This window comes from Tenrec ecaudatus, chromosome 7 (genome assembly GCF_050624435.1).
Source record: "Tenrec ecaudatus isolate mTenEca1 chromosome 7, mTenEca1.hap1, whole genome shotgun sequence".
In the NCBI taxonomy this organism is placed as follows: Eukaryota; Metazoa; Chordata; class Mammalia; order Afrosoricida; family Tenrecidae; genus Tenrec; species Tenrec ecaudatus.
Window position 1 is genome coordinate 76,587,695 of NC_134536.1, and position 117,535 is coordinate 76,705,229.

At 42.4% G+C, this 117,535-nt stretch overlaps 1 protein-coding gene across 1 annotated transcript; it reads right to left on the reverse strand.

Annotated features, from left to right (window-relative positions):
* Positions 1-59,327: 59,327 nt before the first annotated feature.
* FHL5 (four and a half LIM domains 5) lies at positions 59,328-107,990 on the reverse strand. The gene is made up of 6 exons (XM_075554755.1): positions 107,760-107,990; positions 83,257-83,427; positions 82,258-82,432; positions 77,443-77,612; positions 70,938-71,124; positions 59,328-65,312 (listed from the first exon to the last, which is right to left on the reverse strand). The coding sequence occupies exons 2-6, from the start codon at positions 83,413-83,415 to the stop codon at positions 65,149-65,151; spliced, it is 855 nt and encodes a 284-aa protein (XP_075410870.1). The 5' UTR covers positions 83,416-83,427; positions 107,760-107,990; the 3' UTR covers positions 59,328-65,148.
* Positions 107,991-117,535: the final 9,545 nt, after the last annotated feature.

Consider the following 117,535-nt stretch of genomic DNA (forward strand, 5'->3'; position numbering starts at 1 on the left):
ATTATTAAGGGTTCATGAGGGAAGGGGGAATGGGGAGGGAGGGGAAAAATAAGGAAATGATGCCAAGGGCTCAAGCAAAAAGCAAATGTTTTGAGAATGATGATGGCAACAAATGTACACATGTGCTTGACACCACGGATATGAATGAATTCTGATAAGAGTTGTACGAGCCCCCAATAAAATGATTTAAAAAACCAAAACAAACAAAGGAACTGGATTTTGCTGAAGGAACTGGATTTTGCTTTTTCATTTGTTTTTAACTTTAGCAAATTTTAACTGAGGAGAGACAAATGTCTCTTCCAGGGCTTCCATATCTCCATCAAGGCCTCTGAAGCGTGGGCAGTGATTGACAACTTCGATATCATGAGATTAGTGGTCGGTCCAGTTGTGAAGATGTGGGTCATCTTTACATTGAATTGTAATCTGTACTGAAGGAAGACTGCAATCGATCTTCACCGGAAAGTAATTCAAATCCTCACTTTCATCAAGCAAAGTTGAGTCATCTCAATATTGAAGATTGTTCACAAACCTTCCTCTGATTCCCATTCCACATGCTTCTTCATATAATCCAGCTTCTCTAATTATTTTCTCCCCATACAGATTGAGTAAGTATGGCGAGAGGATAGAACCCTGACACACATTTCCTGATTTGAAACCACGCAGTGCTCCCTTGTTCTGTTCACACAATTACTTTGTGATCTACGTATAGGTTCTGTATGTGCACAATATGGTGCTCTGGAATTCTCCTTTTCTCAAGCCTATCTATAGTTTGTTATGATTCCACAGTCGACTACCTTGGCCTAGTCAATAAAACACAAGTCAATATCTTTCTGGCCTTCCAACTTTGAGCCAAGATCCAGCTGACTTCAACAATGATATTCTTCGTTTTACTTCCTCTTCTGAATCTGGCCTGAGCCTCTAGCAGCTCCCTGTCAATGTACCGCTGCAACTGTTGTTGGATATCCTCAGCAAATTATACTTGCATGGAATATCCATGACTATTGTTCTACAATTCGCACATTGGGTTGGATCACCTTTCTTTGGAATGGGCATAAATACATATCTCCAGTCAGCTAGCCAGGTAGCGGTCTTCCAAATTCATTGGCATCGATGAGTGAGCACTTCCAGTGCTCCATCAGCTTCTTAGAACATTTCAGTTGGCATTCCATCAGTCCCTGGGTCCTTGCTTGTGGCTAACGCCTTCAGTGCGGCTTGGACTCCTTTCTTCAGCACCATTGGTTCTCAATCACGTCTTACCTCTTGGAATGGTGGAATGTCCACTAGTTCATTTTGGTACACGGGGACTCTGTGCTGTGTGTTCTTTCTAGTTTCTTTTGGTGATTCCTGTATCGGTCAATATTTTGGCCATAGAATCATTCAATATTTTAACTCGAATGTCAAATGATTGGTTGGAAATATGCAATGAGGTGTCTGAGTCCCACCAAGGGGACTGAACAGTTTTCTGAGAATGAAAATAAGATTAGAAAACTCTAGTGAGTGGCTTTGTCAGTTCTAGTATACCACGAGGCTGAAAATGAACCCTTCCAGAGGCCGCCAAGAATATGCATGTCCTTTAGGTCCAAGCATGCTGTGCTGAGAACCTGCTACATCCTGGAGACACCCAGAGGGAACTATTATAGCAGAGACTGTGCAAGACAATAAGAAGTGGCATCAAAGAAACTGCGACAGCAGAACTGCTGCAAGTCAGCGTGGTTGGCTTCCTGGTCCACAGAGCAAGGTGGCTCCAGCATGTGCTGACCCACAGAGTGAGAGAGCTGAGCATCTTTGGGCAGAGTGAGGTGACTCCACAACTTACTGGTAGAGCGTAGAGAGCTTTGTAACACTGGCCTTAGCAGGGCAGAGGAAACACTGAGCGTCCCAAGAAGGTGATGGTCAGAGTCCTGTCAACGTACACTCTTGAGAAGAGACTGTCTCAACCGAAGAATGGTGTCCTGACTTCTTCCTGATCCTGAATTATAATTTGTATTTCTCTAATAAACCCTATCACTGTGAGGATGGTCTGTGAGCTCTGTGTGGCACTTGCAACAAATGATCAAACCGAGCAAATAGAAAGTTCCTTGGTAGAAATTGATGATGTCAGAGTCGATATACGGTTAAGGAGAGCAGGCATGTTTTCCCTGTGATTGATTGGAATCAGTCCGCGTTGGGCTGTTGATCTTCATTCGTTTCCCACCTCGTGTAGTGAGATGACGTTAAACACTGCGGCCGCACTGATTTCACCAGTGGGGAGATGAAAGTGAAGGAGCAAGCATCTATGATGATGGATGGAAGGCCTAATTATCTATTGAAAAGTGCACAACTTGGGAGTCAAAGGGGCCACGGTTGAACTCTTGAGACTTGTGCTTCAAAAGATCACCAAGGAAGCAGCTGCACCCCTGTTCCACTCAAATGCACCTCTGCAGTCTGAGGAGCGCACCCCAGAAGCACATGGCCTCAGAGGATCCATTCCAAGCTCTCCCATACCATTACACGACTCACTGCTTATAGGTACCTTGCGAAAACAACAGGAAAACACTGACTTGACTTTCTCCGCAATCTTGCATGTGAGCTTTAGTCCATCCTTTGTTTGTCATTCCCCAAACTTCCCCAATCCACACCATTTCAAGACTAGAATCTGAAAGAACACTCCAAAGTACAGATTTTCCTTCTTTACCTCAGCCTGACACACATTACTTTGCTTCCAAATCGGAGATGGTTCATCTGACTCTTTCCCCAGTGGGGACTTGGTGGGCAGTGGCAAGTCTGTGGGACCAGACATTGCAGAGCTTGGCAAACCCATGCCGGGAGGAGGCTTTTGGCACTTAATGTCCTGTCCTGTGGGAGCTAGACTTGCATTTAGGGAGCTCAGATATTTCTACTTTTCTTCTGTTCTGGACCCCAGGGCACCTTGTGAATCTCAGCCATCGTCACATGCAAACAAGGGATACGAGTTAATAAAAGAGTCTCTTCACACGGAAGAGAAAGACCTGAATTTAGACTCAGGTTGAAAACAGCCCTGAAGGGCCTAAATTTTAGATGATCTGAACCATTGTACACAGCCAGATTATTGATTCGCTCTAACTCACACTTTGTCACAGGATCTATAAATGTAGAACTGAACAATAGAAACTATTTGGGAAAAAGAGCTTCATAATTTGAATAATTAGTGATCACCGATGCATGAGGTACAAATCTGCAGAGCCTGCAGCTTCCCAGGCTCCCTATCTCCCCCATTCTCCACCCATGCCTGTGAGAGTCCCCATTCCTCCCTTCCCTGGCCCTCCTAAGCTCATCCTAACACCATCACCCACACCTCTTCCTGAGGCACGTCCATCGTGACTAACGTCTACACAGCACACTTTGAACAATCTATCCATGGCTGCAGTAGATTCAGAAGGAGAAGGATGGACCAGATGATGGGACCAGAGGAGAGTATGGCCGGTTCCATATCTGGGACTACATTAATAAATCAGGAAACAACCCAGCTAGTCCCCTATTTCTAAAGCAGAACCTTTCAAAATGCATTATTTCCAAGTGAAAGTCATCAAGGGAATGCTTGTTCAAACCCAGAAACCCAGGACTTAGCAGACGCGGAATCTCCAAGGACGAGTGGCCTGGGACTACATGTTAGAAAGCAGCCTGGGCAGAGCTCCTGGGACTTTGAAAACCAGCTAAGGCACAGCTAAGATACAACTAAATTTGTCTCTCTTTCCCGAGACGCCTGAGTGGTGCAAGTAGTTCATATGCTTGGCTACTGAGAGGTTGGGGGTTCCAGTCTCTCCAGAGGCACCTCGGAAGAAAGGCGTGGCGACCTGTCTTCAAATCAGCCTTTCCCTTACTGAGCACAGTCAGACTCTGACACGCATGAGGTCATCAGGAGTCTGGATTGATGATCAACACTCCTGCTTTAATTCCTCGGATCGATCCATAGGGCCTTATTTTTCCATAAAACTTGTCCTTGAAGGTGCACATAAGAGTAGAGGAAGTACAAGATGGGAGTGGGGAGAAGAAACAAAACATTTATGGAACTGAGCGGAATGAAAGGTTTCTCCTTCTCCACATCCTCACATCTGAGCTCTTCAGATGACACCAGGGATACTTTGGAAATGAAACCTACATTCCAATGCAGGGTTACAGGGCACTGAATTTTAGTGCCTCAGATAGTTGGAGAGCAATTTCTTGGGAGCTGGAGCAAAGAGGGCAGCAAGAAAGCTATAGTTCATCCAAATGACCATTTAAACAGGAAAGTGCTTAGAAAAGAAGTGGATAAGGGATTTACTGATTTCTTATTAAAAGCATTGTATTGGTTTCATGCCAGATTTATGATATGTTCATTGATTACATATATGTTCACTTTAGGGAATATCCAGAAATGGTGTGGGCCATGTCTAACCTCCTCCAGCTACACAAACAGCCCTAGCATGATTCTGAAGAGAGATTTCAGACATATCTCCACCCTCCGACCTTCTTCATCCTATTCTGATACTAACCATCCTACCACGGCACTCGGCTCCTCTGTTGGGTTTGATCAGCTGTTGTGATGGCCACACAGAGCTCACAGACAACATTCATGACTATGAAGGTTTGTTAGGAAAGTTAACAGGTTACAAAATGGTAAAGACACCATTCTTCTGTCTGCCGCATCTCTTCTCAGCCATTCCTGCAGGCATGTCTCTCTCTGGTCCTCTGCTTCTCAGCCACGAAATCCCTTCAACTATGTCCAGTGTAGGCAAGTTTTAAACAGCTCTTTTAGTGCCGATTAATGCTCACAGGGCACTCCCTTCTGCAAGCCAGCCTCGTGCACAAAGGCACACAGTTTCACTCATTCAGTGTGCTGGGAAGCCCACCCATTGGTCTGATGGTCTTGGGGCTGTGGCTTTGGTATCGTTGCTGCCACCTCCACTTCTCCACATAGGGATCTCAGACTGCTTTACTTATGGGTCTTCTTTCTGTTACACCTAGAGGAAACTCAGAACTGTTGCATCGCAGATTTAGAGTCCCCTACAATTTATTTGCGCGATCTCAGCCAGTCATTCGATGGGAGTAGCAATGATTATGGATAGAAGAACCATGCTGCGTCATTTCATTTCTCGCAACAGGAGCCCTGGTGGTGTCTGGTTACTCGCGGGCTGCTAACCTGGTGAAGTCCTCATGCTTAGTCATCGTCTACGTTGTGGAAAAAGATATTTGCAATGAAGGTCTGCCAAATTCTACCATCCAGTTTCATTCTGTCCCTTCTCTTTGTGTCTCTCTTTTTTTGTTCAAGTCACCACTCATTATGAATACCTCTTGAGTCCATATTTGATCAATGTCAGACTGCAGGTGTAGGTCCTCACTCACTGCCACGGAGTCAGGGCTGACTCATAGTAACCTGTTTGGGGGATAGAGAGCCCACTCTCTCTCCTGCGGAGCCGCTCGTGTCTTTTAACTGCACCATGTGGCTCACCACCCAACACTTAACAACTACACCGCAAGAGCTGCAAGAGGGTGTTGGTGGACTTCTTGTTTCTTCATGCGAGCTTTAGTTTGCTGTATTAGGTGGACTTCCTTGTAGGTGTGTCGATATTATCCAATCACAGATAGGGTTGTACTTCAGGATAGATCTTGAAATGTTCCTCTTGGAGTTGCCATTTCCGACACAGTGAGCTATACGATTATCAGATCAAAATGGCCAGTACCAGTCCATATCATCTCCCTAATGCCAGGATATAGATTTTTATGTATTCCCTTTCATTTTTGACAACTTCCAATTTTCCTAGATCCATACTTTGTTCATTCCATGTTTTCTCTGTCCACATCATTAAGGTAGACTCTACTTTGAGGTGACAGCTCTTCTCCAGCTGTATTTTGAGTGACTTCCAACCTGAAGGGTTTATCTCCAGGAACTGTATCTGACAGTGTTTTGCTGCTGTTCACAAGGCTTTCTTTCAGTGGCTGATCCTACTGAAGTGACAGCCTATTCATTCTTCATAGTCTTTTTTATCTGGAATTTCTTCTGACGCTTGTTTACCTTGGATGACCCTGCTGGTACTTGAAATGCCAAGTGACCACAGTGTGATGAATTGACCTATCAATGGTGGGTTGTAATAATAGATGCTGCTCAATACTTAATTTAGTGAGTGTATTCATGTCATCCTGAGACAAGGATCATGACTATAACTCCCACTTACATTGAAGGGACTTCAAATTTGGAGACAAAGTATTGTGGTTATCACTAAAGGAGATTGTTTTGGCTACATAATAATTGAAATATAAAGTATGGTTCCCCTTTTTCCCATTGATATTCAGAAATCCTTAAAGGAGCGGACAGCCTGGGCTGGGAAGTTTGACCAACAATTCTGTGATTAGCGGCTCGGCACTTAATCTACTGCAGGGCTGTGACTCATGTAGCCTGGAGCTGAAAGAACAATATGATGCCGATTGCAATATTTGCATCCAAAACAAATCTAGGGAAAAGCACAGGGTTTTGAAAGAATGTGATGAGTTGATTAAAACTGGCTTGCATGGTAGCATCTGCTCCCGTCCTTCGGGGAAATGTGAGAATGATGTCCTTTAGCAGCAAGCGCAAAGAACAAAGCAGTCTTCAACGCCCTGAAGAGCACAATGTCTGCTACGTCTGTGTGTACACTGATGACAGATTCAAGACACTGGGGTTGTGCAAATGGCATGTCTTTTAGAGGCTGACTACATGTTCCTTTTGGTTGTTTGTCCTCAGTCACAAACAAAAGTTCTTGCAAAAATTCCTTTGCCATTGTGTAGCAAAAGTATATAAACAAACTCAAAGCTAAAATCTAAAGTAACCCAAATAAAACCATTTAGTAAGTGAAAAAGAACAATTTGACTTGAGACAATTCACTTACATTTCTAAGCCTTATTTTTTACATATATGTAAAATGGGACTGATAATATACATTTTTACATATCAATCATTGTTGAGGGTTGAATACAATTATTCCAAACAATATATCATGCTTTTCAAACAATACATCTTGCTTGCGCCTTTTTTTTCCAGAATGCTACTTTAGCAAAACGAGAAGGTGTATCTAGAAAGAAGAATGGGTCCAGAAAGCAGGGATCTCCTTCAATGCGTGAAAGTCAGTCAGCAGGTTAATGATGAAAGGGGATCTGGATATGGAAGCAATGCTCTTGGCTTCACAAAAGAAAAAGGGCTTCATATAGACACTCTGAAGTTTCAGCGAGAGGTCTTGCTAAGATGCGATTGAAAGGAAACCTGATGTGATTAAATGTTGTGTCAGGCTGGTTGTCTAGAGAAACAAATCCAGTGACACCATATTTGTGTAAGAGAGAGCTTTATGTCAAGAAAGGCATCCCAGCCTAGTTCAACTCAAGTCCCTAAGTCAGATACTAGTCCCTAAGTCTGATACTAGTCCCTAAGTCTGATACTAGTCCCTAAGTCAGATACTAGTCCCTAAGTCTGATACTAGTCCCTAAGTCAGATACTAGTCCCTAAGTCAGATACTAGTCCCTAAGTCAGATACTAGTCCCTAAGTCAGATACTAGTCCCTAAGTCTGATACTAGTCCCTCAGTCTGATACTAGTCCTTAAGTCAGATACTAGTCCCTAAGTCTGATACTAGTCCCTAAGTCTGATACTAGTCCCTCAGTCTGATACTAGTCCCTAAGTCAGATACTAGTTCCTCAGTCAGATACTAGTCCATCAGTCCCACTTACAACTCTTGTACCTACAGGCCAGGCCGCAGGAAAGTGAAGCCAGGAGCGGATGCGCTCAAGCTGGTGGGGGCAGAGTTACGTGGCACCAAGGTTGGTACAGACGTGACAAGGCACTGACAGCTCTTGGGGTTGTACAGCCCATGCGAGGCCGCCCCCGGAGGCAGGCACGGAGTTCCAGCAGGCAGGAAGCCAAAGTGGCAGAGGAAAGCAGTTCTCATGGCCGACTCAATTTTATAGAAAAGACAATATCCCTAGGAGGTGTCACTGGGCTCCTGCTTGATTCAGAGGTCTGATTCCACCTCTAGTCCAAATTTTCTAGTTGACATAAAATACACACACACACACACAATCCAATTACTGCAAAATATTGAGAGTATATTGACCCACTTGAGGGAGAATTTAGGATTATATTCATGACTGAAAATTAAGCAAATGAAATGCTCATGAAAAAAAGGAAATATATCATATTGTACTACATAACTTAATAGGGGAAAGTAATTTTGGCTGTAGCAACATAAATTACCATGTGAATGTGTGTATCACTTTATGCTCACCGTAGGTTCTGTGAACTAGGACATTGCGTGACTCAAAGTTGTGCAAGCACCATGCAATTATATATGGGCATCACTTAACATCTGAGGTCATAGAGCTTGCATATAGTGCAGGCCTGAGCCAGGGAGGCAGCTTCTCTCTGTGGCTTTTTTCTACTGTACAGTGATTCAAGCCGGGAAGAAGGAGTGTTTGCTCCTTATCCCGTTTGGCTATTGCAACAGGCAGGACCTGGAGTCTGTGTCCAGGAGCAAGGGTCTATAGGCCTCTAGGCTAAAGGATTTTCCATCCTGAGATCCCCATCTCCTCTCATTCAGCAAATAGTAGTCCCAGGTATACACAACTTTAAGAGACCTCTGGCAAGGTGGTCACCGTAGATGATCAGACATCCCCTCTTGCCCTGCTCCTGTCAGTGCCTAATCATGGGGAGAACTTCTGGAACCTGCCACCGCTGCAAGGCCCTACTTTGTCTCTATGACCATCACATGGTCGAAGTTCTCTGTCAGACAGAGTGGGAGGAGGAGATGTAGGACCTAGATTCCCATGAGGTACAGGAAGTTGGGATCAGAGGAAGTAGTTCCTGAACTGATTCTGAGTCAGAGCCAGAGGAGATGCCACCATCTCCCAGACAGGCAATCACTAGACTTTCCTGATGTAAGGATGCTTTAGAATCTATCAAACTGGAGACCCAAGTTTTAGAGCAGCAGGCAGTTTGTAGCCACGCCAGACCAACCATCAGGATCTAGAAGGGGTCCTCAAACTTTTTAAACAGGGGGGCCAGTTCACTGTCCCTCAGACCCGCTGGAGGGCTGGGCTATAGTTTTTTAAAAAACCCAAACCTATGGCTTTCCAGTGCTGAGGATCCCCCGGCGATCATGCCTCTCACAAAGGATCTCCTTCACCCCTCTCCTGAAGAGGAGAAGAGAAAACACAAGAAGAAGCGCCTGGCGCAGAGCCCCAATTCCTACTTCACGGATGTCAATGCCAAGGCTGCTATAAAATCACCACGGTCTTCAGCCACGCACAAACAGTAGTGTTGTATGTTGGCTGCTCTACTGTCCTCTGCCAGCCCACAGGAGGAAAAGCAAGGCTCACAGAAGGATACTCCTTCAGACGGAAGCAGCAATAAAAGACCCCGAGTTGAGATGAGTGGGAAGCCATTCTAATAAACCCATTTTGGATAAAAAAAAAATCTATGAACAAATTCCTGTGCACACTGCACATATCTTATTTTGAAGTAAAAAAAAACAAATAGGGCAAAAATACCCGGTGGGCCGGATAAATGTCCTCGGTGGACTGTAGTTTGAGGACCCCTGACCTAGGCCCTCCATGAAGAAGAGAGGAGCCTGGCACATGACACTCCTGCTGCAGGAAGCTGGAGGAGGCCAAGTTGAGGCCACGTTGGGCACTGGTTTTGGCCTTTGTGTTAGTCTGGGTTGATTAAAGAGACACTCATATGTGTATAACAGAGAGCTTTATATCAAAGAGTAATTGTATAGTAAGAAAACATCCAAGCCCAGTCCAGATCACGTCCAAAGTCGGATATTAGTCCATATGTCCACTATCAGTCTATAAATTCCTCTTCAGACTCGGCAATACATTCAATGATGCCGAATGCAAGATCGCAGGCCCGAGGGTGGAAAGTCTTGTGGATCCAGTGGCGGGGGAAGCATCCCAGGGCTAGCATGGGTCTCCATGTGGCTCCTCCAGCTCCAGGGCTCTGGCTCCCTCAGTGTAGTTCCATGTGGCTTGTCCATAGGAATATCTCAACAGCAGGAAAGGGAAGGCCGAGGGGCTGGGTGTGGCCTCCAGTGAGCTGTTTACGTCCATCACGCCTCCCAATGAGTCCTCAAGCTGCGATCTGATTGATAGGTTACATGTCACTCCTTCACTCAAGTTGACAGGAGATTATGTAACTGCCACAGCGTGGTGATGGGTGTCGGGTCTTGGCAGGGCAGCATACAGTGGCAGAAGATGCACCACTGCGAGACCTGCACCAAGAGCTTCCTGTACATCATGTCACTGACGAAGCACTAACATCTACTTTAGCTAGAAGCCCTATAAGTGTGGTGGTGTGTATGGCCATCCAGAGTGGTGGCACAGCGACAGGAAACTGTACACCACCGCCTGTGTGGCAAAGCCTTAATCTGGAGCTCTGCGCATTGATTGGCAGCCCAGCCTCTCAGGCGAGAAGTCCTTCTACAAGTGCCACAGGATGGCAAGGCCGTTGGAGGCTGATGGTAGTGCAGTTATTTTCTGCCTCTATCAATTACTCACCTAGGTTTGTGCTCTCATCAATGGATTCACATTCCTCTTAGAGTTCTTTTGAGGTCCTAGATTTATATGTCCTTAATGTATTATGCACTTAGTTTTTGATGTGAATTATTGACCTAATTCACAGAGGTGTGATCTGGTACATTGTGACATTTATTAAATGGTCATAATATTTCTTATTTTCACACAAGGTTAATGTACAACTTTGTGATTTCACTCTCAAATATATGGCTAAATTTGAGACTCTTCTGGTTTCCATGACACAAAAAATAAAAGAAATTTAAATCCTGGAAAACAATAGGCTGGTGGCTTGGACCTGTTAGATCCAATAACTAGAAGACTGCAGGTAATGCCATGCCTGGTACATAGTCTGGCTGACAGACAGGATTTAAGCTCACTGGGTGTTGGTTTCAGAAATAAAAGGAAAAGTAGGAGTTGAAGACGCTTGTTTAACTGAATTCCGGATTACTTTACAATTCAAACCTCTGGTCTACATGCTAAAGGAAAGACAAATAAATTACAATGAAATAAAAACAGAAATAAAATCAGCCCTGGAGTATATTAACATAGGGACAATTAACCAAAAATTAGGTCTCTGACAGCATATACTAAAAAGAATGAGTAAGGATATTTTCGTATCCCATCATAACCAATATCTAAACATTTCCTTCCTCTTTTGTCATTTCAGATTTCTTCAAAAAATATTATGATGTTTGTGCTTTATAAAAATTTACATACAAAATTCAAAGACAACTCATGAAAGATACTTGCTTCTCCTTATTCGCAGCAGCTACGTTTGCATCAAACATTGAATTAGCATGCAGGAGCCCTGGTGTCACAGTATTGAAAAGGAACAACTGCTAACCAAAGGGGTGACGGTTTGAACCCCTCAACTTCTCTGTAGGAGAAAGATGTGGCCGTCAACTTCCATAAGGATCACAGCCTTGAAAGCCCAAGTGGAGATCTTGTCTGTCCTGTAGGTTAGCTCTGAGTCAAAAGCATCTCAGTAGCAGTGCCTTGTGATTTGGGGTATTGAATTAGTAAGTGCTGAATCACTGCTCAGAGTCATTTGTAATTGCTCACTACTGGGTTAGCAGTTTAGAGCCACTCTTCGGGGTACTCAGAAGAAAGGCCTTGAGGTGCACTTCTGTAAAGATTACAGGCAAAATAACCCCTATGAAGCAGTTCTATTCTGGAGCAAACGGGGTCTCTATGAGTTGAAAGCTGACCCAATAGGAGCTCACAATCACAGTCATTCCTCAGGGGACTGGCACATTGTTCAAGTTTTCTCCTCAAGTGCTCATTGGTTTGGGGCCTTGTACATCATTAAGGGCTTGCACTTAAAGTGATCGTTGAGGTTGGTTTACAAAAGAGAGAATGATTTCCAATTTATTTATTTATAGATAATTTCTTTATATCTGGGGACTTTAAAGGCCACTCTTTGTATGAATAAGCCAGTCTGATGAGCATGGAAAACCTGGCTTTCCCACATAACCCTTTTCCTGCATAACACTTTGCAGGTATTTTTGAACTCCTTCTGCAGTCTTCTTATCTATAGATCCTGCCTCACGTGTGATTTCTCACATTCTTCATGGTGTATCTATCACCTTCTGAAATGTGTGAACAACTCACACTCACCAAGAAACATTTATCGTTTTCCTCACCTGAGTAATCTGGCTGTAAATTATTTTGACTTTTAGTTTCACAACAATACCGCCCATGATTTCTTTTTTATCAGTCAGCATCTGATGAATCCACAAATGTAACCACTTTTCTATATTTTCCATGGCTTTCTCAACCGCTATCAATGTAGAAGTTATTTTCACAGCTTTCAGAGGATCCTCTGGTGAAGGTGGAGTAATTTTCTCTTCTATTTTCCCAAGTAACTTACTGTACATTCATGGGCATTGAATTCACAGCCGGTAGCACTATAACTCATGCCCCCCCAAAAGCTTATCCAATACACTTATTTTCTCTTTCCCTATGAGACACATTACAATCTTCTTGCATTTAGAAGCACTAGACAGTATCTGCAGCATTCTGCTGTGAGGTAATTTTAAACAGCAAAAGCACCAATCAAAAGGCACAAACATACAAAATTTTGGCCCAATGAAGGTCACCTGTTACAGCATGAGAGGTGAAACAAATTGGCAGAGTTTTGTCACCTAGTTTGATGTCAGCTGAGAACAAGTCTTTGGGAGACAGAATTTTTTGCCACTCGATGCTGCATGCGTCTTGCACAACTGAGCATCTCTGCACATCTCCAGGCATGACCCAGAAGCCTGGGGAGCACTGGTTTGGGGTTGCAACTAAATTTTAGTGGATAGGCATATCAGCAAATGTGGCATCCGCAGAAAGAGGACCGTCTGTATCATTTACACCCTCTGCAGTGTCTATGTAATCTATGTGTCTATGAACTCCGAATCTGTGTCTTCGCCTATGTGAGAAGAGAAAACTGAAAAGTCTTCACCACCTCCTAGGATGTGCCTCTGCTAACAGGTATTATAAGAGCAATAGAAATGCAGAAAAATAAAGAGGTGCTTAGAATTATTTCCTCACCTACCAAAATAGTACGTTTTGTTCTCGTTTACTTCCAGAAACACACGGGAAATTCTGACCTGTGTACGGGGTTGCCGAGTCAGCATTGGCTCCATGGAGCTGGGTTTGGCTTTTGGCGCCTTTATTCCCGGATCTGGGATATTTCACTCTGTTTTACATACACAGGGCTGCCATGGGCTATAGCCCACTGAACAGCAAATAACAACGTTTCCAATGAACCGCAGCATAAGATGAAGGCTGTGGGACGTATGTTCCAATTGGGACTCTAAGTTGAAATCTACTAGTGGGAATTCAGCTGGTTCTAGGCAAATTGATTAGGATTAAACAAGTCTATTTAAGAGTAAACCAACTCGATACGACAAAATAACAATCTATAAATTATCAAGGGCTCATGAGGCAGGGGGGAGCGGGGAGGGAGGGGAAAAAAGAGGACTTGATGAAAAGGGCTTAAGTGGAGATCAAATGCTTTGAAAATGATTAGGGCAAAGAATGCACGGATGTCCTTTATACAATTGATGTATGTATATGTGTGGATTGTGATAAGAGTTGTATGAGCCCCTCATAAAATGTTTTTAAAAAAAGAGTAAACCAACTCAGTACAACTTCATGATTTTAAAGGTTTTAAATGGAGAAGAAATACGACCCAGTCCCAAGCTATTAAATAGGAGGAGAGTGACCTCCAGTGAGAGGGACATTTTGTATATTCTGCAAATTTTCCCACAAGAAATGATTTGCACAGTTCTCGCAAGGCATGTGTGGCACTGGGAGGGACCGCTGGCCTTGAAGGCCGAGAATTCCTAGTTCAAAGCATAGGCCTGCGCTATGTGAGTTTGGCCAGAATTTCACTCCTCTGAGGATCCGTTTCCTCATCTACACACTGCATGTATCAGGCCAGGCTGTCGAGAGAAACCAACCACTGGCACTCATCTATGCATTAGACAGAATTTTATATCGAGAAGTAATTTCATACCAAGAGTGTGGGGGAAAGCTGTTCACTCTGTAGGCAAGCAGGACAGGACCACCCCCTTGCACGGTTCATGCTCGTGGGAGAACGCTGATGGCTCAGCCTGGGAGTGGATGAAGCAATGGCTGCTGTGTCTGCCTGAGATAAATGGACACTTGCCTCTTGGTCCCCGACTAAAGCTGCAGAAGGCAGCAGTCTGCAAACCTATCAGTTATGTACTTCGTGTTCCCAGCCTCATCCTCCCCTCCTGTCTGTGAAGAACTTAGCTGATGTGCACACCTTCCAATTGTAAACTGCCCCTTTGTGTGTCATCCTGGCATGAGATGCAGGCTACATGACAGAAAGAGTATTCAAACCTGCCCCCGATTAACTTTGGGGCTCTGAAGTGTCTAAGCTTCAGGGACCCCTGTGCCTCAACTGCATCTGTCCTTTCTCTTTTCTAAGTTTTCTCATGGCAGATTGTACCCCACTGTAAAGTATGATAAGAGCAGGAGTCTATAATTATCTTACACAAAAGGGCAGCCCAGCCCAGCCCAGTCCAGCTCAAGTCTGGATCCCATGCTAGCTGGAGCTCTCTTCAGGCTCACATAGCTGAAGGCCAGTGACACAGAAAGGTGAAGCAGGATGCAGGGCGATCACAGGCTAGTAGATGCATGGTTGCACGCGTCCTGGTCAGTGGAAACACGGCAGGGTGCCACCAGCTTGGAGGTTGGCCCCGAGGGTCAGCAACCCACATGGGGTTACCCCTGGAGGAAGACACAGTGTCCCAGCAAGTAGGAAAGCAAAGGGCCAGACAGGAGAGATGTTCCCACTGCGTCTCTTATAAAAAGACCACAACACCCAGGAGGCATCACCAGACTGTGAACTGATTGGCAGGTTGGACTTGTCCCTTCACTTTCACACAAGTGCAAGTTGACATAAAGTCTAACCGCCACAATGTAAATAATGTTTTGCAGGACTACTGTAAAGGTTAAGTGGTTAAACATACAACGCATGGCCAGCATGACCTGGCAGTCAGTGGGAGTTCAATAGATGTCAGTTATTTTGCTTGCTTTCCTCTGAATGGAAAGAGAAGAAGCATAGAAGACTGACTACACATGTGATTTTAACCACCTTTGGTTAGTTTATTGTGCCAACCTGGCTCATAAACACATGTGGGGCTAATTGAAGGGTGGAGGGATAAATGACTCAGTGAGCCTCGCCTTTTCAATTCTCGGGTCTCTTGCTTTGTGATGGTCAGACCAGGGTGCAGCTGCCTTAGCCAGTTCTCTGCTTCAGTTGGCAAGGCTCACTTCCTGCAAGACTTCCCTGAGGAGAAGCCACATGGACCTACCCCGGTGCAGCCCTGGGTGCTGGAGCAGGTGTGTGGAGACCCCTGCCAGTGATGAGATGCTTACACACTCAATGACTCGGCTTTTCTCCTGCAGTTGGTATCATTGCGTGTGTTTTGTGAGATGGAGGAGGACTTTGTGGATTGGTGTCGTACATATGGGTTAATGTTGGACTTGTGGGCTTGGGCAGCACTGGGTTGGGATGTTTTCTTGATGTGCACTTACCCTTTAGATAAAACTCTCTCTTATACATATGAGTTTCTGTGGATTTGTTTCTCGAAAGGACCCAGACTAACACATACCTCAAAGGATCCTGCCATTGTAACCACTTGACTGATTTTGCCCTTGAGGGTGGCTTCAGTGCGGTGCATCTGCTGGCCCTGCTGGCCAAACTCTCTAGAGCCGTTGTCAGTGGGGGAGGGCTGAGAAAGGCCGTCTTGGGAAAGTGCCAACACACTTGGAAGCTCAATTGACATTAATTAATCCTCTGTAGCAGCATTTTGGCAGCAGACCTTGACTCGTGTGACCTTTCCTGCTGCATCAAATTGCATTGAAATGATTCCTTTTCTCAGCCAAGCCCTTTAGAACCTTCTTGGGCTGTTGGCAGAGTTCCATGGGCAAGCTCTACCATTTCCTGAGAAGCCTGCAGTTGGCACTTACATATGGTATGACTAAATAAGTAGAACGTGAGACATTTTGTATCCATTTCAGCTATGGGCGATACTCAAATCATCACTGGAAAGATGCAGAAATTCCCAGTCTGGGCCGTGAGGAAGCTCAGCAGGGAGGGGTTAGGAAACAGCCGCTGCCTCCAGCCTCCAGTCCCTGGCAAGGCTGTGGCTCTTCAGCATGTCCGCTCATTGTGACAAGGGTTATTGAGAGCAAAACAACTGCTCCTCTCAACGGATAAGCCGCTTAAATGTTGTGCCTTAGGTAGCATCTGTTTTACATTAGATTACAGCGCCCTCGCCTTTTCTCCTGCTGCTTACAGAAGGGCTTTCTGTTAGGTGGTTGTGTTCTGCGGTTGAAATGACAGAACCAGGAGTTCGTCATCAAGTGAAACAAGGAGGTGACACATCCAGTTCTGCCTGAGATGGTAATGTTTGGTCTCGCTGTGCCCATGGCTTTGACTAGACAGGAACACCTAATTCTCTCATCATCTTTGGCGTCCCTACAACTGTATTTTCTTGTATAAAGAGTTTTGTGCAATTTAAAACCAACCGTGAAGATTATTTGCAAGTACTTGGGAAGACAGTAATTGTTATTTATTTGCAGATATACTTTTGTTACTCTTAATGCTAATTATCTCCTGAAAGAGCATGGCACTTGTCACACTGTGTCTGACCGATCCCTGTAGTTCTCCCTTCTACTCTGTTTGAAGAATTTTTTTATTATTGTATCCCCAATTATTGGAACCATCATTGGTTATAGAGTGAAATGTTCAATATAGATTTGTTGAATAAGTGAGAGAGTCCTATCGATGCTGGGACACAAACAATAGTGATGTGGCTAACACTCCAGACTTAGTCTGATAGTAAGTAATATAGTTTTGCATATGCTCTTCCCTTTTGTGGCAGTTACATAATTTCCTGTCAACTTGAGTGAAGGGGTGGAGTCTAGCCTGTCAAGCAGGTCATAGCCAGTGATGCCTCTGTGTGGGCCTGATCATGTGCTGAGGATTCTGGGAACTCCTGTCTTCTTCCCTGGAGGTGGGACACACACGCTCTCTGCTTCACCTTCCTGTTGACAAGTCACATGGAACCAAGTTAATGGTAGCCAGAACCCTGGAGGTGCTTCCATCACCACTGGGCCCACAAGACTTTCCACCCACAGGCCCGAGCTCTTCCTGCATTTGGCATCATTGCATGTGTTATGTGAGTCTGAAGAATTTATAGACTGGTATTGGACCTGTGGGCTAATATCAGACTTATGGGCTTGATCTGGACTGGATTGGTATGTTTTCTTAATATCCAATTACTCTTTGATATAAAGCTTTCTCTCAGACACATATGAGAGAGTCGCTGGATTTGTTTCTCTAGTCCACTCAGACTAATGCACTTCTCTTCTCTGGTCTTCCCCTGATCAATTCCAAATTTCCCTTCAGTTTCTCAGCACATGCTTCTTTCATTCTACGTATCTTATTTGTAAACTTAATAAGCAGAGAGTGGCTGACTGTTTTTGTCCAACAATTGGATCCCCAGAACTCAGTAGAGGGCCTGCAATAATCAATGTAAATTAGCTGAAACAATATTCTATGTTCTGAGTTGTTGTTTTCAAATACTATCAGATTTTCCAGGTTCTCATTTCATTTTGCCCACTTCAATTATCTTCTTGCTGGATTATACATCCACCGTCTCCCCCCACTATAACTGGTATTGGACATTGTTGCCCAAATAATTTTCTCCAAGCTGCATTCATGCCTCAAACTTCCTATGCTCAACTTCCTTCTATTTATTAGCTTTTAAACATAGACTTTTAAGATTTACACAAGTTGATCCCCATATTCTTTCAGAATCTCATTTCTTCTTAAAATTTACTTGACTTATTTAAGCCATTTTTGTTCTATCCCATAATGCACCTCTACTTCTCTCTGACTAAACCCAGCCTCTCATCTTTCCTTCACTCATAAAGGTTCAGGTCCTCAGAATGTGTTTATATAGCGAAGCCTAAACCACCAAATTCATGTGTGTCTCTGTGTCTTACCCACCAGTTACTGATGATCGATTCAGACTCCTCGTGACTTCATCTATGTCAAGAGTAGATGTCTGCCTATACTTCTGGTTCCCAATGACTGATCTTTTGGAAACTGATTGGCAGAATTTCCTTCTGAGATTTTGTGAGTGGACTAGAACATACACACTTTTGGTGAGCAGCTAAAAGCATTGCTAGCTTGGATCATCAGGTACTCCTCCATGCTCTACATGTGGGAAAATATTTAAGCCTCACAGCAGATAGGCTCTCATTATAAAGTAGCAAGTCAAATGATCCACAGAAGAGAAACTCAAAAGTACCGTGTCAAATGAAGGAAATGATACAAGTACATTTAAGCTTGTCCATGAAAGAAAGGGCTCCCATAACTGCAGAAGAGGAGAAGGAGGACGCAGGGACAGGGGGACACACCATGCAGTGTCACTGCCTCATCACTGCCCTTGAGCTGCAGTGAGAGGGAGACAGGTGTGAGGAGCAGAAGTGAAGAGGGATACGTGGGCTTCTTGGGGTGGTGGCGGCAGGTGTGAGTAGCCAATGGCAGATAAACTCAGCTTTTACAACAGAAGTATCCAGTGAGTGCTGGAAGTCAGGAGTGAGAATCTGGTAAAAAAATATTGAGAGAATAGCAGAACGGTGTTTGCGTGTGTTTCATTGACTGTACAAAGGCACTCGAGTGTGCGGACCTTAGTAAGCTGCGGATCACCTTAAGGAAAATGGGAATTCCAGAGCACTTTCTTGTGTTTGTTTGGAATTTGTATATGGATGAAGAGCCACTTGTGCGAACAGAACAAGAGAATACTGCATGGTTTAAAATCAGGAAATGTGGGTCAGAATTGTATTCTTTCAGCACATATGTTCAATCTGTGTGCTGAGAAAATCATCAGAGAAGCTGGATTATATGAAGAAAATTGTGACATCAGGATTGGGGGAAGGCTTATTAACAACCTGCGATATGCAGAGGACACAACCTTGCTTGCTGAAAGTGAGAGGGAAATGAAGCATTTGCGGTGGAAGATCAAGGATGGTAGCTTCCAGTATAGCCTACAACTCAATGCAAGGAAGCCCAAATCCTCACAACTGGACCAATAGGTAACATCATGACAAATGAAGTTGAAGTTGTTTTTTGAAAGCAACCATCAAGAGATCAAAAGATGTGGTCCATTAGGTAAATCTGCTGCACAATACCTTGAGAGGATTGAAGAGCAAGGATGTCACTTTGAGGACTTTGATGCCCCTGACCAAGCCATGGTGCTCTCCATGAAAGTTGGACATTGAATAAGGAAAGCAGAGGAAGAATCCATGCATTTGAATTGAGGAGCTGGAGAAGAAAACTGAAAGAGCCATGAACGACTAAACGAACAAACCTATCAGCATCGAAAGAAATAAGGTCAGCGTGCTCCTTAGAGGCAAGCGTGGCACCCCACACCAGTATGCCTCAGCCCAATGTCACTCAGCTCTACTTTCAAGGGTCAACAAGTCCAATTTCCCAAATTAAATGCCCAGAAGTACCCTATCCCAGAAGCCAGCCTCCTGCCCCAAAGCACTCAGTTTTACTTGCTCTGTGGAGTGGGAAGTCTATCACTCTGTTTCATACTCTGGCTCCTGGTTCTGTTGCCAGTCCTGCAAAGGTGTAGCTGTCTTCTACATTCAGGAGATCACTACCTGAGGATCTCAGGTCCAGAGGATGAGTTCCACTCCTGGTTCTTGCTGGGAATAGGATTCCTCCTCTTGCTTCTCTGAGAGCTCACTGGCGTACCACTCCAGAAAATCCTGTTCGGAAGCACTCACCGGTGAATCCTATCAGTATTTCCCCCAACTTTCTTCTCCACTCACAGAGTGCTGCTTATCAAATTAAGTTCCTTATTCCTGTGTAAACACCTTTAATTTTGGTCAGAATTACATCAATATATTCTAAGGAGTATGTACACAATTTATTTTGTCATCATTGCCAGTAGAGCTGATTATTAGTTTAAATACGCGTTTTGTTATTGTTGACTCATGACAATACTATGCATAACAAAACTAAATGTCACCTGGATCAGTACTGCCTTTATTGTCATTGAGATATTTCAGTTCATTGTAGCAGCTATTTTATCAATCGAATGCAGTGAGGGAGTCCCTAATTTTGGGTGGTCCTCTGTTTCACTGTATAGGATGTCTTTTTAAGGGATGTGGTTTCTTTCCTCATGACGTGCCCAAAGGTAGCAAGCTGCAGTCTCGGTATTCTCATCGAGAGGAAACGTTCTAGTTGCATGTCTACTGTTCACACGGTTTTTTCATCGCTTTGACAACCTACAGTACATTTAATGTTTCAAAAACACTTTCTGAATGCTGAGTCTAGTTAGTCACAAAAGGACAACTATTGGATGGGACCACTGTTTTAAAAAAATGAAAAAAGTTTCCACACTAAAAGAAACATATGTTGATGATTACCGGGAGTGGGTGGGAATGGAAAGCAGGGTAGATGATAATCTGCGTAGATTCCCAAATGTATTTAGCCTATCACCCTCTTTTCCAAAGAAAGAAAAATCACTCATCCTCCTCCTGGCAACTGAAAACTTTGTAGGCCAGTTCACAGCCCAAGATAGGCCCGGTGGCATGCCTTTGCTCAATAGAGTATGCACAGGAGTGAAAACGTGAGGGGTTTTAAGAGGCACTGTGTGCTTCCGTTTGCTCATTTTGCTTCTTTCATTGATGAGAGAGCAATGAGAATTTCCACTTCTGTAAAGAGTAACCCAACAGAACATTCAAATTATAGAGCATTATCATTACTATCACTTTGAAGTAAAATGTTGCTGGAGATCATCCAGCAGCAGTGGCAACAGTACATTGACAAGAAACTTGCAGAGGTTCCGGCTGGATTCAGAAGAGGACCTGGAACAGAGCTATCATTGTTGACATCAGATGGATCTTGGCTGAAAGCACAAGGATAATACTAGAGAGATGTTCCCTTGTGTTTTATTGACTATGCAGAGGCATTCAACTGTGTGAATCATAGCAAACTATGGAGAGCTTTGAGAAGAATGAAATTCCAGACCCTTCATTGTGCTCACATGTAACTTGCACATGGATAAAGAGGCAGCTGTGCAAACAGAATAAGGGAATATTGCATGAATTAAAATCAGGAAAGGTGTGTGTCAGGGATGTATCCTCTGGCATGTCCATACTTACTCAATCTGTATGGTGAGCAAATCATCAGAGAAACTGGATTTTATGAAGAAAAATGTGACATCAGGATTGGAGGACAGTTTATTAACCTCTTGTCAGATGCAGATGACACACCTTGCTTACTGAAAGTGACGAGGACTTGATACACTTGCTGATGAAGCTCAAGGATTGCAGCCTTCAGCATGGCTTACAACATACTGCAAAGAAAACCAGACTCCTGCAAACTGGACTAAAAGGGAACATCAGGATCGATGGAGAAAAGTGTGAAGTCGTCAAGGATTTTGTCTTGCTTGGAACCACAATCAATGTTCATGGGAACAGCAGGCATGAGATCAAAAGACATTCTATTAGATAAATCTGCTGCACATGACCTTTTTGGACTATTGAAAAGCAAGGATGTTACTTTGAGAACTAATGTGCATCTGACCCAAGTCAATGGTATTTTCAGTTGTCTCATATGCATGTGAAAGTTGGACACTGAATAAGGAAGACTGAAGAAGAATCAATGCATTTGAATTGTGGTGCCTGAGAAGAATATTGAAATCTGTCTTCAAAGAAGTAAGATCAGAGGGCTCCTTATAGGCAAGAATAGCCAAGCTTTGTCTTACATACTTTGGACATGTTATCAGGAGAGCCCAATCTATGGAGAAGGACATCCTGCTTGGTAAAGCAGAGGAGCAGCAATAGGGAGAAAGGTCTTCAAGGAGATGGATCAACACAGTGTCTGCAACAATGGGCTTCAGCTGAGGAATGGTTTTGAAGATGTCACAGGACCACGCAGTATTTCACTCTGTGTGTACAGGGGGATTGCGGGTGGAAACTGACTTGATGACGCCTAACAACAGCAACCCATTTCTCCATGACTCCCACAAAATGGTTGGATGGGATTATGTAAATCATCAGTGTTCATTCCAACCACCCAGGCTAGAGGACTGAGCAGAGCACAGGGAGAAAGCCCTGGATCATCAGAAGAGTACCTTCCAGATGTCTGTGAGAAGTGGTGGATGCCAAGAGCAGAGGAACCAGAGACTGTGCCATGGAAACGGTAGGATAGGACAAGAGGGCCAACAGGGACTCTATGGGATGCTGAGGAACAGAGAAAGACACGGATGCTGGCTGAGGAGCAATGTTACTGTGGATCAATGACTGCTTCCTTATAGGTTACTGATCCCAATCTCTGTGACCCATTAATGTCTTGTGTTAGTCTGGGTTGACTAGAGAAACAAATCCATGGACACACATATGTATATAAGGGAGAGGTTTATATATAAGAGCAATTGAACATTGAGAAAACATCCCAAATTAGTCCAGTCCAAATCAAGTCTATAAGTCTGATATTTGCCCATATTTCTGATATCAATCTATAAAGTCCTCTTCAGAATCACAAAACACATGCAATGACACCGAATTCAGATCACAAGCCAGTGGGTAGAAATTCTTTGGGTCCAGTGTCATTGAAAACATCTCAGTGCTGGCAGGGTTCTCTCTGTGGTTTCTCCGGCTTCCTAGGTCTGCTTGTGTCCATGTGGCTTGTCTTCTGCAATGTCTTCCAGGGAGTGGCAGAGAGAGAGAGTGGTGTCTTCTGCCTCTAAACAGGAAGTACCAGATTTCCCAGAATTCCTAGGAAAAGGACATGCCCACAGAAGTCTCACTGACTATCTCCAGATTGACAACCTAGACTTCACCCCAACACCCTTAATCCATAAATTGACATCAGAATAGCTGACTACCACATGTCTCTAATAAATTCCCATAATTGTGCGCATCATCCATCGGTTCTTGTGACTATTGTCTGTGGCTACTGCATGAATTGTCAAACCCAGCATAGACATCGAGTGCTGAGGAAGGAATGGTTGGCTGCAGAGTAGGTAAAGAATGATGGACTGTAGAGGCATGTATGACTCCTGTCTCTGGGCATTAGAGAAGCCATACAAGGTCAGATATGGAGACTCCTTCCATTTACTGCCAACAATAAGAAAATCTTCAGTGAACGCCTCATGATATGTTGTAGGTGAAGGGACAATTAGACAAAGGGCCTCTGTATTTCAGACTGTGTGTGTGTGTGTGTGTGTGTGTGTGCGTGCATGTGATATACTGGAAAAAGAAACAGGGAGAAAGAGGAAAGTACTCACTCACAAAGTACAGGCTCAAGGTGCTGACACTGTAGTGGTCATCAGGATGCTCCAACCTTGAGGATATCAAGGGAAGAACATACCATCTCCTTCTGAGATCTACAGTTTTATCTTTCCAGCCAACTACATGATGAATTATATACTTTACCTGTAAGACACTAGTTCAAGCGGCCTTTGTGTTAGGCAGGGTTCTCTAGAGAAACAAAACCAGGATATTTGTACACACACACGTATATGGTTAGGTTTATTCAGCGAGAAGGAATATAACAGCTAATTAGTCCACACAGCAGGATGGCAGGCTCAGTTCAAGTCACTTTCGTGGACAATTAATACACTGGAAGTCCTTCGACTCACTGTGGGCTGCTGGGTCCAAGGTCAAGGCAGCAGACAGCAGAGACCTCCCTTGGGCAAGGCAGGCAGAGTCTTCCCAAAGACAGCAAGCATCAGGGTGGGTCAGCAACAATCAGCAACAATCAGTAGTTCAGGAGCTTAGTGAAGCAGGCCCAGAAGGGATATCGAACTCAAACGATGCAAGATGACAGGATCCACCAGCCTCAAACTCAAGCAATGTACGCACCAACAATGTGGCAAAGCAGATCTCAAAGGAGTCTCAAGCTCTAGCGAGAGGATCCATGGGTTGGCTTGGTCCACAGGTGGTGTAGCACACAGGTTGAGGCAGAGAACTAGCCAAAGCACATCACCAGAGCAAGAGAGACAGGGATGGGCCTTGTAGAGCCATTTATCTCTTTGACCTCCAATCAAACTGTGACATGAATAATCCCATATGTTCTTATTGGTCAGGTTGGAACAATAAACCCAACTCTCACAGCCTTGCTTGTCTTAGTGTGCATTTTTTAGTATCGTTTTAGTATAAAGGTCAAAGAAGCATAAAAATTGTGCTTCTTCTGCAATAATGATTGCATTATCTAACTGAAACAACTATCAAAGAACTAAAATATGAGATTGAGAGGTAAAAAATGTAGATAGAGAAAAAAATTACAACATTAACTACTCAGGTATGATGCCACTCTTAGCAAACTAGACTCACTGACTGCCATTGAGTTGATTCCAACTCATAGAGACCCTATGAGATAGTTTATTGTGTCAGCCTGGCCGATAAACACATGTGGGATTAATTGAAGGGTGGAGAGATAAATAGCTTGGTGAGTCTCGCCTTTCTTGTCTCTCGCTCTTTGATCATCGGACCAGTGTGCGGCTGCCTTGCTTGTTCTGTGCCTCAATTTGCAAGCTACACTACCTGTGGGACACCTAACCTGTGGACTGAGTCACTGTAATTTGAGGCACCTTTAAGACCTGTCTCACCAGACAACTGGAATTTACAACTCTTGAGATGGGTACTGACTGTTAGTGACCTGGCTGACAGTTGGTGACCTGGCTTGCTGTTTGCTGCCTGTGCCAGGAGAGCCTGAATCTCTCTACAGAGTACTACCTGGCAGCCCTCAAGACTTGAAGGATTTCCAGTGTCTCACAACTCTCTCACGAGAGTGAGTTGCACTGAGCCATTTGTAGTACTTTATAATTTAGGTATTCATTTATTGTATTATATATCTATCTGTATATAATTCAACATTTCATTTCTTGTGTTATATATCTAGCTATCTTTATATATATAAAGATGCTGATAATTATATATATATAAGCTTATATATATATAAAATTATCAGCATCTGGTTTTGTCTCTCTAGAGAACCCTGTCTAACACACCCTATAAGACAAGGTAGAATATCCCTCGTGGGATTCTGAGACTCTAACTCTTTATAGGAACAGAAAGTTTCATCTTTCTCCCTCAGAGCAGCTGGTAGCTTTGACTGCTGACCCTGTGGTTAAGATTCCAACATGTAACCACTACATCATCAAAATCCTACAATGGACCTTTCTTTGCCTAATAGAAGATAGCTCTGAAATAATAGTAATTAAGGATCTAGCTGCCGAAGAAGAAAGATGTGGTCATCTGCTTCTGAGACTGCAGCCCTGGGAACCCTGTGGGGGCAGTTCTACGCTGTAGAATTGCTTTAAGTCAGGATCCATTTGAAAGCACACACCAACAATTTTCAAAATTGCAAAATAAAAACCATAGCATATATGGTACTTGAAGGAGACAAATTCAAACATTCTTTCTTAGTCTAACACAGGGACGAATACCCACTACAACCACATTCGTCAATATTGAGCCAGCTCTATGAGGCAGACCACTGAGGCCCTTTCCTACGTTCAGATGCACTAAGAAGTAAAAGAAACAGAAGACCGAACAAACGAAGCAAAACTGCTATTCCCCACAAATACAATTTTCCAAATATAAGATCTCTGATACATACCCGATTAAAACTAATTAGAAGGTTCAACAAAATTGAGCGTAATAAAACTAATGACTTTTGTACACACCAGCGGATATCAATTAGAAAATGTAATCTAAATCTAAAGATGGCAGTCATCAAAAAGAAAAAGGAAATACCCTAGGAATAAATCTAATTTAAAAAATAATTCCAGGATGTGTTCAAGTTTTGTTTTAGCAATGTGAGTGTTACATGGAAAGAAGGTTTTACTTATTTGTGTAATAATAATGAATATATTTTTCTGTGCCCACTTACATGAACCATTTTGTTAGTGATGCTAAATTATGAAAAAAAGTTGAGAGGAAGATTGAGTTGAGGCCCATAATTAATGCTTTCCCATTATGATTTCCACAGTTTATTTATAGTAAGCTGGCTAGTTTTTCAGATATTAATTTTACATCTGCATGAAAAATAATAAACAAATGTCAATAAGGATTGTAATCTCAAAAGTGTTTGGAAAAATAAAATGATTGTTCAGTTTATCAAAGTTTATTTTTATCTCAGTTATTTGAGTATAGTTTTTTTTTCTTTCTGAGCAATACTTTTGAATCATAAGAAATTAGATTATATAAGACTTTGCTGAAACACCTACTTAAAAGATAATTTACCAGTCAGAGTCTAGCCAGGGGATATAAACCTCATCAGCAATTTGAATAGAGAAAATTCAATTTAAAAAATTGCTGGCTAACTAAGCAGCAGCCAGCTATTAAAAGTAACAGAAGCAGCATCATGCTAATGCCATATGAAAAACATAAACAGGAACATCCAAGTTTGTTCTTCCAATTACAGCTCTGACATTTCCCTGGAACATTCTCCATGGGCACAGCCCAATTTTGAACAGACTGAAAAAGGGTAATTTCATTTGTAGAGTTTCTTGTTCCAATATAACCAAGCCACAGGAAGGTGGGTCTGAAGCTGAGGTAATAAATACATTGGTACTCTATGGATTCTTTTAAGGAGCCTGGTGACTTAAGTGTTGGCCCACTCACCAAAAGATTGGTGGTTAGAATCCACTAGGCCAGAGGAAGATAAGGTAGCCTGCTGCCTTGGAAACCCCACGGAGCCATCTATTTCCTCCTATTAATTAGAATCAACTCCGGGGCAGTGGGTTTGGGTGGATATATATCTCCTGGAAGCCTTGCTAGTTCATAATCAAAGAACTCCACTGCTTACCAAAAGATTGGAGGTTTGAACCCACCAGCCGCTCTGAGGAAGACAGGTGTTTCTGGAGAGATTTACAGCCTTGGGATCCCTGTGGAGCAGGTCTACGTTGTTGCACAGGGTACCCATGAGCCAGAATTGATGCCAATGCAGTGGGTAGGTAGACGTTCTTTAGACGCCCTCAGCCATCCATCCATACCTCCGCATATACATTTAAACACCCATGCAACAACAAAATTCTATTTCCACCTATCGAAATACACCTACACTTTATCCAAGTGAAGAAGCTTACACTCATGCACAAATAAGGAGACATAACTTCTCGATAATTTTTGTACCATTGTTGAATTATATGAATTATTCTCAAATTTAAGTCACAATCCTAATGAATGTTCTGCTATGTTGAGGCTAAATTATAAGGGTAACTTTCAACAATCTGCATAAAATAATAAGGGGAAGGAGGAAAGAGAAATAGAAAATAGTTAATATACGTAAACAAATAGATGTACCTAATAAACAAAAATAATATTCTAGTTACCATGCTCCTCATATCTTCCATTAGTCAATATCTCACACTTAATATTATTCATTCCATTAGCCAACTCCACTGCTGGATGAGATGATCCAAATCTTCATTCTAGAAGGTTCTGAAGGCTCAGTGGTCCTGTCTCAATTTGATTCTTATCACTTTTCCTTTAACTTAACCAATGCCTGTGGAAGTGGTAGGTGGTGCCATGTAGAACTCCTTGACTTCCAGTTGGATGGCGCCTTGTCTTCATTGTGCAGCCATGGCCCAGTTTACCCCGGGCAATTGAGTTCAATCACGCAGTCATCAGAGTAATGCTCCTTTGGTCTGCTGTTTCAATCACATAGAAGACCCCACATGGCCAGGTGGCAGTCTCAGGTTCAAATTCAGGGCGTCCATTTTTGTGTCTCCAAACCAGCAACACAAGAAATAAAAATTTCTGTGATGATTTATTCGGTTTAAAAGTGAGAAGAGTCACTCCCATTTCTAGCCCTTGATTTTCAAACTGTCTTTTGCCAGAGGTGGGAGATCTTCATATAGTGAATAGTCTCCTTTAGGACAAACAAGGCACGGTCTCCTGACTGGAGTGGTAGACCCAGCTAATTTCTTGGACAAGATCTATTGTTGGGGTTCTTTCACAAAGTGATTTCTTGACCGGAAACAATGCTTTATGGAATACCATAATGGTGGATAAGACAGACTGTGAGTCAACAGATGGTGTTGGCAGACGTATTATGGGCAGGCAAAACAAGTCTATAGCCAGAATATTTGTTTATCCCAGGGAAGACGAAACTCTGCCCTTCTCCAATGGAAGGGGTCCAATCTAGTCAACAGATCGCCCGGCGGCTGGGTGCTTGCTTTAGGGAAACATGTTTTCCCGGGTGCTCAGCGTTGGTCTCCACTGCTGCTGCTGGTTTAGGCCTTCATCTGTGTAGCATCCCAGTCACCTCGGTAAGGGTTTTTGAGCCTTTGCATAGCTTTCTTCCCGCCAGCATTGCCGGTATGGTCATGGATCCTTTAAGCACTGGAGAAGCTGGCATTTTGACGATAGTATTAATTAATCTTCATTTCCCTAAAACAGAGACAAACAAACAAGCCACTGCCTTCAAGTCTATTCTGACTCACAGTGACCAAATATAGGGTTTCCAGCACTGCAAATCTTTATGGAAGAAGACAACTTCATCCTTCGCCTGAGCGGGAAGCTGAACTGCTGACACTGTGCTTAGCAGCCAATATCAAATCCATAGTGCCACCTAAGGCCGTGGTATTGTTTTTAGTTTGTTATCTAGGTAGCGTAGAAACTTCCAGAGACTGCCACTTAATATTTTCTATGACATAATGGCACATCCAGAGACAGCGGTAAGACTTGAAAAAAATAATAATTTGTAAATCGTCAAGAGTTCATATAGGAGGGGAGTGGGGCTGGGGGAGGGAGGGAAAAAAAGAGCTGAGACCAAGGGCTTAAGTACAAAGAAAATGTTTTGAAAGTGATGATGGCAACATATGTACAGATGTGCTTTACACAATGGATATATGCATGGATTGTGATAAGAGCTGTAAGAGCCGCCAATAAAATGATGACGAAAGAACTATTATGAGTATTCTACCAATCGCCAAGGATTGATTCTAGTTACACACTAAGAAACTGGGGCTGTCATCACAGGGTGGCTCTGTGGACCAATTGGGTCACTGTGAGTCAAATATAGCTCCAGCTATCTCTTTGCCAACATAAGCCCCAAGACTGAGGGGAGAGCTGTGGCAGTTCGATTGTGTGTCAACTGCATTTGGGTGAAAGTGTAGGGGTGGAATCCCACCTATCAATCAGGAAGCTGCTGCTGATGCCCACTTGGGTGTGTGGCTTTTTTATAAAGCTGGGAACGCCTCCCTCTCCTTCCGCACCGTTGCCTTCCTTCCTTCGTGGCAACGCTCTGGGCCTCCCTCCAGGGGCTACCCTACATGGGCCTCCTGAGCTTGAGAGCTCTTGGCACCCTGCCATGTTGCCAATGGCCTTGGATACATGAGTCTGCTCTTACCAATCTGATCTTCCTGCTTCATCTTTCTGTGTGAGTCTGAAGAGAACCCTGACTAACCTTGGACTTAAATTGGACTGTGCTGGGATGCCTTCTTGATATAGGTTCCTTATTAATATAGAGCTCTTTCTTATACATTGGTTTTGTTTCTCTAGACAGCCCAGCGTAACACATGAACCAAAGTGACATTTGGAGTTTTCAGAGATTAGTTTTATTGTAGAGCGATGCTTTAGTATCCCAGAAAAAAAAATCTCAGTAATTTATTTCTCCCAGAGGGTAATTACTCTATCAAATAACTCCAGTCCCATTGGGAATTCTGGAAGAAACTCTATAGTGTACATTGTTACCGTGATGTATGTGGTTATGGTGTGTAATTCTGAAGTATATTTCCAGAGTCTTGACCTTTCCTATAAACCAAGTCGTCTCTGTTAACAGACTTAAATCAAGATACTATGAGAGATCTGGTAGGATTCTACACAATGCCAACAAGTCAGGATGGTCAGGAGAGGTTGATTTGTTTTTTATGCTGTTTATCAATTAAGCAACATTCTAGAAATCGGCCCATGTAATTAATTCCTAGAGACACTCTGTTAATTAGCCATCACTAAAGATCCTTATGAAGGAGATAGGCAAATTGGGCATACTCTTCTTTTCCTGATGGGTCTGGCTAAGAGAAGCCGTCTTGGTGAGGTAGTGGTTACACGTGGGCTGCAAACTGTGTGGTCGGTACTTCAAAACAGCCAGCAGCTCCACGGGAGAATGACTGAACTTTTTATTCCCATAAAGAGTTGCTGTCTTGGAAACCTACAGGGGGGGCACTATGAGTCAGCATTTCCTTGATGGCAGTGAAAAATCTGCACATATAATGAATTCCTAGAGACACAGTCAATTAGTCATCACTAAAGATCCATATGAAGGAGCTCTGGTGGCATAGTGGTTACGCACTGGGGTGTGATCCACGAGGTCTGAAGTTTGAAACCACCAGCCACTCCGTGGGAGAAAGAAAGGACTCTCTACTCCCATAAAAGTAGCAGTCTCAGAAACTCACAGGAGCAGTCATACCCTGTACTATTGATGCGAGTCAGTAGTGTTGGCAGTGAGGTTTAATTTTTTCTGAAGATCTGTATGGATCAACTATAGATTTTATCAGCATTTTCAAGGTGACTGCTATAGGGAGAGTGCCTCTGGATAAAAATATTCTGACCACAAGTGGGTGCCCACAGGGATTTTGACTATCTATCTGTCTATCTATCTATCTATCTATCTATCTACCTATCTATCGGAATTAGGGGAAGAACTTTGTGTGACCAACAGTTATTACTGACAAGACTCATGGTTATAGTCCTTATTAGGGAAGTTAACAGGTTACAATTGAGGATCAGGAATGTTTTAGATAATTTTTTTTTCTTTTGGTCAGAATTGCCTCTTTCCTTCCATGCCTCCAGGCAGGCCACTCTCCGGTCCTTGACCCATTGCCTGGCCTCTGTCCTGCTTGTGCAATGTTACAAAGTTCTTTGGGCACTTCTGATAAATGCTCCAATGTTTCAAAGCCCTTTTAGGGCTACTAATAAGTGGCCAAAGCCACACCCCGCTGCCCTAAGCCTCAGGGTAAATGCTTAGCTCTAGCTTCGTGGGTCAGCACACCTGTTGTGATTTGTGGTTGGGTGCTGTCAGGTCAGTCGTTTCCCATAGCGATCCTGTGTTTGACAGAAGGAAGCACTGTCCAATTCAGCACCATCCTCACAGCAGTTGGGATTGAGCCCATTGCTGCCACCACCACGATGTCAATCCACTTCCTTAAGAGTCTTCCTCTTTTTCACCGACCTCCTTTCACAAACTTTTCAGGGACCAGTCTCTCCTGGCATGTCCAAAGTATACGAAACAAAATATCACCCCCCTCACTTATAAGAAGCATCCTGACTATATTTCTTCCAAGAAAGATTTGTTTGATCTTTTGGCAGTTCAGGGCACTTTCAACACGTTTCTCCAACACCAGAATTCAAAGACATCAATTCTTCTCTGGCCTTCCTTTCTCAACGCCCAACTTCCATTCATTGTCCAAACCTAGTTCACCCAATTAAGTCCATGGAAGCACTTCATTTCACAAGCAAGTCTTTTGCTCCAACCCACCCAACTTTACTGGCTCCACAGCCAGGAAGCCCAGCACTCTGGCTCATGAGCTGGCTGTTGCTTTTGCTTCTGCTGTTCCTCTGTCACCTCTTTGGTGTGACGGCTTTCTGGTCTGAGATTGAGGTCCTTCAATGCACAGTGATCTCAGGGTCCCAAGGATACACTCCACTCCTGCTCTCATTTCTTGTTAGTAGTGAGATTCCCTCTTGCCTGATTTTGATTTAACTCCTTTTGCACTGAGCAGGATGACAAAATGACCAATCCTCTCCTTAGATTTCCAGCGGCAATTAACACTGTTCACAATCACTCACTACTGGATCATATTACCCTATCATCATCTTCCTCTATCTTCTCTTACCCAGACTAATCAGAAAAAGAAGAAATACACCTAATTTGCATGACTCCCTCCAGTCATTTGGTGGGAGTGGCAATGAGGATGGTTCCAAGAGCCTTATTAAATAATTCACTGCACAAGACCCCTATGTGTGTCTCTCTTTTGTCTGTTTTCCCTTTTAATATCATACCACAAGGAAGAGATTAGTTTATGAGATATAGTCAATCAATATAGCCCTTCTAGTTACAATTCATTGTGTGATATATTTTAATTCTTTTATTTTTAAAATTTTTTAATATATATTTGAATTCTTGACCCTATGTCTGTGGCTATGATCCCATTTTGTTGGGAGTTCCAGTTACAAGATTAAAGTAGGATTAATTCCTGAACTTAGTAGAGGGTAAGAATCAAGTCACAATTTTTATTACCTTGTGGACCTTTTTTTCCCTTAAATCATTTTATTGGGAACTCTTACAGGTATTATACCACTCCATAATTCAATTAGATCAAGTATAATTGTATACTTACAGTCACTATCATTTTCAAAATATTTTTTCTTCTTGAACTCTTTGATATCAGCTCCCCTTTATGACCTCCCTCCCCAACCTACCTCCCAGGAACCCTTATTCATATATTATAAATAATAATAATAATTATTATTATTTCCCTACAATTCTGTTATTCATTCTCCTTGAGTGGATTATGCAGTCAACTTTACTATGGGTTCCACCTTCCCCCCTGCCCCATAATCCCCCCCAACCCCGAATCTTACCATACCCCTAGGGAATAATTGCTCCCAGTACTATTTCTGCCAGGTTTAGCTATCTTGAATTTCATGCATCGAATAATTTTCATTATACAAATGAATATTTTCAGGTCTAACAAGCTTAATCAAGTAACACTGAGATCATAATAGTAAGGGTGTGACTTGAAATACCATCTTTTGTTTCTTGGAGATCATGGTTGGTTAAAAGACAAAAACCACGCTTCTACCAACACCATGCCTTGGTATATACAAGCCATCAGGAACACAGAGAAATCCCAGGACCATTTGGAAGAGCACATCCAAGATCTCTGTCTGAAGTGGTAGGGATAACTTAGACCAGGTGCACCAGAGACTATGCCACTGACACCCAGAGGTTACCTTCTGAGAATTCCACAGGTGACCTAGGAGCAATCTGCCCCCCTCCTATGCGACTGTGAGACAGGATGGCTTACTGATCCACAGAGACAATGGCCAAGGAACCATATAACTGAGAGGCAGAAAACCAAAGAGAGACTTGGTGCTGGTTGAGGAGAGATGGTGCGGTGGGCCAAGGGCTGTATCCTTTCTGTTTACTGATCCTGACTTGTGGTAACTTATTAATTTCTCTAATAAACTCCCCTAATCATGAACACTGGCTGTTTATGGGACTAGAAAACCCAGTTTTCTCCCGCAGAACTGTTGTTGGTTTTGAACTTCGGACCATGTGGATCGCAGCCCAAAGAGTGACCACAGAATCCATGGAGGGGTCCTGGTGACATGTTAGGTGGCAAGTGGAGCTGCTTATGCTCTGCTGCTTTCTGTTCAGAATCGACTTGATGGCAGTGAGTCTGGTTCTTTGGGACTATAACCCATAACACAGCCCTTCCAGAAAACCCTTCCATTCTGAGGTCTTTTTAGGGCAGATACCTGCTGGGGGGTGGGGGGGATGTCTTTGGTCCTCTAGTTGGTTTTCTCCACCCAATGCCCTCTGTTGACAAAATTTAACACCAAGCCAGCTGGCAAAGGAGGGGGAAAAATGTCATTTTCAAAACCCAGAGCTAGTGCTACAAGTAGGGAAAGGACTGGTGAGTTTGATTTTGAAAGGTAACAAATTGCCTTGAGGCCACCTGACCTGGGCACAGATAACCAGTGCCCTTCTGAAATGAGTAAATGTGTTTTAAAGAAAGGAAAACAAAGACCCCAGTTTTCTTTGTGGTTCTCATGAAGAGCGCTAACACTTGTGTAGGGCGATGATCGTACAAGAAATTCATTAATTAACTACTTATTCTTGTAGTCATTTTCTTGATGTATGGGACCCAGCTGCTTAAGGCAGCGACCCACCTCTTAGGGTGTCTCAGAGATGGAAAAGATTACTCAGTTTTTTAAACTCATCTTATCTTCCTTGGCATGTACGGATGAGAAAACATTTATTTTAGTCCATGTAATTCAAGCAAGAATTCTGTTTGTTTTGAGTTAACATGTTCACCTGGAAATGAATACAACCTAAGGAAATGTACGTCAGGTAAGTTTTTGTAATACAGCCTCCCCCTGCTGTCTGAAAGTAGAATGTTCCTTTGAAACTTTTCATAATTTGAAATGGCATAAAGCAAAGCAACAAGTTCTATGGGAAACATTCTGAGGACTAACATACCCTCCAAGTAATCTGCATAATCATAGAAAACCCACATAAACCTTAAACTAACACTAACCTGTAATAAAAGCAGGACTCAAAGGACAGATACACAGCCTGTATTAAGTAGAATAATAGATTGGATAGTGTGGGTCCTGGGGAAAGGGGTCGACAGCACCACTCTCATTGCCCAGGGTGCACTGCAAAACAAAAGATGAACTCCAATGTCACTTTTTCTAACACTGTGTCAGTTTATCGTGCTGTGGTGGCTTGTGTGTGACTGTGATGCTGGAAGCTGTCTCACCGGCATTTCAAGTATCAGCAGAGTTCCAAAGTGAACAGGTTCCAACACAGCTTTCAGATTCAGGACAGACCTCGACGTAGGAATAGGCTGTCGCTGAGAAATGAGGCACCCCAAACCTTAGTGATAACATCGCAACCTTGCCAGATACTGAACACCTCACCAAGAGAGACAGAGCACCGTCAGAGAGTGCCTGGAGACGGGCCTCCCGGATCAGCGGCACGCAACATGTGACTGAGGAGGAGCTGCCGTCTCAAAGTAGACGATGATGATGATGAGGTGCATGGAGGAAAGCCCGTGGGAGTAAAGCCTCTGGGATCTTCATTTGTGGGCGGGGAAAGACAAAATGAGAAGACACAGCTGCAAACATCTGTTAGTGATTAGATTTTGGAAAGCATGAATTTAGGAATATTGAAAGCCATCAAAAATGAAGTGGAATGCATAAAAATGGATCTCCCATGTATTATTAGTGAGTTGAAATAGACCCAAATGGTATTGACCTTCAGAAAATCCTATAGTTTACTATGGCAGGAATGGTAGAGTCAAGAGAAATGGTGTCACGTTCATCGTCAAAAGGGACATCTGAAGATCTATCTTGAGGTAAAACGCTGGTCTGCGATAGGACTGTATCTGTCCACATAGAGGGAAATCCAGTCAATACAACTATATGTTATTCAAATGTATGCACCAACCACTAAAGCCGCCACTCACCGCCATTGAGTCAATTATTACTCAGAGACCCTTTGGTAGAACTGCCCCTGTGGGTTTCCAAGACTGTAGCTATTTATAAGAGTAGGAAGCCCCGTCTTTCTCCTGCAGAGGAGTTGGTGGCTTCGAATTGCCAACCTGCGGATAGCCATCCAACTCATAAGCATATACCACGGAGGCTCCTCTCCACTAAGCTAGTACTACATATAGAAAGTGAAGAATTCTACCAACGAGTCGGAAGTTGACCAACGAGTCCATTATTGGTGATTGGAAGGCAAAATTTGGAAACAAAGACTAGTAGTTGGAAAATATGGTCTTAGTGACAGAAAAAAAACCTGGCTGTTGTATGATGGAATTTTTGAGACCAACAACTTCTTAAACACCCTGTTTTCAAAATAGCACATTTTAAGCTGATATGAAGAACTCGAGTAGAAAGAAAATACTTTGAAAGTGATGGCAACAAATGTACAAATGTGCTTGACACAATGTGCTTGACACAATGGATGGATGGATGGATTGTGGTAAGAGTTGCATGAGTCCTCAATGAAATGATTTAAAAAGAAAGAAAAAAGGATGCTTATTCATTAAGAAGTTTGTGATACATAATAAATGTTTAATAACTGAAAGTTAAAACAACAACAACAAAACTTCACGTATTTTCTAGATGGAATACAGGAAATCAAATTGACTATGTCTGTGGGAAGAGACGCTGGAGAAGCTCAAAATCAGCAGCTAAACTAGACCAGATGCCAACTGTTGGTCAGATCATCAATTACTCACATATAAGTTCAGGATGAAGCTGAAGAAAAATAATACATGTCCACAAGAGCCCAAATAAAGCCTTGATTATATTTCACCTGAATTTCAGGAACATCTCAAGAACAGATTTGATGCATTGAACACTAATGACAGAAGACCTGATGAGCTGTGGGAGGACACCAAGAACATCATTCATGAAGAAAGCAAAAAGCCTTTCAAAATAGAGGAAACATGTCTGTCCTGGATCAATGGATGAACTGGGTGGGGCAGCATGCCACTGCGGAAAATGCTCAACATTAAGAATATAGATCACCGCTGGGAAACCAAGCTGGGTATCATGCATCTAATTGGACACTTTTGACTTAGTTTTTAAAAATCATTTTATTGGGGGATTATACAACTCTTATCACAGTCTATACATACATCAATTGTGTAAAGCCCATTTGTATATTTGTTACCCTCATCATTTGTTACCCTCATATGTGACCTTCATCATTTGTTACCCTCATCAATTGTGTAAATTGTACACATTTGTACATTTGTGTACAAATTGTACACATTTGTACATTTGTTACCCTCATACATCAATTGTGTAAAGCCCATTTGTACATTTGTTACAGCTCCTCATTGAGTTGATGCTGACTCATAGTGACCCCATAGGAGAGGATAGACCTGGCTCTGTGGGTTTCCCAAACTGCAACTGTTTACAGGAATAATAGAAAGCCCTGTTTTTCTTCTGCAGAGTGGCTGGTGGTTTTGAATTACCACCTTGAGGATCCCAGTACAATGTGTAAACACTATGCCACTAGGGCTCCCCAAGGCCCCATATGTGCTGGTATCAGGTGCCTAGCCTAGACACTGAGCTCAGCCAGCGACTTTGTAGCTTAAAACAAAACTGAGATCAATCAGGGAGAGTTTATGCTAAGCCTAAATCAAACTCACTGCCTCGATTCTAGAGGACATGGTAAAAATGCCCCTGTGAGTTTCCAGGACTGTACCTTTTCATGATGGTAGAGAACTCTTGTCTTTCTCCTGAGGAGAGTGGCCGATACTTTGGAGCTGTGGGCCTTGTGCTTATCATCCCAACGCGGATCCACTATGTCACCAGAGCTCCTACGTATCACACTAACACCTTCAAAAGACTCGTCTAGGGTGCCAGGCAGTTGTCTACAGAGGAAATTCCTTGGTTAGGCTCTGCTACAAGACATGTTAACATAAACATGTCTGCATGGTTCAGATCAGTTGTAGTGTACTCTAACACGACAAGCACGTAGACCTATCTACTGGCTTTTGTAACTCGGGTCTGTGGCGTTCTCAGTGATTGGAGGAGCCAAAGAGCCAGGCAGGAAGTAGAGTAATGGCCACACACCAAGAAAAGAGAGCCCACCGAAGCCCTGTGCTGGGAGGGCACTAGACACTCGTTTTCTGGATATGAAAGAATTGGGAGAGATTTGAGATTCTTTACACATGCAAATAACTAAGGCTTCAAAGAGGAAGAAATAAAAAATACAAGGGAAATTGTATGGAAAAGAAATCTGTTTCTTCTGAATTTTCTTTTCTGTCTTCTCAGATCAACAGGAAATAGCGAATAGTTTTTCTTGGTACCTGCTGACATACGATCTGCCTTAAAACCCTTGTGGAAGAGTTTGTTTTGTTCTGGTACATACACTTTTCCTGTATTATTTTTAAAGAAATAACAACATGACATATGCAAAGGAATAGTGCAAGAGAGATAGATCTGAACTAGCATCGTGTATTTAATTATTATTTTCTGTGCCCAATCAGAAATAGTTCTGTTTGACAGGGCTTCCGATTACCATGCCACCTCAAGGGAAAGGAGGAATGACACTGAGTGCGTCCTGCAGGCAGTCGTCCAAGATGCTTCTGTTTTCACTTCTCCGAAATAATTGAGCAACTTCATTAGTCTAAAAAGGTAGCGAGGTATGTAAGTTGAAAAGTGTCATGTAAAAGGATGAAATAAAAGTCTCAAAGACTAGAGATATATATTTTAAACCCTCAATGAAAAAAAATCACAGATAATAGAGTAAATACAATATTTGATCTCAAGATTGACAAAAGACTGTGTGTGGGGGGGAGGGGTGTTTTCCATGAACATGGGAAAATCCTGGTGTAAGACTTCTTGGTGCGCTCTAGTCCAGGCCCACCACAGAACCTTGATAGCGTGAAGAGTTGGAATACATTCAAATGTGCTTATTCTATCAGGTACTCCTGGTGACCTATGAATTCATTTCATCTCTGTTGTGTAATCTAGCTATGATCAGATTTGGAACCATGGAGGGTTAGCAAAAGCAAGGAAACCCCTCGATCAGTCGGACTGGCACAGTAACGTCAGCAATCAGCTCAAACACATGGAAGGCCACGGAGATGGCCCAGAGATAGGCGGCATTATCCACGGATCTTCTTTTTACTGGGATAACTTCTGGATACCATCTTCTTGAAAATGTCACACTGCAGTGCCTCAGTACCTAGAGCTCATTTGCACATGTAGAAACCTACCTACTTGCGGCCCCAAATGGAACTCTAGACATACACCTCACTCTCACAAGTGCACCTATTAGCAAGTGTATTACTTGCTATTACCACTATTACTTCTAACCTCTATTGGACAGAAGTGGCATGGTAGTTTATTGATACAATTAATTGGTATTTTAACTAGAAAACTTTAGATACAGTTGAAAACAAAGGGTTTAATAATTGTAAACTTTCTAGAAAAAATTACCTACAGGAAAATTTGGGGTTTGGAAATACTTAAAAATTTAAATCCAAAGATGAATAGAACCATGTCCAAGATATCTTCTTTTGTTGCAGCTCTTCATGAGTAAAGGGAATTAAGTGGGGTTACCTGAGATGGAAGGGCCTGGAGGTGGAGTACTGACAGCTAGCAGAAAACTCGATGGTGTGAACTCCTCACCTGCTAGGTAAGAGAAAGATATGCCAGTGTGTTTCTGTAAGGATTTCAGCCTCAGAAGTCCTATGGGGAAATTCTAGTCTGTCCTGTAGCAACTGTATGAGTGGTAATCTACTCAACAGAGATGGATGTTTAAGGTGGAGAAAAGCATCCTGAATTGGAAGCAATGAAACAGAACTAAACTACTCATGGTTGACAAAAGACCTAGCCTTCCAGCGAGATTCAATTCCTTGGGGAAGTATTTTCTTCAAGATACACTAGTCCCCTTTTTGGGTAATTTCTTTTAAAGAAAATAACCTTGAGCCTCCATTGGAGGAAATTCAATTTGAATATGCAAGTTGTTGTTGTAGATAGAAAACACCACACTGATATAGAACCTCCATATAAATGTGTTTGTCAGCGGTATCTAGTCTTAATCTTACTTAAGTACTGCTAGTGAAAACCAGAGAGCCCTGGTGAGACAGTGGAGAAAGTGCTCAGACGCTAACCAAAATGTCAGATGTTAAACTCCATCAGCTGTCTGTGGAGAAAGGTATGCCAACTTCTGCAAAACTTCCAGCCTGAGAAAACTGTGGGGAAGTGAGATTACTTCAGAATATTCTTCAATCCACAGTCTTAGTAAATCCCACCAAATGATTGAGTGGGAGCATGGCAATAAGGGGTAGAAGACTCTAACTCCGGGATTGGTTCGGTTCTATGTCAACTTGGTGGCTCCAAGATGGTCAGTTATTTGACAGTTAAGACCTAGCAATCCCCTTAATGTAATCTAACACAATGTAATCACCTCCATAATGGGCCTTCTATGAACAGCCAATCGGTAGCAAGAAGATTAGTGTGGGGTGTAGCTCCCTGACTCAGATCACAACCCTGACCCAGTCAACTGAAAGGAGATTTCTTCAGATGTTGTGAGCATTTTCTAAGAGAAGAGGAGGCTCTAGATAGGTTTGATTGCTTTCTGCTGGCTCTGGACCCTGCACCCAGTTCAATGACATCCAGTTCTTTGGACTTGAGCCATGTGGCTTCCACTCCTTCAAGTCCTTAGCAGTCTGCCACCTAAACTGTCCACCTTGGAGTCAGTCACCTCTGCAGCCACAAGTCTGTAGTCTCCCTGCTGATCTTAGATTCATCAGCCCCACAGCCACTCAAATCAGGAGAAGCAACATTTGATTGACCTGGAACTTGCCTGCTTCTACAACTGTATGAGTCATTTTTTTCCCTCTTGACATAAGCTTCTCTATATAAGAGATATAAGTGCCTGCTTCATGCCGGTATGTTGCATTCATGTCTTGGAGCACAGAGTTGAAGGAAGTCTGACCCCTCTATCCCTGTGGACATATAAATAATGCCCTCCCCTTGGGTGAATAAGGGCCCTGTTCCCCCAGGAACTATGTCTTTTTTCCCTTTCTTTGTACATGTGAAAATATATGTACATATGATGATGGGGAAATGAATCTATGAGCATATATTTATAGGTTTTGTATTAAGGTAGCAGATGGACATTGGGCCTCCACTCAAGTACTCCCTCAATGCAAGAACACTTTGTTCTATTAAACTGACATTCCATGATACTCACCTTCCCGACACAATTGCTGAAGATAGAGTGGGTGCATAAGCAAATGTAGTGAAGAAAGCTGATGGTGCCCTGCTATCAAAAGATATAGTGTCGGAGTCTTAAAGGCTTGAAGATAAACAAGAGGTCATCTAGCTCAGAAGCAACAAAGCCCACATGGAGGAAGCACACCGGCCTGTGTGATCACGAGGTGTTGATAGAATCAGGTATCACGTATCAAAGAACAAAAAAATCATATTATTGTGAATAAGGGGGGGATGCAGAGTGGAGACCCAAAGCCCATCTGTAGGCAACTGGACATCCCCTTACAGAAGGTTCCTCGGGAGGAGATGAGCCAGTCAGGGTGCAGTATAATACTGATGAAACATACAACTTTCTTCTAGTTCTTTAATGATTTAATGCTACCTCCCCCACACTATCATGACCCCAATTCTACCTTACAAATCCAGTTAGACCAGAGGATGTATTCTGGTACAGAAAAGATCTGGAAACACAGCAAATCCAGGACAGATAAACCCCTCAGGACCAATAATGAGAGTAGCTACCCCAGGAGGATAAAGGGAAGGTGGGGTAGAAAGGGGGAACCTATCACAAAGGTCTACATATAACCCTCTCCCTGGGGGACAGACAAAAGAGAAGTGGATGATGGGAGATGTTGCTCAGTGTAAGATATGACAAAATAATAATAATTTATAAATTATCAAGGGTTCTGGAGAGAAGGCGGGTGAGTGAGGGAAGAAGGGTGAAAGATGAGGAGCTGATACCAAGGGCTCACGTAGAAAGATAGTGTTTTGAGAATGATGATGGCAACAAATGTACCAATATGCTTGATACAATGGATGGATGGATTGTGATAAGAGTTGCACAATCCCCCAATGAAATGATTTTTTAAAAAAGAGAGGGATATAAGTTCCAGTGGCCTTGCTTCTCTAGAGGACCCAGCCTAAGACTCATTTTGCCAATCCAAGGAGCATGAGAGTGAACCATCTCAGTGGGAGAACAGAGAAGCTTACCACCAGCAGTAAAGAAGTGCCATCAGTGGAGCACATTAGAAATCCCTGCCTGGAGAGCAGGGAGGAACACAGACACAGAAACAGTGAGATAGGGCAGAGGAGCCATGCTGAGACCACAAGGCATAGCCGGATTCCCATTCCATGGGACAAGGAAAATCTAGTGTTTTCAGGCAAGAGGCTAGCTTGAAGCGTATGGTGCCCTTTGGGCACTAAAGGATTTGTAATAACTGAGGGGCCAAGGACCAGAGAGACATATTTGCTGGTGTGGAAAAACTGTATTCGTAGTGTTTTCTAATCCTCATTGTAGTAACCCGTTACTAAACCTCCATATCCACAAGTCTAGTGAATTCTTGAGCCAAGCAGAGAAGTAGAGGGCCATGGGAAGAGTGGTTGGTCTCAGAAAAGGTAAGGAAGTCAGAGGGTGGATGCATATATGATTCTGGCCTTATAAGAATCATCTTTGGGCTGATGTGGAGTTGGATTTTTCTTCTTTCTTCAGTCTCCAGAGATGATTAGATGGGGACTACATGCCATTTCATCAGAAATTCTGGGTGTAGTACTACTCTTGGATAGATCATTATGAGTAGAATTAACTTGACTGTCCACAGTTTGTTACAGAGTTTGTAGTTTGTGATAAGTATTTTTTTAATTCTAAAAAAAGGCTGTGTTTTAGCACTGGCTTCATCCAACCTATCTGAAATAAGGACAAGGACTGGAAGCATATTATGTAGCCATCGGTTCACATTTACTTGCCATCATGCTTAGAAAATGAGCTCACATGACATCCACCTATGTCTAGAAGCTGTGGCTTCCCTTTTCTCACACTGATAAATACAATCTAAAAAAGAAGTCAATTGATAATAATTGACACCTGTCACTTGCTCTGGTCTGTGGGTCCACAGTGGGTCATAGGAAGGGGCGAATCAGCCAGGGTGCACGTTAGCACCGTGAAAACACACATCATTCTTCTGGTTCTTTAATGCTTCCTCTCCTTCACTATCATAACTCCATTCTACCTCACAAATCCTGCTAGACCAGAGTAGTACATTGGTACAGATCAGCACTTTCGACACATGGAAGCCAGGACAGATAAACCCCTCAGAAACAGTAAATGAAAAAGGGGGAACTGAAGGCAACAATGGATGTATACCAGCGCCCCCCACAAGGGAGACAAACAACAGTAACATGGATGAAGGGATACAGCAGATGGTATAAGATATGAAAATTATATATATATATGTATATAATTTCTCAAAGGTTCATGAAGGTGGAAAGGTGGGGGAGGGAGGAAAAGAGAGGAGCTGAAATTAAGGGTAAAAATAGAAAGATAATGTTTTGAATATGACCATGACCATATCTGTACACGTTTGCTTGATAAAGTTGATTTATGGATTGTTGTGATATCTGTAAGAGCCCCCAATAACATGATTAAGATAAATTGAAATGTGCAAAGACCTAGAGTCAGAAAACCAAAAAGGAAGAAGACATTCAGCATGTCTTAAATCAAAAGAAATAAAGAAAAAAAAATCACGGCTCAAATTGCAATATTGAAAGATTCAATGGACAAAATATAGGCTGCTGCAAGAAGCATCGAAAGAAGATGGACTGAATACGCAGCGTCCCCGTACCAAAAGGAATTGGTTGACATTCAGTCATTGCAAAGGGTAGCATCTGATCGAGAGTTAATAGCACTGAAGGAAGAATTTCAAGCTATACTGAAAGCAGTAGCCAAAAACCTGGTCTCGGGAATTTGTGGAACACCACATGAAATGTTTCAACAAGATGATCAAGCACTAGAAGTACTCACTCATCTGTGCCATGAAGTTTGGAAGACAGTTACATGGCTTACTGACTGAAAGAGATCTTAATTTTTACCCATGCCAAAGCAAGGCGATGTAACAGAGTGAGCAAAATATAGAACAATATCACTGATAACACATTTAAGTGAAATTTTACTGAGTATCATCTCACTGTTTCAGCTGCCAGAGGTTCAGGCTGGATTCAGAAGACATGGAACAAAAGATAGTATTGCTTACATTAGATTAATTTTGCCTGAAAACAGAGACTATAAGAAAAAATATTTACTTAAGTTTTATTGACTGCTCGAAGGCATTTGGCTGTGTGGACCACAACAAACTATGTATAGGAATTCCAGAGCACTTGATTGTGGTCTTGAAAAACTTGTGTATGGATTCAGAGGCAGCTGCACAAACAGAGAGAGGGATACTGCACGCTTTAAAATAAAGAATGGTGCACATCAGGGCTGTATCACCTCGCCACACTTATTCAATTTGTGTGCTGAGCAAATCATCAGAGAAGGTGGATTCTATGAAGAACATGGCTTCGGGTTTGGAGGAAGGAGTTATGAACAAGTTGTGATATGCACCAAACACAACCTTGCATGCTGAAAGTCAGGAAGGAGGACTTGAAGCACTTGCTGATGAACTACAAGGATTGCAGTCTTTGGTATGGATTAAAACCTCAGTGTGAAGAAAACCAAACTCCTCCTAACTAGACCAATAGGTCATGATGAAGGGCAAAAAGAGTGCCGTTGTCATGATTTCATCTTGCTTGAACCCACAGTCAATGTTCATGGAAGCAACCATCAAGGAAGCAGTGCATTAGGGCAGGGGTGTCAAATTGGTGGCCCACAGGCCGCATGTGCCCCTGGGGTAATTTTTTGTGGCCTGCGATGATCTGAAATAAAATTAAAATAGAAAAAATTGTTATGAAGAAAATAGCGCTTAGGGGAGATCAAGGCAATACAGCACACACAATTCCCTCGGTAACCCTTTAACCACTGAAGACGAGTGATACATGGCCCCGTGCCTTTCCAAGGGGGCTGTGGATGTGTATAAACACGCTGACTCAGTCTGGCAACGTTTGGAAGCAATATGTCTGCCACTTTCAGTGTCACGTAATGTAAACAGATCCCAGTATTGAAAACGTTAAAAAGAGCTCTCTGGGTTGTGCTGTTATGAATCATACCTAGCGACAGCACTAGTTCACATTTTTAGAGGGAAGCCATTAGGATTGTGCCTCACGTTTGTCAGCTGTCCAACATTTTGTGTTTTTTATTATTACTTTGTTATATTTTCCAGTCACAACATAAGAGGTAAGTGAAAACTAGTAGGAGGAAAGCACTGGCAAGTTTCGGGTAAAAAAGAATAATTTTAGTTTTATAAATACTTTAAATGAAATAAATATTCAAATAAAGCAATTAATTATATAGTGTTTTAATGATCATACCCATATTCCTGAATCCTCACTTCAAAATATAAATTTAACAAAATTTGTAAATGTGATGTGGCCCATGTGAATCTTGCCTGTTGTACCAAATGGCCCATGTTTTAATTGAGTTTGACACCCCTGCATTAGGGAAATTAGTCTACCGCACAAGACCTCTTTAAAGTGGTGAACAGCAAAGAGGTTACTTTGAGGACCAAATTCCACCTGACCCAAGCCATGGTATTTTCAGTTGCCTCATATGCATGTAAAAGTTGGACATTGTATAAGGAAGACTGAAGAAAACTAGATGTATGTGGATTACGTGCTGGTGACTGCCAAGAGGACAAGCATGTCTGCCTTAGAAGTACAGCCAGAATGCTCCTTAACAGCAAGGATAGCAAGGCTCTGTCTCATGTACTTTGAACATGTTACCAGGAGAGACCAGTCCCTGGAGAAGGACATCGTGTCCATAAAGCAGAGGGGCAGCAAAACAGAGGAAGACCCTCAGCAAGACAGACTGACACAGTGGCTGTCCCTAGGACACATAGGCTCAAACGTAAGAGCAATTGTGAGGATTGAGCAGGAGTGGAGGTGTTTTGTTCTGTTGTATGTATGGTAGCTATGATTTGGAACCAGCTCTAAGGCATCTAAACATTGAGGAAAAGGACGTGGTTATTCTTCATAGACAGGCAATCTAGTATATCCATAGCTGGATGAAAGACGCCAGAAGTGAAAATGCTTCTATCATCTAATCCACGAGATGTTATGGAGACAGAGTTAAGAAAAGGTGTTAACTATTTGACAGAGGGAAGAGGTGTGTGATATGAAGTCTGTATAAATATTAAGACCAAGCTTGTTTACTTAGAAAGAAAAGACCCATGCCAGAGCAAAATCTAGAAGCACATTACTTGTAGATTACAGAAAGTTGACCATGTATTAGTTTAATAGATTTCATATAGGCTTTTGAACTAAATCATCATATGTTCATTGTATCAGGTGTAGTATTGCTGTTTAAAATAGAAAGTTTCACTGTATTGAATTCTATTAGCAAAACATTTTCAGTTAATTTTAGGATAACAGATATATCACTTTCAGGTATTCTGCTGCAACTCATTTCTCTTCATGTTTGCATTTCTTCTGCTGAAAATACACTCCTGGGACTAGAACTTTAACTAAGTCCAAAGTCTCATTTTCACTCCAAAATTAATCACTTTCGGTCTTTGGAGAACTCAAGAAAGATATTCCTCACTTTTAAACTGTCTCCTTTCCTCCCTGCACGCATTCTTTCAACAAGCTCCAAGTTTATGCCTGCCTCTCTCAGATAATTGCTGGGCCAGTTGCCAATCCTAGCTGAGACAAGGGCTGATTTAATGGAGTTTGCGCATACCAAGGAAGAAATACTTCTTGCTGTGGTCTGCATCTGTGTAGCTCAGAGGTTTAGTGGATCAATGGCTACATAGACTAAAGCTCTACCTGGGAGACAGTGTCGGTGGTAAGCCAGGAGTCTTTAGGAAAGAAAGTCTGAGCTTAAAAATCTGTTCTACAAATTTTCTCTTGGTGAGCATCCTTTCCTCCAAAGTCAGTGTTTCCCCTCAGTGCATTCACCAATTAGAGTAGAACTTTCTGCACAGCTTAAAAATTACCACTTGATCCAGTATTGGGAACAAAAAATAGACTTCTGTGATTTGTTAAATCATTGTATTCCAAAATCTCACACAACACAAGCCAATAACACTGTGTTTGGTTCTAAAGAAGGTATGAATGAGATAAGAGAGAGAGAGAGAGAGAGAGAGAGAGAGAGAGAGAGAGAGAGAGAGAGAGAGAGAGAGAGAGAGGTTGATGAAGAAACGGGCTCATACAGTTATAGAAAAGGAAGTTCAAGTCTAGGCAGGTCCTAAGTCTGTGGGTCAGATGTTAAGCTGGAGTCTTCTCTCTTGTGTAACTTCAAATGCTGCTGAACTAAAGATCAGCAGGAAGACCATAGGTATGTGCTGCAGAGGATGAACCTGAGGTCAGCCGGTCAGGCTTGTGACTGGAGAAGCAAATGAATCCAATGTCAGCATGTCCGATGGCAGGTCTCGGATGACTCCTATGATGAGTAGACAATATGGCAGTCCGTTGGCTCAAGTCCAAAGAACCAGAAGTGGATGAGCTAGGTGCAGCCTTCAGACCCATCAAAAAGATAGCAAGCTATTTTTAAAAACAATGTCCACTTATATCTGAAGCAGGTCACACTCCAAGGGCAATTAATTCCATCAGAGCTGTGACCTGAGTAAGAGTGTTGCCTTCCACCCTACTCTTGTCTCATTTTGGAGGCTTACAGCTGATTGATTGAAATTAAATTGTGCTTAGTCTGGTTTTGTGGATTACTGAGTGTTAACTGCCCAAACGTTGAGAATTCTGTCCCAGCCAAATGGATATAATACTTTCACAAACATTTAAACCTGACGGGAATTTTTTTTATAAGAGTAAATTTTTACATGATTAAATCATTTGTCAAGAACAAAATATAGTATAAAGTTTAGTGAAACTACCAGGTAAAGGTGGGATCAATTATTTTGTGGTACTGAACTCTTTTATATTATTCCTGATTCAAATTTCCCTACGTTACTATGTTAGTCCAGATAGACTACAGAAATCAATTCATAGACGCTCATGTGTATGAGGGAACTTTATATACAAGAGCAATTGTACATTAAGAAAACATCCCAGCCTAGTCCAGATCAAGTCCATAAATCCGATATTAGGCTATATGTCTGATACTAACCAATAAAGTCCTCTTCAGACTCATACAACACATGCAATGATGCCGAATGCAGGAAGATCACAGGCCAGTGGGTGGAAAGCCTTGTGGATCTAGTGGCAGTGGAAGCATCTCAGCGCTGGCAGGAGCTCCATGTGGTTCCTTCAGCTCCAGGGATCCAGCATATCTCCATGTGTCTTCTCAATGGGAATGTCTCTCAGGGAGTGAGCGTGTGTCCCACATCCAACAAGCTATCTCCTTAGCACCTCCAAATGAGGTCATCAAACTGTTAACTGATTGACAAGCTAAACTCCACCCCTTCACTCTTAATCCTCTCAAACTGACAACAGATTATGTAGCTACCACAGTTGCTAGCTGGAAATAAAATATATTTCATCAAATTGAAGCCACTGATGAATTCAAGCCAGTACAATAGACCAAAAAGTAGGACCAAGTGACAGATGGGTGGTAGAAGTGTGAGAAAGCACGCAGGCAAGCAGGAAGAAAAAAACAAGTTCATTGTCATCAATTCTGACTCGCAGGGTTGCTTTGAATAAGAATCAACTAGGTGGAAGTGTGTTTGGTTCATTTATTTTTAATGTGTACTTCTACGACTCATCTGTCCATTTGCCTTATTGTAGAGGCTTGCATGCTGATGTGGTGTTGGAAGCGATGCCACGAGTATTTCAAATACTAGTCAGCCAGCTATGGTAGACAGGTTTCAGCAGAGCTCTGGCAGACTAAGACAGATTAGAAAAGGGAACAGGTAGACAAATCGTTTCTGAAAAGTTAACCACTGAAAAGTTACCAGAGGAATATTGTCTGATATAATGCCAGAAGATGAATCCCTTGGGTTGGAAAGTACTCAAACTATGATTGCAAAGAACTATCCTTTGGAAGTGGGGTGAATGACATGGATGGAACAGAGTTTCAGGGACCTTCATTTGCTAATATGGCATGGCTCAATATGAGGAGAAACAGCTGTAACCATCTATTAATGGCCAGAACATGGTAGGTAGTTCAAACCCAAGAGTCTCTCCACTGGAGAAAGATGAGGCTGTCTGCTTCTGGAAAGATTACACTCTCTGAAACCCTAGGAATCATAAGGAGCCCTGGTGGTGTGGTGGGTTACAGATGGGACTGTTGACTGCCAGCCTAGCAGCTTGAACCCACCGGTTGCTTTGAGGGAGAGAGATGAGGCTTTCTGTCCTATAACCGTTTACCGCCTTGGAAACTCACAGCGGCAGCTCTACTTTGCTGTGAGTCAGAATAGACTCAGTGATGTTGAGCTATGAATCACAATCAGCTTGATGGCAGTGAGTTGCTTTTGGTAACGATGGTACTTAAGCATTGCTAGTTTATAACTCATTTTGAATAAAGCTGGGCCTTCATCCTTGGAGAGAACAAACCAGAACAAGAAAAATGCTTCAAAAGCATTTCAGAGAAAGTCAGACTATGGACACAAGAAAAGGTTTCCACAGCGCTGTTAGGGATTTACAGCTGAGAAAACAGTGTGCTCACCTCCAGCATCCATTTTGGCTGCTGAAACCAAAATTCTGGGGTATAATGAATTGGAAATGATTCCTCTCCTCTGACCCATTTGAGTGGTAAAATGTACAATACAAATATATGCTGCTTCCCTGCATCCTAGAGAGGTGAGCCAAGAATGCAAGCCAATAGGCTTTAATTCTAGGCTTTTACTGTAGGTGATTGTCTTCTGACTTGACTATTGGTGTCTCTGCACCTTCATTCATAATAGCAAATACAGTGTTATTGGCAAAATGTCTGTGCTAGTTACATAATCTGGTGTCAACTTGTGAAGGGGTGGAGTCTAGCCTGTCATTCAGGTCACAGCTTGATGACCTCGTTTGGAGGCACTAAGGAGATAAATAGCTCGCTGGAGGCGGGACACCCATCTACTCCCTGTGAGACATTCCTGTTGTAAAGACAAATGGAGCTATTCTAGATTCCTGGAGCTGAAGGAGTCATGTGGAGGCCCACACCAGTGCTAAGGTGCTTCCACCACCACTGGACCCACAAGACTTTCCATCCAACTAGTCTGTGATCTTCCAGCATTCAGCATCATTGCATGTGTTTCGTGAGTCTGAAGAAGACTTTATTAGATTGGTATCGGGTATATGGGCTAATATCGGACTTCTGGACTTGATCTGGACTGGGCTGGGATGTTTTCTCAATATTCAATTGTTCTTGCATCTAAAGCTCTTTCTTATCCACATAGGAGTGTCTATGAATTTGTTTCTCTAGTCTACCCAGACTAACACATGCCCCTGGCCTTGAATCAGAGATGCATTACTTTCCCCTCTGATTTAACATTTCTGAGCACAAAAAAATATTTAGATGATTTTCAAATTGCCTCTAAATCCACACATTAGCCGTTCTTTCTGACCAGCAGATAGAATTTTGATTTTTCTCTAAAAACCCATGCTTCTGTTGAGACCATGTTGTCTATGTGTGATTTCAGTGAAGGTTTAATTCAGAAAATAAACAATTGATTCAGAATTATATGTTCTCATTTCCATGATATACTTGCTTATTATTTGTCATTTTGTCTTATTCTCCACTTTAACATTCACCTTAAATCTCTCGTTGAGCAAGACAATGTATGAAGAAGCGCTTTCCCATGCAGTGACTTTCTGCCCCAGCTGCACTCTTCTGGGGAGGTGAAAGAATTACAGATGTCTAAGCATCACCGTCAGAAACGTGGGGATTAGAATAAATCAGAGTAATCGAACTCATAGCTGTAGAGCTGATGCTGAGTCTTGACCATCTCGTGGGTTACAGAGGAGAACTGCTTCACAGAGTTTTCTTGGCTGTCATCTTTATGGATGGAGATGGCCAGACCTTTCTTCTGCAGTGCTACTGGGTGGGTTTAGAATGCCAAAATTTAAGTTAGTGTTGTTGTTGTTATGTCCCATCAAGTCTATGCACACAGGGACCCTCTGCCCAACAGAAGGAAGCATGGCCCTGTCCTGTGCCTTCCTCTCAATTGTTCCTATGCTTAAGTCCATTGATGAAGCCAGTGTGTCAGTCCATCTCATTGAGGGCCTTCCCTCCTTTGCTGCCCCTCCGCTTTAGGGTTAGTAGTGAAGTGTAAGCCAAGAGGGTAGGTCGAATGAGTGGGAGCGGTGAGCGTTATAACTTTAAAGTCATGGTTATAAGGAACTATCTCGCCTGCTGACTTAACTTTAATATCTGGCATCTGAGCAGATCAATCTATGTGGGCTTTCAGCCCTGGTCCCAACTGCTTGTGCATCTGTTCCTACTGCATTGAAACAGAACAACACAAACATGTAATTAGCAGGCTCATACCTAATATTTATTACTATGAAAACCTCTGATTTTTCCTTTCCAGCTTTAAAATAGTGGTTTGTTTTTAAATGCCATATGCGAACATGCCAGCCATGCAAAGGGTGAGAGGTGACAGCAGTTTGTATAATTTCTGCAATTTAAAAAGGAGCCTGAACTAATCCATAACATTGCTTTGGATAGTAACAATTTTCTGCCATCTAGTGGGCATTTCCAAGAATAAACTATGTCTGTATTTAAGAAAGGGTGGACAAACAGGATCATGAAAAAACTGAGTCTGAAAAGGAAAAGTTATTGTGTTAGGAAAGCAAACTGTGTCACAAATGCCATCGTGCAGTTCTTTTATTGATTTATTTTCTCTAGAGTAAAAACCCAAAATTCAATAGGCCTTACTGCTTTTTTTAATCTTGCTGAAAAAATGAGCAACATTAGCTAAATTAGTATTAGCATGAAGTATAAATGGACATTATCATGAAATATAAATGAAAATACGCTTCATTTCTAAATGTTCGCATCATTAGATACTTGGGACACCGAAAACTGGTCCTCTAAGTCAAATATGTGTCTCTTTAAAAAGATGTCCTCCATCCTACTGTTGAGGAGAAGTGCCTGCTAGCACAGGAGGGAAACAGTGGTCTCGGAGTGGGAAGGTCCATGGTGCAAATCCCACAGCAGCCCCATGGAGGGGGCCCTGAGACGGCCGATGTCTGTAAAGATTCACAACTTGAGACCCTATGGAGCGCTTCTTCTCTCTCCTATACTCGGTGACAAAGGGCTTGGTGCTCTTTGTTGTTTTTATTAATAAATCGTTTCATTGGGGACTCTTATGTATAACAATCCACAAATCAATTAATCTCAAGAAAACTTGTACAGAAGTTGTCATCATCAATGTCAAAAGACTTTCTTCTTGAGCCTTTTAATATCAGCTCCTTTTTAATCCCTCCCTCCCCTCCCCATGACCCTCATTAACTCTTAAATATTACATATTATTTTTCTAATCTATCTTACACTGTCTGATATAGTCCCTTCACCTACACTTCTGATATTTGACCCTCTCGAGGGAGGGGTTATACTGCCATCATCGATATCAGTTCTCCCTTCCCTCCCTTCCCTTTCCATACCCTCATGGAATTGTTCCTCCTGTTACTGTTTCTAAGGGGTTTGCCTCTCCTGGATTCTGCGTATAGAAAGCTCTTCTCTGTACCAATGCACATTCACTGTTCCAGCAGGATTTGCGAGGTAGAACTGAGGTCATAATAGTTGGGGGGAGGAAGGAGTCAAGAACTAGAGGAATGTTGTGTGTTTCTTCAGTGCTACACTGCATCCTGGATATACCGTCCCTTCTGTGAGGGAATGTCTGGTTATCAACAGATGGGCTTTGGGTTTCCACTCTGACCCATCTCTTTCACATCCATATGATTGCGTGTTTTTGAACTTCTGATACCACCTTCCCGACCCGATTGCTGAAGACAAACTCAGTGCATAAACAAATGTGGTGAAGAAAGTGGATGGTGCCTGGCTACTGAAAGATACAGTGGGATCTTAAAGACTTGAAGTCAAACAAGTGGCCATTTAACAGGGAAACAACAAAGCCCATATGTAAGAAGCGCACGAGCCTGTTTGCTCATGAGGTGTTTTTTTCCTCTGAATGTAGATGGCAGCAGAATCTAAGGTTAAGAGCATGGTCTCTAGTGGAAAACCTCCTGGCTTAACACACTGTCTTATACCAACGATGGGAACTTGGGTAATTTAAAATTTGTGCCTCAGTTTCCCTGTCTATAAAATAGGGATAAATATTTTGCCAAATATATTGTATTCTCATCACCTTGAGTATTTAATAGGCCTAAATAAATGCTCGCTGTCTTTTTAAATTGAGTTGCATCCCTGTAGAAGCCACTTCTGAAACTCTTCTTAGTGCACTCAAAGACAGTGTGTTTAGTTTGGGTAATGCTTGTCAACCATTGTTTCTATGTGTATTGACTCAAAAACCAAACTCGTGGCCATCAAGCCAATTCTGATTCATAGAAGCCCCACAGGACAGAGTAGACCTACTCCTATGAGTCTCTGAGGCAGTCAATCCTAGCCTAGAAAGACCTGTCTCTCTGCCACACAGTGGCTAGTGATTTCAAACTACCAACCGTATGGTTAGCAGACCAAGGTTTAGTCCACTATACCATCAGAGACCCTATGAATCTATTAGTATTTACTAATTACAAGAAAGGGTTTCAGACATGACTTGTAGATTGAGGCAGTTCAATTTTAAAAGCCAGAAAGTGTTTTTTTAGACCTAATAAATACTCAAGATTACAGGAATAAAACACAAAACTGTTCTGATAAAGCCATGGCCCTCTCTTTAGCTTAATGTTCTCACAAACGAAAGTGAGAAAAATAGCTACAATTCAAAAATGAGTATAAACAGTGTGAGAGCCAAGTTATTATCAACAAAGTGCAGAAGAGAGGGGCTATTTCCCATAGAAAGAGTTGACTTGAGGGCTGTATCTAAAATAATGGATATATTTGCATGGAAATTAAACTGTAAATGGAAACTATTTTTGGAGCAAAGCAATCAAGGTAGGAAAAAAATCCAGAATTTTATAAATGTTATTTTAGGAGCAATGAGTCCTGTGATCCTGCTAAAGGTCAAGACTTCTTCCTTTCAACTGACGTTGATTTTCACGCCTCCTCTGTTCGAAATGACCCAGCTATGATGGTGAACAGAGTAGAGCAGCCAGAGTCCTGTAGCATCAGGAGCAGGGAGACAGCGGAGGGGGATGAGCAGGTGGGCCCAGGATTTGGAAGTGGCTCATGGGAGAGCTGACAGAGGCTGCGGACCACCATGGCTCCCCTGGAGAAGTGAGTAACTTGTGGGGGAGGCGATAGAGTGATTGAAAACTAAGGAAGTAGAAGCACCGGCTCCTATTTCAAAGAGAGGCACTTGTAAGATTTCAGGGGAGAAGTAAGGGAGTGTTGAATCTTGGAGGAGAAAGCAGACTTGCAAGACTTCAAATAGGCGGAGCCACCGATTCTGTGGGGAAGCAGAGACGTGTCACTGTGCTGTCCTCAGCATGGCTGCCTGGGACGGCGCTCTAGGCAGACCTGGGGTGATGCGGGTCAGTTATTGTCTCTGCTAGCCATCAGTGTGCCATGGCAGCCAGGGGATAATGGAAAGTGCTACCCTGCTAGATGGCTGTGGAAAAGAAAGCCCTGTCCATATCACCGAGGGCATGCTGAGTTTTGAGGCGTGGAGGTTATTGGAGGAAGGATGTGGAGGTTGTTAGGGTGGGGGGCGGCGTTAATATGCTGGGCTGCTTATGAGAAGTTGAAGTTCACCCAGAGGTGCCTCTGAAGAAAAGTAGAGAGGGGAAAAAATCCTAGTGATGGGCTTCTGAAGACATCAGCCATCGAAAGCTCTCTGCAGCATCCTTCCTCACACGCGGAGGCCGCACGAGTTGGAATCGACTAGACGGCACCATCTTTTGTTCATTTAAAAAGGACCAAGACACAGAGTCCTCCACACCTGACTGCGACCAGCATCAAACATCTTTGAAGGGGAGGTCACAGTCTTCTTAAAACCCCGAGAACCCACAAAGACGAGGCTGAGCTGAGAACTTTCAGGCAGATTTCTACATGCACATGCACCATCAATGAAAGGACCTTTGCTTGTCTTCATTTGGGATCAAACAGTTGTGGGTTGGGATGCCATCCTCATCCTTTGGCGGCTCAAAAAATATCTTTGCTGAGGAATCGTGAGCGATTTCACGAAAAAAAGAATAAAAGTTTCAATCTCCAGAGTAGTGTGTTTCATTGTCAGCAGCCTCACAATCTATGCGTGCACTTTTGTCAGCAGTGGCCTTCTCTTCCCCTGCCATTAGAAGGGATAGCCAGTTCATGTTAGACATTTCGGAGTGCTGGTTAAGAATGGGCAATTCAGATCTGCTTCACCCCACCTATCCCCCTCACAGCAAACCACGCCGATGTTTCTTCTTGGAGGAATTCCATCTGAAATCGGAAGGAAGGCTCTGCAGGGTCTGCGGGGAAACGCTGACCCAGCCCAGCAAGAACACTCAGGCGGGAGAGCCCAGCGTGTCTGGAAGGTGGGTGCTCAGGAAAGAAGAGCACAGGCTGCCCCGGGGCAGGCAGCATGGAGGCGCGCAGAATGCTGCTGCGGTGTGGTAACAGCCTTCAGACACCGCAGCTCCACACAGGCAGCCGGAGGTAAAACGGTCTGCGCTTTTGAGGGACGGAGAAAACACATTTTGCAGTTAGAGCAATGTAAGTACAAGTGCACTTCCAGCCCTCTGGAAGCACATGATACAAACTTGCAGCAGATTGTCTCCGTCTTTGGCAGGGTTATTTGGGGGGGTGGGGGTCTGGCTTCACATAAAAGCTATGCAGTACATGCAAAACCCATTCTGAGGGCCCTCCAGGAAACTCCAGATGCAGGCAGTTATTCTCCAGAGCACCTGAGCATTAAGTGTCTCAAGACACCCATGTGACAGGGGGACCTAGCCTACCCAGGATTCTGTGCACAAACAGGGGTCTCCAATTCAGAAATTCCCAGCAGGTGCCTGAAATGGCAGGCTCCAGTGTGGGAATTAGCTGGGCTGGCTCCATGTAATGTGATCAAGGGTAAGTGGCTACAAGGATTTACATGTTTAACTCTAATTACCGACTCACCCAACACGGGGGCAATATTCTAGGAATAATAATACATTTACAACTAGCATCTAATTCAGTAAGCATTCATGACAGGTCTCCCAAGTGCCTGGCATTTCAGCAAGCACTGACGTTATACGCGTTACAGATGACTAACGTAAGCTCTAGGGATGCAGTGAAAGTGGGACAGCGGGTAAATATAATTGCCATTTAATGTTTTTAACATGTTCTAGATAGACGTGAAGTCATTTTGTGTATGTTTTATTGACTATTGACAGCCGCTTCTTGACGTTTATCCTGTGGCTCCTCAGTCAAATATCTGGGAGATACAGTTCCGCGAATTCCGTATCATTACCAAATGCCACACGACTTCGAAGTGGCAGAGCTGAGATCGGAGCCCGGTGTTTGGGGCCATGGTTGTGTGTGCAAAGGCCATCTCCCTTTATCGAGACTACCTCTCGTTCCTAACTGCGCTGTATATGAGCCAAGGTGTTTCCACTGCTAACAGGATCATAGAAGGACTTGGAGAAAACACGACACTTGTGCAGGTCTATTAATAGGAGCTCACTTTGATCTGGGCTTTCAAGCTTGATTCAAAGTTTGACAGGTAGATGAGAGGAGAGGAATCTGAGGCAGAGGAGAGAGTATGGGCAGATCAGAGAAAATGAAACTAAGTGGTACATTTTGAGCTTTCAAAGGGAAATTGAAATGCTGCGGCTTTTCTTACAAGACTTAGATGTAAGGGATTGGAGAAAAGAGCCAAGACAGTGTTTTAAAAGCTGGTCGGAAGGATCATAAACATGCGAGCCATCTGCAAGACATGGAACTGCAGGTGTCGAAAACATACTGAGAAACTCGGGCCACCAACTCGAGAGAATTTAGAAGAGGCTGCATGCATTTGAGACTCATCTACCCAGAGGATACATTGAAATCATGAAGTTAGATGCACTTCGAGAGAGAGAGAGAGAGAGAGAGCGAGCATGTAGAGCAACAGTCTTGAGAAGAGAATATTTGGGAATACGTGTTGATAAGAAATGAGTAAGGATGAGGTACCAGTGAGAGAGGTAGAGATGTGTCTTCCTTTGTACAGAGAGCGAGCCCATGACAATAACGGGCATACGCATATCAAGGGGAGAAAGGGCAAAATCATGGAACAAAGTTCTGGCACAGCACACCAGTCATATACCATGTGTGTCTCATGACATTTCCAGAAGGCACTATCAAACAGTGCCCTGGTCCTCAGAAAACAAGCAACCAATACAGAGAGTTTGCTCTGGGGCAGTTTGTGGCCAGGCCTGACAGTGATGGAGTTCCCTGGAGCCAATCTGTATGTAGGAGTATTAATTATGCCGGAGATGGGTGGAAGGCAACATTAAGGGCTGCCACAATGGGGACAGCAGGAGCTGGTCCTCCAACAGGCAGGTGGCCTTGTCCTGTCATTTGGGTCCCAGGGTGCCAGCCTCTCTTGAAGTCAGGCACAGGATGGTGCAAGTGCAGGCACGCACTGTCCCAATGCGGCAGGGCCCCTCCCTGGACGGGGAAGGGTGTTTCACTCTTTCAGGGGGAGATTCGAACAAGCCTCGTGTGGCCGGATGGCGTGTGCTGTCACACGCCGGAGAGGCCTCTCCAGCCTAGGAGGGGCAGACTCGAGCACCTCGAAGGGGTGCTTGCTTCCGGGGTGAGAAGAGTGATATTGTTTTTCTTGCACTGGAGAATGTGGTTTGCACCGCAGGGAGAGAATCCTGCTGGGAGAGACGTGACGGGCAGCTGGGCTCGTGCCATGCCAATTGGCACCAAGGTGAAGACGTAGTGGTGAATCCACAGGACAGCAGGAAAGAACAAATGAAGTCAGCACTCTGATGTAAACGATGCACGGGGGTGGTGTGGAACGTAACCACGTAAGCACACCTTAACAGGGTCAAAATGCAGTAGGCGTGGTATCCTGGATGCGACTGGCAGAAGATTTGGAAGGGACTCGGGGAGGTAAACAATGGTAAATGACCATATGCAGAACATCAAGGAACAAGATCACTGACTTTGGCAACTAAAGGCCCGTTGGTGGCATCTGAGGGTCTTGTCCATTGAATGGAGGAGACGTACACCAAATCTCACATCGGAAATCTTATCAAGCTTTCCTCTTTGTCCCTTTTTCTTTCTGTGAATGCCTTTGAGTTTGGGACAATGTTTACTATGTGGAGAATCCAACAGTTTTACATTCAGTTTAGTTGCTCAGTTGTTCAGGAATGTCCACTTTTACCTCATTTTCTTTGGTCTCATTTCTCATCTATTTGCACCTCATTTTCTGGTGAAGAGCGTGGGTTGGCACGCTCTCTCCAGTGGAAGCCCTCCTCAAAGATGCCGCAGAGATAAACCAGGGATAGGCTGATCAACTAGGCTTAAAGGGGGGAGGCGGGGGAAGTCCCTGGAATTCAGAGTATGCACTTGCATAAATATCAGATTTGATCTTTGTTTTTATGTCCGCTGGGAAAAATCCGTTAACGTCACGGAGTCATTGAATGGATGTCTGTTGAGCTCATTAATGTGCCTCATTTGGAAAAAACCTTATGGAAATTCACTCCTTAAGTTTATTACCGTTCGTGGGAAAAAATTGACCCAAATACGCTTTGCTCTTCTGTGGCAGGGATCATAATTCTATCACAGTGAGCTCTTTCCTTTCTCGACCACAGAGGTAGCCAATCCAGTCATTCTGAATACAAATAGACCCTGTTATTTTTTTTAAGTCTCAAGCTTTGAGCAGGAGCCTTATCTGTTTCATTTCTCTGCTTTTTATTCCTAAATTTGGAAATACCCCTGCCTTTATCTCATATGTAACAGACAATCTGGGCATAAATATGAACAGTCTGGGAAATTCAGAATGAGCAGAATTCAGAACTACTTTTCTAGTTTTGTTTTATGCACTTTTTCAACGTGTAGGGAACCATTGGGTGACTGAGTGGACTGACTCATTTCTAATTTCTTCTCAGTGGGCTGGTTCAAATGAATCCTCTTGGTACCCTTGTTCCTTGTGATCCCTTAGTTATATTGGCTGAACAAAATCCCATACAGTGATTTCTGAGAAGTTATAAGGCTAAATATGTTTTGAAAGGTCTCCCTGGAAAAAGACCTTAAAGTTTCCCAAACTTTATTATTATTTTTTACAGCGATTTCATACTGAATGGCAGGATATTTCTGGTAGAATAATGTTTATCTAAAATATTACAAAGCAAATATGTCCCTTTGAGGATGAAAGTGGACCTAACCCAAGCCATTTTATCTTCAACAGCCTCATAGCAGGCAAAAAAGCTGGACCATGCATAAGCAAGACTGAAGATGTATTGATACCTTTGAATTATGGTGTTTTAGAAGGCTAATGACCATAAATACTATTGACTCCCAGAAGAATTAAAAAATAAACTGTCTTGGAAGAAGTATAGCTAGGATGCTCCTTAGAAGATGATGCTGAGACCTGTTATCAGGAGGAAACAGTACCCGAGGAGAATTTCGTGCTTGGTAAAGTTTAGTGCAAAAGAAGATGCTGAATGCTTTGGAGGGCCACACTGGGCGCAACCTGCACTCAAGCAAAGCAATGAGGATGAGGATGGTGCGAGGCTGGGCAGTGGTTTGGTCGGTCGTACACGGGATGGTTATGAGTGGCCAACACCGTCACTGTGAACAACAAAACCTCAGCCTGCTGGAGAAAGAGGTTCAGGATAAAAGTCACATCCTAGAAAGTTTCGTTTTTAATGATGTTGTAACCGTTAAAGACGCACTAGGCCAACACAAGTTTATCATTTAAGTAAGCACAAAATTTTATTATCTTCCAAAGCCATGTAATTTTAAGAAATGAGCTAGAAATCTTTGGCAAAAGGTGTTCTTTCAAATACTTTTTCCTGTGGAACACAAAGCAATAAATGAGTTCAGAGCAATACATACCCCCAAAGAGAAACTGTGGATTAACTGGAGTTTCATTTAAGTTTGAGTTACCAACATACACTTTGCTTTAGACCGCGTAAGAACATAAAACCAGTAGGAGTTTTAATAATGTCTCCAGTGTAAAAATAACTAAACAATAAACCAGAAAGACTATCTCAGCGAAAGCAGAAAAATCCAATTAAAATGAGATATCTACTATAGAATATTTTGAAAATCACAGAAATAATTAGAAAGGAAACAATTCTTGTTATTTAGTATGTTTTAAATTTTGATCACTGAAAGAAAGCATGCAGGTGTGCTTCTCCCAGGTCAGCGTAAGTAGCACTGATTCCTGCTTGGTCACATATGAGGACATGAAGTTGTCTCTCTAGTTCTTTAAATATTGTGAAAGTGAACAGGACACACAGCCACAAGACCCCATGTCCTCTTGTGCAATAGAAATAAAAACTGCACAAAAGTTAAGCCAGAAAGATTTTGTTTACAAGTTTAAGTATTAAAAAAAACAACTTAAAATTAAATTTGCCAAATACAAGAGAGGTTTCAAAGAGCTTGGGTAAAGGTTACATTTTCTTTTAATATCGCTTTTTGAAGTCCCCTGATATACTCTTATTAAAAGTAAATTTATGGACTATAAGAAACTAAATACTGAAAACTACACTTTCTAAAACAGGAAAAAACTGTATTATTGCAATTATAAACATCATTTTTATGATTAATTAATAATATAACCAAAGAACGAAAGGCTCGCTGCCATTGAGTCAATTGTCTGACTCATAGTGAGCCCAAAGGACAGGGTAGCACTGCCCCAGGGGGTTCCTAAGACTGTAACTCTTTATGGGAGCAGACAGTCCTATCTTTTGCCCAAGGAGCTGCAGGTGGTTTCGAAATGCTGACTTTGCATTTGATGAAACATCGCTTACCTGACAAATAGATTTTAAACTCTCACATTCAAAACTGCAGTTAATAGCACCAACTGTATGCTTTGGCTGCTTTCTCATGAACTCAATGTCATTGTTGAGTGGGTTGCAGCTCATAAAAACCCTGTAGGATAAATAGAACTGCTCACAAGTTTTCTGAGGACATACTTTAAAAAAATTAATCATCTCATTGTATTCCAGGACATTTTATAATAATTATTTAGCCTTGTCTCATATTTTCACATGCATTATATTATATATAGCTATCTACTCCTTTTAACCATTTTCCAAAAAATACTTTTATTGTGGGCTCTTTACATCTCTTATCAGAATCCATACATTCCTCCAATGTGTCAAGCACATTTGCACATACGCCACCATCATCGTGTTCAAAGCATACTCTTCCCATTTGAGCCCCTGATATCTGCTCTCCATTTCTTCCCCCTCGCTCTCCTGCCCTCCCTCCCTCATGAGCCCTTAATAAGTTATAGATTATTATTTTCATATCTTACATCGTCCTCTGTCGCCCCTCACCCACTTTTCCGTTATTCATCCCACTGAGAGGGGGGTTCTAGACTGATCCTTGTGATTGATTTCCCCTCACCTCCCTCCACCCTCCCCTAATCCTCCTGGGATCTCTACTCTCCTTGTTGACCCTGAGGGGTTTATCTATCCCGGATTCCCTGTGTTGTGGGCTCTTACCTGTAGCACTGTGCACGCTCTGGTCTAATCCGAATTGTAAAGTAGAATTGAGGTCATGATAGTGGAGGGAAGGAAGCAACCAAAAAACTAGAGGAAAGTTGTGTGTTTCATCAGTGCCATACTGTACCCTGACTGGCTCATCTCTTCCCTGTGACCCCTGCGGGAGGGGGTGTCCAATTGTCTCCAGATGGGCATTGGGTCTGCACTCTGAGGACATGCCTTTTGAAATCTTTAACTTTTTCCTGTGGAGTGATTGATGAGTTTGAACCTTGTGGTTCATTCGTAATGCTTATGCTATCAAGGCTACTTTTTCATTAGTGGTACTGGATTGTGCAGTAACTTTTAATTGGCACCATTTGTGATTGATGTTATGCATTATCACAATGGTGGGCCAGTCTCGTAATCCAATATTTAATGGAGTATTTCATTTCTCAAGGTTATTTAAAAATTTTGAGCCCATGGTCATCACATCACGATTAAACTTCACCTCGTCCATCAATGACTGAAGGTTCACCTGGCGTGACTTCCTTTTTCTCTTTTCCTCTGACTTTCCTCTTCCTACTTATTACCTCCCTCTTCACTCAAGTTAACTCCTATCTCCCTTCTAGCCAGATGTAACATTTTAAATAATTTTGTTAAATGAAAACTGAAATTCTTTTCAGCTTTTCCTTTGCTATCTTTAATCACCAACATAAAATGTTTTATCAGTCCACTCACTTATATCAACAAATCTTGCCCTTGGCCTGCATGATCTTTTGTATCTCTTTTGCCTTTTTAGACCCTTGAGTGAAACTTACTATTCCAGCAAGAGACCTCACCTTTGAAATCTTGCCCTCTCCCTTTCCATTCCATACAGAATCACTGACGTCATGTTCCTCAAATATCTAAACACAAAGGTCCTAATCCTTTCCCTCTTCTATTTAAAAATCAGTTGGTATCCTTTGATTGCCCATCATTTCAAACATGAGCCTTTTATACTAAGAGTAAATATTCTTCCTTCAACTGACCTTTTCTGTTTGAGCACTTTTTGTTCTTCGTGCTCTCTGGCACACTCACTCAGATGCTCCCAAGCCATCTGATTGTTATTAACACACAGGCTTCCCCCCCCCCCCCCCCATGGCTTTCCTGCCTGTGCAGATGTCACCCTTTCAGTCAACGGGAACTCACTACTTCCTGAGACAGCCTTTTCCATCTTTGGAGAGGTCGGTTTGAGAGCTTTGCATTGTGCTGAGGTCAATTACCATAGATGACATTTCCTTTGATCTGCCTAGATCATTCTATACACATTCAAGTAGTTTGGCATGGCGGTGCTATGTGAATGGTGGGTGGCAGGATTTCTTTAACCTTGAAGGAAGGCTCTCTGGCCCTCCCATACGCTGTGTCTTAAGCTGCCCTGACAACGCCCATACTGGGGGGACTCTGACTTGGGACATGTTGCTGTTGCTGTGTGCCATGAAGTAGAATCCAACTCATCGCCATCGATGCCCATTCCAATGTTACCAGAGCTCTTTAGTGATCCGATTTAAAAATGAAATAAAATTACTGCCGTGGAGTCGATTCTGACTCAGAGTGACTGGATAGGTCAGGGTAGAACTGCCCCGTGGGGTTGATTAACTAGGTTGTGTACTTTATGGGAGCAAATCGCCATGTCTTTGGGCTACAGAGCCACTGGGTGAACTCAAATCACCCACCTTTGGGTTCACCAGGCGTTTAACCACAGTACTCTCTAGTATCAACACAAGTTTTAGAAGTCGTCAAAGACGAAAACATCTTCTAAATATTTTGCTATTTATATGTCAAAACATATATAATAAGACAGTTATCTAGTTATCAAAGTATAACAAGGTCACTATTTAGGAAGTAATTTATATAAATTTAATTATAAAGATTGAATGTGCATGCGCACACACACTGTCTCAGCTATCACCCATTGCTTAGCTGCGCAAAGTATCCTCTGCGGCACAGCTCTCTGTGGTTGGCTAATGGAGGAACATCACACGTGGCATTGCAATCCAGATGTCCGATGGCTTGGCTTTCTAAACATGTCAGATGCTGTTATTTTCTAGATCTGAGAAAAGTTGGCATAGTCCGTTCCAGGTAAGAAGTTTCAAATCAGACACGAAGAGTTTGGCCAACATTTCACAGCACAGATACAAAACCATATCGAGGAATTGTTGATCCCAAAAGCGACAAATCTTTTTTTTACACCTGCGGTCGCCTCACCTTTTATTACTATCGCTGAATTCTCTGCATCTCTCGATGCTTTTGCACTTACAGTGATTCCAAAGTTGTGTTTCCATAACAATTTTAATTGGGTCTCCTGAAATGCTGTTTTAATCATTAAAACAGGCCGCAGCACATAATTAGAACTCACTCAGAACCTGTGTTGCTATGCAGTAATCTGAAAGCAGACATTACCAGAATATGTCTCTGTGATGTTTCCTCCTGGCCACCTCCTTGCCCCGCCTTGGAACACAAAGCCAGGGGTTATGGCAGACTACGCGAAGCAGAGGCTGCTGTCCATTATTTCCACCCCTCAGGTGGAAAACCTTGCTCAGGGGGCGGTAGATATGGCCATTAGTTGGTATCTGGTGGCTCATACCTATATGCAGATCAATATACAATAATGGACTTTTACCTAAGAGCGTTGCCTCTTTGGGCTCCCAGTGAACACTGCTGGGTTTCTAGGATGGCTGCTCCTGGTCAGGGTGCACCTGCTGGTCACACAGTCAGTCGATACTCTGGAGCATGATTGGTTCAAAAGGATGAGGTGGATGTCGTGATGTTTGATGGGGCTACCTACAGCCTACATTACTCTATTATGCGATGTTGCAGGTCCTGAATTCTCAGCAGTGAATTATTCTTTTTCACTTCTTGTTATTACTAGATTACTTTCAAGCCCACTTTTATGTCTGCCCATTAATCATCTATGCCATTTTAGAGGGCAAAATGCATGAGGCTCAGAGCTAATTATGCATTCTATTACGCCTTGAGAACTCTGGATGAAAATCATGTTCCAACACCCAATCCCTTCCCTAAAGCTCATTTCCTCAGAGATGATGTAACGATCTATTTATTCGAAAGGTTTCCCTTTGGGGTCTATGATGAGCCTTGGTTTGCTCCACTTGAGGAAACAGACTTGCACTTCTGGGAACCTGTAAGCATTTCAAACAATCATTGTGGACTTTGAAGAGATATTTAATACAAAATGGGATTTTGTATTAAATGCATGCCTTGGCAGCAATGATCCCTTCGCCTGTGCCCACGTGCTGCTGCTCCGACCTGGAACGGGATCAGCCGGCTACGGAAGCAGTATGGACGGCAGCAAATGCAGCTAGATTTTCCACTCCAAAATCACTGTGTGTGAGCAGCGACCGAGTGATGCAGACCATGACCCCACCGCCATTGTGTTGTGGCGATTGAACCCACAGCAGCACTGTACAACCGAGTGGAGCTGCCCCGTGGCGTCTCTAGGACTGCACATCTCGGCGGAAGCAAATTGCCACACCTTGCGCCCACCGAGTGGCTGGTGGGTTCAAACAGCCAACCTTTCCGTTAGCAACGTAGCATTTTCAAAACTCTGCTTTCAGGGAAGGGTCCTTGATCAAGGCTACAGAAGTCATCAGTCAATTTTCCTAATCAGTTTTGTTCTACCACTTATTGTCAATCTATCATATCCTGTGTCATAACTACCTGGCAATGCAAACCTTTGTCTCATAAATGCTTTATTTGCTAACCTCTGAAGCTTTGAGAAATACAAACTGCTTTTGGAAACACCCAGGACTCCTAGGCCAGGCAGCTACTTTATTCGAAGCTGTGGCATTTCCTGATCCTAACAACAGAGCGCAGTGTTTCACAAGGAGCGGCGCTGGCTGACTTAGTATACAGTCATTGCTCAGAGCTGTGCGTCTCCCCGACATTACGGTTCAAACTAAGGGCGTGCAGAAGCTCGGCCACTCTAAAGCCGACCTTAATAGTTTCTAAAGCTTAAGTAAAAAAATACTACTTCAACCAAGTTCGGTATTTAGTGAGAACAAAGGCAACGTGAAGTCCAGATGGAGACAGAGGTGGCTGTCTACAGGTCGGTGTCCATCCCAGAGCTGCACTTGCGACAGAAGATGTCCTTGTTCTGGGTCAGGAAGCCTTCCCCCACCAGGGAGACGGAGCACCTCCCACAGTTAAAGCACTCACTGTGCCACTGGCGGTCTTGAAAGCAGATAAACTTGGCACCTCTGAGACCTAGGAAGGAACCGGTGGAAAAAGCGTTAACTGACACAATCGGGGCTGGGGGCAGAGCAGTGAACACGGGCAAGTCAACCGTGACAAAACGACAAAGGTGCCTCCTCTTTCCTCCGTCTTTATTCTGGGGTTATCTCAGCTAGAGGCAAGTTCCTGTGTCACCTGACCACATCGCCAGGGAAATTCTTTCATTATCTACAGCAGTAGCTGGAATCTGGATAGAAAAACCACCCAATTTTGGAAGCAGAAAGAATGCCAATGATACATAAGGAAATACAGTGCAGTGCAGAGAGATTTTTGAATCTACCTTATTGAATCCAATTTCCCTTTTCTCTGTGGGTGATCCTCAGTTTTCTTAGCTGTGAAATGAAGATAAAATGATCAAATGTTCACTTCCTCGCTTGGTGTTTGATGTGTTTCATAACTGTAATATCTTCTCTTTCCACAGGTCTATTTTTACTCAGGATCCAGTCACCTGGCCACGGCGCCGTACAGCACACGTTTCTGAAGGTCCTCAAAGGGTTCCTTCATTGAGACGCTCAGGCAGCTCTCCCAGCAGGATGACCTTCTTACCGTGGCCAGCTTCAGCTGAAAAGACGTCAGGCTACAGATGTGACACAGGCTACACCTTTGATCGACTCGCCAGTGAGTCCTTGGCACTCCTCTCGCTTGTTAGCTTGAGACTTACTAGAGCCAAGCGGTTGCTAAGAACTAGAGCTGAAGTTTGAGTTTCATTGAGACTCTAGGATTTTCTCCCTAATACGATCCTATGGTACAGATCCAGAGATTAGTTTTGAGGTGGGGTTTGGTGTGCTCTAGGTTCGGGATTTTATTTCTTCATAATGTTTTCTCGACGTATTCTTAGTGCCATGATTTGCTTATCACGTAGCAAGGGTATCCTTTTACTTGTTCACATATAATTGCCAAATACTCCATCTGGGACAATAAGCAATGTACCAAAGCATTCTTTTCTTCCTACTTTACAAACCTTACTTCACTGCTTGATAAGTAGTTTAATGGTTCACAGATAACTTTCCATCATATTCTTCTATTCTTTAAAAAAAGATAACCTTACAGTTTACTTCTCTATGGTGCCATCATCATTAGCTTCCAATAAGAGTATATCAATAATAAGCCAATTAGCTCCCTTGATGTTGCTCAAAATATTAATAGGCTGTCTGCAGGATGGTTGCTCTCCCTGCGCATCAATCATCTCTGCTTATAAAGCTAATGGTACACACCTGGCCTTTCGCTGCTGACGTGTCTTCTGTGATTGCACTCACACACTTCATACAAGGGACACATGTGACAGTAATTCTTCTGGAATTTAACAGAGAAGTAAAGCATGGACCCTGCTGGCTGCAGGATTGATGAAAAGCCCGGTTCAACATGTTGGATGCTTGCGAACTGCTCCAATTTTGGATATGTTTTCCTCCCTCAGGTTGTGAGGGTTATTTGCAGAAAGACAGTCATCTACGAAAGAAATCTCTGGCACCTGTTTTATCTGGCTCCGTTTGCTCCCGCAAATCAGTCGAACCAGGGCTGTCGTTTGTGGGGCACTTGACTCCATGCCAGGCACTATTTTAAGCACTTACACACCTTGCCTCATCTAGCCCTCACTTCCTCGGCATGGGCTAGATGTCATCATCCCATTTTGCAGACAAAACTGCTTCAACAACCTGCCTCGGCTCACCTAGCTGGTAAGGGACAGAGTTGGGACCAGGCTCTTTACCTCACCGAATGCCATTTGAACTGAGCTTTCACAACGAACATCCTCAGAAGCCTCTGCATCTCTTTCTAGAAGAGCCACAGCGTTGGAAGCTCTTGTCCCAGCTTCACGCAGTGAGGCTCAGGTGAGGCCCTGATCCGCTCTCCATTTACCAATAAGGAAAAGCCAGACCTTGGAGGGGGATCCCGGTTTTCCAGGCCACACAGTAGTGTGAGGCAGGGGCTTACAGATTCACGGAAGGTAGAATAATATTTTTAAAACACCCTAACATATGAATTCAACATGGGCTCACACATACCAACATTATGGTATTGTTTTGTTCAGTTAGACAAGGGCTCCCCATGCCATGACTCTAGGCTGACTCAATAGCAACTAACAACATATAGATTTTTTTCAAAGATTGCTTTCAAGATGACATATTGTTTGCATGACTGCCTGTCTTTCAGAAGACTAACTACATATGGCAGTGTCAGAATTCCTTATGGTACATTAGTTCAGCTAGCTCAGTTTTAAAGATGCGTTACTGAAGAGCTGTTCTCTCTCTGTCAGGTCAGCTCAAGATACAGTGAAGTGAGCTGGACGATTTTCAGGCCTTCTGGTCTGGTGACTTTCCATCACAGAGCAAAGAGTATATTATTAAGAAAAAGGTTAGAGGTTCTGTTTATCCTGACTATTCTAGAATAAAGACACAATAAGATGTCTGGACTACACTGGGTTAAGCCTATGCTCCTGATCATCCTTATGTTTTAGTGCAGATCCATGTGGTTTTTCTGCTGGAACCTAAAAAATGTTGAGCTCAGTGACTGATCTGCAATAAACCACTTGAAAAAGAAATCACTTAGACCCGTGAACCTGTGATGAGTCTGATTTGAAACTCGTCAAGTTCAGGGCACTCAGAATCTTCCCAGAGCAAAATCATTGGGGCTCTCAAAAAGCTTTAAAGCTTCACTTTGAGTTGTTTAATTTTCTCATTTCTTCATTGAAGCCCCCCGACTTTGTCCCTGACCCAAGTGAAGATATATGTTATAGAAGAAATGGTTTGAGTTAGACAGATGTGGCGGCAGATTCTACTAAGATTTTGGAGCTGAGGTGTTGTTGAATGTACCAAAGTGCCATTTTGTAGCTAAAACCAATAAAGAGGGGGCTTAGTCTCACGGCGTCGAAGGCAGGATAGCAGAGTAGTTAAGAACACAAGTCCTGGAGCCATGGGCTGCCTGGCATTGCTAACTTGAGGCCTTGAAGGACTGAGGAGGTGGCCTGACTGAGTGATGGGGGCAAGGTGCAAGGAATGGAAAAGGCACACCTGCATAATGGGGTGCACTGTGCTCTCTGTCCCCGTGGCCCTGCAGGGAGGGTGGGGCACCTGCTCACTCATGGTAGGCATGCTTTTTCTAATTTTGGCTGCAGGGATGGATTTTTGAGTAGTTGTTGCCAAACATAACACATCTGCTGACCAGATGTAGCCTACGGTTCAGTTAGTGATTCTGGGACATGGCGCTCCTGTATAGACAATCACACCCGGATTTCTTTGCCCAGTAACTCTTTCTTTCCCTTTGCAAGTTGGTGAAAGCCAGGCAAATGGCACTGAAATTCATTCATATTATGATTGATTTGAAGTTGAAAGAGGAGGAGGAGGAAGACAGGCGTAAAAAAAATCTTTCATCTTAACAAAGTACAATAGAAACTACTGGGAACAAGACTAGGAATATAGTTCTGTCACATTGCTATGTGACTAGAAATGCCCCGGTGGTGTAGTGGTTATGTGTTGGGCTGAGAGGGGCAGGGTTGGCAGTTTGAAACCCCCAGCAGCTCCTTGGGAACACATATAGTGTGGGAAATGTCCCGGGGGTGCCATGAGTCAGCATTGACCCTATGGCAGGGAGGAAATGTCCTAACAGAATAGCTGATGTGTTTTTCACAGGCCATACTATCTGGAGTTTCTTTATTATGGGATTAGCATTCTAGATTGTGATGGCGGAAAATATAATGTTTTTATTAAAGTCTTGAAAATATATTTTAGAAAATGTTTTAAAGAAAATATATTTAACATGGATTGATTTACCATTTGCTTTTGAAATCATTTTACTTGTATTTTGTTTGTTCAGTAGAATGCTTCTTGTTTTCTTTCAGCTAATTAAAATTAAAACTCATTGCAGTGAATAGAAAGAAAAGAGAATCCTCCATTTGTTAGAAGCGTCTGAAAATGAAGTTTAATTAATTCCTGACCTATGCTGCTCTGGTAATTAATTACAGCTTCAGACGTTTTATGCAGCACTTGCATTTCATTAGAACCTTTTCTATTTTAAGGCTGCTTGGGCCTTGCTTGGAAGGAAGCAGATTCTGATTTATTATTTCCCACCTTGCCCGGCCAGATCCTTGAAGTGCTGGTTCAGATCCTGGATCTTTGAGAAAATCTCGACTTCTTCACCAACACTGATCTCTGCCTCCCTTTAGCTGCGTTTCACTTAGTCAGTCCCATGAGCTCAGTCCTGAGTGACAGATCGTGCCTTTGTTCATCGCTGTCAAGTGGGTTCCAGCTCACAGCCACCCCACAGACAACAGTATGTTCTACTGCCTGGTCGGAGTCACCCTCCCGATTGTTGTAGCCACTCTGTATTTAAGAACCTACCATCTGGAGTGGCACGGGGACTCATCTTTCAGCATGAAATGAAACAATATTTTGTGGTTCTTTCCACAGCTTTACGTAACACCATCATGGAGCCTTGGTGGCATAGTAGGTTACGTGGTGGGCTGATAACTTCAAGGTCAGCAGTGTGAACTCACCAGCTGCTCCTGGGGAGAAAGACGAGGCTTTTTGCTCCTGTTCAGATTTGCAGGCTTGGAAACCCACACAGGCAGTTCTACCCGGTCTTGTAGGGTCACTTCCTTGGAGACTTCCCTGAAACGTGTCCACAGTGGTGACTCTACTGGCATTTGAAATGTCAGTGGCATAGTTTCTAGCATATCACAATATGCAAGCCACCAAGAGTGACAGCGGACAGCCATTTGTGGCACGGGGGGTATCTGCTGCTGTGGCTGCTGTTAAGTGCCGTCAAGAGGGTTGTGACCCATAGGAAACAGCCCAGGCCTGCCCCTCCTCATCAGCGTTCTTGTGCCTGAGCCCATTGTTACGGCCACTGTGTCCATCCATCTCATTGAGGGCCGTCCTCCTTTCCCTTGCCGTCTGCTTTACCACGCGTGATGTCCTTCTCCAGGTGCTGGTCTCTCCGGACAATATATCCAAAGTACGTAAGACAAAACGTCTTGCCATCCTTACCTCTCAAGAGCACTGTGGCCATACTGTTACCAAGATTGATTCATTTGTCCTTTTACGAGTTCGTGGCCCTTTCAATATTCTTCTCCAGCACCCTAGTTCAAATGCAACACTGGATCGCTACCTGAGTTACATTCTGCTTTACTCTACCTGCGTAATATTTACACGTACACCCGATGTTCGCATGGGCTTATCTCAAAAAGAAGCGAATAGCAATTAACCATTTTTTCCTTGCATCTCCTAAAGCAGTTATATAGCATCTTACATAATCATAACCACCCCGTGGTTCCTTTGAGCTTTTTTTTTGTTGTTGCCATCAAATCAGTCCCCAACTCTGTGGCCCCATGTACAGTAGAAACTGGTTATCCACCTGGTCTTGCTGGCTGGTTTTCCGAGATTGGTTGTCAGGCATGTCTATCTAATGAGTCCATCTGGAAGCTCTACCCAAACCTGTTCAGCATCATAGTAACACAGGCCTCTACTAACGGACAGCTGTGACTGCACATCACACCCGAGTCTCCTTCATGGAAGACCAGAGTTCTATCAGTGAAACAAACCCCCATGTCCCCAGCATCTTAGGATAGGGCCATACTGAAATGACAAACACAAGCAAACAACTCACCAGTAATGGGTTTGTTGCAGGCTGCACACTTTTTGGCAAAAAGACGGTTGTAGCAGTCCAAGCAGAATGGATAATCATCTCTGGACATGAACTCTTCTTTGTTGAGCTCTTTCCTACAGCCGCTGCACAGAAAGCACTCTCTGTGCCAGGGCTGGTCATGAAACGTGACTCCCCCTGAAGTTATCACCTGCCAAGAGATGGCATGAAAGACCGTGACCACAACTCACATCGATCATGGCTCTCTTCAACGTCCACAAGAGGGGTTTTAAAATGCTCTCTTCGGACAAGGTTTTCTCTCCTTTTAAAACTTTTGTGATCCTTTTGAGTCAATATAAGAAATCAAGAGGCAGAGAGGATAAAATAGACCTGGTACAAAATGAGAACATTTTGGATGTTCCCTTCATGATGGACTAGGAAGCAATGAGGGCTGCATCTACTGCTTCATCTACTGGCAGTGGGGTTCAACTCGCAGGGACCCTGTCAGACAGAGCAGAGCTGCTCCATGTGGATTTCCGAGGCTGAAAATCTTTCTGGAAGCAGACAGCTTCATCTTCCTCCCATGGATCAGTGGGTGGGTTGGAAGGACGGGGCACATTGCTAACGGCCCAACGTGGAGCACGCAGCACCACTAGCACTTCTTGTATTGGACTGAAAAATCAAAGCCAACCTCGCTGCTGCTGAGTCAATGCCGACTCTAGGGACGCCATTGGATAAGGCGAAACTGTCCCTGTGGGTTTGAACGGCTGACTTTGCAGTTAGCAGCCCAATGAGTAACCACTGCACCACCAGGGCTCCTGAGGATGATGAGAAGAAAAGTTTAACAATCGTGGCTCATCAGTCCATCCTTCTCTGACTTTCTTATTGTCTTCAAGATCTGCCAATAAGCCTGGACAATTTTAAAAAATAATATGTTCTGACCAGAGGGCTTCAAAAAGTTCATGGAAACAGGGGATGAAAAGACAGTGGGATTTTTCCATGAACTTTTTGAAGACCCCTCCTATTTCCATGTCTGCATTTTAAGGATGCTGGTGTGGGGAACAATCTATTTTCATCCTAAAGCTTGATCAGCAGCAAACCTGAATGGAATTGACAAACACCATTATAGGCAATAAACACTACCCTGCTTTAAGGCTTTGTTCTTGTTTCAGTTCTTACCATTGTGCTGAGGGTCAGCCCCTCAGGTGGTAGAGAATATTATGTTTACCCTTTATAGAGAGGTCCCTGTGGAAGGGTGGCATGATTAAGTACAGTGCCCACAGTCCTCCAGCTATAAACTGGCCAAGCGAACATTCAGACCTCTGTCTGACGTTAGTGTGTGTGAGTGCAATCGCTAATACAGCAGTAGCGAGTCCAGAGTGCCGTGTACAAATGAAGCAGTTGGTATGCCCTTGACAAATGAATGAACACTGGGGGAGGAGGGAAATCTTTAGAAAGCAATTCCAGTATTTTTATCGAGCCCATACGGGTGCTGTGGGTCTGATTTGTTGGCTCTAAGTAATTGGTACCGGTTATGTATTGAGATTAATGTCTGATTCTCTAGGGTTTTTTCAGAGAGGCTATTTAGTATTCCTTCAGAAAACATTTTTTTCCAAGCCAGTTTAATCTATAGATAATACTCTTAAAAGGCAGAGGCATTGTTACTTAGAATTGGATAGATAGATAGATATTGGCAAACTCTTCTTGTGTAGCCATTTTTAATTCCTATCATCTTTCAAATCTATGGCTATTGAGCTCCAGGAAATTGCTGTGGAACTTGGAATGCGTTCATCTGAATGCCGTATAATGCCAGAAGCAATGTGATATCTGAGAGTGCCTATGATCTTTGTATTTAAATTAATTCGATGTAGGAATTACAGAGCTCACCCTAAGCCATTTCATTATTGACAAGCTCAAAAAGTTCATTGTTACGACATCTGGACTTTGGGAGAAAAGTTGTCCTAAAGGTATTTTTAATCTTTCACCAATATTTTAAAATTTAAAGAGACTTGGTAGAAAGTTACATTTTATCCCAAATGAAAAAAAAAAGAAGTATGCTTCTTTGAATATGTAAATGAAAGTATAATAGTGCATGTGAATAAAGTAATTTAAAATGCCCCCTATTGACTTCAAATGCTTTCTGGTTGTCACAGCAGAATTCAAGATTCCTTTGATTCGTTTGGTCAAATGATTTGCAGGCAATGCTTGAAAGATTTGAAAACTTGGAAAATGTCTTCACAGCCAAAGAAAATTTAATAAGTACACCAAAGGCTGGAGTCTTTAAATAGGGAGAAGAAACTCTGGATCATTAAAAATAAGGTTGCCTGTGACTATCTTCCTTCTGAAGCGGAAGGCTGGGTAAGGTGATGCCTCGAATGTAGACTTGGTTTTAGCCGCAGTGGCCAGGTGGAGGCAGTCATGGTTTGACTTGTGGATGGCAGCTGAATAGCTGAAGAACGTGGCTGACTGTGTTTCTATCCTGGCCATTTGAATTTAGAGTCTTTATTTGTGGAGGTCACTTTCTTTTTGCTCATGAGTTCTGGTGGTGCGAGCCGAGGGAGAGGGACGCAGCCATCGCTCCTGGGCAGATTCCCAGCCTCAGCACACCCCTCAGCAGCCCTCCAGCGGGTCGTTCTGAGCGGAAATCCACTCAAGGGCAGTGGGTTTGAGGCAGGTCTTTCTTTGGGGTAGAAAAATGAATTTGCTTTCACAAAATACAATCTATGAAAGAAAGTCCTAAAAACTTGATTGCCAGGTAGTTTTTGCTTATCTCATTTTGTTTTATATCTGGATTTTGAGGGGGTTGGTAAAAAATGTGTCTTTCAGCTTGACCAAAAATATCTATAGCCTGCTTTTCTTAAAGGACTTGTTAGTTTAAAATTAAGTAGAAAATAATCTGGCATGTTGTGATCTGTATACTACCCAATATAAATATTTTATAAATGTTTGATGACTTCAAATGGTGTCCTACTTACAGGCACACGCTCTTATGATCTGAGACGCACCAGAGCTTTGCCCTAGACGGCCCTTAGCATTGATGTACTGGAGAAACGCCCTGCTTGAATCTTTATAGCATCAAGAGAAACTTCATTTTGTGTGTCAGATCAATGCTTTCTTACAAGTCTTGTTAGTATTTCAGCATAAAATTAATATAGATAGCAGTTTCAAAACTGTAATCAAATTGTCTGTCAACACAGTAGGACGAAGCTCTCTAATTTATTTCCAGAATCTCTTTATAAATGCATGTCACTGATTCAGGGAATTCTTTGGAACTTCCTGTGTCCATAGTGTGGTAAGTCTCTGACTACTGTTTGCAGAGCCATTTCCTAAGTCACTGCTTCTGGTACAATAAGGGAGGTCTCTGGGTCTAAGACAATCATGTCATGTTACTAACAACTAGTTTTCATTAGAGTATAATGTCTTAATTCTAACTTAAGAAGATTAATGGATGTCTCCTCAAATGCAGTTCTATTATTATACATCTTTGAGGACCCTGGTGGCAGTGGTTACACTTTGGGCTACAGTCTTCAGGGTTGGCAGTTCAAAACCACCAGGTTCCCCAGGAGAAAGATGGTGCATTCTACTCCTGTAAACAGTCTCAGAAGGACTCACAGGGGCACTTGTACACAGTCCTTTAGGGTCACTGTGGGTTGGCGCTGACTCGATAGCAGTGAGATATAGAAAATTACATTGCATGTGTGCACGTATGCATTTGTATTTGACTTTATAAAAAGTGCTGGTGAGACATCTAGCTGTCCACATCCAAGTGTATAAATGTTCTCAAGAGATCTGCCACTGTAGTCCATAGATCTAATTGTTTAAAAGCCATTGTCAGAACATCAAGTGGGTTTCATGACTCAGCCTGCTCATCACAATTTGTAATCTCTCTGCTACTCTTCCCACGTTCTCCAGTCTACTGGCATGCTTCTCAGGAGACAAAACCTCCATCAGGAAGATGTTTCTACTTGCTGGAGCCTAACTCGAGAAGGCCAATCTCCACGTTCAATTGTTTCCCTTGTATTCACTCTGTAACCCAGAGTCTTATTTCTCGGAATCTGTCCTACTTGTGCAAGAACCTCAAAATCAAGGTACTTGCTACGAAAGGTTTCTGGCCAGGGTGCAGACCAGACTCCATTTTGCTTTTTGGAACACTTAACTTTGGCTGCTTTACTTCTGCTTATCATTAACTTTGAGAGAAGAAGTTCATGGCTATTGTTCTCAGATATGTTTGCACAGGGGTCTAAAATATGGTGTAGTTAAAACTCAATAAAAGGAAGGAATTATTTTCTCAGGAGACTGAAATAGCAAAGATTGGAATAATTATTTAAGGAACTCTTTAGGAAAAGGGTCTTGCAAATGTTTGCAAAATTTAGCAGAGCATATTCGAAATTGATTATCAGTCCTTTACCCATGAGGGTAATTGGTCAGTTATGTCTGGATGAGGATGCTCTAACCCGCAGTACTTCGCCTGAATAAAGATGACTGGCCTACGTCCAAATTTAAGCTCTGTGGTGGAAATAACCTTTCTGTCTCCTAATGGTAAAGCTTAGATTTTAGAGCTACAACTTCTATTTTTAACAGTTGTACTGACATATAAATCACACACCATACACTTCAATAGTTGAAATATATTGGAAAGAGTGTGCACTCACCACCACAATCAATTCTAGAACATTTTCTTCATTCCTGTATCCGTTATTAGTTCCCCCTTACCTCCCAACCTTGCCCTGCAATAACCCTAAGGAATTATTACTCTACTTCCCCAAGAGATTACCTATCCTGGATTTAACCTAAACAAAATCATACAAAACAAACAAAAACGACAACAAAATAAAACACCGGAAAACTTCAATCTGGGAGAAAGCAGGAAATAATAGAAACTAGGGCAAATTAAACTTGGGTCAGAAGGGAAAATCAATGATAATATGTTAAATTTCAACATTACTCTAGCTGCAGTGAGGAGCACTGGTAGAGGAGCAGTTACACGCTGAGCGGCTAACTGTAGGGTCAGCAGTTTGTAACCACCAGTGGCTCCTCAGCAGAAAGACGGATCTTTCTACAACCATAAACAGTTACAGTCTCAAAAACTCACAGGGGCCATTCTATCCTGTCCTATAGGGTCATGATGAGTTGGCATTGACTCAGTGGTCATAAGTTTGAATGTATCTACAGTAATCCACTTTCCATTGTACTGTCTGAGACCAAGATTATTCAGGCCTCTTGTCAATGTTCCTGGTGGTGTAGTGGCCACAGGTTAAGCTGGTAACTTCCAGGTCAGCAGTTCAAAACTACTAACTTCTCCATGAGAGAAAGACAGGGCTTTCGATTGCTCTAAAGAGGTATAGTCTTGGAAACCCCCCAGAGTAGTTCTGTCCGGCCCCACAGAGTTGCTATGATTCACGGACTTGAGGACAGTTTGCTTTGTTTTGGTTTGAGTAATGGTCTGAGGGAGTTCAATAGAGACTTCCTCCACATGGGAACTCTGCAAATGGTTCTCAGGCTTTCACATCATTCATATCTTTCTGCAAACAAGTACTCAGAATTTAAGGTCTAATACAATTCCCTCCTCTGATCTTGGATTTTATTATTTATCATATTTGGATCACACAGTATTGTATGTCAACTTAGCTGACACTTCACTTAGATGCTTGTTTGAAGACAAGCCTTTAAGATAAGACCTCAGATGTTATTCTTTTGGATAGCTGTGCACCATCTGATTTCTTTCACTGCACTTTGCTACAGCATCCTTGTATTCAGTGATCACTTCATAAGGGCAAGCATTGAGCAGGGCCACATCATAAGAACTAATTGTTCTTAGATTAGGGCTACAGCTAAGTACATGGACCTATAACTTCTCGTGAACTTTGACCAGAGGACAAGGTTAAGGTCTGGGAAGAAAAGTTTGTCAGTAAATGTCATGAAGACAGTCACAGAAAAATGTTTGCAAAGCAGGTATGCACAGCTTACTAAATTAGCTCCAAGAAATCTTTGTTAGAAAATGAATCAGCTAGCCTTGTAAAATTCAACTTGCTATTGTCTTTTAACCATGAGTAAACTCTAGCTCCCATGACTCTACTTCTCACTTTTCAGTAAAAAAGCTTGTTCTCCCTCAGAATACCAGAGCAGCCTGGTGAATTCTCACTACATCGTGACTGATCCTAATCACTATACACCTTCAATAAATAAAAAAATAAATAAATAATTTTAAAAAGCTTTTTGCTTTACTTTCAATGGAGACCCAGTTTTCTCTTTAACACTAATTAGATCAACCATTCTTTCCCTAGAAACATTATTTTAAGAGTATGAGTTTTTACTGAAGAGAACTACCAGAATTTGAATGTTAAATTCAGGATGCAGGCAGAATGTGATGAGTGATGAAAACAGATGGCCATCTGTGAGGGTTCAAAGCTAACGTGAATGTGTAAATACAAATTTACAATGACAGTATCAGCCCACTCAACATATACTGGAGTAACTAAAAAGAACGATCTGGAAGGTTCCATGTGCTTCCTCCTCGTTAGGTAGTTACCTTCTTACAGAAGTTGCAATAGTGAGAAAACTCCTTCTCAAAGCATGGCACACAGTAATTGCCACTCTCTTTCGAAATTAAAGGCTTGGTTCCTATTGGTTGTCGGCAATGCTCACACACAAAGCAGGTTTCATGCCAGTAGTTTCCCTTAAATTCCATTTTGCGAGAACCTGTTCTCCAAAAAGAAGAACCTGTTAGTACAAGTCGTGCATAATTTTATTTTCTTTAAGCAGGGATATGTCAAGTTTCCTTAAAAATATTTGAGCGTTTTAAAGTTAAGGTACAACTATTCTCATAGGACAATAGTGTTTGAAGTCTGTTCATTCGTGGGATAAAAGATAGATTAATAGAGTTCATTAACAGAAATTAATTGCTATTTCCCTGACAACTTTTTCAAGCCCCTTTGAGCTACAATTAGGATTTGTAAGAGTACTGTAAGTGTAGACTGTAGCTGTAGATGGTCAGATAAATTGGCCATGATAGTCATTCCGGGGATATTATTAATGCTGTTAGTATCATCAAGTTGCTTTCTAATCATAGTAACCTTACATATGTCTTCACTCTCATTATTATACTGGAGCCTATTGTTGCAGCCACTGTGTCAATCCTCGTCATTGAAGAGCGTGTTCTCCTTTGCTGCCCCTGTACTTTACCAAGCACAATGAACTTCTCCAGAGACTGCACCTGATAACACCTAAAAAGGATATGAAGCAAAGTCTTGTTATCCTTGCCTCTAAGGCTCATTCTGGGTGTGCTTCTACAAAAACCGCTTTGTCCATTTTTCTGGAAGTCCATGAGATAGTCAATATTCTTCCCAGTATTGTAATTCAAAGATAACAATTCTTGTTCAGTCTTCTTTATTCATGTCCAGCTTTTGCATGCATGTGGGGTGAATGAAAATACAGCTTTGATCAGGCACAACTTAGTCTTCAATGAGACATGTCTATTTTTGAACACTCTAAAGCAGTTGTTTGCAGCAGATTTGTCCAGAACATTACAATATATCACTCATATTGTTGACTCCTGCTTCCATGGACACTGCTTGTGGATTCAAGTAAAATAAAATTCTTGACAACTTCAATTTTTTCTCTGTTTTTCATGTTACCCTGAATTGACCGAGTTGTGAGGAATTCTATTTTCTTTATGTTGGAGTATAATCCATACCGGATGCTTCAGTCTTCGATCTTCATCACTAAATGCTCCAAGTCCTCTGTGTTTTCAGCAAACAAGACATGTCATTTGCAAATCAAAGTTCTTAGTGAGTCCTCCTCCAATCTTAATTCTGTGTTCTTCTTCATATAATCCAGTCTTGCAGGTTATTTGCTCAACATAGAAATAGCATAAATAATAAGATAGGCAGGATAAACAATCTGGAGGAGAAAACAATGGGACTGGGGGGACATTGGAGAGGGGGAAGCAGGTGAAAGGAAGTGGGTGTTAACAAACCCAGGGACAAGGGAACAACCAGTGATTCAAAATTGATGGTTAGGAGGGTGTAGGAGGTCTGTTAGGGCTTGATCAAGGGCAATATAAGCAAGAGGAATTACTGAAACCCAAATGAAGGGGATAGTGGGACAAGAGGAAAGTGAAAGGAAATAGAGGAAAGAAGAAGGAGGCAAAGGGCATTTATAGAGGTCTAAATACAGGTATGTACATATTTATATATGATGATGGGGAAATAGATCTATGTGCATATATTTATAGGTTTAGTATTAAGGTAGCAGATGGACATTGGCCCTCCACTCAAGTACTCCCTCAATGCAAGAACACTTTGTTCTATTAAACTGGCATTCCATGATGTTCACCTTCCCAACAAGATCGCTGAAGACAAAGCGGGTGCATAAGCAAATGTGCTGAAGAAAGCTGATGGTGCCAAGCTATCAAAAGATAAAGCATCTGGGGTCTTAAAGGCTTGAAGATAAACAAGAGGCCATCTAACTGAGAAGCAACAAAGCTCACATGGATGAAGCACACCAGCCTGTGTGATCTCACAGTGTCAATAGTATCAGGTATCAGGCGTCAAAGAACAAAAAGTCATATCATTGTGAATGAGGGTGAGGATAGAGTGGAGACCTAAAGCTCAACATAGGCAACTGGAAGGAGTTGAGCCAGTAGGGTACAATATAGCATTTATGAAACATACAATTTTCCTCTAGTTCTTTAATGCTTCCCCACCCCACCCCCAATATCATGATCCCAATTCTACCGTACAAAGCCAGCTAGACCAGGGCATGTACACTGATAGAGATAAGAGCTGGAAACACAGGGAATTCAGGACAGATAAACCCCTCATGACCAATAATGACAGTAGTGATACCAGGAGGGTAATGGAAAGGTGGGGGAAGAAAGGGGAAACTCATCACAATGATCTACATATAACTCCCTCCCTGGGGGACAGACAACAAAAAAGTGGGTGAAGGGAAACATCAGTCAGTGTAAAACATGAAAAAATAATAATAATTTATGAATTATCAAGACTTCAATAGGGTGGGAGAGTAGGTTAGAGGGGACGGATGAGGAGCTGATACCAAGGACTCAAGGAGAAAGCAAATGTTTTGAGAATGAGGATGGCATCATACGTACAAATGTGCTTGACACAATGGATGCATGTATGGATTGTGATGAGAGTTGTACGAACCCCCAATGATATGATTAAAACAGTAAATAGCATAGATATGGTGGAAAGATAAAACAATGATGCACACTTTTCTGACTTTGAACCACATAGAATCGTGTTTTATTCCAACTCCCTCTTGGTCGATATTACATAGGTTCCACACAAGCACAATGAAGGGTTCTGGAGTTCCCATTTTCCTCAATCTTAGCCATAATAAGATTTGCATATCTTTGCATAATGAAAAACTCAGATAATCATCTTTCTTTTTGCCAATATCCATCTGATATGAGCAATTTCCCGCATGTTTCAGGTCATCTTCCGAATCTCGCAGGAATATTGGGGAGTTCTTCATTGTTCTGCTGCAACCATTTTAGATTATCTTCTGCATTTTTAACGTTTCTGTTATATTAATGGTAGCATTCTATAATCTCCACATTATGTTGGAGACCTTCTTAGGAGTGGGTACAAATGTGGATCTCTTCCAGTCTGCTGGCCAGGTGATTGTCTTCCAACTTTCTTGGCATAGAGCATCTCCGGCTGCACATCCCTCTGTTCAAACATTGTGACTGGTATTCTCTCTATTCCTGGAGCTTTGGTTGACTACAGTGCTGTCAGTACAGCCTGGCCTTTTTCTTCGGATACTTGGGTTTCTTGATCACAAACTACCTCTTTGAAGGGTTGAATGCCAACCAATTCTTTTTGGTAGAATGACTGTATATTCCTTCCATTAAAAAATGTATTTCCTGCATCTTTCAATAGTTTGCTTAATAGTCCTGATTTTTTTTTCTAAAGTCCTTTCAGCTTGAGCAATGCTGAGCATATACTTCTCTTTTGGTTTTTCAACTCCAGTCCTTTCCGTATTTCAATATTTTTTCTTCTCAAACTGCCATTGGAAACCACTTTTTTTTTTGCTTCAGCATTTCTCTCCTTGGCTTAGGCTACTACTCAGTAACAAGTTTCAGAGTCTGTGTTTGACACACACGCATTCGGACCTTCCCTTTCTTTCCCGTCTTTTTAATGACCTTTTAGTTCCTTCATGTCAGGTGTCCTTGACATCATCTCACAACTCATCTGGTCCTTGTCCAATCGATTTGGTGATGGTCTCTAAATGAAGATAATGTATAATCAAGGTTTTAATTGGCTTTAAAAATCTTCAACTTGAACTTGCATATGAGTAATTGATGATTTATTCCATAATCAGCCCCTGGCCTTGTACTGATTAAACAAGGGCCCTGCTGATGTTTGAAATACTAGTGGCACGGCATCCAGCATCAAAGCAGCAAGCAAGTCACCTAAGTGTGACAGACTGCCAGGTGAGTAGTGGCCAGGAGTATTCGTGATGCACAAACTAAGGCACAAGCTCTGGAGATTTATGTCATGCAATTATGGTCGCATAGATTTAAATACATAATAAGAAAATAAGAGAGAATCATGTTTTTCTGTTGTTGTCTGTTGGGATAGAGAACATAATCAAAATATACAGAATTGGTGGTGGCATTTACACAGGTCTTAGTCTGCCTTAAAATCCCTGGTGGTATAGTTACAGGATGAGTTGCTAATTACAAGGTCAGAAGTTCTAAACTGCCAGTCTCTTCTCAGGAGAAAGAGAGTGGTTTCTACTCCAGTAAAGAGTGACAGTCTTGGCAATTCATAGGGACATTCTACCCTGTCCTATAGGGTCACCATGAGCAGGTATCCACTCCATGGCAGCGAGTGAGTTTGTTTTTTCAGACTCCCTGAAGGGAGTAACCATGACTGACCCTCAAGCCAGTGGGTGTCAAGCTACAAAAAGATTGCTAGTCTCGCCCCCTATCATGAAAGCTTCTTTCTTCTGTCTTTGGTGATACTTAGATTCATGGACCTGGTTCAATGTAGGCTTAGAATTGTTGGTATACATTTTATCTTTGCTTTATGGTTCAAAATATGGGTCTAAGTGTTTAAAGTGTTTATGTGAATTAGATTTCACAAAAAAAGAGCACTAGTTTACTTTTTCACCATACAATGAATAATCTTTTTTGTTTCTAAAATACGCTAAATTTAAGAGGCGGCTGAGAAAGGGAGAAAGAGAGAGAGAGAGAGAGAGAGAGAGAGATCTTTCTCCACATTTGAGTTTTGTTAGCTGATACACTCTTCGTGTACTTGGATGTAATGAAACTCATGCATCCTCTTTGGCCGGGCCTGGCATGCGCGTCGCTCACCGGGCATGATGGGCTTCTTGCAGTGGAAGCACTTTGAGGAGCATGCGTTGGAGTAGCACTCTGTGCACAGCAGGCGCTCATCCTTGGCCACAAAAGGCTTTTCTACCAAAGAGTGATTGCATTTGGCACACTTGAAGCATCCTCCATGCCAGTGCCGGCCTTTGTAACACAGATCCTTTGAGAGAGTAAATAAGAGTTAATTAAATGTGTTTGTCACAAACCAGGCTGATTTATAGGACACAACTGAACACCCCAGGGCCCCAGGCCCCAGCAGGTTGTGCTGGAGTTTGGGGGAATGTTGTCATTGATATTGTTGTCCTTGGAGAAGGGACTCGCTGGGTAATTAAGAGGGAAAGCCTAGAGGTTCTTGATTGGTCACTAAAAGCAGCTGAAAAATAAATGGACACTTTTCTAATTCTTCAAATCTCTCCTACATTCTTTCTGTATACTACAAAAGAGATTTCCTGGAATGATTTTTGTTTTTGAGTTTCCATATAATGAGACATTCGTAGACAACCAAACCCCAAACATGACCTACCCCCAGCAAGATCAAAGAGACAAGGAAAAAGAGAAGGAGCTAAAATAATGACCCCTGTCGGAACAAGAGCTCTTTCTGTGAGAGGAGGTGAGGCTGCTTATCAAATCAGAAAACTCACACCTTGAATCTTGACCCCTCTGATTATCTATATACTTACTTAGATATTCTTGCCATTCAAAACTAACTAGATATGTTAGCTGTTCAATTTAGAGTATATAACTTAATCACATAGTATTTTGGCAGCCTAGACCACCTCAACACTCTTTGTAAGAAGGAAAGCGTAGATCGAAATTCACAGGGATAAGCATAGTGCTGTAACTTGATGACTGGAAAACTTCTGAGTTCCTTGTACACAGTGCTAGAGCAATAGAAAGGGTGTTAATAGACCAGATAAAGGGGGAAGTTACGTCAAAGCATGGAATTATGGATTGCATGCTACAATTCTGTGCATGGAGACCCACCTTGGAATCGGAGTCAATAGGTTCTTTGCACCCCTCGCAGTAGTTAGCAAAGATACGGTCATAACATGCGACGCAGTACAGGGTGTCATCCTTTACGACGTACTTCTTCCCAAGGAGTGATGACATGCAGTATTGACATTTACACTGAGTACTCGCCATGGTGGTCTGATCCTGTGAATGATAATTTATATGTGAAAACAAAACTTGGTTTATAAGCTAAATGGCAAAACCTCAATAGCATAGGAGTCAAGCACTCAAATGCATTTATATTCTCGAGAGAGAGAAAGTTCCAATTTAGGAAAACATTTGTGGCCATGGTGACACTGGGAAAGGCTCCTCGTGCATCTTGGCAGTTCCTGTGTCTTTGTTAAAAAATGCACGGAGTCAGCAATCGGCTTTGCAAACATCGTGCATTCATCAGATGCCGACCTGGGAAGCAGTCACATGGGATGCGTTGCAAGGTGTATGTAGCTTTACCTCCAGGACACAAGCAAGGACTGCTGATAGGGCTTTCACAAACTGTCCTCACTTTATGTCTTGCCAGAGAGCTCTAGAAGCAGTCTCAGAGACATAACCATTCTTTCTACTCTAATTTAAACAGAAGCTAGGTATCAAGTGCATTTTTATTTGCTAGTCTAATACTTTTTTTCCTCACATCTTTATAAGTTACTTAATTAGGCGTCCACTTTATTGCTTACTTAATCAGGGTTTAGGAGCCTGAATGATGCAAGTGTTTGACAATTGGCTGATGACCTAAAGATTGGTGGTTTAAGTCTATCAAGGGGCTCTGTGGAAAGAGGGACCTGTGACCTCCCACTGTAAGGACTACAGTCCAGGCTGCTGTCTGGCACGACTGTGATGCATGGGATCACCATGTGTCAGAATTGACTCTATAGCAACATGTTCTTTTTTAAGCTCTTCTAAAACACTTAAAAATATTTGTTTTATGTTCATAGGAAGACATAAGGTATACGTTTCTTTTTCAGCCACAAGAGAAATAAAAGTATTACATGCACAGATTCACAGGGGTGTGGGATCACTAGGACTGGTATCACTCAGCACAGTAAATCACAGCCTCACCTCAGAGTTCTTGGGTGATGGAGCATTCCGCCGCAGCTTCTCCCTATGCAGACAGAGCAATAGGACTTGAGCTCTGCTCCACCCTTCCTCCCAGTTCACTGTAGCTTCTCCCCTTCCCCACTGGCCAAGGTAAACCCCCTCCTGGTGGCAGGTATCGTCACCCATCCATCCACATCCTGACTGGGAAGTGATGAGTTACTGAACTGGGTGACAAGAGACACCAACCCAAGTGATACCATTGGCTTGGAAGCCTCTTCCCCTGGGATGATGGCCCTCCTGCCACGCAGCCATGGTCACTGGGCTCACTTTGGTTTGACCTTGTGACAGTATCAGGGGATGCATTATGCATCCCTGCCACCTCCTGGTGATGCCACTGCACATCATTTCATCTTTGGAAATTAAGCATGACTCTCAAAAATAATTTATCTGTCAATAGATATGCATCTACGACTCAAGGTAAAGAAAAAGAAACTCCTCAAATCTGGACCAACAGGTAAATGGAAATGTACCTCATGATAAAGGGAAAAAAAGGTTGAAATTGTCAAGGATTTGTCTTGCTGGGATCCATAATCAATGGTCATGGAAGCAGCAATCAAGAGATCAAACAGCAAATTGCACTGGGCACACCTGCTGCCAAGGTCACTCTGAAGTATTGAAAAGCAAGGCTATTACTCTGAGGTCTAAGGGAGACATTGAATAAGGAAGACTGAAAAAGAATTGATGCCTTTGAATTATTATGGTGCTGGCAAAGATCGGTGGTTCTGTCTTGAGAGAAATATGGACAGAATGCTCTTTAGAGGTAAGGATGGTGAGATTCACCTCACGTACTTTGGTCATATGATCAGGGGAGACCGACCCCTGGAAAGGGGCATCATGCTTGGTAAAGGGGAGGGGCAGCCCAAAAAAGAGACTCTTGATAAGATAGATTGACAACAGTGGGGCTCAAAACTAACAATGCTTCTGAGGACAGCGCAGGATTGGGCGATCACTCCTTCTGTTCTGTGTAGGGCGACTATGAGTCCGAACTGACTTGACAGCACATAACAATAACCAATCTGGGTTAGGTGTCATGGAACGATCACACCCATGTTCAAAAAGCGCCTAGCAGGACTCCCAGTGTCAACATGACTATGGTTTTGTTTTACTCAAAGGATGCAACACAAAGTCTGTGAAGGTAAATGGCACACGGGGGGCCCCTGTCAGGGAAAACGTGACCTTGGCTTGCACGTATGTTGTTCCAGTGGGGTCACACAGGATGTCGTCACTTCTCTCAGCAATTGGCCGTCAGCACAGAAACTAATACACATTCCAGACACGGAGCCCAGGGAGTTGGTCACATAAGCACACTTAGTCTACCACATTCCTCACTACCAGAAGGAAAGAAAAGGTTCAGCAGAAGCCATGTTGTTTACCCATCCAGCCCCTCTACCCAGTTCTGAGAAGAGGATCCTCCTGAAATCTAGGATTCCCCTTGTAATCAGAGCTTTCTAAGGAACACCTGCTTCTATTTTGTTTCGTTAATGAGTCGTTCTTGTTGTTAGGGACTATCAGGTTTGTTCCAAGTTACAGCAATCGTGTGTACAACAGAAGAACACGGCCCGGTTCTGTGACATTGTCACTCTTGTCTTGTTGGAGTCCCTTGTTGCAGCCGCGGTGTCCATCCATCCCTGAGGGCCTTCCTCTTTTTTCCTCATCTCCCTCAACCTTCCCAGATGGCTTTTTCAGCGACGGGTCCTTCCTGATAAGATGTTCAAAGCCAATCTAGGTTTTAAGAATTCTGGCTGTATGTCTTCCAAGACAGATTTTTTTTTTTGTTCTTCTGGCATTCCATGGTACTTTCAATATTTTTCACCAACACCGTCATTCAAACACATGAGTTCTTCTGTGAGCTTCCTTATTCATTGTTCCTCTTTCACATGCATACAAGATCATTGAAGAACCATGGTTTGGGTCAAGCGTGCCTTAATCCTCAGCACAACAGCTCTACCCAAATATTTGTGTGCAGCAGATATGCCCAATACACTGTACTATTTGAGCTCTTGCTATGGTTTCCGTGAGCATTGATTTTTTGTGCATATTTTGTTCTTATTTTTTATAAATCATTTTATTGGGACTCATACAACTCTTATCACAATCAATACATACATCGGTTGAGTAAAGCACCCTTATACATTCATTGCCCTCATCGTTCTCAAAATTCGCCTTCCACTTGGGTTCCTGGAATCAGCTCATTTTCTTTTTCTCTATCCCACTCCCTCCCCCCTCTCCCCTCCCTCATGAACCCTTAATAATTTATAAATCATTATTTTATCTTATACTGTCCAGCATCTCCGTTCACCCACTTTCCTGTTGCCCATCCCCCAGAGAGGAGGTTATATGTAGATCCCCGAGATCGGTTCCCCCTTTCTACACTCCCTTCCCTCCCGGTGTCGCCACTCTCACCATTGGTCCTGAGGGGTTCATCTGTCCTAGACTCCCTGTGTTTCCAAATCCCAACTGTACTGCTGTGCATCCTATCCTCTGGTCTAACTAGGTTTTCAAGGTAGAATTGGGATCATGATAATTGGAGGGGAGGAAGCGTTCAGGAACTAGAGGAAAGTTTTGAGTTTCATTGTTGCTACACTGAACCCTGAGGGACTCATCTCGTCCCCACTCCCCCTCTGCAAGGGACGACCAGCTGTCTACAGATGGGCCCTTGCAGAGCACTGATTTTAAGTGAGGGTTCTGTTGACCTAGTTTTCAGGTCTTTCTGTAGCACCTGTCTTCCTCTGGGACTTCGGCTGTCCTATAGCTTCATTCAGCAAATATCCTAGTGACTTCAATGTGTCCTCAATTTGTCCAAACCAGGCCACCCGCTCTGTCCTACGCGCCTACTTGCCCCTTGGCACCTGTAATTAAACCTCCCACACCAAGGGCTCCAGACGGTCCTCTAGGCAGATGAGACCTGCCCCTCGTCAGTTTTATGCTCAACTTCTCAGATATAAGAAGATTACCTATGGTAGAAAGGTGATGTCGGCTATTCAGTTTTAAAAACTCAGCTGACATATAAAATCAATAAAAGTAGCAATATCTTATTAAATAAAAAACTGAAATGAAACACAAAGCTGAGGACAGGATAATACTTATGATTATTTTTGAAAAATTTAGAAAACCCAAAGAGGGACGAGATATTGATTTCTTAAAGCAGGTGCCATTAGTTCAGAATGCAGACAGAAGAGCCTGGCGAAATGATACAGGGCGTTTAACATGATTCTCCCTTCTTAACAAAAGCAAGACCATGGATTTTTCTTCTAGGTAGAATTTTTAATGTCTAGATTGATAAGAATACATGAAGAATTTTGGATATCTTCTAGTTCTTCCCTCCAGAAGTTAATTTTCTTCACAAAATCACATCAAATATTACTAGAAGGTGCTGTATGGCATTATTAGTGCTGCTCTGTAGTTACTACTCCATTTGAACGGATATTCTCATCCATTTCCTAGCTTAGTAACAAAATCCTATCGGCGTGCCTTGCTGAATCCATGTCATTGTGACTGACGTCTGTGCATTACCGTTTTGCTGCCCTGCTGCTTCACCAACAGGTATGGAAAAGGCTGCACATTTGGAACATGTCAGTCTTTCCCAGGAAAAATGAAAACGTAGACTCGGAAGTTCCTAGTGGAACATGGCCAGAACTATTTGCAAGGAACACTGCCTTCCCATTTTGATTAGTTCCACAGAAATGACCTTTCCTACTTAATACAAACATACTCCAAATTTCTCAAGGCTTGGAACCAGGAAGAAATTAGATCGATTCACTTGAAAGGTTTTAAAATATAAAGTTTTACCGACTTTTGTAGTGATCAAAGGGTTGTCTCTGAAGAGTGATATGCTCATTAGGTATATACTTTTATATGCAAAAGAAGCTATCATCATCATTATTATTTTTGCTTTAGACAAAAGACACATCCCCAGACAACTGTGGCTGGGGGAATTCATTTTGAATTGTTGAATGACCACAACCATGATGGCCAATAGAAACTGCTCTTTGTGAGGTTTGCCTGGCCTTGCCTGGCCTACTACCAACAGAGCCTTCAGGTATATATCTCTATCTATACTACGTCTGTGTCATCGATCCCTGTATCTATATAACAGGAGCATGCAGCAAAACCTTTCAAGGCTTGGTTACTGTCCTATTCAGAAATGTTTAGTATGCTATGGGCTAACATGTTAAATATAGGATTACAATAGCTCCCCCACTCGATAATCAGACCAATGACTAAATCTATGTATGAGACCAGATGACACTTCTACCTCCATGTAATAGGCAGCCTTCTGGTAAAAAAACAAACAAACAAAAAAACCAAACAAACAAAAAATCAAAACAACATAACAAAGTGGAACATATTCTCTTCATTCTTTGAAAGAACAGAGGCAGGTACTATACTTATATTGAAAACATCAACTAATAGGCCTGTTTAGTTGTTTCTGACCATAACAACTCCATAGGACGGAGTAGAACTTACCCACAGGGTTTCCAAGCCCAAATCTTTTGTTTCTCCTGCAGGGTGGACTACCGATCTTCCAGTTAGCAGCCACGTGTTAAATCTGTCAGCTGGGAGTATCCCATTGTGGTTCTCAAGGGGAATAGTAGGAGGCTGGATGGAGTGATATTCTAAATCTTGTGACTTTTGCAGTAAGAGGAGTCCTTGAGTAATGCAAACAATCGTGACTGTTGGTTCATCCTCAATCTAATGACTGTTGGTTCATCCCCAATCTAATGACTGTTGGTTCAAACCCATCTGGAATGCCCGGTTACGTGTTCCCAAAAGTCACTGCCGGGAGGTCTATGGAGCCCATTCTACACCGAGCACACATGCACGGTCAAGAGTGAGAAGCAACTCAAAGGCAAATAACAACCGTGAGGGTAGACATTTAGTCCAGTTATGGAAAAGCTCTACTCAGTGATACGTGGGCTCTCTTATCTCTTAAAGGCTGGATTCTCTTAATTAAGTGCCTTCTTGATTTAATAGGGAATATAATCTGAGGCTTAAGAACATACTGAATGTTTACTCTCTGATGTTTGTTTAGAAAATTATAATTTCATCCTCACTTTTATGAAGTGCCTCACTTAGCATTTAAGTTCAGATTTTATTTAAGGTTGTTAGCGCCAGGGGTCCATCTCCACTCAGAGCAACCCCATGGGACAGAGTAGAGCTTCCTCGTAGAGCTTGCTAGCCTGCAATTTTCACAAATTTTCTGTTGCCATTGCTACTTTGCTTAAGAACAAGTTTCAGAATCTCTTACGCCATCCATTTTGGTCTTTCCCATCCTTCAAATAACCTTTTACTTTCTTTCTGTGTGATGTCCTTGATGTCATTCCAATCCCTTCGGGACTTTACTCATTAGAACTTAGTGCAAATCTATTCCTTAGATGGTGTCTAATTCAGGCAGAAATATTCAAGATCATACTTTTTCCTCTTGTGATACTTTAATTTTTGTTACCTTCAACTTGAACTTGCACATGAACAATCAGTGGTCTGTTCTGAAGTTAGCACTTGGCTTTTCTTGCCTTGTAATACTAAGTTTCTCCACCACCCTTTTGACAGTTGTAGTTGATTTGCTTCCTGTGTGATTCATCTGGTGAGATCGTCTGTATTTTCTTTGATAGTGTTAAAAAAAAGTACTTCTGATAAATAATTCATCAGTCTTCTGCACTTCTATCATGCTACTCTAACATCATTTCTATCACCAAAGTCATAATTTCCAACTATGGATTGTCCTCTTCTGTTTCCAACGTTCACATTCCAACCACCAATAATTATCGATGCATGTTGATCGCACACTGATCAACTTCAGACTGCTGCCGTTTGTAAAAACGTTCAGTTTCTTCCTCCTTGGAACCCATAGTTGGTGCATCAGTTTTATTAACTAGTCATCCTTGTAGGCATAGAGCTACGAACCTCTCACTGAAAGCATTGCATTTCAGGGTAGATCGCAAAATGTTCCTTGTAATGATGAATGTAACACCACTGCTTTCCATTTGTCCTTCTGGCAGCATAGACTGCAGGATTGTCACATTTAAAATGGCCAATATCAATCCATCTGATCTCACTAACACCCAGGAAACTGATCTTCCAGTGTTCCTTTTCCTTTTTGAAGGCTTCCCATTTTCTTTGATTCATATTTCATGCATTCTACTTTCTGTTTATTAATAGACATTTACAGCTGTTATTTCTCATTTCAGCAAACGAAGGTCCCAAATGCTCTGCTCTGTCTGCACCGCTGTATTGCCTCTCCGTGGAGTTTCACAGTTGCACTTTGAATGCTTTCCAACTGGAGGGCTTCATCTTGCAGCACTACCTCAGACACGGGTCCGTTGCTAAACAGAAGGTTGATATTGGCCCTTATAGGGAAGTGGATCACCAGGCCTTTCTTCCTAGTTTGTCTTAATCTGGAAATTCTGCTAAAATTTGTTTGAATTAGGTGCAAGCCCCCACCGTACACCGAGCTGACAAGTTGTAAAGTGCAATATTTACAGAAGAATAAACCAATAGCATTGAAACAGCAAGAACAAAATAAGCGTTCACCTATTTGGAAACTTGGCAAAAAAAATGATACTTCGGCTTTGTAGAGAAAGAACGAGTGATTCAATGATTGGTTATTTAATTTATATCATACTCAAAACAATTCCACCATCAATGTAAAAAAAACAAAGCTAAAACACGGCGAAATTTTCTCATAAATCAGGATAGGGAACGTTTTCGAAGAGAGTACAAAAACACAAAGATCTACATATAACAGCAGAGAAGTGGACAGCAGAGAAGTGGGTGAAGGGCAATGTAGGATGGTGTAAAATATGACAAAATAATAATTTATAAATTATCAAGGGTTCATGGGGAAGGGGAAAGTGGGGAAGGAAGGGAAAAATGAGGACCTGATACCAAGGGCTCAAGTAGAAAGCAAATGTTTTGAGAATAATGGTGGAAACAAATGTACAAAAGTGCTTGACACAATGGATGGATGGATGGATTGTGAAAAGAGTTGTACTAGCCCCAATAAAATGATTTAAAAAAATAAAGGAAAAATGGGTAATTTGCTTATTGAAACATAACTCAATATGAGTAAGAAAAAAAATCAGAAAACAGTTGATATTGAACTCTCATATAACAGCAAGGAATTAGAGCGCTGAGTATATAAATAATGCCGATTAATCAATATGTGAATTCAAAATTAATGAATAGAAATATAGGCAAAATACATGTGCAGACATTGTTTCATTTTAAAAGACAAAATAATTGTTTTATACAAGTTCAATCTATATCATCAAAGTTTAGATTGATATGCTTGGCAAACTATAACTTATTTACTCACGAGGTCAGATAAACATTATCAAGCCTGATAATTCCAAATATTGGTGAGAATAAAGAGCAAGAAGACATTCTGTATAAGAAAAAGAGCAGTAAGAATACCAGATTGATACAATCACTTTGAAATACCTTTTTTCCAATAGAGTGCAAAGTTGAGCATTTTCATAGGACTCAGCAATTTTACACTGCTCTGTGTGTCTTAGGAAAATCCTGTACATGTTGTTTACAAGAATATTGTACGCTTTAGTTTATAATAATCAAGACTGGAAATAGCCTGTTAGTCAATGAGAAAGTGAACAAATAGAAAGTTGTATAGTACAGGACAATTAGCCAGTAAGGAATACAACAAACCAAAAGCCTAAACTCAGTGCCATCGGAGTCAATTGTGACCCACAGGACAGGGTAGGGCTCCCCCTGTGGGTGTCCGAGACTTGAAATCTTTAGGGGAGTAAATAGCTCATCCTTCTCCCAAGGAGAGGCTAATGGTTTCAAACAGCTGCCCTTGTAGCTAGCAGCTTCGTGTAAAGCCCCCTATGCCACCAGGCTCTTGTCATGAAAGGATATATACAGATATAGTACAGGTAAACATTTCAATCCAGATGAACCTTATGATATTAAATGCAACCAGCAAAAGAGTAAATACACTAAGAAGCATTTATAAAAAGTTCAAGAGCAGCCAATACTTATTATAAATAGATATTGTAGAATATGTTCTATATATTATATAATTTATTATCTATGCAATTGCATGTTATATCGAATATCTTTAGTATAATATATAGTATATTGATATATGCTAGTTATGTATCATATAACATTTATATTGTCTATTACAGAATATCATGGTTAGATTATACAAATTACATGCATACAGACATAAGCTGTCAAAACAGGAAGATATCTGGATCCCTGCAGACTGAAGAAGGAGATTAACTGCTGAGAAACATTGCACTGGAAACTCAGTGGGAGACACAACTCTAGCTTCCTTTTCTGCCTTGTCAAGCTAAGTTACAGGCAACCGTTCAAAGTGAAGGCCTGTGTTTGATATGCACTGGGCAGTTCCAAGTCTGCCTGCATGCATACTATTGCTTTCCTCTCGCAAGTTCATGAAGTGGGAGGACTTGTCCCTTCACGGTGAAGTTGAAGTGAACTGGATATACTGTATTTACACGTTGGGCTGCGGTCCACATGGTCGGCAGTTCAAAACCACCAGCACAGCTCTGCCGGAGAACAACTGGGCTTTCTACTCCCATAAAGTTAGTCTGAGAAACCCGCCGAGGGGTTGCTAGGAGTCAGCTATGACTCAATGGCAGTGAGTTTTTGTGTGTGCTATTTCTAATAATAGGTCTATACTGGTGTATTTTTAAGGCATTTTCTCTGTCCTGTGTTTAATTATCATGTATCACAATTCTAAGTGCCAATTGATTTGATTACAGAATTTTGCTCCCCATGGGGTGAGTAATATGGTACAGAGGGCCTTGTTTTGTTGTGCTTCCCTTTATTCCACTTCACAGAAACCACATTTTCTACAAATGCAAAGTTTTTGGCAACCTCGAACTGGGGCAAGTCTGTCAGCACCATTTTTAGCAATAGCAGTACTCACTTCATACCTCTGGGTTATAGTTTGGCAGTTATCAGAATATTACAGACTTTTCCACAACGCTATTGTACCTGTAACAGACTAGACACTCAAGCTCATTTGCCATGGTGTCAATTGCAACCGATAGTGACCCTGCAGGGCGAGTAGAGCTGCTGCTGCGGGCATCCAAGGCAATAAATCTTAACAGGAGCAGAAGCCTCATCTTTCTCGCTGGGAGCAGCTGGTGAGTTTGAACTGCTGGCTGTGCTGTTAGTCTCTTTTACTCGCTTTATTGCCATGCCTGGACCCAAACTTGCAATAGTTAAGGTGATTCCTATCTGTAGCAGGATCTATAGTGTTGGTAACTAGATGCAAATAATGCTGCAACTATTCCGCATGTAAATGTGAATTGGTCTTTAAAGTCTGGTGAGCTTTCTCACTTCATTTTCATCAGTTTATTCAAAGTGGCTTCACTCAGACTCAATAACTGTATCTATGCTCATCTGGGAGTGCACAGCTCTTTCAATTGCCCATTCCAGTCTTTGTTGATTCTGTAACGTAGATTTGTTTCTGCTTCTCTTTAGGGAAGAACTTGGCAGAATTTAAATCTATATGGTGTAGGGAATATTAAAACGCTCTGGGGAAGTCTCTACAAAATGTTGACGTCTTTGAAATTTGTGTGATTGATATACCTAACTTGGATGGAAACGGAATCGGGGTAAAGAATCTTAATTCAAAATATACTTAACTGGATTTACCTGTGGCCATTCTCACTTTTAGGATTTTAATTTAAATTGCTGCTTGAAGGGCAGGCAAGTGGTCGTTACCCAGTCTGGAGCACATTTGAAGCCTCGCTGAGCGAAGTATACAGGTCTATGTTCGATAAGAAGTAAAGAAATCACCCACCGAGCGGGCGGTACAGCTCTTCATTTCCTTAGGCAAGTGCTTCAGTCATGTCAATCTTCTCACTCCTGCCTCAGCTGTCTACTTCTATAGCACGACCTCTTGATTGCTCCTCAAAAGTGTCTTTTAAGTAGTAGTTTTGACCTTGCTCCGATCTGTGGTGTACTACAAACAGGTCAGAGGAGAGCTGCCCCGTCGTCAGCCTTTCCCAGGCTGGACGTATGTTCTGAAGCAGACTGCCACACCTTCCGCCCACGGAGCTGTTGGCGAGTTGAGCATTTTGTTCAGTGCCAAGCACTTATCCACTGTCCCTGCAGGGATCCTTGATGGATTCTACCAAGAGAGCAGGCTGGCTGCCGGGGTCCATTCTGACGCATGGTGATACCTTGGAGTTCTGAGACTGAATCTTCATGGGAACAGATGGCTTCATCTTTCTCCCAGAGTGGCTGGTGGGTTTGAACCACTGACCTTGAAGTTAGCAGCCCAACACTTACCCCACAGAGCTACTAAGACTCCTATGATGGATGACAGTGGTGCACTATTATTAAAAATTCGTCTATTAAGTGAAAGCTAGTATGGTTTTACTACATAACCTTTGCTCCCTCTTGATAAGGTCAAAATCTTTACGGCGTTCCACAACATTCTCAACAAATGGCCAAGCAAAAAATCTTTCTGAGATTCGTCTGCTTACGCCACTTGCTTGGTGGGAAAGGCTCTACAGCTCTTCTCTGGTTGTGAAATAAGCCCTGAGCTACATTCTCTTGCTTACTTTTCCCACTGCCTCCAGTCCTTTCTCGGCCCTGAGTCTCCAACACACACAGGCCTGCATGCACATGCCTGCTGGGCTTCAGCCACTTCCTGTCACCCACAGCCTTCACCTATGCCACAACCTTCCAGCATTTGGACCTTCACACATGACTTCTCTTCTACCCACTCGCTCCTCCTCGTTGTCCACCCACCTCGACCACTTCGTCCTTCCTATCATCACAGCCCCGTAAGCATCCTTCTCGCTACAGCCTGGTCATGTTGCCCTGAGGCCTGAGCATTTCTCAGTAGTGCAGGCATACTATTTCTTTTTGTTCCTCAAAATCATTTTATTGGGAGCTAATACAGATATCGCATCAACCCGTCAGTCAATCACATTGGGCAGTGCTGTTCAATTGCTCCCACGAGTAGTTTCAAAACATTCTTTCCCTTCTTGAACTTCTTGACACCAGCTCCCTTTTACTCCCCTCCCCCACCATCACTGTACCCCACAGAAGCCTTTATTCTACTTGCCGTTCCCACAGGTCCCTCCATCCTGGGTGTCATATACGGAAAGAAAGAGAAACGTATAACAAGAATTCCAGAGGGTGACTCCCAATGACACAACACTCTGAGATAAACCCGAGAATGAACAAACCAAAACACAACAAAATACCGACAATGCTGACCACCATATCAGGCCTAACGTGCATCAGAGGGGAATCAACTGTTCAAGTCAGGCTTCTCCTTTCTGTCTTCTCTAGTCTTCCCTCCACAGCTTGGCTGGCGACCAGACAAGGTCCTCCGGGATGCCAGTGGAATGAGTGTGTGAATGCACCATCTCTAGGAGAGTGCAGTGAGGTATGGAGTCTCGTGAATGGAGCACTCGGTTACTGGGCTCACCTTCTAACCGAAAGGTTAGAGGTACCCGTCACCCCAGGAGAGCCTTCTGGAGATCAGTTTCTGACACATCAGCCATTGAAATCACGTGGATGCACAATTCAACTCTGGCACCCAGGGGGTCACCAACGGAGATCAGTTTCTGACATATCAGCCATTGAAATCACGTGGATGCACAATTCAACTCTGGCACCCAGGGGGTCACCAACGGAGATCAGTTTCTGACATATCAGCCATTGAAATCACGTGGATGCACAATTCAACTCTGGCACCCAGGGGTCACCAACGGTCAGAATTAAATTGACGATAATGAATTAAATGAGATATTTTAAAAAAAGAACCTCACTGCCAGCAAGTCAATTCTGACTCATAGCGAAGCAACCCTGTAGGACGGGGTGAAACTGCCTCCATTTGCTTTTGAGACTTTAATGCTTTATGGAAGTAGAAAGCCTTGTCTTTCTCTCTCAGAGCAGTTCATGGTTTCCAACCGTGGACCTCACGGTTAGCAGCGTACCGCATTAGAACTATTCCTCAAGGGCTCTTTTAAAAAAGCATGTTGCTGTTAGATGCCACCAAGGGGTGATGCTCCACAGCGACTTCATGCACAACAGGACAAAGGACTGCCTGGGCCCGCACCATCCTATGTATATGTATTACATATATTATATGTAATTCATATAGTATCTTAAAATTCAAGGAAATGAGTGTACCCATACAAAAAGTTCTACCTTCAGATATGTTTTCCTTTCTGCCCTACCTCTGTGCTGTGTGTGTGAGTGAGCAAACATGTATATACTTCCCTGTTGTTTGCTTGTTACCAAAGACATAACCCACTCAGAAGAGGACTGAGTTACTCAAACGCACTGTCATTGAGTTGGTTCCAACTCGTAACCATCTTATAGGACAGAGTAGACCTGTCCCTGTGGGTTTCAAAGACTGTGGGTCTTTATGGGAGCAAAGCCTCATCTTTTTTCTGGAGTAGTGAGTTAAAAATCAGAAACTGCAGGTTCTTGCCCTGATTGCTTTAGCGTTGACCCGTGACTTGTTCTAGATTCTATTAGATGAGAAGAGCATCCAGGGCTGAAGACCCCACTGAAGAACGAAGTAAGATGAAAGAATGCAAGTCGCGCAGGTAACTCTGCTCGGATGTCTTTGACTTGGTGGTAAATGTTCAACTACAAGTATAGACTCCATTTTAAACTAGGAACTTGTTTTTCTTTCCCTTCAACCGTTATTTTTTTAAAACTCAACAAACATTTTAAAAAATAGCTAAAGATAGAACTCCAGGCCATCAATCAAAAATAACCTAAAACAAGCGTCATAGATTTGCGGTGGAATGTTTGATATTAGCCTCTAGGGACATGTTCACCAGCCTGGTTTGTTAGAAGCTGAATGTCTCATGTGGAGAGGTTGAATACAAATTCTCTTGAGAGCTGATGAACTCCATTTCCCACGAAAGAAAACGGCTGACTATAATTTTCCATCTGATTAATTTGCTCTGTGCCTACTAAGAAAAGAAACAAAGTGCCTTAGATGAGTCTCTTGGAGGGATAATAATGTAAGAATAGCAGTTATTTTGTTAGAATAGAGGTAAAATATGGTTCAGGGTAAAATGAAAGTAAAACCTTATTTTATCAAATATTTCATTCTTTAAATTTTTAAAAAACCCAACATGTAAAAATACTTAGGTTTTATGCTGTGCTTGACATTTCCTCCCTGGGCTTTAAGGAACTCTGTAAGCCACGAAAAGCACTGTCTTTAAATGGAAAGTGGATCATCCAGATCCTTGGCATCCAAATTCCAACGTTCTACTTAGAACCCATCATAAGATTTGCTTGGACTCCTTGGTCCCTAATGAGCTGGAGGAGCAACAGCATCGTGATGTGTGTCTCCGTGTGCAATCGCTTCCATGGGGACACTAGTCTGACCTCCTATTCCCTACAGAGTTACTCTGTCATTCTCCTAAAAGGTGTGCTGCAAGAGCAAATCCCGTTTCTAAATTGCCTCAAGAATCTCCTCAAAGTGGTAGAGCTTGGAAGAAATAAGGGCTAAACTAAAAAAGAAAATGTATCAAAAATTATTTAGGGTAAAATTCATCATTGTTTCCTTTTGAGTCTCTCCCTCTCCCCCTGGTCCCGCCCCCTACACCCTTACTCATCTTGCCGAGATGGGCCCAGGAGGTGCACTAGCCATTAGAACAGTCTCCCTTCTGCTTGCCCTCGGTCTTAGTTGCCTAGCGCTGCTGTAACACGGACATCCCAAATGTTAGCTGTACAGTTATTTTATCAGTGTCTGTCGGCTAAAAGTCCAAACCAGAATGGACCGTGTTGATATCTTCCTTCTTGGTAGCCTGGGTTCCTTGTTGTTCCTTGCTTTATAGACAACCCTCACGTGGACTGCCTCCTTCCCGTGTGTATGCCCTGTGCAAATGCTGGTCCTTTGATAGCTTTTATAAGTAGATTTAGGATCCACTCTACATTGGTATGATCTCATTAATATTAAAATCAAAAAGCAAAAGCAAACTAACCAAAACAAAACAAAACCAACTTATCTTCACACAGCATTCCATCCACAGGTGAAAGACTACAAATTCAACACATATCTTGAGGGGGCCATTATCCTATCCATAAGGCCGCCTCTCACAAATTCAACCAACAAGTATTCTATGAAATGCCACAAAAGAGTAGCTGTGCTACCATTTTTGTTTTTCTTTCTGTTTATTCTTCATCGTACTCTACAACTACTGTCCAAATCCGAAAACCAGGAGCTGTTTCTCAGCAATGGAAAGCAATGACTCCATTGATCCACCCCCTTCGATGGATCTACTGGCTTTCCCTTGCATCTAATGACAAAATCAAGTTATCTAGCAAGAAATAGCTGTAGTTGTAGAAACTGAGTCTGCTGAGGAAAGACTAAGCTTGTAACCTAAGCTATACCAGTAATGTGTACAAAACAGCTGAATGACCATCCTGGGACCAAGCATTTGGGTGCACAGGTTTACATGAAAAAATTGCCATAATCTGGGAAATACGATTCATAAGAGACTTCTTTTATATGCCTTGTGTGTCTTTCCTCCCTCCATGCTTGAGTTTGGTATCATGATCAATCCCTATTCAAGTCACCTTAAAAGAATAGCAAATGTATTCCATTTTCACAGTGACGAGAACCAACCACAAAAGCAAACCCATTTTTATGAAGTCAATTCCAAATGATAGTGAGTGACCTTATAAGAGAGAGAAGAAATGCGCCTTAGCTTGTTTGAGGCTGTAGTTCTGTACAGAGCGGAATGCCTCAATTTTCTCCTGTAGAGGAGCTGGTGGTTTCCAGCTGCTGGCCTTTGAGTTGCCAGTCCAATCCTTCAAGCTCCCATGCCACCTAGGCTCCAGGCTGATGCCACTATACCTCAATACACTCAAAGTCAGTCTCTTCATAAGATAGGAAAGTCAGACAAAAATGGCCTCCTATGATTCTCTTTCCAATAAATATTTTTTAATGTAAGGGTAAATCATTTCTAATCTAGTAATAGACAGATTTGTCCAATAAAATGAAGACTCTGCTTGGAATATGGCCAATATAAAAATGATAGATTGAGTTATATAGTCTTTAATATAACCTATAAGGCAATTTCCAAAATTCCTAACTTACCTAAATGAAAACTCAAGTTAAACAAGTTAGTAAGAACTTTCATCCAATCAAGTCAGAGAAGTAAATAGGATTAACAGTCAATCACATAATTCTTTCCTGAGACTATGCCAAGTTTAACCATATACCATATTGTCTTTCATATGTCTTGGTGCTGATGTGTAATAGAGATTCTATTGGTTTATGACCATCACACTCTTCCGAGACATGATGATGGAAGAAGACCTCATGCAGGGCCTTCTAAAATTGGAAGAGCCCATAAATCTGCTCTATTTCTCCTCTGGTTTTCAAGCTGTACCCACTGTTTTTTCATCTTAAGATTTTTGAGGGTCCATAATGAAACATATTTTTCATATTCTACCTTGTAGTTTAACTGTGTGGAGGATTATTGCTCTCATAAGCAAAGTACAAATTCATTGAAGCAACCATTATGTCTTACTCATTTCTACACTCTGGTTGAGGATGAGAAGGGCTAAGCACATATATTTTTAGAAATTTCTACTTTATTGAAATTAATGAAATGGGTTCTAACATCTCCATTTGGGGGATTTTTAATAGACGGCCTCATCATGATTCTTTAGTGACTAGAACATAGGTGCCCTTGAGGCACTTTGGGATGCCAACCACCAGCCTCCGTGCGAGAAAGATGAGCCTCCCTACCCTCTAGAGAGTTACAGTGTCTGCAAACCACGTGGGCATACTCCCCTGTCCTAGAGCATCACATGGAGTCAGACTCTACTTCGTGGCAGTGAGTTTGAATTTTAAGCGGTAGAGCAAGTCAGCCCTGTGGCATAGTGGTTAAGCACTTTGCTCCTAACTGGAAAGTTGGTGGTTCAAACCCACCAGCTACTCCACAGGCCAAAAAATATGACACTTGCTCTTGTGAAATTAACAGCCGTGGAAGCCCTAAAAAGTAGTTGATTCTGTCCTGTAGGAGTTGTCATGCGATGGCAGGGGGTAGTGAACATCCATTTCTTAGTGAGTAAGCTGATTGGATACAAGTATCTTCTCCCTTTGCAAGTCTACCAGGAATTTAGCTGATGGCTGCAGATGAAGAGTCGGAATTTGCTGTCTCTCCCAAAACACTTAAGCAAACTCATTGCCACCAAGTTGATTCTGCCTCATAATGTCGCAACAGGACGGAGCAGAACTGCCTCCGTGGGTTTCCGAGGCTGCCCATCTTTAGGGGAGCTGGGACACAGCTTTCTTCTGAGAAGCGGCTGGTGGTTTTGAACTGCTGAGCTGGTGGTCAGCAGCCCACCATTGAACCCACTACACCAGCAAGGCACCTTGCTTGCTCTCTCTAAGAATTTTTCAATTCTATTTTCAAAAATAGTAATCACTGCAGCCTGTAGTCTTCTACCGGACATGCAGAGGGCCGGAGCGGCTTGTGCTAGACTTCGGTTGCAGGGCCTTACTTTCTGGCCCTTCGCAGACCTGCGGAGGCCACAGCCCAAGGCATTTCAGTGAAGCCGCACAGGCCGCCACGCAGGGCTGGTCAGAGACAAGTGAAGGGGGTTCAAACTACTCATAGATAAATTGAATGAAAAGATTATGGAATTTTTTAATGAACTTTTGGAAGCCAGTTTTACTTTCCCTTTGCAATAAGCATGAAATTTCCAATCTACTTACAAATTCCTAGCTCTCAATTACCCTTTTTCATGAATATTTAGGACAGGTCATATTAATACTTTATGAAAACTTTCCTATCAGTCTCATATTAAGCATTCTTGGAAAATCTAAATATTATATGTCTAAAAACTTGACATTTATATTATGCCTTGTATGGTAGAGTATTAGAAATTACATTGACAGATGATATTTTAGAGTAAATGCATTATTACGTGTCAAAAGGTCCTAAAAACAATTATGACATATAAAGGTAAACATTGCTGAGGAGATATGTGCATAGGAAATAAAGTACTGGCAGAAATGTATATATATATAAATTTGTTATCCTAAGAGTGATGTATCATTTAGTTCTGATCAAAACCAAATGTGAATTTCAGTCAATTGACATCCAACTTAAAAATACCGGTGGTCACTCATAAAGAATCCCCAAGATAAAGGGAAGTAGTGGGAATTCCCATTCACTGCATAGCATTTAAGACCTTTCACAATGTAGGAAATGTCTTTTGTACTTAAAAAAAAATCATTTTATTGGGGCTCACACAACTCTTATCACAATCCATACGTACATCAATTGTATAAAGCACCCTTATACATTCGTTGCCCTCATCATTCTCATCTTTTGTATTTTTTGAGTTTTGTACTAAATTTATGTGCCACCAAGAATTAATTGAAATTCCAAGAATTAAATGAAGTGTTAATAAATTTTTAAAATCTAAGCTTATTTTACTTGAATTGTTTATTCTTGATCATGGAACATAAGGACCGGAACCTATAGATAAATTACAACTCATGTTATAGATACAGAAACTAAGTTCCAAATGAAATATCCCCGCAGGTAGTACTATTTTCCAGAAAAGTTATGTGAAATGGGAGATAGTTCCCAAATAGAAATGCACTAACATTTCATAGAAAATACCCGTGTCGCTAATCCAGATGAATATTAATATGCATTCTTTTAAGTCTATATTCCAAGTTTATATTAAAATATCTATTAAAGAGACATTATAAAAATATAAGAGATTTTCTTTAAGATCAGCCAAATTTGGATGCCAGTTTAGTGACTCATCTTAAATGTACTACCAATTGGACATTTTGCATAAATTATGTTTCAGCTGTCTGATCTTATTTCCTCAAGAAGAAAACCTTCTATTCTCCAGTAAATCAAAAGCACAACCTGTCTTTTCTGTAATCGTGTACTAAAGGAATGCATAAATAAATGTCCACCGTGAGAACATGATGGAAGACAAGAGAGGGATGGGGAGGAGGGTCAGGACAGAAGAGGTGGAAAGTACTCAGGGGAAAAAAGTGACCATAGAGTTAGTTGTTGTTAGGTTAGTTGTTGTTAGGTTCCGACTCGTGCGTGGTGCCCTGGTGCTCAACAGAATGAAGCACCGCCTGGCCCTCAGGATTGTCGTGGGAACCTCTCTATTGCACTCTTGCAGCCACGGGCAGTCCGTCTCACTGAGGGGCTTTCTTTGTCTCGCTGACCCTCTACCTGGCCAACCATGACACCCCTTTTCAATAACCGGTCTTTCCTGATAACCAAAGCATGTGAGATGAAGTCTCACCATCCATTCTGGTTGCACTTTCTCTGAAAAGAGTTTTTTCTTTTTCTTCTGGCCGTCCATTCAAGACCCTAATTTAAAGGCGTCAAGTCTCCTGCCACCCTCCTCCGTTAGTCCACGTCCAGTTCTCACGGACATGTGAGGTGATTGAAAATACGGTGGCTTGGGTCTTTGCTCTTTGACATTTCTTCTGGTGCCAGCATGTTTTCCCATTTGACTATTGATGTTGTCATCGTCATTTTCATGGTTTCCCTTCTGTGAAGAACTACCAGTCTAGGACCTGGAAGGGTTTATTTTTTTTAAACAGCCCAGTTTTATCCTCGTACAAGAAATAAGGAAAACTCAGAAACGCAAATGGATTCTTTCAAACTGTGAAGCTGTTAGTGTAAAACATCAACTAGAATTTAGATTTGCAGACTCCTAAGAGAAGCCGTCCTTCTTTCTCTTATTTAGTAATACACAGATAGGAAAAAACCTTATATCAAATGACAGTTTGGGTTTCCTCTGGAGCTAGTTCAAAATTAAAGGAGAAAATGATGAAAAAACGTTCCCCTCTGCATACCACATGGCAGGTATTAATTGCTGACCAGGTACCAGCTTCATCTGCATAAACCCAGCAGGTCATTCCATGCCTGAAGCCCGGCTTCCACTAATTGTACAATGGAAAACAATTGTCTTCAGGAGGAGGTACATGTCCCGTCCAACATTCCAGGAAACACATTTTCTGGTTCCTTTTGTTTATTATGCTCTTATTGGATTACTGTGGTGCCTTGCGAGAAGAGCCCCAAACCATTATTGGTTTTCTTTACTGTATCCTCGCCTGAAAAGTAAGATGAGGGTTTGTGCGTGTGTGTGGCCTGTGTGGGTTGGGTGAGGGAGCGGAGGTTGGCTGTCTTTCTAGTATTTCTGCCCAGAGCAACATAATCTCTCTCCTGCTGCACTGTGATGGATGAAAGTGGGGTTATATCCCTTACTTTGGTGATAAGACTAATCAATACTTTAAAGCTTCTCTTTTGAAATGTATGCTTAAACATTTGTTGGTGGAGGTAGGTGACTGTTTGAGATTTAAAGCTAGCTTGAATGTTTATCTGTTCTGCCCAGTCTCGGGCGCCTAGGCAGTGTTGGTTGTCAGCGTCCACCGAAGCGAAATGCTTGTGGCCCAGTGCTCCCAGCCTTCACTCAGCAGCCGGGAAACAAGGGGTGTGGATCTCAGGCCGTTCATGCTCATCGTGCGTATAAAGTACAGGGAGGGAAAAATCTGTTTGCTTTTCCTAGGATACCAAATGTTCACAGTATTGGTTGATAAATATTGGTTATGATTTGGTGTTATTTTAATTTGCACCCTAACTTTTCCTCAATGTGTGAATTCTTGAGAAATACCACCAAGCCTCCCAGTGAAAGCAGAAGCCTTCCGTGACTTGTCAGGACGGTACCCGTGGCCCCTCAAGCAGTCGGAGACATGTATGTGCTGAATAAATGCAAGAAGAAAGAAGCCATGTGCTTGGCCCTGGGATCTTAGTGGCCTCGAGCTAAGCAGAGGAGTAAACCAGCTACTTCTCATTTTAGAAATAAGACTGACCCAGAGTCACTCAGACTTGTCTTGGAATCTCACCGCTGTTTGCAACTCCAGGAATTCAATCTTTTCAGAGGCATACCATTGAAGACCTTTTACAATTTGTGCGCTCTCTCTCTCTCTCTCTCTCTCTCTCTCTCTCTCTCTCTCTCTCTTGCTAGCTCTTTTCAGTGTTTCCCACTGTCAGACAGTGGTGCTTGACCGTGAAAGTCAGGCCCAATCTCCCCTATGAAAGACCCACATGCTGGCCTCGGAGGACAGACACATGCAGCATTTCTCTACTTCTTTGGTCACCCTCCTACCAGGTTAGGATATGTCCTCACGGCTGTCAGTATGCCATCACGCTCGGTTTGCATTTTCAGGTCGACTGTAAGCGTCTGAGAGGGGAACTGCTGTGCCGCCATCGGTCCAGGGCCTCGTGCATTCTCAGCGCACACCGAGCACTCAGCCAAGACTTGTGGATGGAGAGAAAGGGTGGAGGGAGAGAGAAACTGTGGAAATTCTGGAAGGCGCTCAGAGGGTTCCTGGGAATTTCAGGAAATGTCTAGAAAACGTCAGGTGAAGCTTTTCAAGGTGTGCTGTGAGGGCGAATAAGAAGTTGAATATGAGGCTGCGGGTGGATTTTTGTGTGGAGGCGGACTTCAGTGAGTAGTAAACATAGAAAAATGTAGAGGTCAAATTATGCAAGGCCTTGACTTGTAACCAATGGCTAACACTGAACTAGCACGTAGTCTGTGCCAGTACTTGTTAACATATCGACGCCGTTAGTTCTTACATCAAACCGAAGAGGAGGTATGCCATTGTCTTCCTTTCTAGAGACCTCCCGCTCTCCCCAAACACAAAGTGAGACACAGAGTAAGTGCTTTCTCTGCGTCGACCAATGTGGTCCATGGCGGACCCCTGGCTGGAACGTGGACCAGCGTGACGTGAGGAAACATCGGCCACAGGTAATCCGTGTGAGCAGCCGGATCCACATCATTTTGGAATTTGTTAGAAACGCAAACAATCCTGGACTTTTGAGGCGCTCCATCGTGGCCTATAAAAAAGGTTTCACCTCCTGACAAGAAACTGAACTTCATCTCCTAACAATATAGTGAGTCAGTGTCAAGGCTTCAAGTAAGGGGTGCGCATAATCAAATTTGGGGAGGGATGGTTGGGATGGGCAGCAAAAACAAAAATAAAACAGAGGGTTTAGCAGTAACAAACAAACAAATGAATTAATCAAATTTGCACCATGGGAGAGGGGACCTCTAGATTTTTGTATCCTTCCGATCAAAATATTGGTCTGAGCAGCTAACAAGAGGAGGAAGAGTAAAACTGTAGTGACTTGGAGTCCTTCGTGACATTCAAGTTCATGTCAAACATATGGGGAAAAATGGGGTTTTGACCAATTATTCTCTCACTGCCAGCCAGTCAATGCGGACTCCGAGGGACCTTATCAGGCAGAGTGGAGCTTCCCCTGTGGGTTGCCCAGGTTGCCCTGGTAGCATAATAAGTTATGAGGCGTTGCTGACCACAAGGCCAGCAGTTGGAAACCACCACCAGCCTCTTCATGGGAAAAAGACGAGGCTTTCTTCTCCCGAAAAGTGTAGTCCTCGAGACACACAGGCACAAGTCTTCTCTGTCCTGTGACGGTCCCTGTGAGTGGGATCCAACTGGAGGGAGCGAGTTTGGTCTGGGAATTTTTATGAGAACAGAACGCCTCATATATTTTTCATGGGGTAGCTAATAGTTTCAAGCTACTGACCTTAGGGTCAGCAGCCCAACCCTTAACCCACCATGCCACCACGGAAGAAAGCGATCTTGCAACAGGGAAGTCATGAAAAGGCTACTTTTATTTGATTTACAACCAACGTAGCAGAAAGTGTCCATGAAAATTGTGGCAATAAAAAGCAAAATAAATCGAACATGGAAATGCAAGCTTGATTAACTGACACCTGACTCAGATTTTAAGCCATTCATGCTCTCTAGACTGAAAACAATGAAAAGTTTGAAACCTTCTCAAACTGTCCTAGCTAAGCACTTACACTTTTAATATAATACTAGATAGTTAATAGGCTTCCGTATTAATCCAACTTCCAGATTAATCCAACTTCACTCAAAATGTGGTTGGCAAGTACATTAAGAATAAGAGATGAACTTACCAGTGAGGTCATGTTACGTTAAAACTCAGATCTGCTGGTCTCATCGAGGCAGACTGTCTCGGAACCGGCCAAACCAAACCAAACCAGAACGCTCTGCCACCGAGTCAGTGCTGACTCACAGTTGCCCCTGTGACTTTCCAAGACTAACAGTTTACGGGAGTAGAAAGCCCAGGCTTTCTCCTCTAGAGCTACTGGTGGTTTCGAACTGCTGGTCATGTGGATCCAAGTCCACAGCATAACCACTCCACCACCAGTCCTCCTCTTCAGAGCTGGCAATTAATGATAAAATGGAATAAATAGAGCAAGTATAGAAAGCAGATATCAGAGTTTACCTTCCTGAACACCAATCAAGTTTGATCATGACTTTAGGAATATATCATAACACATATGTAAAGAAATATCTTATATGATCCATGTTTGCAATATTTGTGCTACATTTGAATCCATATATGTTGTTAATGGAAGCACTGGAATCTGTGCACCGTAGTGTTGTGAATGTGAAATAGTGCCTACAATGACCTGAGGAATTTCTTTCTTACAAGAACTTTACATCTGAGAATGACACATTTTACTAATTATTCTTTCAGTTTGCACATTTATGAAGCACAAGCAAGGAGCCACATTTGGTTTTCAAATGGGTGACAGACACCGAGGAGGGTCTGAGTTAAACAGTGAGAGAGAAAGATCGCCTTTGCCTGAACGAACTGGTCTCATTTTCAAACCGATGAGTACCTTACCTATATAGATGAGTTGGACACAAAGGCATTTCAATGTCATCTTAGGAAATTTAAAATTACGAATTGTCTGCATGCTTGCTACTGAAAATAGGCAGATTTTTATTTCTTGGAAAAAGCAGGAATTTCTCTCTCTCTCTCTCTCTTTATATATACATAATATATAATAAAAATAAGAGGCATATTGATTCATAAAACAAATATGGAACACTTGCTCTTAGAACTACCACAAGGTGACTATGTCTTTCCATATATATATGAACCCCAGGAATATAAGTCCAGTCATGAAATACCTCAGTGACAGTTCACAGAAAGCAAGCCAAATTCCGTCCAGCTTATCCTGAAGGTGACACGGCCTCTGTCCTGTGTAGTGTGACCGTTTCAGGAACTCAGAAGGCAACTTTGGAGAGCTATCTGCAGGCTGCATGGCTTCCACACCCATCGCATCAAATTGAGAAATTGGAAAAGCTCAGTCTATCAAAGTCACCAACTGTTGACTCGTTTCTAGGCTAGAAATGCCAAGATTTATTCTCCCTTGCCTATTAAGTAGTCATTAGAAAGTTTATCAAACCATCTCATTGTAAAAAAAAAACTGCTTTTCTTAAGAACTCAAAATAACCCACAAACAAAATGCACAAGAAACATCAGAAAACTCACTTTTTTCTCAAAGCTGCTTCTTCGTGTGGTTCAAATAGCATGAAAGAAGGCAAACACGTGGAAAGACGTGCTCTTCCTCTTGAACAGACCTCTGACCACCTCAAAGGGGACAGAATGAGCTGCCGGGGCTACCCGAGGTCCCTCCCAACCTGAATTTGTACAAGAAATGGGAGGGTCCCCGCGTTTCCTCCATGTCTTGTGAAAGAGCTGGCTCCTAGGAGGTTGGAAAATCACTCCTTTGACTTAAAATTATGAGTAACAAGTCCCTGCAGGACATCCTTAAAGGGAAATTCTTCCAGGATTAGTATTTGAAATATTTGGAAAAGCGCCAAAAAATCTTTAAACACACAGTTTATGTTCACACACTTGCGACACACTGAAGACATTTCTACTGACTAGGCTACATTAAGAGAACGTGCATGTATTTTATTTTATCCCTCAAAGGGTAACGGGTTTTCTGATTCCCTGATTAGATTGTGACTTTTGGTTTGTTTTCTGCTCTCTGTAGTTCGTAAGAGCCCTGCGATTTATGTCATAAATCACAGGCCTGCATGGCTTTTCTGCTGAATGGGTCTGGAAAGAGAAGCAGCCATGTTCTTACCTGCAGTTGTTGGTAGCTTGAGAGAGGAGCCTGCTGTGGACGTCTGTTATTCCTGCCTTCTTAAGAAACGTGGGAAAGTTGGGTTTGTGTGGTTTTATTTGGTGGCTTTTCACAGAGTAACTCCAGGGTAACCTGCCTTCTGGACCTGCAGTGTGGACTTAGCACTCCCTGCCTTGCGCATGACCCTGTGAGCTGGCAGCAATTGTTAGGTCATGTCCGTGGCAGTATGACTTCACTTAGGGATGGACTCATCTGGTCTTTTGAATCTTCAACTTAAAACATGGAAAGCGGCTGGATACGTCAAGCATTGGATCTGCAGAGATGTCTCGTTATTGAACTAGTCTAGAATGGAATTCACTGGAGAATTCAATTCATTGTATTCCCACATTGACCATCAAATAGATATGGGACATTAGCTCTTAGAATTGCCACGTGTGACCCTACCTTTGGCAAGTGGGCCAAGGGAAGGAATGGTTTGCTTTCACTCATCATTTCAGGGCGAAGCATAAACTGTCCTTGATTTCAGTGCTCAACCAAAGCCATTTGCTATTCTCTGAGGTCAAACCCAGGTATACTCATACGATCAAAGAACCCAACCTAGAAATATGCAGAGCAAATCAACTCTACGCTTCATTATGTGCTTGATCTTGCTGATTAAGTTATGAAAAATGAAAACCTGGCGATTAAGCAACAGTAAATGCTGATTCAGTGAAAGGACACAAAAGCATTCAATTGGGAACAGAATTTCCTCCTGTGGTACGCTATGTTTACCTCTCTCCGGGTCATGTCACTCTTGCCCAGAGATTCTGTCTCTGTACTCTCAGCTGCAGTTTCTCTGCACCCTGTGGGTTTCCTTCACAACGTAACTAACTGTGATACACTCTGATTTCCACACCTACCCAACAGTCCCCCAAATAAACCAACTCATCCTACCGCCTGCCCAAATCTGTTCAGCTGCCACATTCCCTGACTCAGGACATGGCACATCATGCGCCCCTCAAAGCAAATCTCTTTAGATTCCTCTTTTTCTCTCACTTTTTCTCCGCTGTCATTACTCTCACTGCTTCTCCTTGATCTCCTGTGTTAATGACCCTTCACACCTGCTGTCCTGGCTGCCTCTGGTCCTCGCAGGCCTCCCGGAGCACTCACATATTCCAGGTCAGGGAACAATTGGCCTCTGCCTCAGTGTGGGCCCTTCAACGCTGCCTGCAATAGTGAGACCACTGGTGAACAGCATAGCATTAAAAACACCCACTTACCAAGTTACAAAATACATTCCTCTTGCAGAATCTCTAGAAAAAGAACTAAAGAAACTAAGGAAAATGAAAATGACTGATGATATAAGGACAGCCACAGCCCAAATCTTCATAAATATCTATAGAATTTCATAGGTGCCTTTATCTACACATGAAAACATCTGTATGTGAATGTGTATAGATAGCTACATATTTATACAATGTTTAGTTACAAATCCACGATCATATTGTATGTAGTTCTGCATCTTGCTTCTTAATGTTCTTAGTAGTTTCCCATCACAATAAAATATAATATTCAAAAGTTTATGAATAGCAACAACATAATACACAAAGGAATATTGTTTATTCCGCCTCCATGTCCTGATTTAACTGTTTTTCTTGGATGCCAGAATTTAAATTGAGCATTTATAATGTATGGATCATAAAGACTTAAAACACTCACTTAAATTTAACATTTATTCGGTACTATACCATGTTTGGTAAAGGGGTGAGGCAGCGACACGAGGGAGGCCTTCGACCACAAGGACTAGCACAGTGGCTGCGTGGATGGGCTCAAACCAAGCCCAATGATGAGGACAGAACCGGACCGGGCAGCGTTTTGTCCTGTTGTACACACGGTCATTAAGAGTCAGAATCGACTCAACGGCACCTAACACCACATTTGCATGACCATGTGGCCTACACCCATCAGGTCTTCAGGCAATTATCCAACTCTGAAGTATGTAACTCAGGTTCAAGGCTAGTTAAATGATTAAAGACAGGCCCATAAGGGGAAATATGACCATGTGTTTGTGCTTCTTTGGTGATTAGCAAGAAATAAGAGAGAAAACCTTGGCTTTACTGGAGGGGCGGGGGCAGGGAGCGTAATCAGATTTCTGCTGGGGACTTTTATCTTAGCCTGACTAGTCAGATAAACTGTTTCATTTGGTTGGCTAACATCCGAATAAAGTGTTTCAGTGCCAAGAAGCCAGCTTCCTATGGGCCAGACACACTGTATATGGTTCTTTTCTGCTATTGGCTGGAACAAGACTTACACACATCTTTACTTTAAGTCTACATTCCACTTCTCAGAAAAACAAAGTATACTTGTATTTAATACATTAAAATATATTTAAAAGGCTTTGGTTATTGGCTTCCTAAATAGAAATGATCTTTCTAAAGGACACATCTGATCACTTTACTATCCTTGTACATTTTTATCTTTTAAAGGCTTCTCTTGCTAGCCTTCCTGGATTTCCCCACCCCCTAAAGATAACAGTGAACCTTGTACGTGTCACACACAGGATTGTCATGGTTCCCCGCTGGTTTCAACAGTTTCATCTTGCACCGCTTCCCCAGATCCCACTTCCTGTTTATCCACCAAGGTTTCTCAACGTCTCCTGATTACGTATTGCCGCCTGCCTCAGTGCTGTGTGCCTCCTCTTCTCCTTTGGTCATGGTCATCGGGGTAAAGTTTCTTGCCTCGCAGGACTTGCGCTTCAAGGCGTCATGATCTTCAGCCAGTTCAATCCCCTTCCGCCAGGTAAGACTGATAGTGACCAGAGCCCAGAGAATAAAGGCCAAGTACATACATGTGATGCCACAACAATGAAAACATCTGGTCACTAGAGATTATTTTTAAAAGCGAAGACAACCTACTGACTGGGAAAATATCCCTGGAAACCACGTATCTGAAAAGAAACTAGTTAACAAAACTAAATATGAAGCATTGATGACGTGACAACAAAAAGGCAAATAACCTACTGAAAAAACCATCCAAGCACAGTTCACTAAAGAGGACATTCAAATGGCCACTAAACAGTAGAAAGGAAAAAAAGCTCAACATCATTAGTCATCAGAGATGCAAATGTGATAGCATGTCACACGGGGGTCTCTTGGTAATGGAGAAGCCAGTGAGCTGGGAGTGAGACGTGAGTGAGCCGTCAGTGAGCTATGAGTGAGCCGTCCGTCAGTGAGCCGTCCGTCTGTGAGCCGTCAGTGAGCTGTCAGTGAGCTGTCAGTGAGCCGTCCATCAGTGAGCCGTCCGTCAGTGAGCCATCCGTCTGTGAGCTGTCAGTGAGCTGTCTGTCAGTGAGCCGTCAGTGAGCCGTGTGCTTCTGCACAGAGGCCGGCTCTACTCTCGCATTGTCACTTGGAATTGACTTGACAATGGCTTTGAGATTTTGGGGATGGTTAAAACTAAAGAAACACCAAACGAAAGTAGCACATGTTGGTGAGCATATGGGGGGATATTGGAGGCTTATCTGTTGCTGGTGGGAATGTAGAATAATAAAAAAATAGTCATTGTGAAAAAGTGTGGCATTTCCTCACAAAAACTGAAAAGAGAACATTGCCACTGAGTCACTTCTGACTTACCGGGTCTCTATAGGACAAAGTAGAACTATTCATAGCTTTTCCAAGGCTGGAAATCGGACACATCTTTCTCCCCCTGGATTTGAACCACTGACATTTCAGTTACCACTCAAGCTTTTTAACCATGACACCTAGCAAGTCCACGCCTGGTGATATACCCGTGAAACGTGAAAGTCAAGTGCAGGGCAGTGAATTTTTCCTACAACTCGTCTAGCCATAGTCTCTAAAAGTCCCTGGGGCATAGGCATTTCCCCAGGTAGGATCTCCCTGGGTTATAGACATTTCCTTAGGCAAGAAGAATGCGTGGTTTATATGACATTTCCCCGGGTAAGACGATAGAGCAAGGTTCTGATTGTATTGAACGATTCATCCCAGAAGCAGGAATCTCACTACTAGCAAGAGCCAGGAGTAGAGGGCATCCTCTGGACCCCAGGACACCTGTGCAGTGCAACTCTTTGATCGGGAGACAGCTTTGACACCAGAGGAACGGCAGAGGCGCAGAAGCAGCAGAGCCAGAAGCCAGAGCAGTGGACTTCCCGGTCCACAAAGTGAGTAAAGCTGAGCGCTTTTGTGCGGGAGGCTGGGTTGTGGAATGGGATCTCCCTGGGCACTTCATTTGGGAAGGTGGGTGTCCTGACCCACAAACCCAGAGCTGAATGTCTGTGGGTAGACGATGACTGGAGTGGGGTGCCTGTGGGTGCTTTATTCAGGGGGCAGGTTTACTGACCAGTGTCTTGGGATTGATGCTTACTTCAGAGTGGCATGCCCTCTTAGGCATTTAGGAGCAGTCCTAAGAGAACTTTATAACATATCCTGACTGAACAATCATGTCCTGAACATTCCTCACTTGAATTTTAACCTGTTAACTTCCATAATGAACTTCAGAATTGCAAAGCTGTGAGTTCTATGTGGCTGTGCAATCAATTATAGAAGCCAGTTGAAAAGCCGAGGGTGCAGTGGGAGGAAGAACAACACAAAGCAGAAAGTCTTACTTGAGAGAGAGCATCAAGACTCAGAGACTCACACACACATCAGCATTCATGGCTGCCCTGCACTACGCTCAGGTGGTAAAGCGTAGAAATAATGTCAGTGTTCATCCACAGATGAGTGGATAAACAAAGTGTGGTACATACATAGAGTAGAATATTAGTCAGTGTAGGATAAACACAAATTTGATGTTACAATATGGAGGGTGCTTGAAGAATTATGGTGAGGGAAATGTCACATATGGACAAAATCATAGGACCTCACTTTTATAAAGAAAAAGCCAAGTTTACAAGTGCTTACCAGAAGTGGGAAGGAAGGGAAAATCACATTGAATAAGGGCTGGGCTGCACTGTAACAACTGTTATTAAGTTGCCCTCCCATGAGAAGTGGAATTGGCAAAAGCTGTGATATGCATATGCAAAATGACCAGCTAGCCGCACATTCTACATCCTCCTATGCCCCACATTGCTTCTTCTGATGCTCCAGAATAGCAATCCGTTGCCATGCTTTGGATGGCCCCTGGCAAGTTTTTTTTTTTAATTTATAGATTTTTAAAATAAAATCATTTTATTGGGGGCTTGTACGACTCATCACAATCCATCCATCCACCCATTGTTGTTAACCACATTTGTACATTTATTGCCATCATTTTCAAAACCGTTTCTTTCTACATGAGCCCTTGGTAGCTCCTATTCCCTCTCCCTCCCTCTCCCCCATGAACGCTTTTTAATTTGTAAATTATTTTTTCATGTCTTTCACAGATCGATGTCTCTCTTTATCCAATTTTCTGTTGTCTGCCCCCCAGGGAAGGGGTTATATGTAGATCATTGTGATTGGTTTCCCCTTTCTCCATCCTTTACCTTACCCTCTTGGTATCACTACTCTCATTATTTGTCCTGAGGGGTTTGTCTGTACTGATAATCTGGTCTAGCTGGATTTGTTAGGTAGAATTAGGATTATGATAGTGGGGGTGAGGAAGCATTAAAGAACTAGAGGAAAGCTGTGTTTCATCTTTACTATACTGCACCCAGATTGGCCCATTTCCTCCCTGCAACCTTTCTGTAAGAGGATGTCCAATTGCCTAGATCACCTTTGAGTTTACACTCGGTATTCTCCCCCATTCACAATGACTTTTTGTTCTTGGTCTTTGATACCTCATCCCATCCACACCTCATAAACACACAGACTAGTGTGCTTTTCATGTGGGCTTTGTTGCTTCTCAGTTAGATGGCTGCTTCAAGCCTTTAAGGCACCAGATACTGTATCTTTTGATAGCTGGGTACCATCAGCTTTCTTCACTACATTTGCTTATGTACCTGCTTTGTCTTCAGCGATTGTGTCAGGAAGGTGAGCATCTCAGAATGCCATATTATTAGAAAAAAGTGTTCTTCTGTTGAGGGAGTACTTGAGTGGAGGTCCAATGTCCATCTGCTTCCTTAATACTAAACCTATAAATACAGTATATGTATATAGAGCTATTTTCCCCATTGTCAGATATATATTTACCTATGTACAGGCCTATATTTAGATCTCTATAAGTGCCCTTTGCCTCCTAGTTCTTTCCTCTATTTCCTTTCACTTTCGTCTTGTCCCACTGTCATGTTCAACTTTCATTTGGGTTTCAGTAATTCCTCTCGGTTAAATTGCCCTTGATCAAGCCCTACTAGGCCTCCTACACCCTTCTCACCATCAATTTTGGATCACTTGTTCCCTTGTCTCTAGAAACAACACAACAGTGTAGCTTAAGTAGTAAAACAGGTCTCCCTCAAGCATTGTACTCTTTTACTATCTATAGCTGAAATGAACTATAGCCATTTGAGAGATTAGATAAGAACCTTAAGAGGTAGCGAGTTTAACAGGGAAGGGCAACCCAAGAGAGGGTAGGAATGGTATGTTTTGCGGTTGACACTTTCCAGGAGGCCTGGTCGTGCACTGGGTTAAGTGTTGGACTGCTAACCAAAAGGCCAGCCCTCAAGCTGACCCACAGGAGGAGGCAGTCCTCTTCCAACCTTGGAACCCTCAGGAAATAGTTCCACCCCGTCCTGTAGGGCCAATCTACTCACTGACAGTGGGAGTGGATTTTGTTGTATATATTCTTAACAACTAAAACAAAACGAACTAAAAAATAAATGACAAATTCTCGATCTTTTTTCTTCTCTTCAGCAGTTTCTTTGCTCTCACCAAGACACTATACTTAACTATATGGATTATCATTTCCACAAAAACAAAGCATTTAAAATAATTTCCAGAGGAGCTAATATCAAAGGGCCCAAGTAGGATAGCTTTGAAAATGATAGCAACACATGTATAAGTTCACTTGATATAAATGATTTATGGATTGTAGTATCTGTAAGAGCCCCCAATAAAATATTAGTTGTAAGCAGACTCCGAAAATTATGAGGCCAATTATTTGTATTCCCCATGTGCTCCCGTCCCTTCCTACCATCAACCTTCTCCTTTCCTTCCTGTGCCTCAAAACAAATAGCCAGCTTGGCTTTTACTACTCATCACTGAAGAGGACCAGAGGAGAAATGAGGGGTCAATCTGGTGAGAGACAAGAAAATACAGCATTAAAACCTTTTATTCCTTCTTGTTATATGCCCTAAGTGAGATAAAATCTATTTCTGAAAACCTGAAGAACAAGATTTCCTTTGAGTTTTGAGGTCCCTAAGGCCATTTCTTGTTGTTTACTTAGCAATGGCAAGGTGCTGCCCTGTCATCTGTAGACTGTCAAAGTGCCCCGATTCCAATGTCTCATTCCACATGGAGGCTGGGGAAGGCTTTACTGTCTTAGTCTAAAAAGCAATTTCCACACAACCTACAAACCACTTCACAGGTTCCTTTTTTGATGGAAACTTTCCCACGTGGTTGTGGTCAAGTAACACAGAAGAGCTGCTTGTCCCTTCATCAGCAGACAAGCGGGACAGGGCGTGTGGCTGCACAGTGACGCCCAGCTTGGGGCTGTCCTGTGGAACTGAAAAGCAGTTTCTCTGAGAGAAGATGGCTTCTTCTTTGGGTTAAGCAACTTCTCCATCAATTATTCTAATTGAGCATTACGGTCTTTTCTTCAAATATACTGTGAGTCTGATAAAATGATTAAGTGCCAATCTTTAAAGGATCTTTATACATGGCTAGAAGTGGAGTACAGTTTTCTATCCTTTCAAACATAAAGCCTAAAAAAAATCATGACTATGAATGCCCAAGCATATTTTTAAAATATCTCTACTATAAATACAATACCAAGAGTAGCTATTTGCTGAAATCTACCTAATTGAGCTATGAATTCCTAATGTGACATGGTTCAGGAGTGACAAACGTTTAGGGAACAAGAGATCTAAGAAGCTCATTAGAAACATAAAGTAAAACCCTTTAATAATGTTCAGTGAGAATTCTGAATATAAATATACTACACATAATTTATACATTAATTTATCTTTGTTTTAAATAACAGATGCTTCCAAGTAGCATAAAATTTAATAGAAAGAACAGGGGATTTTATTACAAACAACATTCTTAATTCTGACCAATTTCATAGTAAATATTTAACAATTTTATTAATGAAATCAAGCCTTACAGATACATAGTTCTATTTACAAAGCCAACAGTAAGTTATTCTTTACTGTACAAAAATAAGTCATTTTGTTAAGTGCTACAAAAGTAACTTTTATGAGGGAAAGGAAGTTTTAGGCAGTACCTTCTCAGGAAGTACACGCTCTCTCTGGAAAGTGTGCAAGGCTGCGCAGGCAACCAGCCGCGCGAGAGCTGGTGATGAAGACGGCCCCAAGGAGTGCTGGGACTGAAAATGGGAGAGAGCCAGAGCGAGAGTTCCAAAACCTTTGATGCCAACCGATTAACAGAATGTTCTCCTTTTTGCTTCATCTCTATTTTGTTTTCTATGTTCCGGTACAGTGACATCCCATAATGTTTTACATGATTGTAGGTCACTTTGGCATCTGCTGAAACACTATCAATAGTAAAGTTAAAGTAACTGGAGTTTGTGGTCGAAGAGATGTGACAGTTTTCTCCCTCTGGCCACCTGAGAGTGTAAGTGCGTGGACACTAACCCTTGGGAAGACACTCACTTTAAGGTTTCTGCTAGTGTTGAGGTGCTCTGGCGGCAGTGCTTCTGCTGGGGCTGTGAGCCACAGGTCCACAGTTCAAGACCACCAGGTAAAAACGGAGCTTCCTACTCCCAAAACAGTCTCAAAATCTCACAGGACAGAAGCAGTTCTACCATTCTACAGGCTTGCTACGACGATGGCAGTATTTGTTTGTTTGAGTGTTGCTAATAATGCTTACCCAGCAAGTTTTTCCCCACCACAATACTTTAAAAAAACAAAAAAGTAGCTCCAAATATCCTAATACAAAGTTTTAAATGACATACGGAATTATGCAAAAAAGCATTTTTCAGTATTTGAGATTTGCTTTACTAATATATTTAAAACACGCTCCTCGTTTGGTAAGTAATGAATTGGCTTGAAATTAGAAATGCAAACAGTCGATTACAGAAAAATCTGATTTCAATGCTAAAATGGACTTATAGCCAGTGTCCACTCTCAATGAATTTCTTTTCTTCTCTC

Coding starts and splice junctions, on each gene's coding strand:
- FHL5 (XM_075554755.1), bottom strand. CDS start 83,415: ATGGCGAGTACTCAGTGTAAATGTCAATACTGCATGTCATCACTCCTT. Junction 82,433..83,256: donor CTATTGACTCCGATTCCAAG/GTGGGTCTCCAT, acceptor ACTCTCTCAAAG/GATCTGTGTTACAAAGGCCG. Junction 71,125..77,442: donor ATTGCAACTTCTGTAAGAAG/GTAACTACCTAA, acceptor ATCTCTTGGCAG/GTGATAACTTCAGGGGGAGT.